At 42.7% G+C, this 119,388-nt stretch overlaps 1 protein-coding gene across 1 annotated transcript; it reads left to right on the forward strand.

Annotated features, from left to right (window-relative positions):
• Positions 1–12,887: 12,887 nt before the first annotated feature.
• CHN1 (chimerin 1) lies at positions 12,888–109,355 on the forward strand. Its single transcript, XM_035567427.1, has 13 exons — positions 12,888–13,159; positions 32,747–32,785; positions 35,549–35,604; positions 43,121–43,152; positions 44,282–44,395; positions 60,358–60,646; positions 80,603–80,680; positions 91,962–92,046; positions 102,290–102,463; positions 103,170–103,247; positions 104,422–104,559; positions 105,558–105,663; positions 108,428–109,355. Exons 1-13 carry the CDS (start codon positions 13,141–13,143, stop codon positions 108,597–108,599), a joined length of 1,380 nt encoding a protein of 459 aa, XP_035423320.1. The 5' UTR covers positions 12,888–13,140; the 3' UTR covers positions 108,600–109,355.
• Positions 109,356–119,388: the final 10,033 nt, after the last annotated feature.

Here is a 119,388-nt window from a genome sequence, read left to right on the forward strand (position 1 = left end):
GTGTTCACCTATCAGATAAGGGTACACACACCCACAGAACAGAAACAGCTGTTAAAATATGCCAGGCACCAAGAGCTTAAGATACCGTGGATCTTGTCTACCTAAGAAAGCGTCACTACTTTGACATAGTTAAACTGGCATAAACACACAGCTTTGGAGAACGTAAACTTTTGTTTTGATGTCTGCTGATTTATTTCAGTCCAGCTCATGTTTCTTGAGAATAATAGTATTAAGCTAAATTTAAAAACAACAACAACAACAAAAATATATACTTACTAAACCAAAAAGACACTTAAAATTTTGTAGTACATCATTATCTTAAAATATTTAACTTAAACTAAAGCACCTTCTGTAATCAGGCTTTCCCAAATAGGAGAGCAGAATCTGATTTAGCTGGCTGCTAATCACCATCTATGCTTCTGTCTTGCTGGTAAACAATAATTTAGTCAAAGGAAATGTGAGTGTAAATGACTATTTCTGTGTATTGTGACCTACTGATCATGTGTCTTTTTTTTTTTCTTGTAACCCAACATTGCATCTTTCCAAGGCTGAAATTGTTCCTCTGAAGTCATTGTCATACCTAGCACCTCGCAGTAGCTTAGCCTAACAGGGAAGCTTTTTCCTGAATATGTTCTCAACTCAGATCTTCAGCTGCTCAAAAATCTATGATACTAGTGTTTGTGGGTTCTCTGAATGCTGCCATAAGGCTCCACCCTGAAAGGTATGGAGAACTCGCCTGATCTAGCCACAGCCATCCAGACCCTTGTCCGTGGCAAGCAGCAATTACTGTGGCTGTTGCCACCGGAGCTGAAGAGCTGTTAACAGCAGGAGACATTGGTGTGAGACGTATACTTTAGATACATTAAGTATATATCAAAAAACACCTGAGAGTTAAGTGTTTCTGAAGCATGTTGGTATGCAGTTTTACATTACACAGGAACCTCACTCGTTTTTCACAGAGCATATGTGGAGTATCTTTTGGGTTTTGTCTGGGGATATTTTGGGCTGGCTTTTCTTTCAGAATGCCAGTGGAAAATGAAGTTAACTGCAGAAATGGGACTAGGAACTGTGCTGACCAGAAGGCAATTCTATGGGGCAGATGCATAGCCTTGGGGAGGGACAATGGGCATAAGCAGAAGGATGTAAGATGTGCCTAAACAGGTTTTTACAGTGTGGAGAACCTAGGCTTTGGTCTTTATAATGCTTTATGTAGTCGATAAAGAGTTTGGTTTGGGGATTGCTTTTTGCTTAAATTGCTTTGTATCCAGAAAATTATTTTTTTTCTCCTAATTTTGCCTGGTAACTCATTGCAGCCTAGCTAGTTCTGGGCTTCCAGCAGCAGCCCTCCTGTTCCTGTCCTGTGCTGCATTTCTTTCCTTTGTGGGTTCTGCATCATCGTTGAATGGCTCTCCTCCAGCAGTGCTTGTGCTGCACTGCAAAGGTAGGGGTGAAGACTTCCTGAGAATCTTTTCCAAAGTTTTTCTGACCTTCCTAAAGCTCTGTCAGTGTGCTGGCCTTCATACTGAATCCTCTTGTTTGGTTTCACAGTGATCAGAATCAAGGTGCTAGGGATAACAATAACTTGAAAATAACTTCTTAAAAAAAAAAAAAGAAAGAAAAAAAAACCCTACAATTTCAGTTGTCCATCTCACAACATGTACCAAGAAAAACCTTTTAGTTCAAGCTAAGTACTGTGCCACTGATCTGCAGCACTGCGCAAGTATTTCACAAAAGTGTACAAAGCTGGCACAGGGCAGTAAACCATAAACAAAGAAGCTTAAATAGGATGCAAATACATTTTCTAGTCTTGTCATCTCTGTAATGGTGCAAGAGCCATCTCAAAACAGCTTCTCTAGACATGCAAGTTTCCAGTCTTCAGCATTTAGCTGCAAGTAGCACAGGTTGTGCCTCTTGTATGCAAATATGCTAATGCAGATCACCCTGTCAGTGTGCAATCCCATTTTTGACCCTGCAGTACTCCTTAGAAAATGGAAATAATGGTATTTTTAATCATTCTTACATGGATGGTTTTCACACGTTTTCTCATAAAAGTGCTGCGTGTTACGTTGATATTCAGATTGTGAATTTTGCTCTGATGAACTGTTGACCAGGTTCCTATATACTTGGAGCAGTGGTACTTACGATCATCTAATGAGAAAAAAATATTCACATATGTAGATTTGTATAAATGCAAAATTAAATAAGTATGTTTATTGGAGCTGTTTTGACTTTCCATAAGTAAAAATTAACTGTGCTCTAGTCTCTTACTCCTTAGAAGTTAACAGTTCACCTCTCAGTCTTCCATTTTGCTGCACAGTAAGGGAAATCCTCTTGCTTGTTTTGTTCTCATCCAGTACTGAGCAGCTTGCAGACGCTAAACAAGACGCCTCCGTACAACTCCAGGGTGTGCAAAGTAGAACTTGATTGCACCTCGGAGTATGGTGTGTTGTACCATGCGGAGACAAAGAATGGAAATGTCATCGTGTACATCACAGCTTGCTTGTACATGTTGAAATTAAAATGTCCTGGCACAAAGTATAATATCCATAACTGGGGCTTGTAACAGCTCTAGTCCTGAATGCGAATTACTTTTTCTACTGCAGTCTGTATTGAGGATTTATCCAAAAATAGCACAGGAAATACAGTGCACAGTTACTGGAGCAAAGCATTTCTGGCAGTTGTCCATGGCACACTCCAAGTCTGTGAACTGGCTTACATTTGTCTTTCATTTAAAAATGTGAAGGAGACTGGTAAGTGCTGACTGCAGCTCAGCTCCCTGCCTACCGAGCAGGGGGCTGGAGAGAGGAGTTGCAATCTATAGTTAAACAAAGGGGATTTATAAGTTGGCAAGTAAAATTATCTTGTGTTAGTGATGTCTTGCTTATACAAGACAATGGATAATAAATTATTAACGGAGTGAGGTAATTCCATTTTATACTATTTCCTGCTGTCTGTAACAAGTAATTCAAAATCTGTGAGTTTCCAGTTTCTCAGGAACGAAATGCCATCTAGTGGTAACTGCTAAATGTTTTGAGCAAGTACATTCTTTACATTATCATAAAATGTGCAGGTATTTTTGCTGATATCCTGCATTTTACTGCACATTGAGCTGTAAAAGCGCTTGAGAGAGGAAGATGGAGAGGCTGGGGAAAGGCGCAGCTCCCACGAGTCTGCGCCTGCATCCCCCGTTGGGCAGCGCTGCTGAAAACTCCCTTCCTTCCTTCCTCTGCTCCTGGTGCAGGCAGCCGGGCTTTCCCCTGCTAGGGGCCGGACAAACTTTCAGACGTAGCTGGCAGGCTACATCTCGCTGTTAACTAGTAGCAGACAAAAACGTTAATTTGGCTGATGCTGTATGAAGAGAAGCTGAAAGCTGCCTTCGCCGACTCCACGCTCACCTGTCCCTCTCCTGGCAGGGGGCTTTTCCCTCTGGTTCTTCATTCCCAAAGGAGGTAAGGGGAAACTGTTCCCTCTTAGTTAGTTGTACAAGCCCCTTCATAGCACAATTTGCCTACTTGACTGCTTAGAGAATATAAGCTTTAAAACACATCAAAATTGAAATTTAGCCTCTCAAATACACTCCTGGAAGTGTTGCTGCTGTGAACTAGCTGCTGGAGTTGAATAGCAGGCTTTGCTTGCACAGCATGAAAAAATAATACTTTTTTTTTTCCCTGAAATTATATTTAAATGCATTTGTGAATGTGAGCTGGGGGTTGGACCCAGCAGTCATACCCTGCCTGTGATTTGAGCCCACTGATGGGGGTACTCCCGCGTTAGAAGCAGAGCTGACTGAAGACAGAGCTGCAGTCTTTCATCTGCCAGTGGTTTTGTGCTTCATTGTGACTGGGGCGGGTTCTGCTTTTGTTAATGTATCTGGTTTTTTCCACAGTTTGAATTTCTCCATCTACTGGTTCATGCTACCCTGTCTCAACGCAAGATGCTCACAGCATCTGCCCCACCAACCCTACTTTGCCCAAAATTCCTGTTAGCAGCGCGTCCTGGATGTAGCCACAGGCCTGAGGTTCGTGTAGTGATATGCAGATCACAAGACCAGTTGTGCAAGCTGACCTCTGATTTGGCTTAAATTAAAACTGCCACATGCACAGCTGTAAAGAGGAGCCAGCCAGCTGCATCTCATCCTCTCCACCTCCTGTGTGAGGAATTCTGTCCTGCCTGGGGTTAACTGAGCTGCAGTTTAGGAATTTCCTAACAAAGAGCAAAACTAAGTGACTGTGGTGGCAGGGTTGCCTTTGCAAGGAGCCTGTAGACACACGGTGACCTCTTGCTGCCTGTGGTCAGCATCCCAGCCCAGCAGTACACCGAACGGCTGCTGAATTCAGGGAAAACCTCAGGATTCACCTCGTGAGCCACGTGAATGCCAAAGTGGGTTCAGAAGAGAAAACAGCCCCAACAGCGTGAAAGGCACAAACTAAGGTGGGAGATGAGCTTCTTTAGGCCTGCCAACAGAAGTGCTAGTGCCTGCTGTGTGGTTTAGTTCTCCTCACCAATCAACACGACCATCACCCAGGTATGGGGTCAGAATTCCTGGCATGCCAGAGGAGAGGTGCCTGGGGATGACAGAGCTGGAGAGAACTGAGGGCTCAGGATCTCCATGTGGGAAATGGAAGGTCATTTATAGGCGATGGGGTGGAGGAAGAACCAGGATTTCAGCATTAGGAAAGGGGGGGGGGGGGGTCCTACCTTTCCCTCCCTATTCCGTGCCTGTATGGGCACACTTCTCATCTCTGTTTCTCTCCTTCTTTGGTGAAGATTTTTCAGGTACAAAGCAAACTGTGTTAGAAAAAGCAGACACATGGCATTTTCTTGGCTCCTGGCAGTAACAGCTGATGAGAGTCAAAGTCCTCAGCTCCGAGGGGTCTGTCCCAGCCCCATCCACCTTCCACCCACATGAGCTTTGCAATTGCAGTGCAAAGGTCCGGTAAGCTTCAGCTGCAGAGCTGAATTTGATTCAGCTGCCACCTGCAGTGCCGGGGTGGGCATTACTTGGTTGCTGTGGTCCCCACGGGGCGTACCTTGGATATTAAGGATCAGACTTCTAGCACAACTCCACCTCCTTTGAAAGAGCAAGGTGGATCTGTTTACAGGGACGGATGCTAGTTACGGGGCTTGCTTGTAGCATAGTGCGTTGCTTTGACACCTTGGAACAGAAATCCTCACGTTCTTTTGCAATTCTGGTAACACACAGATTGTCATGGCAATAGCCAGCTGTTCTTGCATCTTACAACAACCTCGCTTTCCTCATGTTGTATGGAGTTGTCCAAGTAACTGATACATTTTATAGTCCTATAAAGAGAATCAATAACACACCAAGTCTTAGTAATTGTCTCTGGCACTGCCAATTTAGGACCTGGATATCTGTTAATTTAGTTCTGCTTTGTGAGGGGCTTTTCACATGTCTTAGTTGACAATGAGCAAAATGTTCGCAGTCAAGGGATGCAACTGTTTTATTGTTAAAGGAAGGGGAAATAACACTCTTTTCTCCCCTTTCTCTGCCCTCCTCTCCCCAGCAAAACGGTGGCATCAGTTACAGCAAAGTTTCTCTCTGTGGAAAGCACATAATAAATCATGCCTTTTGGCACAGATAAAAGGGCTTAGAAGGGATCAGGTAATTCTGTCCTTTCATAAGGAATCATAGCTGTAAACTCGCCTTCACTAGAACTATTTTGAGACTGGCAGATCAATTAATGAATAGTGAAAATCTCAAATCCTAATTAAATCCCACTATTACTTCCAGGGGTGGTTTGTCTCCTCTCCAGGAATACTTGATTTAAACAGCTTGTTTGTTTAACAGGAAAAGCTATTGATCCCTTCAATAACACTTTAAAATCATCAAGAGAAAAACTTTAATCTATTTCAGCTCTTTGAAGTTGCTTTGGTTAATGTCATCTCCCTGTGATCCTGAAGAGCTAATGCTGGTCTTGAAAGCTATTTCCAGTGTTACTCCGTGCTTCTCTTTGTGCTCTGCTGCTGTTACCTGAGTGCTTGCAGAGCTGGCTGTGATAAGTGCAGTAAAGCTGAATGGTACCAGCAGTGCATATGCTTGCTCGCTCAGTTTGAAAGATTTTATATTCTCCTTCGAAAGTCTTCCTGGCAGAAGGTATGGGAAACACGGCTGAACTGCAAATTAGTTATTTAAGGCTTTTGCTATCTAAACACTCTGAGATTTGAACTTAGGAGCACCTTCAGCCCATTAAAGTTCATTCTACAAAGGATGTTGCATGTTTCCACTTGACAACTAGATTGCATATGTCAATAGAGTAGGAAATTCTCAGAACATTTCTAAAGTTCAATTCTCACTCATATAGACCATTTTCTAAAACACCACAAAAACTGCATCAGATTAGGAGCTGAATTTTGCCTTGCCAGGGCCTACCCACCCTTATTCATACAAAGCAGGTTACTGAGCTTTAAAATACCCTTACACGTTTCGTGTGCTCTTAAGCTTGAACATTCTTTCAAAGAACCCTAAGTAGCCTAGACGATGCAGCTCTGAGAAGCAAGATGCGTGAGAACTGCCAGATAACTAATTCCCTGATTAAAAACATTCTATTTTTATTTTGAATGGCTTTGGTAATATTAGATTATCTAAGAACGTAGAAATAATTTAGAGGGCTCTGGTATTAGAAAATCAAATAATTGCACTAAGAAGTATTTTAAAGAATGTGGTCTTAAAGTAGTTAAAGAGTAATCAGAATTTTTCATTATTTATTGGGAATAAAAGCTGCAAGTTGAAGGTCCGGTACAAAATAATTCTCCCTTTTGGATGTTCTACGCAGCAGCACTTTAGAACTGCAGGTCTGGGTTGCTTATGAGAAAGTTTAATATCTTTAGCAATTCTTCAGAGCCATGCAGTGGATCTAGAAGTCTTGATTTACTGCACTGAGACCACTGCTGATTCTGTGGCATAGTTTATGGCGTCAAGTAGGAGCTCATCTGCTCGGGGTTAAAGATGTTTTGAAAGTCAAGACTAGAAATATCTTGAAGATTTTTTGATGGCTTGCTTGTTCTTGATTTTCAGTGTTTATGGATAAAATTATATTCATAACAGTTTATTCCCAAGACTACTTTGCAAATGACTTGCCTTATGCTTTTTAAATTGTGATTACCAGATTTTTTCAAATACATACAAGCTCTGTTTCAACTAATGCCTTAATATGTATTTTTAAACATGGTGTAAAAAGGAAATATTATGAAAGTTAAATAGAAGCTACAAGCTGCATTTTAGAGGCAATATAAACACACTTGGGTGTTTTACAGCCATCAGTATTATCTCCTTTGACACTTGAGGCTTGTCCCTAGGAGACAGAAAGCAGAAACTTCCTGGAATTTCTTTAATTACCATGTTCATTTCACTTAATAAAGCGAGCAATCAAAAACATATTGTGGGTCTTGTATGCAGAACTATTAAAAACGTAACTTAGAGTGCATGCCGATGTACATACATCTGAGCAAAAGTGCAAGCAATTTTGAAATTTCCTAATATTTTATTAACTTCATGAATAATTGATCTTGCATTAGAGGTACCTGCTGATAGGATACGATAGTTAGTGTACACACAAGCAATAAGAAAGCTTGCTGCAAGTCTAGCGTTAAAGTACATTCAGACCACAAATAAAAATACTATTTAGCAGTTCTAAGCAGTTTGGTCACTTGCCCGTTCTCATACCGCTTGCTCTCAGTGTCACCTGGAAACTGGCGTGGGAGTGAAGCTCCAAGTGCCACCGTCGGTCCTTCTGGGCTCCAAGCACCAACACGCTGCGCAACCGCCTTCCCAGTGAGAGCTCCAGCACCTCGTTCGTGTGCTCACACCCGCAGGAAGATCATATCTTAACGGGAGGTAAGTCTCACCTAGTTTTGGTCACATCTAGCAACCTATGCAATAGCAATTACAAAAGAAATTTGGGTACCTCAGGGTTTTTTCTTTCCATATAGCACACTTTGTTTTCCAATGCTTTTCCAGCTCCTGCTCTTAGAAAGAGCCATCTTTCCTCTGCAGGGCTGTAGTATTGGAAGTACTTTTACATTCACGTTTGAAAGTATTCGAGGAGTTTGGGTGATGCGTATTGAATAGAGAGACCCAAAACATTTAGATCATTTTAGGATTCTGCCTCATTAATTCCTATGCATGACAATCACCTTTAATTTCACCCTTACAGCACTCTTAAAATCAAATGGACTGAAGGTGAAAGCATGGGGAAAAAATGGGAATGAGGTTGTTCTTGATATGAAAACAACCTTTGAACTGGACGACAGGGAAGAATTACCTATCTGAGAAGCTGCAGGTAGCCACCTAATGCAGAGCAAAAGAAGGCATACTTCAGATCCAGCCAGCCCAGCATCCTTGGTGTTCCAGCGTCAGCAGTGTTAGAGCAAAGAGGGGGCAAAGGTGGGTATTCTTGTAAGGTGTTGCTGTTTTCATCTGTTGCATAGGAAAAGCTGGCTATGAAGAGGAATTCGGATGCCGGCTTTCTTTTTAAAGGAAATTACATCAAAGATTAAGATCATAGTATTTTCTCAAGATCCATAGATAGTTCTACTATCCATATTATCTCTTCTTGATATATTTCTCATCACATTTGTGTAGATGCCTTGGAAATCCCATTAAGTGGGAGCCGTAATGTGGAAGTCTTTAAGAATTATTTTGAAACGGGGTTTGCTCAGGCAGCATAGAGAAGAGTGAGCTTTTTTCCTTTGATGCTGTCAAAGTCAGTCAGTCAAAAATGGCATGATGTCTCATAGCAGCAATCTAAACACAGCAAATAGTTTAGATGTTAAGTTTAAGATGTTTAGTTCAGTCTTGAAATTAGGATCATGTTCCTGTGCTGCTTCCCTTTAGATCTTGGGGTATTCACTTCTGGGGTAACCAAAAAAAAATCTAGTCCTAAAGGTTGCTGATGTCACTTAGTCTGTTAAACATTTCTCATGACCCAGAGAGCCAAAAGCAGTCCTGTTAAGCCCATTTTTCCCTTCACAGATGTACGTCACCCACTGTAAAGTTGTTAGGAGATAGAGTGCAATGCCTACTGATCAGGACAGGATGCCAGAAGTGATTTTATAATGTTGTGGTTGTGATTTAAAACAGAAAGAATGGTGGATATGGTGCACGTATCTTGCTTTCCTTGGCAATGATCATCAAATTCAATGAGCAGGTTTCTCCCTGTAACTGTTACTTTGCTCGTCTGCACCCTGCAGATAAAAGAAAAAATATCTTGACAGCTTAAAAGGGAAAAAAGATTTTATTGCCGCAGAAATCTACAGACTGGCGCAAATCCGAGCAGGGCGCCGAACACGTCTGGTTTGCAAAGGTTGCTCGTGGCTGCTGTACTTGGCGCAGGGATTCTGCCTCCCTCTGTGCCTGTACAGTGCTGGATCATGTTAGGTTTAAACGACTTTGCCATTAGTAATGAACAACAGTGGCATCAAAATGCTGGTAACGTGCAATGCCAGTTCTGTACTTGGTGATAGGCTTGATGTTACGTCGAAGTAGCTGTCACTTACACAAACATTAATTTTAACTAGAAAGCTTAAGAAAGCTTGGTAGTCAGTCTTCCAACTTTTTATTGATGACTTTTAAATTAGATAGAACAATTGAATTTATCTTACTGAGCAAGTGGTAGAAATCTGCCTCACCGTCTTCCAAGGAGTAAATGTTGCATTGCAAATAAGAGGAACTGGGAAGGCGCTCAGTAACGCAGCCGCTGGCTGCTCCCCGCCTGCTCCAGGCACTCGCAGCAATTACACATTAGAAGCTAAATTAAATTCTGCACATGACAAGGCTTCTACGGAGCTGTTTTCCTGCTGTCAAGGGGGTCTGTTGCACGAAGACAGTAACTGTGATGAGATGCTACCCCTATTCAGGTAACATTTCACCGCGTCTTCATTTTTACTATTTCCCATTAATACTGGACAGCTTTAATTTATGTTTTTTTTCCTTCACACAATATTGTATTTACAAACTGGAAACCTTTCTTTACAGTTGTGTATAAATCTTTATAAATGTCAGTAATTAATTTTAAAATCTCATTTATCAACATATGATTAGTGAATTAGTTAAGGTTTGAAGAATAAATGTCTGGTAATTAGAAGCAATTTTGTACCAGACCCTCAGACAAGGTGATGGATCAAAGGAAGACCACAGTGGGTAGCGGGCCACTGCGCTCTGCGCTCGGTATCAAAAGTGAGGGGGCACAAGGACAGGGGCCAAGATGAAGATCTAAACACTGGAAACCAGCCCTAAATCCCAGGAAGGAAACTTAACACAGAGAGTGAAGCAGTAGAAACTGCCTGTGGGATTTAAAGAGCCATGAGGCTTAGGGGACAAGGCAAGAAACCAACTGAAAGACAACGAGCAGACCAGAGGATAGCATCTTACATCTCTATTACTCCTCTGCAGACTTTGTTCTTAGGTACAATCTCGGTAAATACACCCCAGAACATTCCTACCAGGTGACAAGTGTAACAATGCTTTTCCCACGGGATGTGATGCTAGCAAACCAATTTTTAAAAGGAGGGCTCTTCAGGGGCTACAGATCGAGGGGAACAGAATACCCAGGTCGTCACTGCTTCCATTTAAATCAGTGGCGAACTACTCGGTAGTGCCAAACTGGGTCCTCTTCTGTGTGAGGGAGCAGCTGCAGCCTTGGGGCTGGGCAGCAGCAGGAGGGGGCCTTGTGCAGGTCGCTTCAGCGTTTCCTCCCCTCCTCACCCCAGCGGCAGACGGTGAGTGAGTCCGGTGAGTGAGAGCTCCAGCTCTCTAACAAAATCCCTAGAGTTGTTAAAACTTTATTATGGGTGCACCAAGATGTGCTGGCCTGGTGAGGCGTGATGTAGTTTTAGGACAGTGTTGTGTGCACGCCGCCTGTGCCACCTACCAGGGCAGGTGGAGAGCTCTGGGTATGAGGCTGACCGCAAAGTCCCTTCCAAAGCCACTGCTGTTCTTCGCATGCCAAAGCACACTCCTGAGCCATGCAAATAATTTAATAAGAAATAACAATCCAGCTCAATTTGTTTTGAAAACTCAGATCAGCTGCAGAACTCTTCCTGGCACAGTAAAATATGATGATAGCAACTAAGCATGGAATGACCAACACACTTCCTTAAATCTTAGCCATAACTGCATTAATACCAAAGACTTGATTAGACAATTGAAATGACTGATCTAATTACTCAGGCTGACCTTAACAACTGCAGTATTGATAACGCTTATTATGAAAAACAGAATTACTTTCTCTGGACAAGAAAACATTTCTAATGTAAACAAGTAGTTCACTAGATAGCGATACGGATTTTGGAGTAGTAGAAGAATAAAAGCTGGTTATCTAATTCAGGGAAATTAACATGAAAGCTTGCTATTTAATTCCAGGAAATGTAGAAAGAAAAAAAAAAGTATGAAGGTTTAACTCCTTTCAAAAATAAGGAAAGCAAAACACTCTGTGCATACAAAGATTGAATTGTGGAGGCAGAATGGCAAAGATTATTCGTGTTGCTTCTTCCAAACCATTTTCCATCTATTTTAATCTCATTATTTCTCAGTAGCCCAGCTGCTCGACAAACTTTCACATGTTATACTTGCAAAATTAAAAAGTTTTATGAAATCAGGTCCGTCGTGCTACCATTCATTTGGGAAGAAATAAAAGGGAGGAAATGACTGTGTTGAGATGAAATGTTTATTTAAAAAAAAAAAAAAGCTTTGCACAATAAGCAAAGCATATCACTAAAAAAAACACGTTTTCAAATATTTTGACTGCCCTCAAATGACCTTTAAAGCAAGATTCAAAGCTCTTGACATCTTTCCTACAAAATCTCTCCCTTTTGCTCTCTACAAAAGGGCTAGGTACAATTTAGAGTGACAAAACCACGTGTACCTCACTGCACAAAGCACTCGTATTTCAGACAGACCTTTATGTCACCTCCTTGAAAGAAAACGTATTGCAGGTACTGGCACAGGTCCCGCAGGCTGCCTGCTGCTCCTCAGTGCCCTCACCACTGCCTCCACACGTCCCCTGAAGGCTGTGGGATCTGCACAGCTGTAATTAACTGACTTTGAGTAAACTTTTTGTGTTGCTCGTGCCCGGGCTGGATTTGAATTCTCAGCACACGCCGGCTGTGTCTGCATGGTGCAGCGATGCTGACAGGCTGGGAGCTATCACGTCGTGCAGCTCTGATCGTACGGATGCTGGGGAAGGTCTGCCGAGTGCTGGCTAACTGCTGCTTCAAGCATTTGTTTTCGGGCTAAAAATGCAAACTGTGGCATAGCGTCACGCCGGGCGTGACGCTCTCTTTTCACTCAAATGATTTTACTCCTAGGATTTACAGTCGTGGGCAGCGAAAGTTGATGGCAGCCGGGCTGGTTGAAACTTCTCGTGCCTGAACAGCTCTTGGGGGGGGTTCCACAACGCCCTTCTCCGCACAGGACCGCGCACCCGCTGTCACGCTATTGGAAATACTCGCTGGCCTTCCACCCTGCTCTAAAAAGTTGTTTTTTTCACAAGCAAGCGGTGGTTGTTGACAAGACCGCTCTTTCTTTTGTACCAGGTGCGTGCAGCTCCGAGGCGGTGCCTCAGGAGGGGGCTGAGGGGACGCAGGCCGACTGCCGCCCGCGGCGTGCCCGGCGGCCCCGCCAGCAGCTCCCCTCACGGAGCAGCGGCGATAATGGGGGGCAGCGCCCGGCCTGGCCTGGCCTGGCCTCGCCTCGCCTCGGGGGCACGGGGGCCGCTCCCCTGCCCCGCGACCGCCCGGGGGGGCCCGAGGGCTCCGCTCCCGGCTCCTTCCCTTTGTGCCCCGGCGGCGGCCGCGTTGCCACGGCAACCGTCCCGCGGGCGGCGGCGGCGGCGCAGGCCGGGCGGGCGGCAGGAGGCGGGCCGAGCGGCGGCGCAAGATGGCTCCCCGAGGCGGCGGGCCGCACTGAGAGCGCGGGCAGGCAGCGAGCAGCGGCAGCGGGGCCGCGCCCGGCCCCGCCGCGGCCCCCTCGGCTCCGCGCGTCCCCCCCCCCGGGGCGGCCCCAGCGGCGTCAGCCCCGCGGCCTCGCCTCGCCTCGCCCCGCGGGCGCGTCCCGCCGCCGTGCCGTGAGCGCCGCCGCGCCAATGCCAGCCCCGCGCCGCCCGGCCAGCCCCCGCCGGTGCCATGGCTCTGACCTTGTTCGGTGAGTAGCGGCCGCGGCGCCCATTGTCTGCCGCGGGGCGGGGTCTGCGGGCCGGGCGGCTGCGGGCGCGGGCAGCGGCCGGGCGGAGGCCGGCGGGAGCTGCCGCGGAGCGGCCGGGCAGCGGCGGAGGGCTCGGGGCGGTCCCCGCCGGCAGCAGGTCCCGGCCGGGCACCGGGAGCGACTCGTGGGGGCTGGCCGTGCGCTGGCTGTGTGGGACCCGCGGCTGGCGGGGCTCCCCTCCGTAAGCGACCGCCCGGCTTTCACCCATCTCGGGGTTCCTGGGCTGGTGCAGTTCCTTCAAAGAATTCGCGCGGCTTCATCTCTTTTCCCTTAGAAGTTGCCACCTGTTATGCCGCTTGTGCACGTCCGGCAAGCAAGCCCGGCACGTGCTGCGGAGCGGTCCCCTCCCGGCAGGTAGCGTCGCCGTGCTGCTGGGCTCAGCCGCGGCGCTGCTGCTTGCGTGCGCGTTTCCTGCGCGAGGTTTCAGGATGCCGGGGCGATAACTGGGGGCTGGCAGCGGGGCCGGGCACCGCCGTCCTCGCGGGCTCGGTGTTGCTCCCGAGCTCGGTGACCCGCGTGCTTCTGGGGGAGCCGCGGCGGGCTCGGGGGTCCTGCTGCCACCGGGTGCCACGCGGGGTCACGCTCGGCGGCTGAGGAGCACGAGTGGATGGAGGGAGCACTCAGACCGCAGGTGCTGGTTATCCTACAGCCTGCCGTGCGTGTTGCATCGTGTCACTGGGGCTTGAGCGCGTTAGGAAAAGCGTAGCTTGTTACACAGCCGCTCGGGGCAAGCGTTGTAGTTCTTCCTAACAAAAAACCCCAACGCTAGACTGTTGAACATACGCGCTTTTTCTGTTGTGCATAGCTAATGTGTCACTGCGATCTTTGGCTGCAAAACTGAGGCTATTTTAACGTCAGCTTCTAAATAACGTGACGCTTATAAGTCGGGTACCTGTTTTCTAAGCTTACCTGATTAGCTTTTAATTCATGTGCATTTTATCTACTTAATGACGTTTTTCTATTAATATAAATTTGCATTACAAAGTAAATTGAATCAGATGCTTGTGTGCTATCACATCTGCTGTTAGAGTAAATGACATTGATGCATGTAAAAGCTAATGAGCAAACAGAAGATGGAGTGGGGTGCCCTGCTGTGCCTGGTTTTTGAATAAAGTCTTGCCAAGGGTAAAAAAAAAACTCAGGACTTCATCCTTTTAAAAAAAAAAAAGTTACAATAAAATGATGCAGCAAGTAAGACTAACCTGTGCTGATAAATTAATGTGAAACCCTTCATAAATGTAAAACTTTTGGAGTACACCTTAAACCATGAATGCAAGAGCCCGACTGGGATTTGCATGAAGGCAGAAAGCACGCAGTATATTTGCAGATGAAGTTGTGATTAACTTACCATTGAGTTATCGTGGCTTCCTGTGTTGCTCTGTGTCCACTGAGCTGATTTAGCTTGCCACACTTTGTCTCTTAGTGTACAACAAAGACAGACCAAACACGTTTGCTTTAGACTTAAAGAACAGCCTTCAGCTTTTATCTTGAATTTTGGCTGGCTATGGGTGGGCACATTTCCAGTTACCACGCCACAGCTGACCCGTAGTAACTCATGGCACATGTAAGCCCTGAAAGAATATTTTTGTTTAGTTTCAACGTGAGCTTCTTTATTCCAAAGCAACATCAGCAAATGTGGGAAAAGGCGGGGAAAAAATGTACCTGAATGAATATATCTGTTTGAGAGATTAAACAGCTGTAATTGTACTCTTTGAAGTTCACACCACTCTGATACCAGTAAAACCGTCCTGAGCAAACACCTCCCTCAGGACCTGTTCGCTTTGGTTCTGTGCATTCACATAAACTCTAGGCTCAATATAGCACCTTTTTTCCTCTAACCCATAATGGTATATTTGAAACTTCAGACGTTCTACGTCTGCTTGTAATAGGATGTGCTATAAAGTGTATAAAACTCGAGATAAATTACCTTGTCAGCTTGGGGAGGAAAATCCACCAAGTTTGCAGGGTTCCTCTCAATGTGTGAGCACAGCAAGAGGGAGAGGAGAAGGATGGGAAATGTCATAACGTGCTTTCTCCATGCTCCCGATGCTTTATGGCTGTTTCAGTGCATAGTCAAAAGCCTGTGCTGAGAGGGGACAGGGCAAGAGCAGGGTGACATTGTCAGGGCTCCAGATGAAGACGGACGCCCGGTTATCAGGCAGCTGGGAGGTCGGGCATGCCACGTCCTTTATCCTTGGCAGAGGTTGGGAGCTGTCTGTTTCTGCAGGAGATCGTCCTTTGCCACCGGGCTACTGGCTGCGGTTGGCACCCTGTGGCTCTCGGAAAGCTGGTTGGTGAGAGGAGCTCCTGGTGTATCAGCAGCGCTTTTCCTCCCCAGGAAGAGGCTGTTTCCCTTGTCCTGACTACTTCTTCCTTTGCAGTTACATCTAATTGTCCAGATTATTATGCAACATGGGAAGAAAACATGACGACCTGTCACTTTCTCAGCCTTAGTTACTTTGAAGTTCTCCTCATCCTGTCCTGTCCACCCAGTCGTGACCTTCCAGGGTGTCCTGCACTCGCTGCTGCTTGTGTGGGTGGCGGCGGAGGGCTGCCCGCAGTCCCTTGGTGTGGGGTACAGCAGGTTCAGCCCTCAGCACCTTATGAGGGAGAGGAGAAAGAGCAGCCCCTGCTGGAAGCAGTCGGAGAGGGGAAGGCATGGAAGTTTCTGGCGGAGAACATGCCGCTACTACCTGTCAGCCAGCTTAGCTACTGGAGTAGGTGTGCAAATGTAGTGTTGTTTTTTGTCCTACAGCAGGTTCACCACATGTTCAGGTTGTGGTCACTGAACATGTAGCCCCTTTTCTCTCCGTAACCATTTCTTCCTGCCTGCTGCAGCAGCTGGAGCGGAGTTCAAGCTGTGTCCATCCCTGTCAGTGGCTTCGTGTCCAGCCTGCTGTCATTCCACTGGGATAACTCAAGTGCGGGAAAGATAACAATGTCGAGGAAAAAGGGGGAAGTCATCCCATTGCTACAGCTGTTTGCTAAGAGTGGTTTTGTTTCTGGGTGTCCTGAGAAGTGTTTAAAGCAAGTCAACGTCGTACTTTGAAAGAAAAGTGTTTTTTTCGTCATGCTTTTGGTGCTTATCAGTTCACTTTCTGTTTGTTTGTTTGCTCATCAGCTGTCTTGCGTGAACAAAGGAAGACATTTCAAAATGGCCAGGAGAGCTCTTCGTGACCATACGTATCATTAGTTATTCATGCTACTGCCTCCTTGCTCAGAGCACACCCGTGGCTGAAAACTTCCCTCCTGCATACTGGTGGGAAGAAATGAGAAGTGAAATGATTCCCGTTGAATATGCGAAGTGCTTGTTCTCCGATGAGTGGCTGCAGATGAATGAGATTAGAGACAGAGCTGTAGTCAGAATGACAGGTACGGTTAGTTAAGGAGATGGTGAACAAGGACAGTTTAAAGAGAAGTTTATAGGAAAAATACTAGAAGAAAAGAAAAAAAGCAATGCAGTCAGGAAGGGTAGGGACAATGCAGCTGATTATGCTTTCATTTTGGGTGTGCATAGGTTGTTGAAAAGGCACCGAAGTATTAATTTGCCTGCTTAACAGAATTCTTTTGCACAGCTATGAGCTCTGGTGTATTGCTGCACAAAAGTAATTTTCTATTAATCTATCTATTGCCATGGGTGTGAGGCAATCCTCTGAAATAGGTTCTGCCATACTTGAAATGCTAATTAACAACTGGCTGTGTTCAGCTCTGTGCATTTGTGGTTACTGTTCTCCACCAAACAGGACTGTCTCACTGCTGCTTCGAAAAGCTGGCTGTGCTTACGCTGCCACAAGTGCATATTTCCTAATGGGACAGCCTTGAAGTAAAGGTATCGTATAGAAGTGAAATCAGCCATTGTTCTCTAAATACTTGTTTTGCCTGCGTGGGGAAGACTTGTAAATCTTACTGTGCTTGGTTGGCTTAGTCAAAGGAACGTGGCCAGTCAAAGTTCCTCTAAAAAGCAGCTCACCAACATGTAATCCAACATGTGGAGTTGCTGCAGGCAGGAAGTACACAAAAGTGGATCTGCTTACTTCTTGCTGTCTGTACAGAACAGGAGGTAAACAGTTCACGTGCAATTCAAGTTGTTCCCCTCTCTGTTTTCAGATGTAGCCCTGAACTTCTCTTAAAACTTGTGGCTAGCTGTGATGGTAAAAGTTTACCAACAGAGCGACTTAACCAAAGGGACAGTTTGTACCAGAAGAATATTTTTTGAACCTATTCCTTCATGGGAATAGGAGATGTAAGTTTTTTACAGCATTGGTGCATTTATGATAGGGCTTTTGGCACTATAGGAAATATAAGTGTGGTGTGCTATAGGAATAGCAGACAGACTAATTTTAAGGGAGATTTAAGCAGGTTAACATTTAGTCATGATGAGAACTTGAAATACTTTAATTAAAACAATAGGGAAGGGCAATGTTTCTTGTCTTTTTTCTCTGTTTTGTTTTTTAAGCAAGATTTAAAAGTGAAGGTGATTTGTTAAGCGCGGATGGAAACCACGTTAGAGGTGAACCTGATCTTCCAACTCCCATTCATGTATCTGGGATGGAAAGTGGCCAAGTGCTGAGAATCATAAGATTATTTTCTCCTAGTTGCTGTCCTAACCTTACCTAATTTACAGAACCTAATGAAGCAAATAAGGAGAGCAACCTTGAAAAGCTTTTGCTGGCAATGCAGTCTCAAGAAAAAATCGAAAGGGAAACCTGCTTAGGAACTAGGAAAAGAAGATGGATCTATTAACTGGCAAATTGGTATCAATTGATCAAAATATCAGAGAAGTGACACTAACACTTACAAATGAGGTTGAAAAACGTCAGTCATGGCTTCTCAGCTTATTGCTTGAGGCAATGGCTAGTATAAAATTGTATTTTCTATGAATTGTGAATATTGTAGAATAATCTTGAGAAAGCAGAGGTGTGGGGATTGTTTCTGAAGCTGGAAGGCTTGTGGGCACGTGTAATTAATAGGGGGGTTGGGAATTTTCTCCAAAGAGAGAGAAATTTTACTAACCAGTAGAAGATGTGATTGGTTTGCCTTGTGCTCTCCAGGAATATATCTGTTCTTACTGGAATGTATCAAAACACCTGCCCAGGAACCATAGGCTAGAATTAAGTCAAGAATTGTGTGTAATAAACAATTTGCCTTCTCTTAACTAAAGGGAAGTAAATAAGGAAGAGAGGAGGATGTACACGGGTAACTGAAATGGAACATGGAAAGATTTAAAATCCTGTCAGCATCAGCACGAGCCCTCTGAATTTGTCCCCTCCTAACAATTGTCTGCAGCCAGCCTTTTATCTGGTAGAAACCCTCTCGCGATGCAGCCAGCTCAGGCACAGCACAGGACAAACGCACCCCTTTCCTCCTTGCTGCTGGATGACCTGCTTGGACCTGGAGACATCTGCGTAGCACGGGATCTCACCAAGCAGTGTCAGAGTAAAATGTCCTTGGGATTAGAGGATTAAGGAGGAGTTCCCAGGCTTCATTGACACAGACTCCAGCGCAGCTGAGGACTGATGTATCTATAGGTTTTCCTGGTTTGTTTTGGACTCCTCTGATCTTTCTGCTTGGGTTCTGTTGGGTTTGGGGACTTTATTTTCTCACTGCCTCTCTCCAAGAGTTCTTAGCTGCTTTTTTTGAGATGTATTAAAAGATTTCAATATGATAGAAAGCGTGTCTCAGTGTCATGAATGTGTTTACATAATAATAGCAGTACCATAGTTAAATACTGTATTAATCAGTAAACTCAAGGCATAAATGCAGTACAAACCTTTTGGAAGACCATATTATTTGTGCAAAATACGAGCGCGTTAATCAGAATCCTTCCAGAGTACAGGCACAGGTAATTTAAAAAAAAAAAAGCGCCATTCCTTGTCAGATGATTTTCTTTTCTTTTTGTGAATTTGGGGCGTAGCGTGTGCATGTCGAGCTATTTAGCTGCTCCACCTTGTGGGCAGATCGTGCAGTTCTGCAGAAGCGTGTTTGCAGATGAAGCAGAACAAGGCAAACCCAAGAGCTGGCCAAAGGGCTGTTTTGTAATTATTTAACGAATATAATCATAAACTAGCTTGATGTCACATGAAAAATCGAAGGTCCCTGTGTGAGAATTTTGCAGATATTCAGAATCTGTCATTTCAGTCTGATAGATTCTGCCTTGCACATCTTCGTAAATGATGGCAGAAAAATAGCCCGCTAGTTTTTGCCTTTTCAATTCTGTCTTGAAACTAAGAAAAGCATAATATAAAGTCACAGAAATATTTGGTCTTCTAAAGCGTTTAACAATCCCAGCAGGACCTTGTAGTTGCCTGACATCTGGGACCGCAGCATCCCCTCTGGCCAGATGCAGGAAGGTGCTGGGAGGAGTTCCCGTAGTTCTCCGTGCTGGTCCCAAGGGTTTAGATGGGTGGTGGAGCCCTGGTCACTGTCCCAGTGCGAGGATGGGCTGGGCACACCCAGCTGGACAGCCTGCAGTGTTCACTGGATGTGTGACAGCCTCTGCGAATGTGAAAGAGCTGATTGACATTTGACATTTCCAGCACTCGGAATATTTGCCCATCCTATATCTGAATAAAAAAAAAAAAGCAGAATTTCTGAAGTGATTGCAGAATTTCTGGAAAACATGCTCACAAAATCCTATTTATTCCTGTGGGAGTCTGTTTTCCATGATATGTTTTGATACCTTGGTCCCCCAATCTATTTTTGTGTCTTGGCTAGCAGTTCTGTGATAAGCGCTGCGGGGAGATCTGAGGCTGCCGTGACAGGCAGGGCTGGTGAGAGCTTTTGGTTGCAATTGTGTTTAATGCTGATAGGATGTGGTACTGTGGTCTGGCTCTTTGCATGCCCAAGTGTCGGTCCCCTGGGAGAATGCGTTAGGAAAACTGCAGCCTCTGCTCGTGCCCCCCTGGCTGGGCTGCAGGCAAGACCTCGCTGCTGACGGCGAGCAGGCAGCCGCACTCGGGGTCCCAGGCGTCGCTGTGGGGAGCCCACGGTCACCTTTGGTGCAGGTGGCAGGAGCGGGCTCTGCCCAAGGCATCGCGTGGCTGGGGCTGGCTACAAAAGTAAAGGTAAAAGACTATTTCCTAAATACAGGAGGTGGTTTGTTGCACGCCGCTTGGTGTGTGCTGCAGTGGCCAGCAGAGCTGCAATTGCAGCAATCTAAGTTGAATAGCAAATGCAATAAGGCATCACGTAGCAAAGTCTTAGAGAACTGCTGCAGCCATGGAAAAAGTTACCAAATTATTCTGAGCGCAGAGCAGTTGGTGGACTGTGAAAAATGGAGTAATGTTAGAGGTCTGAAAAGGAAACCCAGTTTTAGCACAGTACCTGACAGCTCCTGGCTCTCACATTGGCAGGGTCCAACTCAGTCTCCTCAATGCTGAGTTAGTACCTGGTAAGTATACAGTCCAGAGCAGACTATAAAAGTTGCTGATAATTATTTGGTAGGGGCAATCTTCCATACGTTTTCATCTGTACTTTATGGCTTCCATATGAATCTGGACACAATACTTCAGTGCAATGTTGGATCATTTTTCACTGGGGGGAAGAAAAACACAACAGGATGTAGCTCTTCCTTGCCTCTGCCTTACGGACTGAACATGCACACAATAAAGGAAGCATGATTTTGACACAGCAATTAATTTTACCAATTTCCTTTTCAGGTTTTCCAAAGAGTATGTTTCGAAACGTGACTTGAAGGTGTTGAAACAACCTTCAGCGTTTTAACAGAAGTGGGGATGTATTTCAAAATAAAGCAGAGATTTTTCTTTCTGTTGAGAAAATACGTGGAAATTCTGTGCTAAATATTATTTCAATGCCAAAATCTACATGGTAGAGGAATTACATCAGGTACTTGTTATCTGAGAAATAACATTTGTAGCATAAGAATGGCTGCAAGTACGTAAAGAAGAATTACCGACCTGAAAAACAGAGGAAGGAGAGAGAACTAATGAGGGCTTTTCCCGTTGTGAGATCCTGTGCTGGCGGCACCACCTGTCTGCCCACTGCTGTTGGTGTTGGTGCTGGCTGTGGTCACAGCCCCCTCCCTCCCCGGTGGCAGAGCAGCAAGCTCGTCCATAACTCAGTGCAGCATCTCTTATCCCCTGGCTTTTGCTGAAACTACCCCGTACAAGAGGACATCCCTGCCACAGGCCTGCTCTGACCCAGCATCAGCCCAGGACGGTCGCCTTGCCCTAACACGCTTCTCTGCAGGTTCGGACCTGGGTCCCTGTTCGGGTGTCCCTGGATTGTTTTGGGTGTCCCTGCCACGCTGCAGCACAGCAGGCGCTGGGACAGGGACAGGGGACATGGCGATGCTGGGACGTGGCACGGGTGGATCTGCCAGAGCAGCCTTTGTTATGGCGGGTTGCAGGCTGCTTGAATGGAGAGCCCACATGTGAGGAACTGCTGAGCTTGGTGGCACCTCTTCCACCTCCTGCAAAGGCCCATGAGGAGCAGGAAGGGCTTTTCTCTGTTTTTTTTTTTTTTTTAAGGTTTTGTTGCTGGGTTAGTCCTGCTATTAGTTGTCACTCTGAAACGTAAAAAAGCTTTTTTTGGAAGGTTTCTTCCTTCTGCTGTGCAAAAGCAGGCATAGAAGATCCAGGCAGGACTTGCCATGTCTCAGAGCTGTGTTACATCTGCCCTTGTCTCTGTACGGAAATCCTGTAGATCACAATCTCTGACAATTGCACGAACATTCTGCCTCGCAGCTGTCCCCATCTAGTCACGTAGGTAGGCCAGAACCATTTTTTAAACTATAAACTGCAGTCTTGATCAGTCACATCCTACGGCTTTCCAAGTGTCTGTTTTTCGAGTTTTCCCAGGCTACGATAGAGCTTTCTTTATGAAGTCAAAGTAGAGCTAAATACACCCAAAGAGCTGTTACCCAGAGAGGCAGTGCTGCCTAGGGGATTGTTGGGTTGGCAAGACTGGGGAACAGAGATACCAATCTTTGATCTACAGGGTGACTTCATCTATGCGGGCCTCTGCTGCTGTTGCCAGCAGCTGTTTGTATTTTCGGTTTAGACATCATGGTCTGTAGGACACAGTCTGCTTTTTGCTTGTGGACGTTGCCATGGGCTCTCAGCTCCACTGAGGATGGGCCAATATCCCAGAAATGCATCTAATAATTGCTGAAGACCTTCTTAACACGGTGCTGGGGTAAAGTGAGAGGTAATAAACCCAAGCTCCCATTATTTGGTGACCAATTTCTTGTTCTTGTAGTTAGTGGAAAAAGGGAGAAAGAAGGTCAAAACAAAGGTAAGAAAGCCATGGGAATAAAGTACGTGGAGAGGAAAAAAAATAAGAAGTTACCCAGGAAAGGACTTGAGGGTCATCTTTGAGCACTGATCATACGGAGCTCTCCTGACAGCTCTCCTGTTCCCACCGGGCAGTGGCAGAGCTCTGTGCCGAGCTCCTCTGCCTGCAGCCTGCTCCCTGCTCACAGAGCTCAGCCTTCATCCTTGGGAGCGCAGCTGGAGCCAAGGACAAATGCAGAGTCCATGCGGGCTCGTGCTTCTCAGGCTTGCAGAGCAGCAGGTGTATCTACAGAGGAAGGAAAGATTTATGAAAAGAAGTATTTAATGCTATAAACAGGGAGAGGCTGATGGGTAAATATTTTTTGCCTTATTTCTTTGACTATAGTTACATTGGCAAGCCATGGAATTGCCCAAAAGGAATGTGAGATTTTTATCTGTTCTACCCGGAACATCCTATTTGGTGTCACTGGAGGCCTCTTGAAGTTTTTATATGAGAACAGAGGTAAGGAACGACACCTCCAGCTTTTGGATTGGGGAATAGCTCGCAGCAACCAGAGAATTAAATTTGGAGTAAAAACCTAATTCCAATTCAAGACAAGGCATCCCACCACATTGTGTCCATTTCCCTTCCTCTGACCCTGCCAATAATGTGTTTTAGGAGTTTCCTTCATAATACTATAAAACAATGCTGGTTCCAGGCAAGGGTACTTTACTTGGTAGTCTGTCCTCCTCCTTCCAGCCGTGAGTGTTGATGTATTGCATCTGTTCTGGAAATAAGGACATAAATGCAAGCCATATTTTTGCATAAGCAATGGCTTGTGTTATTGACGACTGTTTTAGAAAATGAAAAATCTGTTTGTAATAAGAATCATAATCGGTTTGTTATAAATCTGATGGTCTAAGAATGTAAATGGGTCAAGTTTGGGAAAGGAGAGGCAACAGCGTCTATTAGACCATGACAAAGAGAGAGAGAGAGAGATGCTTTGGAGCACTGAGTCTGTCTTGAGATTGCTTGTAATGGCAGTCAGAAATCAGATCTGCTCTTAATTTTCTCTGGGGTGATTCTGGTTTTGCCTGGGCTGCTAATGGGTGGTTTTGTTTTGTTTGTTTTTTCCCACAGGAGGCTAATGAATTCACAGCAGCTATCTTGGTCTGAAATGCAAGGGAGGACAAGTTCTCAGCAGATTTTTACCAATGCATGGGGAGGCAGGGTCAGCATTGTGCTCTTTTGTTGTGGTTCAGCTTTTAGTAAAACCACAACGCTGTATTTAAAAATGCTTTTTAGAACAGGAAAGTGAATGTATGTTCATTATCTCAGTGCTGGATGTGAAAAACATTCAAAGCATCCAAGCAAAAAGTGATAAAACATGCCTCCCCATTCAGTAAATTAGGGCATTATGCAATGGATGGAGGGGTTGTATTTCAAAAGTACCTGAAAGCTCTTCCTTTATTTAGGGTCTCCTCTGCTCAACCTTGACTGGACAGTTTTCTTATTCAGGGAAAGGGATTAATTTACGGCTAGAAGACACTTTTATAACATATCATATTGTTCTTTTTCATTATTAGGGTGACCAGTCAGGATATTTGTGTAATCGAGCTCCACTCGAAGTTCCCTCTTGGAGGATATGTTAGAGAAATGGAGTCAAAAAAGGTATTTTTGGGAATGCCTCTAGGCTGTGATTATAGAAGTTGTCACTGGCTGGAAGTTAGGGTAAAACTGATGTGCCGTTGCTGGTGCTATTAATGTTTGGAAGAACTAAAACAAGTGATGGGAAATGAGCTTGGTCTCTGTGCAGGAACATTTTAAAAATGGGACAAAGGAGGATTTGTGGAAACAAAGAATATGAAAGGAAAAGTAGAAAGGCAAATATTTTCTCCTACATTATGACTCGCTCTGGTAGGAATGAAAACTGAGTAAGAGTGATAGCTTTGACAGGTATTGGTGCTCACTTCCAAGCAAACTTACCTGACCGTGATCAAAACAGTGTCTATAATGAAAACCAGCCTGGATTTACAGTAGGGAAGCTTGACTACAGTGTTTGAGTTTGTGTTACCAGGCATTAATCCAAACTGCTCTGAGACTCTACTGTCCTAATGTAGAAGTTATTTGAACAAAGCATCTATCAAATCTAAAAAATGTGATTCATCCAATAGAGGCTATTTCTTTCAATTTCGAACTTGCAAAATTTGTTTGCAGAAGACCTTTCACGTACCCCTAGAGAATTACAGGGAACTGCCCGACTCATTTTTCCAGTGCCTTGGGGCTGCAGACAGTGCATTCAGCTTTACTTCAGTGGGTTAAATAAATAATCGACAGGCGCTTTTTCTCTGAAATGGAGAAATTAAAGAGGCAAATTTGATTTTGATAGCATTACCAATTAGGAGATGTCTGCCATGTAAGCCAGACATTTCAGGATACCTATGTGTCTGTAGAGCTGTCATCAACCTTATGGTGATACAGATCGGAGGGTCAGGGACAACTGGTGGTCAGGCTCCCCTGTCAGCACCCACAGCCATGTTAGGTAGTCGTTCCCATTGTATGGCTTTTTTTAAAAAATTACTATTATTGAGAAGAGAAGATGGTGTTTCCAGAAATGCTGTAAATTCCCTGTAGCCTGTTGTCTGAAGGCAGAAGAGAGACTGCTGTAAACTGAAATCAAAATTAAATTCTGTGTTTGTTAAATGTCCACAAGGTGGCACTTGGCATCTTTTTACCTCTCTTAAGCCTATTTTTTTATGCTTACAGCAACGCTAAGAAATAATTTTAGAGGTTTTGGAACTTTTCTTAAACAGTCAGCTAACCGTGCTTTCATGGGAAGTGTATTTTTTCCCCCATTAAACTGCAGTCAAGAAAAGGAAAGCAGCAACTGCATACCTTGCTTGTTATTGCAGACATGAGAATTCCAGCTGTTAAAAACATCTAAGTAATTTTTTTTTATTTATTTTTTTTGGTTGTTGTATGTCATTCTTGTAGTCAGATGTGACTGTGTTTGTCTGGCAAAAAGGAGGAAAAACAAGTACTTGCTTCCCTTGCTTCAGTTTAGTGAAGACCTAGAAACAGATCAGCTGCAGCCTGTTCTAATCACACAGCAGATGAGTTCATTTAACAGCAGCAGTGCCCATGATAGGCAAAATATTACTCATTAAAGTTTTCCCATTATTCATAAAGAGGCAGTAATAGGAGACCTGATAATAAAATGCACTGAACTCTAGCTGTGTTCAGTGGATGTCTCGTTCAACCCCATTAGAAGCATTTCCACTGAATTTATCATCTTCAGAAAAGACACCAGGATGGTAGTGTGATTCCCCACCCACCCACCATCAAGGCTGATGCAATTTTCAGAGCATAGCCTTCTTTTAGCCCCTTCATTTTTGTTGAGAGTGCTTAATTAGTAAAGCAATCACTTGGTCGCATTAGAGAAATGGAAGTAGCCCTTGTGGCTTCCTTGGGTATTGTTCACAGTCACTTCGTCATAATCATTTTTGCTCTAGTAAAAATTAGAAACCTACTTACACTTGTTTGGAGTGGTATGAGCAAAAACACGTGAGGACAAAAGGGCAGAGGAAAATAACTATGTTTTGTTGCATTAAAACATTACCAGGGCACAGCCTGTGTGACTTGGTGCCATGCTGCAGCCGAAGGGATGCTTTATTTTGAGTTCCAGTTTTCACTTGTTTATAACTTTCCCTCAAATTGTTTTGTACTGTTACGCTCCTCCCAGACGGGAATGCCTTTGGGAAATACGAAGAAAATGCATTCAGCTGTTTCCGTTTTCTTGCTTATGTAACTCAAGCACAGTTTAACAGTCCAGACCTGCCAACGTGTGTGGGGTTTGATGGGCTGGGGATCAAGGCAAAGGCTTTGCAGATGGCAAGTTGTTGCCGGTGCCCCTGCTTGCTGCCCTGCGGCCTGGGGTGCGTGCCGGCAAGCGGGGGCCTGGAACCGCTTTGCTGTGACCAACTCGGCTGCCCAGGCCTTCGTCCCGCGGGAGGAGAGCTGTGTGAGACAGGAGCAGCTCCTACTCGGACTGGGCATGCAGGCTGAAGCCCACCTCCCCGCCATGGGGTGTTGTGCTGCCTGGTCTCCTAGGCGTGTTGGAAGGGAGAAAAACGATGGTGGTTTATGTAGGAGCTTTTGTGCTGCAGCACCTTTCAGCACGTCACAGTGCCTTGCCTGGGAAAGAGCAAGAGGTGTCTGCAAGTTTTCTAAGCTTTTCTTTTTTTCTTAATTCAAAAGAATTAGTTTGCCAAGAATAACATTAAAATAGCTTCAAAGACTCAGTAACAGTCTAGAAGTGTCAGTCATCGTGGCTGAGTGTCAAACAGTGTATTGGATATTCTGGAGAGATGAGAAGATGCCAGGAATAGCCTGAGCCCTGCAGGGATCTTCCTGTCCCCTTGGCAAATCCTGTGATGCAGGATCCTGCTGCAGTAGTCATGAAACCCATTGTGTTTGCCAGATGGGTACAGGTCATCTGTACCCCAAGGTCCTTGTTCTTGTGTCTGCTTTTAGGAACTAATAGAGCAGCATTTCTTTTAGATTAACTTTTTTTTTTTATTGAGTCACTTTTAAGCCCCAAATAAAATGAGAGCATTTCTTGTAACATGATAACTTAGTAGTTTTGAAGAGAAAGGGAACATACCAAAAAGTTGCTTGAGGTCTCTTAAAAAACATGAGGAGCCACATGCTGAAGAAGTCTCTGTCCGTAGGAGAACACTTGGCACGAGGCCTGACCACGGGCTGCAGCAACTGCCCCCGAAGCCTTTGGCTGCGGCTGGCTCCTCGCACCACAGCTCTGCCCTTGGTTACACCAGTTGGCTGCAGGTAGCAGGGGGGTAGTGGAGGGATGGGGTCCTTGGGGAAAAAGCTGCGGGTCCCTAGGTCTCACCTGGCAGTGACGAAGGACCCATGGTGTGTTCCCTCCGTACCGCAGTGTGCACGCGAGGACTTGTGCAAAATGCTCTCTGTGCTGCCGGGTGCTGGCACAGCCAGAGACCTGCGTCTCCTATCTACCCTGAAACCGTGGTGTTGTAGTCCATCTGTTTTACTACTGCTGCCTCGGGCGGTGGCTGCATTCATCCTTTAATTACCTTGATGCTATTTGAGTTGTATTTTGGTTGGAGCGCATAAAAGCCCTAAATGCTGGGGCCTATTTGGCTGCTGTTTGAAACATTTTGCGATGGCTTGAGTTTAGTTTCTGAAATGCTGTAGGCACTTGCTCTCTGAAAACAGAGATGAAATGACATTTTCTGTTCAACTTCGATGTTTTTGTGGCTCAAGAATCTCACCAGCAATATAAATTATAGCTTTGTTTCTGTAAGTCAAGTGCTCTTATGTGAGCCCTTTGGGCATATAAAGGTGCTAATAAGCAACATTTTGAGCCTGAGGAGGGATTTTCTAGAAGTTGTTTTTTGGGCACAAGAAGGAGTCTGTTGTATGGGTCAGCAAATGGCCATGGCTGCTTGTCATCCATCTCTCCGGGATTTCAAATGTGATGCATGCTGCTGCCAAATAAAGCAAGATACAGCATCTAAAAACACATGCTAATACTTACTAGGCCATAGCATACAGAAGAAGGTTTTATACTTTCTTGCATCTTTTCCTGTTTATGACTTACGCCATTCTTTGGTCCTGTAGCTGTTCAGAAGACTTGAAATTAGATTTACTTCTCCTGATCGTGCTGAGGTTTGGTCCCCATAGCTAAGGATCGGCCTCTTCCACAAGGTTTTTGAGGGAGGCCTCACCAGTGTTTGACAGGGATATTGCTGAATACAGCCTAGGTTTGGGTCAAGAGCTGCTGTGCCAGCAGAGAGCTGGTTATTTCCTTCCAGACAGCATTAAACTAATTTCCAGCATGATGTTACAGATCACCATGCTGCAGGGAATGACATACGGTAAAAGAAGAACAAAATCAAGTTCCCTGTAGCAAACCTCACAGTAAGCCCTCAACTGCTTTATGGGGTTACCATGCATGGTTACGCTGCTGCTGCTCTGCCCTAGAGCTGGCTGGTCTGCAGTGGGGAGACAGCAAGAACCATTTCAAGCAGAGGTAAACACTTTTATTCTTTCTATAAAAGGAATACACAGAGACAAGCAGTCTAAACAGTTTGAGGCAATAGTAACAGTTTTCATTTATACAGTTAAAATGTGCACTCGGAAAGTACTAAAGTTGTCCAGATTTATATAATGGATAAAATGGCAGTGGGTAAGAAAGAGGAAAATAATGAAGGGAAATGCTACGTTGTAATGCCACAATTAGTCAAATCTATGTTTATGGAAAAATCAGAGATGCTTTCATGGCACTGGTGTCTGTATATGAACTTCTCCTAAGTTGCTGCATGTTTTTCTATTGGCCGAAGCACTTTTCTGGTGCAAGCAGGGGTTTCTGAGAGTCATCCTGTGCTTTTCACTTCTGAATTGCAGGTGTTTCATGCACGAGTTTGGGTAGTTTCCTTTTTCTTTCATTAGTGAGTGTGCTTCATTGACGGCAGGCCGGGCCCAGACAGCAATACTCCTGTTCCACCGAGACATTTCTGCCTGTGAAGGGTCTGCTGCCTGGGCTGCTCTGGCTTCTTCTGACTTTCTTCTCTCTGCCTGAGTTCAGGCAAATTTCAGGAAAGCCTTGAGTAGAGGGGAGACGAGTCGCTGAGCAGGTAGAGCGGGCTGGCTAGGTGAGTCGTAGCAGGGCAGCAGAAATAGTCAGCAATCTCTGCTGTCTTTCTCCACTGGAGAGAGAGTGGGGGGCCGGCAACCCATGCACTGAGAAGCGGAGACAGACAGCGTGACACTAGGGTGCACAGGGGATGCAGGTCCTTGCCTGAACCAGGCACCACAGTGAGCTCTCAGGACTCACCAGCTGTTACAGGTCTGCGGTGAGGTGCTCGCTTTGCAGAGTAGTATGATTTTGCTGTTGGCTCAAGAGTAAAAATCAATCTACAGGGTAAAGGACTGTGCATTTATTTTCACATACCCTGCAGCATTATTTCCCTGTACCCTTTTACCTTGCCTCTTGCTTTAGGATTTAAAGTGCTTTATCAATTTAACATATTCTTACTCTTTTCTTTACATATACTTATATATTTATTCTCTGATGGTCTTCTGATGAACTTAAAAGTACAGGTTTGGGGCAGGCAGCTGTTTCTTTTCTGATCTATTCTAGGCTGGAAAATAATTAAAGATCAGTATGGATTCAGGGTAGAGAATTTGAACAAGTCCTATGATATAAAACTAAAATCTTACACCCTTCAAATCAAAGCAAAGTTCTGAAGAATTCAAGAGCTGTCATTGCTTGGGATAGTGGGAAATTATCAAACATTTTCATTTTTGAAGCTTGGGAAGACTGTTCAGCTCCAGCACCTGCCAGCTTAAGTTTGAAACTGCCATTTCTGTACACAGACAGTGTGCCTGATCTGAAAATGTCCTCGCTGGTGAGAGTGGCCCTCGTGCTGGCAGAAGTCTCACCGATGCTGGTAGCATCGCATCTGGGCAGAGCTGGTAGCATCGGTTTATGCATTTATGTCTTCCGCAGTGCTCCAGACTGTGGGAGAAGAGCAGCTTTAAGTTGAAATGCATCTCACTTAAGGCAGAAAACACAGTTAAGATAAAACACTATGCACGTCTGAAAGAAAATTATTCAATTTTATCATGGAAGCATTTAGCAGAGCTGAGCTACCGTGCTGATGGGAGCTGTATAAAAATCTGAGAAGCGTCAGTGTGGAGTTTATTGTGTTAATTAGGAGGTGGTGCAGCGTTAGTGAGAAAATGTATTTTGGGTTCAGCATCTTTGTGTTTTTTAATCATGCCTTAAAGTGCTTTTCGGGTACTTTGGACACCTCATTGGAGATGCTGTACACAGAAGCCTGTACTGTCTGAAAATCGTAATAATACATTTCCAAATGCTGATGACTTGGTAGACGGGACCATATCAATTAGTACTTAAAAACGGGTAGTTAACAGACCAATCCAATGCCTCTACTCATTTTATTTTATCGTTGTGTAGCAGAGTGATTTGGGTACTAGAAACATTCTTGCTCAGAAAGCCTGCAGACCCTTCCTTCACGGTTGTTGCTGCACCCTGTACTTGCTGCTACAGTGTTTGTATCAGATAACGTTTTTTTTAAATCACAATAGAAATGACCTTTTGTATTTTCATTAGCTCATGTGGGATGGCCTGGGGGTATTCTAACACTGGTAAGGCAGTAAAGCTTACAGACAGATTTTCTAACAAAATACTTGTGCACAGCTGCATAACATAAATCATTCCTTCCAATTTCTGAATGTTACATGTTAGTTATATGAAAGTTACTGCTGTTCTTGTCTGACTTTAACAAGGTTTGGTTTTTGTTTTTGTTTGGCACAAATATTGTTGTTTTTCAGTTTTATAATCGTGCTGCCTTTAGCCGTAACAATTATATGGCTTGAGTGCAAGCAAATATGGGTTAGACTGCCAAGATATTTGTATTTTCATAGCAGTCAGCTCATACTTTACAAATACGGTGCATGTTGTCCTTCACTTAAGTTATTTATTTGTAAATCCAACTGGTGCCTACGTTGCCAAAAATAAGCCATAGCAAAAGGGAATTCAGCTCAGCTGGTGGGGTAAGAATCCTCTTCTGGGACTAAACCCATTACTTTTACTTTCAAGTTTTGCCATTTTTCCTTGTGACACTACAGTGCCAAGGGATTATGTTGCAATGCTTCTGAAATGAATCTACTTGCAGCGCTTTAATTAAAAGTATGCAAGTAGGAGTGAGTAACCACTGCTGCATCTGTTGCTGCTGATTTTCTGCCACTGACCTAGCGTAGTGTGGGCAGCTGAAGATCTCTGTGTGTGCCAGGTCCCCAGGACACGGTGGCACATCTGCAGGGCCTTCCAAAGGTCAAAAAATAATGTTCTGGGCAGTGGCAGTTTGACCGAGTGCCTCCTTAATGCTAAAGTAATAGTGAATTGTATTTATAAACCCCACTAACGCCGAGACAGTCCACAAGGACTGCACCTTCTCCATTCACCACTGAAATAATAGGGTAAAAAGTCAAGCAAAATGCTAGCTCAGACAGGTTAGCGAGCATGCTGGGGTGGGCCTGGGGAGGGTCTGCGCCAATTAAACTGGAAAATATCTCCTTCCGCTGAGCTCTGGTTTAGAGAGATTTGGACATGACTGTAGGTGGGAGAAACGGGCTAAGAGAAGAACTTGAGGAGGGCAGATTGCTTTACCCTGAGGGGTGGCAGAGCAAAAGCCTTTCCCAGCTTCAGGCTTGGTTTTGGAGGCGTTAGGGACTCTGGAATGGAGATGTCACACAGGCTGAAATTAAGGAACAGGTCCCCAGATTGCTGGATATTTATATAACCTCACAGCAAAAAGTACAAATCGGGGTGGTTTGGAGGCAGCAGATGGTTGCAGAGAAAGCTCAGAACTGAAGACCTCGGTGAGAAGATTTCCTACAGGCAGGCTGGCTGCCTGGCTGCCCAGCCGCTGCAGCTCTGGGCTTTTTCATACAGTGAGAGCTGAGTAACTCCATTCACTTCAGGGCAGGTAACAGAAAAGCTCAGCACCCTGCAGGAAGCCTCACTGCCCTGCAGAATCAGACCTGACGCTGGTCGAAGTAAAAATAGTGGATCAGAGATGGAGTTGGTGACACAGCCCTGAGCAAATATGTCAGATCATTTTGTCAGCAACTCATAAGGGAGACAGAAAACACTGTTGGCTCTTTATTATTTAGTTTTTGAGTATTAAAATTATGGATTAGAAATATACTGTTACTTTTAATACCCACTGACCACTTCCAAGCAGAGTGTGTACTCAGCGTGAAAAACTCCCTCCTGTTTTGCAAAACATTGCATAGTATTTCCATGCTTGTTTTTTTTTTTAGGGGTTGTTAATTGCTATCCAGAATAGGAAAAAGCTAACGGGAGGAGTGAGTTGGATGAAGACTGATTTATCAGAGTATAAATTGAGATTAAAGAATCTTTCTAGTGTAACTTAAAAAGGAATTGAAAATATGTACGTAATAAAATAACATGCATTACTTGCCACCTCCAATCATTTGGCTTCACATTTTGCAAATGGTTTTCTAAGAAAATACATTTTCATGTATTCTGTTTAAGTAAGGAGGGGGAACTTTTAGTAGGTTGCTTTGTACTTCATTATTAAAAATGGTTATAGAATTTAGGTGCAGTATTTATCTTAATAAATCTGCAGGGGCTTCTGGAGGGTTGTTTCTGTCTTAAAACATTTCTAACACAACACTGAAAATTGACATTTTTTCTTTCAGATACTGATGAATACAGACCACCGGTTTGGAAATCTTACTGTAAGTATCTCAAGGTTTTTTTTTTTTTCTTTTTCCTTCTTTAAGTCAGAGCTGAAAAAGTTTCAGTGGGGTGCTTTAAAAAAAAAGTCTCATATTTCTTTTCACTAGACTGTGATTTTACCAGCATCAGAAGTGAAAGCGTTCATTAGCATTAGAGAGAGATGCAGCTGTTTATCCTCAAGGCTAACAAATGCAGATTATTCGATGGGGCAGGTTCCCTGCACCTCACTGACGACGCAAGGGATGGTGCTCCTGCGTGGGGCTGGCTGGCACTGGTGGGGCTGCCTAGGCCGGGGCTTGCACAAACTCCGTTCTTGCCTTAAGGTTACACTGGTAAACTTTTAGGGCTCCTCTGTGTTAGTAACTTGCATCACTAGAGTTGAGACTGGAACTGGTTAGGAAAACTCAAAAGAAATAATTTTTCCTCAGAACTTGCTGATGCAGTAAAATGAGAGCATTTGTGTGGCCCAGAGTGACCATGAAACCAAAATTATGTTTTCTGAAGGCCTGACGAGAAGGACCTGGTTTCCTACCAACTGTCATATAACGGAGATGGCTGGGGCCTCAGTCTCTGAATCTAGTGGCAGAGCCTGTTTGTGCCTTTTGAATCACCGTGTGTAGCACCAGTAGCTCGTCATATGCCACGTCAGCCGCTTAATAGTAAAGAATTTGACTTGAGCAAGCTTTTTTCTTGCAGTGGATGGCTAAAAGATAAAATTGAGACACTTTGCTGCCGGGCATTAAACGTCATTAGTCACAACTGCAATACGTTTTTGTGCTTGTTACCGAGTTCTGCGTGTTTTGCTTTTGGGTATGAATCACAGTTCTGTACCTTGAGTGAACTCAGGGAATGCTGCCTGTTTGGGCAGTTCATTCCATGCCGTGATCAGGAATAGGGGCGTCCAGTCTTTGTTAATACCAGAACTTCATTGGTAGCTTGCCAGGAGCTGAAGGCTCGGGTGCGTGCAGTGTGTGTGCACCCACTCTCCTGCACCACCGTGGTTCACCACGGCGAGCCTTTCCTCTAGTTCAGAATTAAGCGTGCGGTCGTGGGGTTTGCTTATATTTCTGTCTCCTGACTGCTCAAGAGGAATGGCTTGCTTGACTTCCCTGGTGATAAGTGCAGTAAAGGAACTGGTGTTGAACAAATTGAATTGCACACATCAATTAGAGGAGGAGGAATAGGCATCCTGTTTTGTCACTTAACTGTTCTACCTGCTGTGCTTCTGACTGGAAGAGGACAAAAGGTACTGTCTTCTGAGAAGAGGAATTTCCTTCCAGAAAATCTTTTCAACCTTGCTTGAAGTAAGGTGGGAAACAATTCTCAACTTCTAGCCAATTTCTGCAGAACATGCTGATTGTGATTCTCCAGTGCTCTTCTGTGAAACTCAGAGAGATCCATTTTCGCTTTGTGATTTTTTTTCATTTGAACTTGACTCTACAGTTCTCAGAATTGGATATGGACAAGGGCCAGCACCATCAAATAGGGCTTTTACAATGGAAGCTAAAGGATCTGTGCGCTCGGCAAATAAATGGTCATGCTATGCTTGAAATGAAGATTGCTATTTTATATGTGTATGCTGTTTTTCATCACTTGCAAAAATCATTTTTGTAATACCAATAGAGAATGGTCAGGATTGATTTTAGTAACATCAGGAAAAAGCATTGGCTTTTTTATTTGGAACAAAGGGAGTAAATTTTTCCAGTCGATCTTATGATTGCCATATCATTGGGCATTTTGCCATTTTTTCCATTCTCATGTAATTTAGCACATAAATAATGTATTTCTCAGTGGGGAAGACTCATCATCAAATGAGAAGTGTAATGAAGTCAGATCTTATTGAGTAAGTTAATGTGTGGTTTTATTACCTGAAGAAGGTGACAGCACACATTGTTAGACCTTGGTGTTAGTGCTAATGTTCAAAAGATAATTTAATTTTAAAAGATTACAGTTCCAAATGTCCATTTTATTTGTTCTAGAGTACTGTTCAATTACTAATTTGGTGGTGTTGTTAGCCTTGTTTTAAAGGTGACTTGCCAAACCAAACTCTTTTTGTTTTAGGAGTTGGAAGTCACTCCATCTGCTTACTAAACAAGAAAGTCCATACAATAATACCATTAAATTTACAGCTAGCTCCTATGAATTATAGCGGTTTAATACGGCATATATTTAAAAAAAAAAAAAAAAAAAGGTTGGAAGATAGTCGTAAGTTTAGGTCGTAATTTGGAACTTAACTGCTACTAGACTCCTGATGTTGTTAGATCTGTAAATGCAAAGGTCTGTTTGTTGTTGTTGTTGTTCAGAAAGGTCATCACTGAGTAGTGAGAAAAGCAGAGGGTTTGATTGTGCAAAGTTCTGAATGACTCCTGTAAGCTCTCATATTTCAGGTCACCAAAAGTGTGCCCAGCATAGTAGGATGGGACTCTGTCTGCTTACTGAAAAAAAAACTGCTAGCTGTCTGATTTGATATATTATAAATTTTAATTTGCATTTATCCTAATTCCTTTTCCGATCTGCTTGATGGAAGCTTGGCCAGAGACTCCCTAGTACTTGAGCAATTAATTGTAAAAATAATCAGTGATCCTGATTTGGCTAGGAACATTCTCTTGTCTGGCATCTTGTAAGTAATTTTTGATATATATACATTCGCATTTAAATCTCACAGCAAGTCATCTTTTTCTTAAACAAAAATTTAATGTTAAAATGCCTAATTGATGTAGTGATTCTGTATTAATCAAAATTTAACTTCTGTCTTCTCTCAGTGTATCAGTTGCAACAGGAAGCTCCCCATCCTAGAAGAATTACCTGCACTTGCGAGGTAGGTATTATAAAACATTTTGTTTTATAGGGTCCAGTAATTCCAAGTCTCTTCTCAATGTTGTGCAACCCAAACAGTGCTTCCATGGGAGGTATGGTGCTGTGATCAGAGTAAGTAGCCTTGAGGGTCAGTGGTGCCTGGAAAGCCACTTGATCTAAAAATAGAATTAAAACACATTTTGAGTTTGTTGTATATACCTGAGAATCATTTGCTGTTTTTTCACTTATTCCTACATAAATGGAAACATGCCTCTTCTCTCCTTTTGGGGACAGAAATTCCCAGAAGCAAGAGCAGAGCTGTAGAAGGGGAACATGCACCTGTTGTTACACACATTGCTGCTAGATGCCTGCAATAAATCAGCAGGCAGAAGACTGAAACCTCTTCTCATTCTGAGTCTCAGTACTTACAACTCGTTAATTCTAGTAGCTAAGCTATGCCGAGCCACAGCTTTTAAGGACCCGCACAGAAACAATGGGACCCTGTTGAGATGCAGTGATACAAATCACTGAGTTTTGTAAAAACGAGATAGATGCTCACGGGGCCAGGTGCTGAGGCAGACCCTGAATGGCCAGGTGCTTTGCGCGTTGTTGCAGCAGACCCACACCTCTTTGGGGCTGCGATGCTGGCAGGTGCCATCAGTACCGAACACCCCTGCCAGCAAGTGTCTGTTTAGAACTGTATCTCTCATGCAGCTTCAGTTAGGAACCTGGGAAACATTAATTTCAGTTACAAAAATGCCAAAGCGTTAGGCTCAACATGTCAAACAGTATTACGAAACACAACTGCATAACCACTGGAAGTTATTACATCGCTGCAATAAAACCTGAGCATTTTTATCATGTGCCAAGAGAAAGGGAATTAATCCTTGAAATATGTTAGTCATTTTGACGTAGTATTAAATATAGAGGGACATAACACTGTCGGGAACACTAATAGCTTACAGTTTAGATCAGAAAGAGGATTACTATACACAATTAAACAGGCGTTTCGCTGTCGTCTTTTTAAATGCCCAATTGTGATTCTACAAAGTAATCTGTCAATTTTTAAGATAAGAGGTAGAGATTTAACAGAAATGAAATTTTTCATTTAGAGGAAGCACTCTTGTCTTCTGTTAATTTGATGGATTTGTATTTTTATAAAAGTTGTAATAACAGCTGATTGCACTTAAGCAAGACATAGCTGTAGGAGAGAACAATACATTAATTTTACAAGAAGCATTGTAGCAAAAAGTTTCCCTTTAACTAATGTTTCCATTGCTAATGAGGGTCCAAGCAGGGAGACTCTTGTTAAGGTTGTTGAGCAGATATCTTTTGTACATCAAATAAGGTGGTATGGAGATTTGAGGGAGAGATCTGTAGAAGCTCTGAGCTGTGAAAAAAGTTTTTTACTCACATTGCAATGTTATTAGGAAGGTTATTTTCTATTTTGTGCGTTCTTTCTGTTAGGGTTTTCCATTACATTACTATACAAAATATTTGAAGTCTTGTAATAAGGGCTTGTAATTCTAGGGAGGCTAAATGTCCACTTTTAGCAGCAGGACTATTTCCAGTTCAAGAGTAATAACTTGGCACGAATGGAGATTTTCCCATTGACTTCAGTGGGACTATTCATGGCCAATCTGTTCGCAAGCTTTGTTGTATCTTATCGTGTCCAGGCCAACTGCTGGGCAAAATGGACATGGACCCCATGCCAGCTGGAACTTTGCACACTGTTGAGGGGGGCATAATTTTCTGTTTTCTCTCTTCTTTTTTTTTTCTATATTATGGCCCATATTGTCATTCTTCTCCCACTTTTCCCTCTTGCACTTTTTCTTGAGAAAGCAGAAGGATGTTTCAGAGGACAGTTATTACAAAAACGCTGACAGAAAGTAGAGTGCTGAGAGCTGTGCCAGCCTGTTGTGGCTCGATCAGATGGCAACCTACCTTTGTACTCCATCGTGCCTGTGCTCACCTGGCTAGGATGAAGTTCTTAACTCCCTGCCTCCCATGTGTTTAGTGTTGTTAAGTGTGGTTGAATAGCTGCTTTTTCTTTCCTCTGTCCAAAAGTATTTCACTGGTGGAAGAAGTGCTAGTATGTGTGTATGTATATGTATATATGCACGCTCTAAAATGTGTGAAGGATTTTTGATACTCTTCTGACACTGTTCCTTGCGAGGTGCTGACACTATGCCTTTGCAATCGCTGCAGTCTTTTATTTGCTGAGTCTTATCTCAAAGCTCTGCTGTTATTTACTCATAACAACAGCCTTTCTCATAATGTATGCTCATAAAGTTGCCTGGGCCCTCTGCTGGGCCCTCTGCCCAGCAGCTATTCTTCAGTTTCTTCAGTTAGATGCTTTGAGAGCTGCAGGTGTGATGGTTTTAATGCTTACAGAATTAGAACCTTCATTTTTCTATATACTTCCTGGCTTCTTTGAAAAAAAATAATAAAAAGAAATGTAAGGAGTGGGAAAATATCAGTACTTTTGTACTAAGGAAATCTCACAGCAGATAACATCATGATTGTAATTATTGTCTAGCACAATGCATATGTCCCTGACATTCAGGGAGAAACTGTAAAATCATAAAGGCGTCCAGCATATCTAATAAGATCTCTTGCCATTTTATCCCAGACTAGTTTAACTGCAGAGAGTTGTTGTGGGGTCTTTTTGCCCTGGGTGATATGAAATCACAAGCAGATTTTATACTGAGTTCTCCATCATAGTATTCTTAGAATACTGTTAGCCTATCCAGGCAAATAAGCAGAGGTATAAATGTGTATATATATAGGATCTGCGTATTGAAAATGTTTCCTCCCTCTGGACTGATGGAGATCCTTCAGCCGTTCATCAGATCCAGGTTGTCCTCTTTTTAGAATCAAACAAGAGGAGAGACCTATTCATGTCAGGCAAATACAAAAGCATCTGTATAAAGCTGCTTCAAATACAAGTTACACTGGTCACTGTAATTCTCTCATCTTAATTTTAATACTGATAATTATAAAAATAAAATTTGTTAGGTATGATAGAGGTGGTTTACAGGGTTTAGAAATTGGTAAGAATTGGACTAAGTAAAAGATCCGTGGAAAAAAAACAGTCAGTTGCAGATAGCTGCAGAACATTTTGCTGCAGAACAGAACATATTAAGTACACATTTTCTCATTAAAGTATCCTTTTATATAAAAAGTCTTTGAAGCTTATTTTTACCTAATAAAGGTAAAATTGAAATAATACATTACAATGCAGATAAGTGTTTTTCATTATAAATATTGAACAATTTATGCAGCTGCTTCAGATTTGATGTGAAAATATATTCAGTGAGCAGTAACATGTTTAACCTTTCTCTGTGGTCTCAGCCTCTCCTGCTAGTGCTGAGCTTTGTGATCTGCTCTTTCTCAGCTGGGTTTCTATTAGCAGCCATGCATGAGTCAGTGGGGAGCAGAGTCTTTTCCTAAGTGGTTGAATTATCCAGCTGTATAAACAAATTCATAAATATTAGGATGAGAATTTTGGTCCAGAGAACATCAAAGAGGTCAGTGGGAGGGAACAACATGTAATTTGGTAAGATATTAGCACCTAAATTGCTCCCCTTGCATTATTGTATTCCACTTATTGAAATAAGCAAGAGTGAGAGTGATGATCAGAGGAAAAAGCACTTGTTAAAGAATAGTTGGAAGTTACAATGTAAAAATAACAGCAAAAAAGAAAAACCACACAGTCGTTTATTTTAGGTGCAAAGGCACGTGGTGTACAAGTGCTGATACTGTATTCAACAGAATGACCTACTTAACATGAAATGCTTCTCAAATACAGGATTTGAGTTTCTGCTCTGCTACACCAGTTTTGTATCAGAGCAACGCGCAGTTCAATGGAGTTACATGGAGCTAGAAAGAACAGTGCATCCACTGGGAATTTTTTATTGTGAACATGCAGTAGAGCCAAAGCTTTTAACACTACATAATGCTCATTTGTAAACTTAGAATGTTATGGAATCATCAACTTTGAAGAACGTTGGATTTCTGTGTGAGACTTAGATCAATATTGTGATGTCATTTGTCCAGTTAATCTTGTATTGCCTCCCTGGGATTTCTGTCTGTTGTGCATATAATATTTTATTTACACATGTGCGTGTGTGTGTGTGCACGCAGGCATATTGAGGGTATCCTTGACTGCCATCTGAAGGCATTCCGTGATAAATTTTAAATAATTATGTGTAGAAAAAAATATCAAACAGTGAGATGATGGGGGCAATTAAAATCACTGCCCTTTCTTGCCCTGTAACAAAGCTTCATCATGATCCAGTGCAAGCAGTTAACAAGCTGTTAAACAGCATCTCTGCGTAGCCTCATGAAAATGGCCTCTGTGAGCGGTCAAGAAGCACAGCAGAGGTTGGGCATATATAATGCACATCGTTGTTAGAGGTCTTTGCAGAGATGGCTTAATCTATGTCACATTCATCCAGAACAACATCCCAGCTTTCATGGTAAGGAGACTCTTTTCCAAAGGAATGGTTATTGTAAGGTGCTTGCCAAGTCTGACCCACTTATCTGTTTATTCACTTGGTTTTATTGGCTTCACCTCAGTTTGTGGGGAAAAAAATCAGAAACAAAGCAGTGGTGGATAGCTTCATTCACCTTTGTGTTTCTTGCAGGTATCACAGAGAGGTCTGACACTTTCCTGTGGCCTCAGTGCATGTACAATACAAATAAGCAAATTGAAAGCCAATATCTCACAACTAGTGCAGCTACTTCCCATCCGACTTGTGGATGAAACTTCCAATAACTCTGTGAGGCCCTATGAATAAGGGCTTTTTTTTCTTCTAAGTAAGAAGCAATATTAAAACTGTGCCAAACATAGGCTAAACAAACAGCAATAGGATTTTTTTTCCCATAAATAAAGATTTCTGAGAAGTCCAAGGACATAGCATTCAGCTGGTCTTTGCTGCATACAGAGTAAATGAAGTAGCTAAGGCTGCTTTTACTCGTACTCAACAACACTCTGGTCCAAAAGCACTGCCAAATCAGACAAACTGCAGAGGACATTGGGCTATGTTTTCAGCTAACAGCTTTAATTAAAATGACCGCTTTCTTGCTACTTCGATTTTTATTTCAGAACATATTTCCTTCCTTAGGTGGGTTTTAGTTCCAGTCTAGCTGGATGTTTTGGTTTTGTGTCCTGAGCTTGAGGCTGACCCAGTGTGGGTCAGGGGCTAACAAAGCTTCGGCGCTGGCTTCTTTTGGCTTTCGGTGCTCACGTGTAACTGGAAGATATGCGGGTACCTGCAGCTGTAATTTACATATACGGTGTGGCAGGAAGTCCAAACAGACATGAAAAACCAGGAACATTGCATATTGTTAACTAAGAGCAAATGGCGCGCTTTCTTTTATGCCTAAGTTGCTATGAGTAAAGCTGTTGTAACGATACTCCTAGGGAGTGTTGTAGAAAGCTGAAGCACAGTGTTTACTGTCTTACATGTTAAATTTGGCCTACAGGATCTCTGTTTTTGTAAGGTCACATGGACTGCACTAAATGTGTAGCCCAGCTAGTGCTGAGTGAATGAGAAGGCCCCTGCTGAGTTCAGATGGAGTTGCCTTCGAATCTAAATGCATACATTCAATCTAGGTGACAAAAAGCTAATATTATGAAAAGTAAAAAAGTTATGGAAAAATAAAATACAGAAAACCAGGCTATAAAACTAAGTGAATTCTGTTTAGCCACAGTCTGAAATGGGTTCCTGTTGCACTGGGGTTTATACAAACTAACCATGTTGCACATCAACATTTATATAGACATTTTTGAACAGTTTGTAAAAGTGATCAGGAGAGACTCGACGTTAACAGAAGCGGTTATTTTGCTCTTTAACTCATCATCCACCAAGATGAGCTGCAAACCAAGCTAAAATCGCCTCGGAGCCCATTGGAGCTTTGCTCTGCTGCTTTGCCCCAGTCTTCTGCCAATTCACATTTTCAAGTTGTTTGCACGGAGGGCAGTATTACAATTTGTCGTGTGATTTGCAGGTGTTCTAAGTGGGACCTGTCACATTACTGGTCCACTGCTGAAATGTAATGCTTTTGCCTATGTATATTTTCTAGTTCTATCATATAAATTCACTGTATTGCTGAGATAAATACAAAATCACAACAGACAGACATCAAAATCTTATTCATAACACTAGTCTCAGGCAGTTTTTAAAAAAGAATGTTGGCTTTTCTTGAGAGTTGTAAAGTTAGCTGTGCAAAGATAGGAACTGTTGCAAGTTTATATCATAATAATAATAAAATACTTTCACTTTTTCTGTTTTCATATTGTTGTCTTGCTATTAATTAACTAGTCTGATTTTAATGGAAATATGTAAGAGTTTTTTTTTCTTTTTTTGAAATGATCCAGTCTCCTCAGGACCTTTGAAAATAGTTCACACTGGTTAACTCGTTTGTTTTCATGCGGGAAAAGGAAATATTTTAGAACATGATTAATCTTTCCAGTGATTGAATGTTTTTTCAAAAATGATGAACCATCAAAACAACTTTTGTTTGCTGGGAGTGTGGAAGAGTTGTCATTAGACTGTAGATCGGGTTATATTTTTTGACATTTTGGACATCTGAAATCTTTATACTCCACTGAGATAACTGGAGGGAAGTGCTGATTTTAATAGGCATCTTTTGAAAAGATGGAAAAAGGGAACTGAAGTGGCAGTTTACTGTAAGTATTTTGTATTTTATTATAGCTGGGTCATTTTAGACTCTTGTAGTTCAGGTTGTATAATTGTCAAATTTTATTCCCCCCAATTTTTCAGCCTATAAATTTAGCAAAGAAGGATAATATGGTGGTTTAGATTATTGTGCTGATTTGTGGGAGTTCTGTAGTTCCGCAATTGTCAGAAATCTTCCTGGACAATTGCAAATGAATTACTTCATCTGAAATACATAGCAGGCAAATTGTCTTCTGACACCCTGACACTGTACGATCTCTGGAGCATGGACCGTCTTCTGTTACATAGCATGACATACGCATATGTGATGTTGAGGTCTTTTGGGTGATACTGCAGATCACACATTTCAGTGCAGTCAAGTAGTGCATAATTAGGCACTTGCTAATGATCCTTTAGTCTGCCTCTTGCCCTCACTCTGATGGGATATGGTAGTGGTTGAATTTCTCACAGCAGAGACAGCAACAGCTTTATGATGGACGATACCCTGTACATTTAAGAGTTTTGTAGATGTTTCACTGTGTAAATGCACTTAATACAGTACATTTATGTGAAATGAATCTTTTATTTCATTTCTTGACAGCTTGCACAAGCAATGCTCACTACCCAAGTAACCCAAGCTGTTCATTCTTTCTCACCTCATTTTAACCCATTCAGAAGTGCAGTGTTCTCCCGAAGCTCCGCCTTAGCTCTCCTTCTGTTCCACTCACATGGAAAATGCTAGGGTGGAAAATGATTTTGATCTGTACTTCACTTCCTAGTTCTAATTCTGTGTTACAGTGTGCTTTCTATGTCGATGTGAAACATTACAATTTCCATTTGTTTTTTTTCTAGGTAGAGAACAGACCCAAATATTATGGAAGAGAGTAAGTAACATACATCTCAGCATGGTTTATCTCCACATGTTGGTTGATAATATTTACAGAAAAGGTTGAAAGTGTTTGCTGTGGGCACATTGTTTCTTCAGCCTGTTTTGCAGAGAGGGACATGGGCCTGACATGTCAGCTCTCCCTTTCACAGGCAGCTTTCCCTCGCAGCAGGTGGCTTTGAAGTACTTTGCTCCGGTAGCTGCTCAGCTGTCTCTGTGTGGGACCTTGGCAAGGTCAGGAGTTGCTTTTTGGTGGGCAAACCATGAAAAGTCAGTCCTGCAATGCAGAACTGCATTTGCACCTCAGCCCCGTTGTTTCTGCCAGGCTGCTCCTTACGCATTTGCAACAAGGGACTTTGCTCCATTACCTTGCACTGTGTCTTGTGTGAGCATCAGATTATTATTGCAGCATTTTTGTCTACCTAAAATTGCAGCTGCATTTTCTGATGGCTATAAATATTATCGAGTGATTCCTTAAGTGAGAAAACAATGTTTTTCTGTTCTTTTAGAGGGTTGTCTCTTTCTACGCCACCCTCCAATTGACTTTTGCAAAAGATGTGTGTGCAGAAAAAAAAAAAAGATTTGAAACACAAATGTAATATATATGTAACATTTATATGTGTAGTTGTCTTCAGAATGCTGCAGCAAATATGGTTAGATTTAGTGTGGGGAAAAAAAACGGATCTGATGTGTATATTTTGGTAAAAAATGTGTGGCATTGCTAGGTTCTTACACCAGTAATTGCTAAGATTGTATGCAATCCCTAACATTTTAGCGAGTTGCCATAATATCCCTGAATGCTGAGAAGTGTTGGATTGCATGCCTCTGGCACAAAGCATGTGAAGCCAAGAGGAGAAAATGGACTTCTTTCTACATATGAAATAGGTGGTTGCAGATTGTAAAAGCAATATACTTGTTTCATAGATGAAGAGAAGCCTTCCTAAACCATTTAAAGTGACTTCAAATATGGGGAGAAGGGAGGCTGATTTAAGGTGTAGGCTCCTGCAAAACAATCATTTTATGTTAGTTTCTTTTTTAAATACCATAGTTGGTCTTTTTTTACAAGAAGAGGAAAAGGTGTTTTAAAAGTGAAAAGGCATGTGTTTCAAAATGCCTTTGTTCCTCAGATTCCATGGCATGATCTCAAGGGAGGAAGCTGACCAGTTGTTAAGTGTTGCAGAGGGAAGCTATCTCATTCGTGAAAGCCAACGGCAACCTGGAACCTACACTTTGGCATTAAGGTTGGTAATTAATATTTCATTTTAAAATTTATAAAATATTTAAAAGATTATACTGTTGTGTTGACCTTAATGCTTAAACTTCCTTATGATTTTTTAAATATCTTTTTTTTTTAAATCATGGTAAGCATTTAATGAACTTGAACCTTTTTTTACCCTTATTACAGATTTGGTATCTTTAGCTTTCTGAAGTGCTTTAGTCATTTCTGAAGTGCTAACATTCCTTATTGTTTGCACTGCCAAGATAATAGCAGTTGTGTTTTTGCTGGTTGTCCTTCGTTTTGCTTTTTTCCATGTACCTTCCTGATGAGACCCCATGTGTAGGCACTGAGGGAGCATGCAGTTGAGAAATAGAAGGAATCTTATGAGATCCCATGACTGGTGAGCTCTGTCGGTTACTTACTAGCTAGCTAGCTGTTGCTGAAGAGCAATTAGTTCTTTCTAGTCCCTCTACAGAGTGGCCAATAAATCAGTTGATTTTTTGTCTGAACCCCTCTTAACTAGCAGTATTTGCAGATCCGTTTCCTCGTTCTGCAAAACTCTAGCAAGTAGATCAGATAGTATCGGATAATAAATATTTACATATTTAAAATATGTAAATTTTAAATACTTTAATTACTTTTAAAGTAATTGAGATTATTTTGGTCTGAGCTGTCAAATGGGAAATGTTGTTTTTTTTTCACACTTTTAAATTGAAGTAGTACAGGAAAACATTGAAAGAGAAAATACAGTTACTGAAAGCTTTACGTAGGTAAAATAAGATTATGATTAAAATAAAAATATCCTGGAATACTAAGTTAACATAAGTTAGTTTTCTTAGAAAAAAGAAAATGTATGTTGTACCAAGATACTTGTTTCTGTAGTCTTAAGATTCCAAATAGAAACATTATTAACATTCATACTGATTTGCATTTGCAATGTGAATGAATTGGTATTGCTTATTAGGTCTAATACTACCTGTGCTTCTGCTCTTACAATATTCATTCACAACTAAAAAGAAAACAGTTGTCTCAACACTGATCTTGGAGACAAAGAACTCCTGCTGTTTGCTGATGATGATACAGAAGGCACAGGGCCTGTGCCTGTGACTGGTGAAGCTGCTGAGCATCTTGCAGTATGCACTAGCATAGTTTGTTTTACAAATGCTCCTCCAGTCCAGCAAGACAAAAGACGGGTCTTTTCTAGGTTTGATGGTATCTTTTTCAAACTGGAAAACCCTTCTGAAAGCCATAAAACCTGTTTCTATAGCCAATATAACAGAGAACGTATAGCTGTTGGTGATCAGTTTGGGAAATAGTTTGAAATGATAGCAAAGGTGTTGTTATTTCCTTTTATTCTGAAGAAGTTCAGCATTTGGCAAAACACCTCAACCTGAACCTGCAACACGCTGTAGCCATTTCATTACATTTGAGCACAGGCATGATTACTTGAGCTTGATTACACATATATTGGGGGTTGTGTTCTAGAATGCTGCTTTCCATTTCACAGCAAGTAATGCTCTGTTGTCTTGCTGTTGGCCTTTAACATCTATGAGTGAGGGTCTTTGTTTGCTTTCATACTTTAGGTGGAAGATCTCTGTGAACTGCAGTAGAGAGATTTCTTTTTTCTCTCTACTGGGAAGTATGGCATGAGTCTGCATTCCCTCTGGCTGAAGGCAGAGTTTTGCTGAGGTTCCATTTTTCCTCTCCCTGGAATCAGATACTCAGAATGTAACGATATTCCCAATGAGTGTGGTTTTGACTCTGTCAAAAATATCTTGGTGTTTGTTGTTTGATTGATTTACTTATTTTATAACACATCATACCTAATCTAATTCAACATCAGGTATCTGCTATATGGGTAAAGTTACTGAAGTAGTTTAACTGGAAGTTAGAAAAAACACCAAATAAAATCTTGGATACAAAGCAAGCTACACCAAGAGATAGAGGTAGGACTCCTTATTATGACTATCCGAACATATTTTTGAGTGCCTCATTCTCTATACTGCAAATTGATAGAGATTAATGTACCTTAGCTCATCTTTGTGAAGTGGTTGTTTATCTTCTGAAATTACTATACAAGATCATCTAATAGAGGGCTATATTTTAGGGGAAAAACACCCACTTTCTCTCTTGTTTTGTCTCTATCCTCATTGCTTGCTCCCTTCTAGACTGTACTTACTGTGGGCATCTTCCAGAAGTACTTGGATTGTCTTTGCTCTGCACTGAAGACTTCCACTTGTTAAACAGCTTTAATCTTTCTAGAAGATAACGAATAAACTGTTAACACCACAAATCATAACTCCTTTGTAGGCAGACAGAATTCACAGACATAAAAACATGTTTTTGTGAAATCTGGAACAGATTGAACAATCACATGAAGCTGCAGCGCTCAGCTACAGCCAAAGAGCTCAGAATCCAAATGCAGTTGGTGCATGAAGCTCTCTGAGGTGCCATTCTGTTCCTATCGCAGCTCTTCTGCATTTCACTTTTTTAGCTTATTCTAAGGGATACCTTAAGTCATCATAAACGGAGCAGATTTGAGAAGAGATCTGGTTAATTCTTTGCAAAGAGTTTATCCCCAGTTACACACCTTTGTAACTGTATCAGCAAGTTCTCTGACTATGAATACACGGGGCTGGATACAGTACATAGTCCAGTCCAGTATCCACTCTCTAATACCTTTTAACAGCAGATGTTGAAAGAAAAGTATGCAAACAAGATGAATATATAGTAGTAGTTCTCTGGTGTGCTGTGCCCTCTCAGTCTCTGAAGATTGCTGTTCAGGGACTTCTGAGCAGAACTGTGATATTTGCTATTCTTTCAGGATCTCGATGGAGATTTTTTATTTTTATTTTTTTGGTATAGCGGCATTCTGAATGCATTAACTCTCATAGATTTTGCTGTCCGCAACTGTAGCATATGTCCTATGCCTTAACTATGTTTGATGGGGAAAAGCATCCTTTTTTTGTGGATTCCATCTCATAATTTCATTTGATGCTCGCTAGTTTTTGTAGAGAAACAGTGAACAATTGATCCCCATTTACTTTTTCCATGCCAGTCATGTCCCTCTTATTCTTCTCTTGACAGGTCAATGAGCCCTAGGCTATATGTTCAAGTTTTGTAGTGAGGCTGTTCCATACCTCTCATCATCTCTCTCATCTTTCTGTGTGCCTTTCCCTTACTCTGTGATGATCTTTTGGAGGTGAGGGGACCAGAACTGCACATCCTGTTCAGGATGAAGTGGACTGTGAAGTTTTCTTTCTTTGTTCTCTAAGCCTTTCCAAATGATTTTTTGGACCACTACGGAGCATTAGGCTCTGACGCTTTTATAGAACTAACTTTAGTAAATCTAAAGGACTTGTTCCTGAGCTGCGATAGCTACAGGCATAGCCTAGCACAGATTAAATGATCTCAGGTAGGACAGGACAAATAATAGCTTTCACAGGTTTAACAAAGTCAGTCGGATGTTCTTAGTGCAATGCTGTGGAATGGTTAACTGAGTTCAAAATTCAGATTTTGAATATTTATTTTTCTTTAATAAGGTAGAACAAGTGATTCTCACCCCCAAAAAACTTCTCAGTTATGTTGCCTGTGAGTTACTATAAAATATGCTTGCCTTTTACATAAGAAGCTGCAGTTTGATCATCTGATGAGCTATTTTTGTCTGCTTTTGACCATTATTGTGCAATTAGTTTGCTTCATGATTTTAAGGTAGAGTACCTTTTAAATCGAAATTTGAAACAAAAGAGGTTTTCAGAAAACAAAAGAAGTTTTCAGAAAACAAATTTTTCAAAATTTGTAACGGAGGTAGAAGTATGTTGTTATGGAAAAAGAAAATGATAGTTTAATTTTATTTTTTTTAACGTGTGAGTTTGGTTAAATATTCAAAGCTGTCCTTCAGATAAAATTGATGTGCAGAGCCTAAGAAGGCCAGTGAAATTGTATCAGTTAAGACACCGGATGAAGTAGAATGAAACATAAACACAAATGAGAGCATCAGATTGGCACCCTATTTTTAACGCATGTACTTAATCATGAATGCATTTTTTTTGCAGTTTATTAAACACAACAGAAATCACCAATGTTTACTATTTAATTAATCAGAGAATGCTAATGAAAATTTTTTGCATCCCTGAGGTTTAAAAAAAAAAGGACTGTCATAATATTATTTTAGATATACACGTGTCCATATATATCAGGACATCTCTGTGACTAGAAAACATATAAAATACATTTTATTGTTAATTAGATGTTCCAAATGGATGAAAACTGAAAATTCCTAATTAACTCCTGGAGGTATTAGATCTGCTTTTAAACGTGGCAAAACAGTAGTACAGTGCTTAATGCTAAGACGTATAGCAAATGACAGTAACAATAAGACATGGTTTGCAATGTAGCCTTTTGTGGTTGAGAGCTTGTTTAATAATTAGGATGAGGATAAAGAGGAAATGGGTAGAGATTGTACTAGCGGTAGGCGTTGAAGTGTGATGGTACTGCGTGTTCTTTTGAGCAGATATCTGCTGTAGCACGTTTAGTTGGTTACCATGGTTTCCCTTCCTGCAAATTCTATTGTTGTGATACTGAGAATGAATTGAAATAAGGTTCTGCAGCAGGATTAAAAAAAGGTAATAATGTTAGCCATGATTATGAGTCATGGGGTTTTTTTGGTTATTTTTTTAATGTTTGGGGGCTAGGGCACATTAAAGATTATGTGGCACCAAGAGAGAATTCTTAAGGCAAAATAAATGTCAAAAATTAGTAATCCTTATTTTAGTCAACCAACTGCATGTATTGTGCAAGAAATTGATACATATATCCTCTCTTCCTAAATTATGAAATTGCATTAAGAAACTAGCCACTAATATTTTAAAAGGAGTCATAATTGGCAGGCTATTAGAGTATAATGCTGCAAATGAACCTTTTTAATTTCAGAGGACAATCGCTTTGATAGCTGAATGCTGTCCATCTTCAGTGGGCTCTTTTGGGACACGTGTGTAGTTCTCTTCCAGAATATGCACTGATTGCCCTGGGATTACTTACCCATCTAAAATTCAACATCTGCAAAAGGCTTCTTGACTTCAGAGGTCAAAACTGCATGCCTGCATTCTGCTAGGAAGCCTAGTTATACAGGCTGGGACACAGGAGAGAAATTGGGGAAAGAGAAATGTTTGAAACAACTTTCATTGCTAATAGCTGAATTACTTTTTTTTTTTAATTATCAATGTAGCAAAATTTGGTCATACCTTATCCTGAATCCAGAGATGATCTCTAAGTAGTCTGAGAGAGGGAACCCAGCAAAACAGTAGCTGACTGCATCCCTTCACTTTACCTTAGTAACAGTATTCTGACATCATGTCACTTGGTAGGAAAAAAAAATGCAAAGACCTTTTTCAACGCTAAACTTTGCAGATCCTTCTATCTCTGTATGTTTTTTACCCAATTTGCAGCTCTGCACCAGGCATTGATTGGCAGTAGCAAGGGCTGAATTCAGTTTCTAGGAACCTTTCTAGAATATTTACACAAAATTTCTTGGTCCCCAGCTGAGAAACATGGGAAACTATGTCCACATAAGTGTCTATGTGTATATACACACACGTGCACACAGACAACCTTAAAGCTTAGCTGGGCTAAGTAGAGTTGCTCCAAAACCTGACCAAACATATCTGTGGGGTATGTTTGTTTCAGCCTGGCCCATTTTAATCAGATCATTTTTCTTTATTCTGTGTGAAATGATGAAAGAGTGCTTCCTCTGTGGTGGGCTGAAGCTCTCGGGGAAGAACTCTTCTTTCTCCCGAAGGCTTAGGCCGTTACACTTGCATAGGCACAGAATTCAGGTGAGTGTTTCAAAAATTGGCCACTAAGGTATCTAAAGCTTCTTTTAGATGGAGGAAATGGTTTATGCTTAAAGCTATTTTAATAGGCTAACATAGCAGGTATGCCAGCTGATATGCTGGGCTTTTTTTTTCTTCCTTGTGAAGAGCCAAATATTTCTTTTATGAAGGCTTAAATTCTACTGAAACTAAAGCTGTCATCCTTTTGGCTGGAAACATCGTATGAGCTAGAGCTTGCCCCAGGGAAAGGAGCATGCTGATAAATTTTGGAGCTCGCTTTTATGCTCTGAAATAAAACAATTGGACCTCTATTTAAATGATATTCCATGTAAAAGAAGTTTATTTTTCTATATAAAATTTTGTACTGAATAATATACTCTATTACTTTGTCAGTAAAGTGGAATGTTCAGCTACCAGTATATAACAAAGCTGTCCTGTGTGCTGTCTGTCTTATGTAAGTGCAGCTGGGCACTACTGAGATGTCTTTGCTTAAGTATTTAGAATAATAATAAATAGCTACTAACCTTAATGAGTAATTAACTGGCTACCTAGGCCTTCCCACAGACTAGAATGCTTTTTTCCGTATGGTTCACGTCTTCTTGCTGTGTTCCTGTTCTCCTTCCCTCCTCTTCCCATCTGTTGTTGTTGTCAGCTCTGTTTTCTTTTGGCTAGAGTGTCTAATTTATCTTTGGCAATTCAGCTTGCTGCAGACTTTCTCCTGCTCGTGTAAGTTCGGTACTTCTCAGAGGAATATTCTCTGCTTTGGTAGCGGTGTGAACTTTTTGGTAGCTTGTCCAAGAGCTGTCTGCATTCATTGCATGTAACTCATGTTCATTTTATGCCATGTCCTTCACCTCTGACTGTAGCTTCTGCTGAGCCACGAAGATCTATTGTAACCTGGTGTACAGCAAAGGTATTTGGGTTTGTGGTGAGGCACCGTCATGGAGCTCAGATCTGGGTTCACTTCTTGGCTTCACATATGATCTAGCTCAAAGCTTTTTTGTTCTCCATGCTTTACTTCCTTCTCCATTGGGAAAAGTATTTTCTTTCCTGTGTTGTCTCACATGTTTGTTCAGTACATCAGCCTAGGATCTCTTAAAAATAGCCTAGACAAAGAACTGGAAAGTTGTGCCCCATCTCTGAGGCCACCCTCAGTCAGAGCTCCTGAGCAAGAACCTGTATTGTACTGTGCTATTCTTAGGGTCTGCCCAGGCTGAAGCTTCTAGGTGCTATCAGACTTGAAGCAAAAATGTCAAATTATAATGCGGTCAGTTGAAAATCAAATTGTGTATATATGTCCATAGCATACACTGTTCGATCCTCCTTTCCCCCATTCCTTCCCTTTCAAAAGGATGCATTTCTTTTCTGTCATCCACAGGTTCTACTGGAGTGCCTTTCTGCTCTACTGCTCTTAGAAAGTGATAGAAGCCTATCTTCAAGTTAGTCCTTTGGTTGGCTTCTTCTTTTGTATGCTTTTGATATACATATTTATAAACCTTTGTGCTTTGAGAAACAACTTTTTTCCTGTGCCTCATCAGTAAACATAAAAAGTCCTCCAGCTGTAGATACTATGGATGCTTTAGAAATAGGTTTTCAAAATAATACACAATAGCCTCATATTGTTGTTTAATCTCATAATTGTTTTCATCAAAACATTTATGAATTATTCAAACACCAAAAGAACTGACAGCAATAAACATTATCTGTCCCACTTTTCCTCTTCCTTTTCCCTCTTTTATACTTTGATGTAACTTTGCTGAGTTTAGTGTAGTTCGTCCTGTTTTCATAGGTGCTAGGAAGAGCATCAAGCTTTTTTTTTTTCATTTATAACTTGAGTAAATGGAGTCTAACAGTTTCAGTAATAAATTGAGTTTTGCCCCACTTACGGCTGCACTTGTGCCAAGGATGAAATTATATTCTAGAAAACCAGAATATAAAAATAGAAAAGTTGTTCGTCTGATCTATTAGTGGCCCAGAAATTTCTGGTATTTCGGGCAATACCTAAACACACACACTAGGTGTGTGTGCACATGTATTTTTTTGTATGTATTATGTACATTTTCAAAAAGGTAGGGTAGCAGCTGGATGGAATCTTTAAAGTTATTCTGTTTCACTGAGTCCTATTAAAATGAAAAATCCATGGTATGATACATAATTTTAGTGGGAATATTATTTTACAATGAGTTTTTATCATCTGTTCTCTCCCACTGTTAATTCACAAAGCATTTTAATGGCAGATCAGGCATCACCCTAGGAGAACTAAATCCTTATAGATGGGGAAATGCTGCAATATAGTAATTAAACTATTCTTCTATCATTTATTTATGTAGTCATGGTCAAGAGACATTAAGGGGAGTTGCCCATGTAGAACAGTTAATTTTTATTCATTAGCAACACAACGCTGTTTTGAAAATAACACAGCATTGAACGCATTCCCATAAAAAGTTTACAGATTTTAGTCTGGTATATTAAAATGAAACTTTATTTGAAAAGATTTCCCAGAATAAAGCATTTTATTTTTTAACAGCTACTATGCAGGACAATTTATACTCCTTTGAACAACTGTCAAGCATGTAATATCCTAAATTCTTTGTAGTATATGCAGCGTACTGCATGCAGATGTCACGTTACACATCATAATATGCAGTCAGTGCCCCATATGCTGACTCTCTCTGTGCACTGTCGTGCCCTAACAAATCAGAGAACTGGTTCCTGGCTCTGAACAAAGTCTCTTTGCTGCCTGGATGTACTAGTGGTTGTACCAGTGGTTGTACGTGTGCACCACGGGTTGGGCACGTCTAACAGCACTTTACTGCACGTGTGGGAACCAGGGAGGCTGCGCTGTGATGTTGGTGACCCACCTGTCACTGTGGTCAATTCATTTAACCACTCCATTTCTTTGTGGGAGAATGGAGGCAGCAGGCACTGAAATCTGTAGATGAAAAAATTCTATTTTAGGACTTAAACACCTTTTATTTTCTGTATAATCCAGTCTTCACAAGTCTTCTCCACAAAGGATTTTTGCCTTGTGAGCGATCAGATGTTGCCGTAGGTGTCAAAAGAGCTTCAGGGGAGATTTTGAGCCTAGGAGTAATTGTACTTGTTGCTGCCAGTGAGTCACCTACGGCTTTTTTAGTTGTGTTTCAGTGACTGTACAGTTAATAATTTGATAGGTTGGTGAATCTTTTGTATTGTCATACACACAAACATTGTTTTATAGGTTGCATTGTTACACGTGACAATAAGAAAGCTTCACCTTTTTTGCCTTTTAGAAATGTTGGTGAATTTTTCATTTTGTATATTTATGCCTGTTCATCGTTAAGGAATGTAGCTTTGAGGAAAAATCAGTTTAGAAAGCAGTTGGTGAATCTCACTGTAGTTAAAAAAAGGTGAGTGATTACCAGAAGATCAGAGGTAGAACACACTGAGAAAACAGGTTTTAAGTAAGTAGCAAATAGTGTAATAGCTTTAAGTAGGTTGAGTAAGCCTGCTTTGAAGGTTGGGATCAACAGTGGTTTAAGACAAATCAGGTTTGACAAAATCTCTCTGGAAAAGAAATCTTCCTGTAGTTATTTTTAATCTAAAGGAAACTTAAAAATAATCCCCTCCTCCCCTTTTTTTAAATATAAACTTTGAGTTCTTGAATAATATCCTATAAAGTTTATATTTAGAGACAAAAACAATGTAGGAACAATAACAAAGCGATGTTTCTCCACTCCCCTCTCCAGAAAAGTGTAGTCTTTTTTTCATCCTAGCAGATAATGGAGGGTAACAGAATGGCATAAGTATTGGTAAGTTAATTGCACTTGAAAAGCTATTTAATGATAACAACATTTCTTTGGGTTTTCACTTGATGTCTTGTACTCAAGTTTTCTTAATATATCGAATAAAAATATTAATACTGTCTTATCAAGATCAATTAAAAGCAAGTTACTTTTAGTATGAGAGCATCTATACAAGCAAAAAGAATTAAGGGGCTCATAAGTAACTTAAGCCTCATTGGAAAAAGTGTTGTAAATGAAACCAAAATGATCGTGTTTGAGCATTATGTTGTGGCAGTTCTCTCTCAGTTGTAATGATTGTAGTGAAATTTCCATTCCAGACCCGACGTTGTTCTACTTCTAAATTTACCAGAAAAAAAAAAAAATTGGGTATAACCTACAGTAAGAATGTTATACTTGGGATATGTAAAATTTGCATGCACAGTTAGAATTTACTGAGCAGACACTGGTGAGAGTTGATAGCTTAGCTTAGAAAAATTAAAACCCAGTTCTGCTTTAAAGGAATACAAAAGATCTCAGTAGCATGGAGTCATGCTGTAGAATTAACTCATAGATAACATTTTTCAAAATTAGTGTTAAAGGAACAAAACTATCTGCTTAATGTGAAGCTGTGAAAGTTACTAACATTCCCACTAGTAACGTTTCCAGAAGGTGTTTATTTCACGCATGCCAACAGGTTTCTAAAGTAATACTTTCTTTTAAAGAGAAAATATTAGGCTCTTACTGCTTTCCCATGTATATATATATAGAGAGAGGCTTAAACGTGTCTTAATCATTAACCACAATCATTCTTTTCCCAGGAAGCTCCAAGGTTTTATCAGGTAGAGAAAGCAGTAAACATTACCCAAAATATTGGTATTGATTCTGATCCAATCATCACAGCAATCCCAGGGACTTCTTAACGAGTTTAAATGGAATAGGGCATGCAAGCACAGTACTAAGAATGTATCGTACAGGAGCTTCATTTCAAAACCGGATGTTATTTTCAAGTGATCTATCACTCATCAGAAACATTGTGTGATCCAAAGTGTTAAGTGGTCTTACTGCATATTTATTGATCAGCTGACTTTTGTTCACAATTTGAGATGGTTAAAATCAGCTGTTAAAGATAAGACATTGAGACAATTTTTTTTTCTCTCTTAATTTTCTTAGATTTATTTACAAAGCACACCACTACAGTACCAAGGGCTGATAGTCTTTCCAGCCTTCATTGTTTTCAGCAGCTGATGCCCTACAGCAGTTGTCTCTCACTTGTGGTGTCCCTGACACTGCGCATCATCTACACAAAGGTGCCATTGCTCCGGTCCTCCCTGCCTGCTATTTGCAGCATCCTCCTTGCACAATATTGTTTCCCTTTTGGATGAGGAAGTCTGGGAAATGATGCAGTGAAACAGCCTTCAGTCTCAGTTGAGAGAGGCTGCTGGGAGGCTACTGTCAATGATGCAGCACCAGCTCAGATTTATTTTTTTTACCTGATCAAGTGAGTTGGAGGTTTTGTCTACATTGGCATGGGGTTGCCACGTTTCAGTTCCAAATCTGAGATTTATTTTTTTTTTCTGAAGGATGCCACATTTTTTTTCCAGGTTAAACTTAATTATCATACATTCACCCAGCCCATGGGTCTGATGAGGTTTTAGGGATAACTTTACACCTAATTAATATTCATCAAGCCATACTTAAGTCAGTCAGTAAATACTGCACTTCCAAATGGCACAGGAAAATTCTCTCTGGCCACAGTACTCTGCCACTTTTCCCAGTTTTATCAGACAATGGGGATTTTTTGTGTCCACTTTTTATAAAATGCGCCTTTACTTTTAAGAATTAACGTATTTGGTTTCATTTACACATCTCGTGTTCTTGCAAGCTACTGCTGACTTTCAGGTTTTGGAGCAAGTGCCGTTCCTCAGGCAGGTACCCTGGGAAGATGGCAAGTCCCACCGTCCTCTGGCCGTCCTCAGAAATATTGCCAATTAATAAGAAATCATTAATAAATAAAACCAAAAGTAAGCTTCTCTCAGGAGTCAGAGACCTTCTGGGTTAAATGTGTAGGTTTTGGCAGCGTGCAATACTTGTACTTCTTTGACACGGAAAATGGCCAAAAGAGGAGAGAATCTGTGGGATCGTTTGTTTTCTTTTGCGTGAACACAGCAAGATCAGGAGACATTCCTGGTTGCAACATTGCTTACATTTCTGTAGCTTTTTATGGAGTGTCAAGACTCTAGTCTTAAGTATTTGGTGAGAGTTTTCAGAAGTTATAGCTGAAATTCTGACACCTAATTTTAAGCAAGATTTCTACCTTCTGGCCCCGAAGTGTGTTAAGACACTTTTTCTCCAAGGGAAGATGAAGTCCAAGTGACCTTCAGGCACATGTACAGAACTTAAGATTTCCCAGCTCAAAGTATGAAGATGCTCACAGCTTATGAGGATATCAGTAGCCCTGTGGGGTGTTAACTTTGTGGTCTCACAGCAGCTTTGCATTTTAAATAATGCCTTTGTCTTTAGGTTGTGGCTAGATACTTTTCTGATCATAAAATAGCCTGTGAAGGAAGGAAGAGGTGAATAGCTACTGTATGAGTCTTTATTTGGACTGTAAAATCCATCTTCTTAAATGGTAAGAAAGTGCGGATGGGCTCTCAGTCCTTCACTTCTTCCTTTTGTTTGATCAATGAATGCTGCATACAGAGTAGGTGGCAGAGTCTGAAGCCCGTCCTTCTCATGCTATGATACCTAATTCAGCTCCTCAGTCCTTTATTACTACCCACATTTGCTCTACCATTTAATCCGTTTTCCCACGTTGTTATCCACTCTGCCCCACTGGCAACCAAGGGGACTAGACAGAGTGATTGCTTTTCAGACAACTTGGAATAAGAAGAGTCTTTTATCAGTAGCCCTGCTGCTTGCAAACAAATGGACAATAGACACAATGAGACTGTTCGATGTGTCAGAGGTCTATCTCTTTTTCTTGGAAAAACATCTAATGTTCCCCTTTTTAAACCAAAAGAGAACATACATTATCTGTGCCCCGTTTTCCATTTCTTAAACAAAAAACAGCTGGTACTAATGTTTGCCTTTAGGAAGAGGCTATCAGGAAGTTGAAATATCAAATCTTGGCTCTACTTAGTTTCCACGGTGATGTATAATTAGCTAGGCTGCAGTAACGTTATAGAAGGTAAACATAAGGAAGTATTCTTGCTAATGGAAAAAATTAAACCATAATATTAAATAAGACTGAAGGGACTGAAGATTAAATTTGAATCGATTATTTGCAAATGGATGTGTATGTTTGCGTTTATATTGTAATTTGATCAAAATATTATCATTGTGTGGCCAGAAATTTAAATGAGTTTGAAAGAAATAAAATGGAGGATTATTGGACATGGTATTGATGGTACAATCTTTGTAAGAGATTGTTGGTGCATTGATTTGTGTGAGTTTTTCTTGCTTGTTGCTAATACCACTCAATTTGAAGAACAATACATTTCCCCGGAACATATCCAACAAGGAATGAATAGAGAGAAAACGGTTCGATCTGGAACAAATGGAAAAACAGATAAAGGCAAACCATTCAATTTTCACCCCTTGCAGCACCTTTTCCAAGTGATTATGGCACTGATCTAGAGTAATTTGTTTGTTTAAATACTTTTCTTTAAGCACTAATTGTTAAATGATCTTAATGTATTTTAAACTGAGAACATGGAATGTGGCCTTCAGAAGGCTATGTGTACAGAAGGAAATTGATGTTCAGCTCCCTAGATCCGTGTAGGAAGAAGATTCAGTCTGAGGTTTACAAGATGAGTTTAGGCATGGAGTGCTGTTAAAGAATTAAAACTGTGGGATGTTTTCTATGAGATATTTGTTGAAATGTGGGGTTGGGAGTGTGGGATAAAGATGATGTTCTTTTGGGAATCCTATTCCTTGTAATATCTGTCCTGCTTTACGGGCAGCAGTCTGAATAGATGTACAACGTAAAACCTGCTGGGGTAGGACCACCTACTGACCCTGATGAGAAGAGGATAAATCCTTTAAAACTTTTGGTGGTTCTCTGCGTTTGGCCGTCTTGTTGTTCAGAACTTTGTTTTAGACTCTGGAAGGATGTTATTGAAATCAAGACAACGTGTGTAGTGATAGGCCCTGAGGAGCTGTTCTGTGCCTTATCTTCCCTTGATAAGATTAGTGTAATACTTTCTCTTAGAGAAAGCTAAGAATAATAAGTGACCTTCTGCTTCTATAAAACTGCTGTAAGTACTGTCAGAGCATATGTTACTGATTAGAACAGCAATTCACCTGATGCATCTCCTAATAAAAATCAGTCTATTGCATATTATCATTTAGATATATTATTTTTCACCTTCAGAGCCACTCTGTTTTTCTTGTGGAATTTTAACATTGTATGTTCTCCGTGTGCATTGTTCCCACTGACTTTAGCAGGATGCAGTGAAGGTTGCTCACTTTGGCACTGTGAGGTACTGAGCACTCTTAGCTCATATTGACTTTACTGACAGTGGAGGACATGCAAGAAATATGGCTCATGGTGAAAACTCGTTTGCCGCATACTAAGTTGACTAGTTTTTGCCACTTTGTACAGTAAAGTATTTATGTTGCTGTATCTATTATGTTGCCATACCACTCTAGTATATCTAGTATAGCCTAGTCCCTCACTTACTTGTCCTAACTTACAGCAGGAGGGGTAGGTAGGAGTTCCTACCACTTAGGCTGCAGGTTAGCGCACTACCTTTCTACTTCCTCAATGACTTGTGTTCACTCTGGGTTGCAACTTGTGATCAAATTAGCATCGGGTAAAAATGCTTCTTTTTCCTGTTGTTTTGTAATTTCTTGCTTTTCAGTTTGATTCAGTGAACTTCTAATTTGTGTGGTGTAAAAATGTGAATACAAGTACCAATTCGTTTCCAAAAAAAATGCCCCTTCAGTTTCTACACATTGTGTCCTCTTTTGTTAGTGAGCCGGATGTGGATTCCTGAGAGCCCTCCAGGAGTGTGTTGCTTCACATTTAAGTTTTCTTTAAAAATAGCAGCTCCCAAAATTACAGTCGCTGTCAGGTTATTGGTAGGGGGGATGGTTTGGTTTGGCATTTCGAAAAACATAGAGGAAAAATATACATCCCAAGACAAATTATTTCGCACATATTTGCAGGGAGAATGCATGTATTTCACCTGAGGCAAGGTCTAATAATATGCCTTCTGCTATTGGGCAGTGCCCCATTGAAAAGAAATCACTTCAGCAAAGCACCAGTGCTGATTTTATTCCTTAACATCTCCTATGAAGCTTTTGATTGTGAAATAAAAATAATTCATCCTTTCAAATTCAGTTTTTAATATGCATTTGGCTGATCTGACCTCACAAAGTGGCCCGATGCCTTGAGCAGCCACCCTTGCTGCTGTCTGACCAAGGAGTGACCCAGAAGCGAGCTGTGAAGGCAGCTCTTTGCCTTCATCTTCTCTGCAGGAAACGTGTTGGTTATTGCTGAGTGCAAGCACTGGTGTGTTCTCACAAGTTGAGATTGCTTTCAGGCAGCAAAACGTTACAGGTTCAAAGTAGGTTTTGAAAAGGTGCTAATGGTCAGGTAGCATTGGTGTTCTTGCTTATGGTTGCCTGAAGACTATCAAAATCTTGTTCCACCCAGGCTGCAGAGTTGCTAGCATCAGATAGCTTATGCGTTACATGTCCCGTATGTTACAAAGATTTGCTTGAAGCTCAAGACTTAACAACCATAACACAGAAGGACTTTTGTACAAAGCTTGAAGAGTTAGTCCTTGGCCTTCAGCCAGGAATAAAGAATGCTTGCCCTTGTGCCATTTTGTCCTGTGCTGCTCCACTGCTGGCAGCAGTTCTGCTTCAGTGTAATTGTTGGCACCGAAGCTGAGCTGAGCGCTGAATGGCCTCTTCCTGCAAGAAAGCAGGGGTGCAGAGGTCTGAGACTGCATCAAAACTCCGTATTGATCAGCTGTAATAGAGGACTCTGTTATGAGTACTCTTCATATCAGAGCCAGGCAAATTGACTACAGCGATGCAGTAGTAAAGTACTAAAAAAAGCCATAAAGAGTGTTAAGTAATTTTCAGTTTTTCCACAGGATAATGGAGAGGCCAAAAGAATGCAAGAACAAACAGCTCCTTCTGGGACAGTCACTGATTTGGCTATCTGTCTGTAGCTGTTAATCTCTCCTTCCTATCTGTGCTAAGTAGTAGTTGAGGTTTTTCAGTCGCGTCTGGACTGAACACAGGGCATAGTCGCAGCTTTAAGCGATAAAGTTGTTTTTTTGGTTTTTTTTTAATTGTTTGCAAAGGCTTGATTACTCTTTCTTATTCTTGCTTACTGTTCTTTAAAAAAATACTTTCCCATTTCATTGAGGCAGATTTGGAAGTCAAACCAGAAACTTCAGACTCTACTACGATGGAAAGCACTTTGTTGGGGAGAAACGTTTTGAGTCCATCCATGACCTGGTGACAGATGGATTGATTACTCTTTATATTGAAACCAAGGCAGCAGAATACATTGCCAAGATGACAATAAATCCAATTTATGAACACATAGGATATACAACTTTAAACAGAGAGCCAGCACACAAAAAACATATGCCAACCCTGAGAGATGCACATGATGGCAAAGAGTCTACAGGAGAGGATGAGGTAGCAGAAAAGAGGGTAAGCAATTGTTAACCCACGCTCTTTTTTTTTCTGATAGATTTTTTATTTTGTAATTTTATCCCCTCCCCCCACATCCTAAAAGTATCTGCAGATACTTAGTCTACATAATTATTTCCAGTATTGCATTAACAGTAATATTTTAAATTGTTGTAGTTTTTTTTTTTTAATGGTACTTGTGCATATTGCAAATTTCTCATTCAGAGATTCGTTATTTATCATTGTAAGGTTCCTTTCTTCATTTTTTTTCACAATTACAGATGTTGCCATTAAGTCACTCCTTTATGTCAAATAGGCTATTTTGTCTTAAAATTGTTTACAGTGTCTAAAACAAGTGCCTGTTGGTCAAAAAAATAATACTAATATATTCTCTATTCCCCAAACAAAATGCATTCCATAATCTCTTCAGAAGTCTGCATACAATGACAGTAAAGTTGTCCACATTATAAATAAGCCTGTTCATTAAGATGATAAAATGTTAAAACATTTCACTTGGCTAAGTTCAGCCTGTCAGAAGCTGACAGAGCTATTTTTGGCCTCAGCCAGACTTATGAAGAAGGATTGCTCTCTTCAGAGAGTTGCGTTATCAGCTGAGAACTGACTGCATCCTGGATTAAAAGAGAAAAACGAACAGCAAAGAAATCTTAGAACCAGTGACAACAGGAATATTGAAGGAGGTTGGGAAAGTATCAGGCAGACAAAACAGCTGCCTGAACATTTATTCATGTGATAGAGACTAAGCTTAAAGAAAACAATGTAAATTCTGTAATGTTAAACTAATTACTTTGTTTATTGAAAAGCTAGCATGTGAAAGTCTTTTTAAAGTGCACTCTTACATAGGCTTACATGTGAATGCATGTATAGTACTCTGATATGCTCCCCTACCTCACTAACGTCACAGTGATGATAGGAGTATCTAATATGCTTATATCGCTTACAAGAAATACTAACCTCAGTTTGGATCATTTGTTTGTTTTTCCAGTCAGAAATATGTCTGTGATCTCTGTTTGTCTTGAGGGGAAGGCAGGGTCTCACTAACAATTCCCAACATATGTGACCATCATAAAGAAACTAAGCTGCCTACGGAGCCCACAGAGAGGGGAAGGTCATAGCTTTGGTCCTTCAAATCCTTCTCCAGCAGATTCTGGAGCACCAGACCTGACTGAATTGGCTGAGAGATGAAGCACCCAACTAGCTTAAAGTACGAATCTTCACTGTTTGTCCTCCTGTGATCAGACCATGCAACAAAAGAAATATTGGCAGGCACATTGGTGCTAGCTGACCACATGAAATATTCAATTTGTTGCCTGTTAAGTACTAGTGGTAGAGGTGTGACAGATCCTGGCAGCCACTGACTTGCAGCATGCTGTTTCAAAAGGATTTCTTTGCTTGTTATCAGGGAGGGTTCATTGCAATGCAAAACCTGGGTAAAACTCTTCTGTCAGAGTTCTGTAAGTCACCACTTCGGGTTTGTTTGGTAGAATTAACTCTTGCTGCATTTGGTAGCTTTCAAGTGACGACACGACTGTTCTGTCACATTTTTTAGACTAATGAATAAGTTTTCGTAGTAAAGGGATTTTGATTATTATTACTGAAGGATATTGTGTTTTTTTCTGTAGAATACATGGTGTTATGTCAAAGTATGATATGTCAACAAAGTATACAAATAGTTTTGAAGCATGTTTCATTAAATAGCTCAAGAACTATTAAGTATATCTAACGGGCTGAAATTGTAGATGAAAACTCTTTACAGAGATTAGCTGTGTAATTGCAACATCCCACACTGTTTGGAAGTTATAAGCAATTCAAGTTGCCTCATCTGCAACATAGTTAAACTGCAGTGGTGTTTACTGGCCTGAAGCCCAGCTTTTGAATCTTTTCACTGTATTTATCTTGGAACCGTATTGATGTGGACACAGTGGGGCACACAGACATCACAGTGCAGTTAAATGTGGAGATTTCAATTTAATTTAAAGTCATCACCAGCTGAGATTGCTACCCTTGGCTACACAGGGAAGGCACGGTGTGGCCCTTTTGCTGTGGGGTGGTGCAGAGGTCACATCTTTGCAGCCTTTACACCTCTCAGCACCTTTTCTGGATGATGACACAGAGAGTCCTGAGTGTCACCTCACACAGCAAATCCCGTGACTAGAACCTGGTCTTGGCAGCAACCTCAGCACTTCAAATGAGCCCCAGGGTCCAGCTAAGGCTTGCCAAATCCTTCCTCCCTCCTCTGTATGGCGTAGGAAGTGGGGAGGGGGGAAAATGTGGTGATGGCTTTGCCGGATGGCTCATGGAGGACGCACCATAGGAGTGGTGGGGAGAGGAGACCTCGGAGGGCTCTCCCAAGCGCTCCTGTCACTCTGCAGGGGGCTTGGCTACTTGCACACCCACCAAAGCTGCCCCCTCGACAAGCTGGGAGAGCTGCTTCGGGTTTGGAGGGGCGAAATGTGACTGTGGCAAGCTAGTGGGCTGCAAGCCCTGTGACTGAATCACAGCTAGTGGGACTTTTCCAGTCTCAGTTAATTTGATAAAAAACACTAAAATCATGAGGTGGATATTTGTATGACATAATTTGCATTTAAAGCAAAAGTCTGATACTGTATGGCAGGAAATAGTTGTCTTGACTTTTTTAAAAGCCTCCCTACTATAAAAAGGTAACAGGCTAGCAGCAAGGATGCAGTTAAACAGAATACCAGATCTCTTTGCGGGATTATAAACTGTTTGTTGATAAAATTATAGATAACATAAGAAAAAGGCATATATCCTCTACTAAGTTGCTTGGAAGGTCATTATACCCTTCTTGTGTAGGCTGCTGCTTCTTATTGATATTTACATGAAAACTTCAATTTATAATCACACACTACTTACCTTATTATGAACAGTCATTTGAATAATGTAACCAAGGTGTAAGAAAGCTTTCTTGTAGGACATTGATAAATAGATCAAGTATTTTTTCTTTGTCTATGGTTAGAGGGATGGAAGAATAATTCCTGTTGTCCCATATGAAGTGAATATCACTGAATCAATGTTGACAAGTCTAACAAAGAATACAAAGAAAATTGTCCAAAATCCAACAAGGAAAAAAAACACCCTTGTCCCGTCATCCAAATAGAAAAACCTGTGTGCTACAACGTTAGCTCAGGGATGATGAGAAAGAACATTTCTGCAAGGTACAGTATTTGTCAATTAATGCGTCTTTATCAGTTTTATACAGTAGTCAGGGAGATTTTCCCTAATTTTTCACTGTGCGTTCCTCCTCTGTAAACAGAGGAAAAAGTCTGGGTCTTGGGCATTGGTCACCCAGTGCCAAAATACATTCCCAGATTTGCAGGAATGGATGTTCAGATTCAAATCCAAGCTTTGTGATTGTTCCCCAGTCCTGTGTGAGTGGTGTATAAAAGATAAATCCTTCAGAAGAAGGAAAGGAGAGACACACAGGCGCTGACTGGGGAACAGCTGGTGGGAATGTAATTTCACTTCCTGACATAAAATCAAGTAGAGGAAATTGGGCAGCCAGAGAACACACCTCCAGCTTGAGGATGAAATATTAAAGGGCACTTCTCCTAGCCTTGAATTTGGTATGGGGCAGGGAATGCCACTAAAGTATGTTGGATGCCTCCTGGCATGCACTAATACTACATTTCAGCTATTAATCCATAGTAGAAGAATTTATTGTATGTTGGGTGACTTGTCATATGCAATACATTAAAAAAGAGCCTTAGTAAAGGGGAAGGATTATAGACCGCGAAAGATGAAAAGACAAAAATTACACAATTTTTAGATAAGGGCTGTAGGACACAAGTCACAATACTCCTAAGTACTTAGTCCTGCAAAAGACCATATTGTGGTGTGATTTAAGATGCAGTTTTTAATAGGAAAAACATGAGAATATAATCCACTATCCAGCATGAGCTTCACTGGTTATGAGAAGGATTTTGACTGCTTACCTTGTATGAGTATATATTAAAAATAAAATAAAAATTACTGCTTAATGATTTATGATTTCTCTAAGCTATGAAAGAATTAAATAGTCAGAGATAACTGGAGGAGTAAAGATTGAAAACAGGAGAGAGCTTGTCATGCTCCAATGCCCTGAATAGATATTTTAGCTGCTGTGCTAAAAAGGTAATGCTGGTTCCCAAAACAGTCTGCAGATTGTTCAGAACTCAATTGTGCAGCCATCGTGGTCTGTGTGTTAAGAGAGAGGCCTGAGATTCGTTTGAGAGAGAGCTTCCCATGTGGATTCAGTCTGTATGGCCTAATGTGGAGGTGGAAATAATACCCACTATCAAAGATTTACTATTCCTCCTGTGCCTTGAATACTGATGGATCTCTGAACGTTTTCCTCTCTCAAAGGTAATTATGGCCTTGGAGGAGATGACTTGATTCAATTAAATACCTTATAAAAACGGTAGCTCTCAAAAATTAATAAATATCTAGATATATATGTCAAAGCCCTTCATGAAAGCCCTGCAAAACATGAAATTATTTTTTTTTTGATTTTGACATGCTTTTGAGATATTAATGTAAGAAGGTGTATGAGTGATTTATCCAAGATTTAACATCTGTTATAAGAAAACAAAATGATCAGTTATGATCTGTCCTGTCTTTCAGAATGAAATGCTGAGGTTAATGTTAGGATAGCAACTGAATCACGTTTATTCTTGTTTACACTGGTGACAAGTGCTATTTCTTCAAGAAACTGTAGTAACAGCAAATCAATTAAAACCCCCTTCTAGACTGTACTACATTCAGTTCAATTCCCAAAGATGGAAAGAACTGAGAAGAGGTTCGTGCAGCAGTCATCCAACAAAAGCACCCTTTTGTTCTATTTTTAATGGTCTGAGTGGTGATACCATTTTTCCTCCGTGGTAATGAAGGCTGATTGTCTGCAACTGTTCAAGGAGATTTGGAAATGTAAATCTGTGTCATTTTAGTAGGAAACATGCTTTTAAGCCTGCCTCCAAAGATAATCCAGAGCACAAAGTTAATTGCAATTTCTGTGTACATTTCTAATGGATTCATACCAGCTTCCACACAGAAAATCAAGGGTCACAGTTATCGTTGTTCCCAGAGGGACCGGTCTCACTGCCCGACCTTGAGGTGATACTGATACTTTAATTAAGGACACTAATACTTTTCTATTCTTGTTCTCAGTGAAATATGTTAGTGAGATCTGCTCAAAATCTTCGTTCGCCAAGACTTGTTTTATCTTCAGGGAAAGGATATCAGAAAATGTAGCCAAGAAAGTTAGAGTAATCTGTTGTCGTAATCCCCCTTAGCAAGGTCTGTGGTGGAGGAAGACAGCTTCGAATGTGATTTGGCACCCAGTAATGCCAACATGCGGAGCAGTAAGGACTGGAAAGAAGACAGGGTCTTAATGGTCAGAGAGGAAAGTGTGCTTTGGGAGTGAATAAATCTTGATTCTGGAGGCTGTTTGAAATATTTCCACTTAATCAAATGAACTTATTTATTTCAGAAAAGATGGGTGTGTAAGGTGTAAAACTCTAGACAAGCCGTATCTAGAACAAGGATAGTGACAAAGCAATAATGCTGTTAAACGTACTGCTTATAAATGTTTACTTTGAAGTACATTTAAAGACACATGAGGCTGAGCACTGAAGACTCCCAGGGGTTAACTTGAGGAGATTGTCAACTCTTTTCTCACAAATGTTCCTTCCCAGTCCCTGCGCGGGTGTCCATGACAATCACTCTGTAAGTTTAATGTAATTTATAAATAAAACATAACTCTGTGGAAGGCAAAAACTTCTATTTATTTCTTCTGGGCTTAGACCATCTTTCAGCAGGCATTTCAAAGCACAGACAATTTTGTCAATACCAAGGAAGTTAACAGAATGAAGGACGAGTCTGCTTTTTAGGTGGCTGCTGCAGCATGTCGGCAACATTGTACTCTGCAGAGGTTGCCTCAGTCTTCCGTGTCTTCTCTTCTGTGCATTGGCATTTCTGGCAGTACGGACCTACTGCTGTGTTACATACACCATTATACATGGCACATGCAGCTCAAAATTAGACTGCAAGTGCTTATGGTATCTTTTCGTAAGCACATTCGTTTTTATCTTAACTATATGTTTATTAAGACCTGAGAAAGGCAAGCTAATTGCATGCGCTGTCCAGTGTGCAAACATCAGCACAAAGAGGATTATTTTCTACAAACTGCAGAGTGCTTTTTACTCTCACGGTCGCTGAAAGTAACCTAGGGCCTTATTTATGTTCAGTGTTGCAGTAAAATTGATATACTAAAAAGATTATATAAACTGATCTTGTTTTAAGATTCAGAGCTTCCAAATGAAGCATAAACTTTGCTAATTGAATCCCCAGGTCCAATATCTAGGTTTTCTCTTTTCAGTGCCTCGTGATTGCAGAGGGTAAACCTTGGGATTGCAAGGGTTTTTAGCTGGACCTGTGGCTCAGCTCCAGTGCTGAACATGGCTCCCTGGCTCTCCTGGTTTTCCAGGGCAAACCCTTTCTTTTTCTCTCCTTTCCACTACAGTCAGTGTTCAGCTGTGCCCTATTAGTCCCTGTGCATTACAAAAGGCATCCCAGCTGATTCCAGTTAACCTCACAGGACCTCACCTGCCTGGCTGGCTCTGTGTGGGCCTGTGCCTCCAAAGAACATTAATTTAATGCCCACACAATAATGCGGGGGATTACTGTGGAGTGAAAGTCATATGCCTGTGTTGGTAGCCGACTGCATACTGCTGGTCTAGTATTATGAAGTTAAAAATAAATACGGCTGCACAAATTTCAGAAAGTGAAGAGTGGTTTGGGTCAGGTTGTGTTTCAAATGCACACAGCACATCTCCTGTCATGTTACTGTGCTGCAGAGATGTTTGCTACCATTTTGTGGGTTCACACAGCTGAGGATCAGCATCCCACTTCAGCCTTGTTTCATAGGTGGAAATCACTTGACTGCCTGCTGAGAAGACTTTCCACATTACCTTTCACTTTGTCACTTAAGTGTGGCTTTTCATGGTCTGGCACGTGAGATTTATACACAGAGGTGGAGTCTTTGTCAAGTCCAGTGCTTACTTACAGCGAGGTGGCCGTCTGCCATGTGAAATCAGGGGGCCAGTCCCCCAGGCTCACAGACCAGACCCTCAGCAAAGGCGTGGGGAGTAATGGCACTCGGTGCATGTCCCATGCCTGTTCAAGCCTTTGTAAAATTAATACTGAACAAAATTGTTAAAAAGGCTGTAAAGCAGTATGATTCTGTGCAATTAAGCCTGAAGAATACTGGCTGTGTTGTTACTGATAAAGTGAAGCCATTAGCGAAGAATAAGGTGCTGTTCTTTTTCTGCGTTTCTCAGTGTTGTGAGAGGTAAGTCTGTGTGAAGCCCTCATCAGTAAAATGCGGTTCTTTCCGGGGTCACTGATGTTTGATGGTTTGGATCTGGTTACATTTTTAATGCCTTCTAAAAACTAGCATCTAGCCTTAGCTTCTCTTTTGTTTGCTGACAGAAATTTCCTTCCTTTTTCATTGGCATAGCCAAGCAGAGGGAGGAACCTCCCTCAGCTCGTGAAGAGCCGGAGAGGATGGCTTTGTCTGGGCTTTCTTCAAGGGGGGAGAGGTTTTCTGGTGGACCTTAGGGTATGGGGCATGGAAATAGAGAGGTCCAGCTCAATTCCTGATGAGCGAGGTAGAGCTCATGGCTTCAGCCCTAACAGGAGTAGGGCTGCGTCCCATCACTGTGGGCCTTATACTTGTGATTTCCAAAAAGACTGCCTAGATGTATAGCAGGGAAACCCCTCATAAATTAAGGCCTTTTTTTAAATAAAAAATAAAAAATGTTTCCCTTGACTTTTTATGTGTCCTCACAACTTTTTTTTCTAGTGGTCACAGAAAGGAGCTGGTGGATCTTTCTCAGAGCAGGCACATGATTGCTATTTATTACTTATGCCACAAGCCTCCCGGGCGGTGAGGGACTGCAGTGGGTTGGTTGTTAGCTGGCAGCTCTGCCGTTTGTTGTTCTGTTTCCATAGCTGTGTGAGTTTTGGGTCTTTTTTTTAAACTCCTCCTCCCATCTGGCATCTCCTAATTATTTTCTATTACTAGTCACTTCTACAGGAAACAGACTGGACTGTTGAATTAAGAGACCTATAAAAGGATAATTTTGTTATTTACAAGTTTCTTACCTCACTGAGACTTTATAATGTGACACTGTATAGCTGGTGATAATCACCTTGGGCTACGATTGTGTCTAATCTTATAAACTAGGCAGGGTCAGATCTGGTCACTCATTGAATATGAGACTCCCAAGGCGGCACTGGGGCTGCAGGAAGTGGTGTTAGTAGCACCTTTTGCTGTGAATTAATATCCAAGATGTCTTGTGTTTTATACCCTCTGCAGTTCTGTGTACCCTGCATGACTCCGTGCTGAGGGTCTGATTACCAGGAATTTTCTCCACTTACCTCCATCCCTATTCAATTAGGGTTGCTGTTTGGGGATGTGGTTTATTTGTTGTTTTTTTATTGTTATTATTTAGATGACAGGGGGAAAATATTTTGCATTGGTCAGTGTTCATGTGTTCACAAGTACATATACATATCAGATGACTTCTGTACAAAGATTGAAAGGACGAGGAGCCGTGGAGGTCTGGTGTCATTCCACGCTCAGTTGGATAGTCAGTTCCATGATAGGCAGGCACATCTGCTTCACTAATAATTGCCCATTCATAAGTGGTTACCAAATCCATAAGACTGCTGAAGAGTGAAGTGCGTGTTTTAGAGGTGGTAGCAAAAAGAGAAGTAGTTAGAAGTATTTGGAAGCATTGGACTATGAAAGAAAAAAAGAGCAGTCCTTTGTCTTGTGGTTAATGCTGCAGAAGTTGATCTGTTCCAACCCTTCTTTCTTTACTTCCAGTCTTTCACAAGAAAAAAGATGCTTTCAGATAAAATTCCTCATGCTTAGTTTTAGCCTCTAGCTGAATGTTTTTCTTTTCTGCTCTTCTTTGTTCAAATTCAGTTTTGTTGCTAAGCTCAAAAAACTGCTCTTACTGCTTCAAACCTGTCGCACTAGTCATCAGTGAAGACATCAACTCTTGACAGTCTTGCAAAGTCTTCCTTAGATCATTAACTTTTAGAACATTAAACTTTTCCATATTTAACATTTTTTTGTGCATGGCATCAGCAGTTAGAAACAGTGTTGCTTCTGGCATTCGCCATTACTACAGTCCTAATGTTTATGCAACAGGAGAACCATCAAGTTGAAAAATCTGACTCTTGTTGCTCTGTACTTTGTCATCTTAGCACTAGTATTCCTCCAACATCCTTACAACTTCAAAGATAACTACAGGATGGTGTGTTTCTAACAGACCATATTATAATGCACTTAGACTATCTTGTTTTATGTGGGGATTTTTATTGCATTTGTATAGAGCTAAAGCAGTTGAAATAGTTTGCCTAAGGAATATTACAGCTAGTATTGCAAAGTATAATGTCTTGTATTAAACCTTATTAAACTATCTGAATAAGTACATTTTCTTATGGCTTCCAATTTATGAATTAGATTAGTAGTGCTGCTTAAAGGCAAGCAGTTTTTCCCCCTTCCTAAATGAGAGAAGAGGAGATGAATACTGTGAAAATATGGAAGGCTATTCCCAATTTCTATTCTGCATGTAATGGTAAAACATTTGAAAAGCTCTAGGCCTTATTTCATGTACCAAATAGCTTATTGCTTGAAGATTTCTGGTGATTTTGCATTGCTGGAAAAGTCTTGAAGCATTTACCAAAGTTAATATGATAGTGAATTACATTTGCATTCAGGCATTTCTGTGAATTGGCTGATGATTAGACTAACAATGTGCTTAATACAAATGCACAAAAATTACGAAAAGTATCATGTGTTTTTATCTTTCGCAGAGTTTGAAGCGTTCAGTCTCTTAAGTGACAGCTTCTCATTCACTCTAGCCTCCGAATCATTGCTAGCATTTGTCGCAGAGCTGCAGCCTGGTGCTTGGAAACCGCCAGTCACTTTTATCATATGCTGGTGTGCAAGGCAGGCTCTCTGTGCAGCAGGCTGGCAGTGCTGGGAGCTTACAGGCTAACTTTTTGTGGGCCTTCTCTTGGGCTGTTCTTATCATTGAAAATACAAACAACATTAGAAATCTTCTGAGCAGTGCCACTTAAAGTGGTAGTTTGAGGGTGGCAGTATAAAGAAAAAATTGCCCCTTAAGGTGAGATGAAAAATGTGACTAAGAAGTAAGCAGTTATACTGGATAAATATTTCATTGCCATTGTAAATAATTTGATTTCCTCATCTATTGTCAATAACTGAGTTTAAGAAATTGAAATATACCCCGAACTTAGTTGTTTTTTAAAGTTTAACATGCCCTATACTCAGAAGAGCTTCTGTCCAAAGATCATATGCCTCTGAAATCCCAACTGTCAGATCTTTGACTTACTGAGTGGGACCTGGGAGCAGTATATTTCAACTGAAAATAGAGATCGGCTGAAAATTATGTTGCAAAAAACTGCTGGACTTGCTGAATAAAAAAATAAAATAAAGCAAAGTCTGTCCTCTGTAACAGAAGTTGTATAACCTGTGTCATGCTGATTTCTGCTTCTTCCCTAAAAGGTAACTAATCTGTGTAGCCCAAATTTATGATGGGGAGTTGCATTGCCAGCCCCACTGTAAAACATTCAAAATGATTTTGACCATTTGAGACAATGTTTTTTTGAATGTATCTCTCAAGTAAGAAATTTTAACAGCTATAACTTCCTATAGGAAATAGGATGCTTCCTGCCCTTGCATGAAAATTTTCACGACAGAGGCATTTAAAAATGTTAATTAGGAAACTTAGAGGGAATAAATAGGAAAGATGAACCATATGTGGAAAAGGAGAAATGGGAAAATTGGAACACTGGTCAACAGGATGTAAACCAATTATTTTCTGAGAATCTAACCAGGGATTCGAAGATTTTATGAGTGGCAATAAACCGATCATTTGACTTTGAGACTTTTCAGAGTGTAATTCCACTACCAATTTCTCTCTGGTTTCATTCATTGCAGGTTTCAAATCAGTCCTGATTTAAATAGTTATTTATGCAAGAAACTGGGAGCCAACATGAGAAACTCATGTGAAGGATGATCAGCCTTCCTCATTTTCTCCTTCTGCGTAATTACATCGCATAAAATGAAAGTAGACCCTGACCCACTGCAATGGTGCAGCTCTGCCCATGGACATACATGCACCTAGAAAATTGTTGATAGGGGTCTGCCAGAAGTGCTAATTGGCACTTAAGATTACCACGTTTTGTAATTTTTCTGCAGTGAGGCTGTCCATAAGTAGGTTTTTAGCATTGTAAATTTTGCATGAATGTTTCCTTTCAATGTCACAACTCTGCTATTCTTTCAGAGTAAAAGATGTTTTCACCTTTCATTCGTGGAGCTGAATAAAGTGTTAATTAAAGAAAGATTAGGATGCTTTGCACTTTCAGTCTTATTTTTGCTAAATAAGTATGATTATGGTCTGGTGGAAGTATGTTGAAGAAAGGAAGTGTGATAGCACATGTATCATAGCAACATAGCTTATTCAGGAAGAAGTGGATGAATTGAAAATAGAGGATGTGCCAGAGGAACAGGTGTGGTCTGAAATACAAAGAGGGTTTAGAAATTAATGAGCTGCAGTTTTTAATTACAACATATATTGAATTATTGCAAATTGCATTACTGTGTAGAATTAAAAAAAAATAAAATACTAATATTAGAGGCATTAGACTGCCAGAGAAGACTAATGTGAAATGAATATTACACATCAGGTAAGAAGATATTACAGACAAAAAGAAATTTCCATCCTGCTTGCCTATGTCATACCAGTATCCAAGGCTCCTATTCCATGAGAAATAAATTTAAAAACCCTATAAATATGATAATAGAAGGACCTTGTGGATTTCATGATTATTCCTAAAGGTATCAATTTTCAGATATAAAAAGATACAAAGATTTATTTTGAAACCTACTTTTAACAATATGATTCTTAAATGGGTATGATAAAGGAAGTGTAGTAAATTATTTATTTCATAAAGTTTAGCCACCATCAACATTCCCTTGCTAGGAGACAGGTAAGGTCCCACATCAAAGGGTTTGATTAAGCCTCTTATGTGCCTTCTCTCTCTCTCAGTTTGAGGAAAACCTTACAACAGGCTATGTCAGATAAGAAATAAACTAACTGTAGCTTCAGAAGACTAGTCTAACAGCCTGTTTTTCCTTATGATACTTAAATGTAGTATATTAGTAACAAAAAGCATTTGCCATAAGAGTAACATTTATGCAGCTGCCAATTTGCATTACATTTTGACTATGATCACTCCTATAGAGCACATTGTCTTGGAGCATTTGTAAATGACTTTGAAGTTCTTTTTGCAATAAAAAGTGCCACAAGTCAAGAGATTTTTGCTGGAGTGAAGCCTCGCTGCAGTAAACATCTTGGTCACAAAGGCACAGCTCCCTGTAGGCCAGCAAGGAGCCACAAGCCGACCTCTTTGCTCCATCAAGTCCTCTTCCTACAGGTCTCATAGCTGCAAGATGTACTGCGCTCTAGCCCTGATCTAGCAATGCCTGTTCGTGTAAAGGTAGGCTGAAACCCCACGAGTAGTCCTTGCAGTCACTCTGCTTCTGCCTTTCCCCTGGAGAGGGGCACACGATGCTGGCGGCTGCATTAATTCTTCATCCACTTCACCACCTCCCTGGCCCAGGCTTCTGACAGGATAGGATGGACCACAACCAGATCTGTGAAGGACAGGAGGGTAGATGGAAAGGATTGAAAGCAAAGCTGGAAAGGAGAGGTTTCATCTGTAGGATTTCCTGGAGACAAATTCTTCTGTTTCTTGATGCTTCCTCTCTTCGCTCTTGCAGCTGTCTTAGGTGCTCTCCCTGATGCTGCCAGCCTCCTGGGACAGGGAGGTGGTACCTTCTGGGCTCTACCTGCCCTTGCTCCCCTTCTGTGCTTACCAAGTTTGCCTGGGGTCAGTCCCCTTTTAATTCATCTTGTTTTCCTGAGGAAAAAAAAAAAAGAGGTGGTGGCAAAGAGCTGTGGCAGAGCAAGGAGAGGGTTGCTGAGGCTTTCTCAGCAGGAGCTTACTGTCATGAGGAGCCTGCTTCCTCACCTCGGTAAGAGTCAGGAATGAAAAGATCTTGTTTCTTGGCTTTCTGGAGGGCTTTTGTCACGGTGTTTTATTGACGTGCCCTGCCTCAGTGTCCCATAGCATGGTAGCTGCTGTGCTTTTGTCATGCAGGTCTATCTCGGCCCTCCAAGCAGGCTGGTGGTCTCTGGCTTTACAGGAAGAGTTGCAGCAGTTGATGACTTTAGCAGATGCAGTCAGGGCAGTGGGGACAGTGTTTTCAGGGAAGAGCTTTGGGGCTTCAGCTAGTTCAAGGCAAAGCAGGAGCCCCGGGAAGAGGGGAGGACTGGTCAGTCCATCTCACCCGCAACACAACCCGTCAGGAGTCATATTACTATTTCTACAACATACCTAAAGTTGTGGCTAGTGCTTGCAAAGCCCAGCTTAGCATTGTTATTCATTGCAGCACCCATGTCCCTGACTGTGCACATTTGCACGCGTCCACATGTGCCCTGGTAGTGCTGAGTGACATTAATTTTGAACATATTCAACATAGTGCCCTGGGGATATTTATACCTACTGAGTATGAAGAAAATCCCAGGTCTTAACCCTCCTCCTTCAGTGGACACTGGGTCTGGTTACTGACCTTGCTAAATGTGAAGTTTTAGGATGTTAACAATGTCCTCCAGAACCAGAACAAGAGCTGAGCTTGTTCCTGGAGGTACTCTGAGTTGTTGTTTTATTATTTTTACCATGGATAGATCCATGATTATACACCAAAGTAGGTACATAATTTTCCCTTTAAAAGAAATGTGTTGTGTTTGCCACTGAAAAGTTCCTTGCTTGTGTCACTATCCAGAACAACGTTAGTTGTTTTTGTCTTGTCAGTTACTGAGAGATAAATGGTCACAGCAGCACTTCTCGCTGGTGCGCAGTGTCGACTTATCGTTGCCAGAAGGCCCACATCAGTAACTGTGGGAAGCAGATCCACAGCCAGCTGGGACACCAGTGAGGAGTAACCAGGCCGACGCAGGTCCGAATCGGGGTGCAGTGGCTGGTCAGGTGTAGGACTGAGGCTACGGCAAAGAAGTGGCTCTGCTGGCTTCCACAGAGGTCTCTCCGCTTGTTTAGGAGTTTGCTCGCTTGTTATGAAGACAAGGTCTTCAGGGTGTGTCTGGAAAGACATCAGTACAAACATAAAATCTTCGCAAATAATGCTGACGCACTCTGCGCTGCACAATACGGGACCAAGCTAATTCACTTTTTATGCGATAATTTATATCAGCTTATCCATTGGGAAACTTGTTCCCCTAATTTAAACTTTAGATATTTTTTTAAACTGTCCTACTTTAAACCAAGCCAAAGATTTGTATGAATTTATTTATTTAAGGTCTTAATTAAAATGTTGTGGTTTTTTTCAACTTCTCAAATAATTCTAGATATAAAAATGCTTCTTAACATTACCTGCTGTGGAAATAGTGTTTGCTTTTATCGTCCAACATAATTTTTAAAATCATTAAAATCTAAAAAAATAGCCATTTCCTTAGCTTTGCAGTAAGCATATTGGGGGAAAAAAAAGTCTGATTTAATTAGAAGCCCATCCATTTGGAGAATTTTGTTATGAAAAATAGATATTTTTCAGCAGTAGTTTTCCATCATTCAACTTTGTCGTAAACACAAACTCACCTGTGGGTAACTGAAAAGGGGAATGCACGTTGAACGAGGGTCTCCATCGGGCTGAGTGCTGTGTTGCAATTTTAAATGTCTCCAATTTTAAATAAAAAGGGAAATTTTGGGGCTTCCCTCCTCCCCCCAGGAATAATTCTGTAAAAGATATGACAGGGAACAATCTATGCAGCGTGGAACAGGCCTCCCCCAACGAGGACTGTATTGAGGAAATCAGGCTCAGTTTCACAATCTGACTGATTAGGTTTTGTAGACTGTATATTGAGCCCATAAAATATTCTCATAAAGGGCTCAGGCAAGGAAGGATTTTCTGAACGTATACATTTGGCTAGGTTAACTGTACACTGAAACAGCATGGCAAAATACACAGTGGCTAACTGCATAGAAAACCAGGTTCGGTTTTCAAATATGTTGCTCCTTGAGATGTATACAATAGGCCATCATCTTTGATTTTCAAAAAATGCATGCAATATGACTGCTGGTTAATTTGGTTATTAAGATGCATTCCTTAGAGGGAAGAGATTGTATTACATATAAAGCCTGAAACAATGAAGGCATGTTTAGTCATTGCAGCATGACAATGCCATATGAGAACAAAAAACCTGCAGTGTACTGCACGTGCATTTCCGAGACTGAAGGAAACATGAAGCTGTGTTTGAGGGAGGAGCCAGGTGCTCATGAAACAAAACGCTATATTAAGCTAGAAATGCACATGGGGTTCAGGATGTCTGAGCAAGCCTAACATGAGCATTTTAGGACTTGTGAGATTAACCCGATGCTTTAATCTTCAGTGGGTTTTGTTGTTTGTTTTTGTTTTGTTTTGTTTTGTTTTCCCTGTAGTAATTTTAGTTTATTACTCAACAAATGGGAAAGGCATTGATTTGCCTTTTTAGAAAGATAATTTGTCTGATGTTGACTGAATTATATGACTGGATTAAACTTGCATAACATGACTTTCAGAGAGTGACTAATTGGAATTTACTGCAAGCCATGGATGACTTTAAAATCAATTCTGTGGAGTCTTCATAATAAGACTTACTGATTGTGAGGTTAGTACCATAAAATATGCATATATTATCCAAATAACACCGAGAACAAATAGTGCTTGAGAAAATAGCTGCTTCTACTGCATGTGAAGGAGTGCTCCATGGGGAAGAAAGGAAAGCGGTGTCACAGTAGGACCCCAGACTGAACCACTGTTATGGCTGAGGTTTTAGGACAAATGAGAACATTTGAAACAGCAGGTTATAGTCTTTGGGGTTTTTGTTTTGTTTTGTTTTTGTTTTTTCTTCCCTCCCTTTAGTCCCTATGTACAATGTACATACCTCTAAACAGATGTCTTGGTTTAAAGGTTGACATTTTGCTGGGCTTGGGTTTGTTTGTTTGTTTGATTTTTAAGTCACTAAAATGTACAGGACTGAGAGGCTGTTCCAGTTGTGTGCTCTGCTGAGAGTTTGCTTGGCTATTAATTTCAGTCATCCTGGTTTTGGTTTACCTCAACCCTGTGAAATCATGTCCTTAAATTAAATTTTTAAAAGTCCTGCAGTCCCCTTCCTCCTGTGGTCTGCCCAGTATACTGATTCCTAAACATGCAATGATTGCATGTCTGTTACAAACCAATTAAAAAGTAACATAAAATCAGGACTTTACCTTGAAAAGTGGAAGGGAGAAGACTTTCCTCCTTACATTTCTACCTCTTTTTCATCCCATGTGTAATGGACAGTCTCTAATAATTGTCCCCATTAAGGTAGACTTCCGACAGAGCAAACTCTGAAGATAACTACTGGAGAATGGAAGTGCTCGAGGAGGCTGGTGGGTGAGCGTACAGGAGCCACCGACAGAGCAGGCGTTGAATCAGGAGCCAGCCAAGGATGTAAGAAGAGCAGGGCTTGCAGGCTGGGAATGAGAACAGCATAGGGTGACCAGAGCCAATGAGAGCCTCAGAAGAGAATTGCATCCTGCAGGATTTGAGCTGAACCCACAGCTCCTTTATTTCTCGTGTGCTTTCAATGGTTTTGACCCACCTGTAGTGGCTAGAGCACCTGGAGGACGGGGACTTGCTCCCTGCTACTTTAGTAACTCATGAACAGATAATCTAAAGATCTGGACCTGCCTGGGGACTCAAATAGTGGCCAGCTAGGTGTATACAACAAATTTTGTTTTCCAATTCTGCTTTCAAACCAAAGGAAGAGGGCTGTGTTAAGAGCACTGGCTTGCAACAGCAAACGTCCAAAGTTAGGAAATGGCAGAAGAATGATGTATGCGTTCCATGACTTTGTCATCTGAAAGCAGTTTTAGGATGATGAATTTTAACTACAACACTAGTTTATGTTGGGGAAATATATGTAAGAAATAGATAGCATTCTATTTTTCATTAATTTTCATTAAAAAAATATATTTTAAAAAAAACTTTATGGTTTTAACTCTCTTTCAGTCCAGGTTTTTGGTGTGCACAAATACAGTGCATATAACACATGAAAAGGGCTGTAAGTGTAGGTATATGCAGTAGTCCTTTAGTTGTGTACAGCAGAAAATGCTTTCTACTGAACAGTGGTAAACTGATTTATGTAAAACCAATAAGCAGTCCTTGTTAGATCACTCTAACACGAAGCGATGTTAGAATTAAAATTCATAATCTTATAAGTACTTTTCAGATTATAACATGTTTTCATAATTACAGCCATGAGATATGACCTTTCCCTGTTGGGTAGTTTTGCTTTCCCTTTTATTGTCAATCTTAAGATTTAATTTTCCAGGATCCAGAGATCGGTTTCTACTAATGTGACTCTAAAGTGCAATTGAAAATAAATCAGTTCTTCAGAATTAGAAAAAAGAAAGCTGACAATTTATAAATAAGCATGTTAAAAGAAGAAAAAAATACCGAAAGGAAAATTCAGAATGCTTTATCTTGCTTCTTAAGTGAAATTATATAGAAACTAATATGAGTTGATTCTGATAGTAAATGTATTCTTGGAAATGGCTGGGTTATTTATTTCCAACAAATTAAATTTTCAAAGGGTTTATTTCCTAGTACCAAGTCTTGGTGATTTATTCTTTTTCCCTTTAAAAGAAGAGGAATTTGGGGTTCCAAGGAAGCATGTAACAAAAGCGTGTTTCCAAAACTCCACAATTTGCTTCCTGAGCCTGTTGTCACCTGAAGCAGTTTGGAGAGGGCAGCTCCTCTGGGTCAGGTTTAGGTCCACCTTGTTCCACAAGGACTTCTGCCTGCTGTAGTCTTTGGGAATGAAACCATGAAATGACTTCAGCTAGGAAGAAAGGATTGAATGAGCTTGAAGGCCTGCTTCCTCCTCCCGTGTCCCTGCTATTCTCACACATCTACATAGACAAGATGGTCAGTTTGGGGGATCTCTTCCTGCTCAGCTCTTTTTTCTTCATTTCCTATTGCCACTTACACTTACCAGAGGGACGTGCAGGAAAACATGAGGGACATGTAGGTACTCACCTGCTGCAGACATGAGTGGTTAAAAGCGGAACGGGCAGATTGAGGTAGCTGATGGAAAATGGTTTCTCAACAAAGTGCATTGAGCAGCCTCCTGTTTGTGATGGGGCTGTGAAGTGAGTTGGGTACTCCTAAGGCCTGTGTAAGCCACTAACGCTTGACAGCTTCACCCTGTATCGTATCTAGCCAGGGTTTCAGTTATTACCTATTGACTTGCAATGCAAATTAATGGTTGGTGAAGCACGTATGTTGGACCTTAATCTCTGCGATTTGCTCCTGTGTGGAAAGGCAGCAGATTACTAAAACCTGGAGGGAGGGTAGCGGTGGCTGTGCAAGGGAACAGGGGAGGCTCATGGTGAGCATTTCTCTCGCTGTATTTTCATGACTGAGCTAAATGGTGATGCCGCAATCCAGCTGCAAAACACACCAATTCCACCCAGAAGCCTGCAACAAGCTGTGCTCGTCTTTGCTTGTCACTGAGTCATGAGAGATAAAAATACCTTTGCTGCAGAAGGGAGAGCGGTTGCGGTGCTGCAGCCTGTGCAAAGGGAAGGGAGGGCTGGGCCCTTCCGCAGGCAGGTTGTGCCCATGGAGTGGTCCTCAGGGGACTAAATGCCTAGGGGTGACAGTGGCCAGCCCCATGGTGTGGGTCACAGCTGTAGGTAGACCAAAAGTCTGGGTTTGCTGTTTCTGAATTGTTCATAGATGTTTGGAGAGCACTAGGAGGAGGAGGGCAGGAGTGGGGTGGCTGTGGTACCCCATGGGGGTCCCGTTATGCTGGGGCTGCACTGCACTTGTGCGGTGGTGCTCGTGTGGGCTGGTGTGTCCTCGTTTTGGGCGAGGGGCAGCCAGGACCACGTCATCCTGTGCTGTGCTCGCTTCATCCTCAGACCCGGCTGTGGTACCCAGCCTGAGGTGACCCCCCCCCATTCGCCTCCTGTCCGGGCTCGCGAAGGCCTAAAGGAGGGCACCGCAGCTTCTGGGCATTGGGGTCTTTGGCAGGAGGGGGCATGCGGTGGGCTTTTGGTGGCTTGTGCTGCAAGCAGAGGAGGCCGTTGCCCGGCGTGAGCCTGACGGGCATCCTCGGCGTGAAAGTCAGGGGAAGGTGTAACTAACGGAACAGGGACGAGCTGATCCCAGATCCTAAATAACGTGAGGGGGGGCGAAGCGTCCCAGCGAGGCCCGGCTACCCCTTCCCCCGGCAGCCCCCCGGGGGGCGCCTCAGCCGCCGCCGGGGCTCCATTGGCTGCGGCCGCGGGGCCGCCCCCGCCCGGCGCAGCGCCCGCCCCGCGCGGGCCGGCGGGAGGCGCGCGGACCCGCACCCGTCGCTGCCGGGCGCCGATGGAGGGCGAGGCTGCGGGCCCGGCCTCCCCGCCCGCCTCCCCGCCCGCCGCTCGCCCCATGCCGGCGCCCAGCCGCCTCTCGGCCGCGCCGGCGGAAAGTTGCGCGGCCGCCCCCGCGCCGGCCCGCGGAGCGCTCTCGGTGCCCGCCATGCCGCTGCCCGCGGCCGCGGGGCGAGTGTGACACGGCAGCCCGGAGCCTCCCGTCCCAAAATGCCGTCCAGAGAATCCTGGCCGGGGCCGAAAGCTCCCCGGGCCGCCGTCCCCGGCGCGAAGCAGGAGAGGCGGCAGCAAGACTTGCTGCTCGCGGCCCTGGGGATGAAGCTGGGGGCTCAGAAGTCGTCCGTGACGATCTGGCAACCTCTTAAACTCTTTGCTTATTCGCAGCTGACGTCGCTTGTCAGAAGAGCAACGCTGAAGGAAAACGAGCATGTTCCGAAATACGAGAAGATTCATAACTTCAAGGTAAGGGATTGCGCTGCTCGCTGCTTTTTACGGCGCCGAGGCTGATGTATTTATTTTAAAATGGGTCCGGCACTGCAAGGGAACCGTACCTGTGCAGGCTGTGACTTCCTGGGAACTTAAACATTTCAATTAAATCCCATGGCCAGCTAAACCAACTAGGCATCCTTGGATCATATCAGCAGTGGAATGAGGACCTTGCGGGTTGCTTACACGTAGGTATTTGTTTCGCTAATATTTGTCACACCTAGGTTATCCGTTCTATTTAAACTTGTTCCGTACCAGGGCATGCTAATGGTGAGAAAAGCTGTCAAAGTTTTCTTTCTAGTTCAGGTGATCGTAATTCAGTTTTACTGGTGACGATGTGATGGTGAAAAATCGTTTAGATCTGTGATTAGAGGATTAAAGCGATCTTATCTCGGTTTGTGGCTGGTAAATAGCTTTGGAGGTAAGAAGCATGTTCTGCTGCATCTGGATCGAGCAGATGGTCTGCATTTCCCTTCGTTTCTGGCTTTTCTCCTGTGTTAATGAATTGAGTGTGACGAAAGGAGCATGGCTTACCGTGGGGCTGCTGGAGCTGCTGACATTAGCCACCTTGTGCTGTAATAAAAATTTACTTGGTCTTCTATGTAGCTTCCAATTATTGTTTTAATTTTTTAAAATGAATTATGTTCTTTATTAGGACACGTCAGTACAGCATATGCATGTTTCGTGTCTACATCTGTAATAAGTGTCCAGTAAAGATTCAGTAATTCAACCTTTTGGCAGTCAAATGCATTGCATAATACACAGGCTGTATCTCTTAGATACTAAGCAAATTGATGTCATGCTGAATTCCTGTAGATGACGGCACAAACTTCATACCTGAAGCCTAGATTTTCTTTTTAATGTGTTTTTTTTCCCCTTATATCTTTTGCTTTTATTTATTTTAGCAGAAGGGGAAATCATTAATATCATGTAGGTATCTGATGATAGAAGCATCTGTTAATTATCTTTAGCTTTCATTTCCATCACACGTGCATGTGTGAATGTACACATGCATGCACGTATGTATATTTACCTACAGGCTGTTTGGTTAAACTACCTTCTGTCTTTTCAGTGCAGATCACAAAAAATGGAAACTTTATATGATCAGGATGTTTTGTTTGACTTGAGTTCTCTAATAAAGCACAAATTTGAAAACCATGTATAAAACGTTACATGAAAGTAGCATTTAATATGAGCTCTTGGCATGATCTAATCCTGCTGTCTGTCAGTTAAATGCAGAGGTTGGTTTTTTCCCCACAGGATCGTGAGATGTTGTAGAGATCTGAAATATCTTGCAACTTTCATTTGTTCCTTAGAATGTAAAGATAATTCTTGTAGGTGCCAGTAGATAGTGGATTTTCCATACGCTACAGCCTGTGCAGGATAGTATGTATTTAATTTTACATACATCTGTACTCGTTAGTTGCTTTCCTTTAGATGTCTGAAACAAATCTGTTTTGAAAATAATCCAGTAACTCGATTTTCATTCATTTGGTTTTGTTTTTGTGTTTTATTTAATTTTCCCCCGAAACTGTCTCTGGAAAGTTTTGAAGCTGTGAGTTTTCCATCTCTTTTTTCAAAATCAAACATGTCTGATCCAAGGTCATAGATACAGCACAAACTTTGCATACTGATTATTTTCTTTATAATGGTTGTACTGTAGTCCCTTTTTATGTACAGCTGGTAGAAGAACATACCTTTTAAAGTAACTGTTTTCTCAAGTCAGTGCCATGGAGTCAGCTTGCACAGATAATTTTTGCTATAAAAGAGAAGAATGGGACCTTGCACCTCAAGGGGTGTGCAGCAGCCAGCCTGCCTGCCCAAGGAATGCTGCTGCCTTAACAAGCTCTACCCGTGGACCTGTCCCTTTTTAAAGAAATAACCATAAGCCCTTCAGGGTTATCCCTTCTGGGTTACGGACCTGAAATGAGCGCGGCTCATTGATTCTCAGCTTTATTGCTCCTTGTATCTGTCAAATTTTTCTTCTCAAATGTATAGACGTCATCATTTTAAATGTCTAAATAAGTATCCTAGGTCGCCTGCCAAGCAGCAGATGTGCCACCCATGTGGGAAAGGAGGAAATGTCAGTCCCAGAATCCTTTCCAGGCCTTCCCTTGGAGCTAAGCTTCGGGGGGGAAGTGAAATGAGTTTGTAGGGTTCCGCTAACCAACAGTGACTGCTGTCCCCAGGGGCTCCACCAGCAAAAAGGAGGACGTGCACTGCTTCGTACTTCTGCAGCTGATGTCCTCTTCATTGCATGGGCACAAGGCAACAGGGAGGGACCTCAAACCTCTTCCCAACTGCTTCTATGGTCAGTCACATCACTATTCATGCAAATAAAGGGCTTTTAGAAATCCTTTTGTACTGGAAATGCTGTAGCATCCTGGTAGAGGGAGGAGAAATGGAAAATCGTTAACGTACAGCAACTAGCACTGGGTCTTGAGGAAGAGAAGACAGGAGCAGCTGCTCTGCAGAAGGTCTGGGTTAGCAAGTGCCAGAGGGGCTTGGGCACAGATGAGGAGACCCAAATTCATCCTCTGCTTCTGCACCCTGTGTCCCACGGGCAGTGGCGGCCAGGGAAAGAGCAGGCACAGGGACATGGGGGGGTTTTAAGCCCTCCGGCTGTTGCGTCCAGCACACCTTACATGGTGCAGGGGAACACCTAGGGAAGAGGTAAGCATGAAGGCTGGTTTTAAATCTGAAGCCATCGAGCTGTCCTGAACAAGTCTGCTCAGCTACGTTTTGCTCAGAGGGCTGTTTGAAAGAAGAACATAAGGACAGTCCTGCGAGGAGTGCTGACAGGGTTGGTAGTTTTTGAGAGGTTTTGATCTTATTTAAATCTGCTGGCACGTGAGGTGCCTTTTGCCTGGCGTGGGCAGCCTGCCTGGCCAGGGTGGGCAGGCACGTGCAGCAGGGCTGGCTGGCAGCAAGCTCCTCAGCCCCGTAATGCTCTCCTGGCGCGGAGCGCTCGGCCACCAGGAGCACGTCTCGAGCACGGACACGCAGCGGCTGGGTTCTCTTAAATTCATCTCCATAAGTAAGGAAAGGGACGATGGTTTGCAGATGGCAGGTCTGACCACTTTTTTAATGCATACGCCTCAGGATGAGAGCTAGACATTAAAAACATTTGACTTTTTTTGTGTGTGTATTTGTTTTTTTTCTAATTTATAAAAAGCTTCTGTTAGTGTTTAAGTGCTAACAAAGCCTCCTCTATAAATGTAATATAAAAATTTAATTTTCTGTTAATTCAAACATACCAGCTAAGAGAAATTGTAGTCTTCATTGTTTGACACAACATTTTATGTAGCTCTAACTGAATAACGGGATCTGAAGGTGAGCTAGGTCTGGGAGTGGGACTTGATTGGGTCTGTCTGTCTGCATATTTCATTTCTTTTGCTCTCCCTCTTTATACTCTGCTTTTCTGCAATCCAGCACGCCGAATGAGAAAAGGGAAGAAAATTGAGATTAACAGCAGGAAATCTTCCTGGCAGTGAAATTGTTAGTCAGTGCAGTAACCTCTCCATCACTTGGCAAATGTAAAATACGCCTGGACAAAGCACCCTGAAGGTCTTTACCCCGCTCCAGCCCATGTGGCTCGTGGCTCACGGCCCCGGGGACTGTTTCGCTGTGGTGGCTGGCTGCTGGTGTGCCTTCAGCCGCCGCCAGCCCTGGGGGCTTGAGCCAGCAGAGCTCTGCAGGTGTTCCTAACCACCGACAGTCCCAGGCACGAAGCCCCTCTCCTGCCTGGATTAGCACCGCGGCGCTTCGCTGAAGCAGGGAGGTGTCTGCGCCTGTCAGAGCTGGGCTGAGGTCCGTGTTTCCTCGCATCGCGTTTCCTAGGATGTTGTCTTGCTTCTCTTTTGCACCTCATATAATTTGTATGTCCCCAGAAGTCTGGTTTCTGCTGCCTTTCTGTGCAGCATTCGGCACTGCCGCACTGTTTCTTAGTCGCTATCTCACTAATGCCCGAAGCGGCACAGTTGATTAATTGTAGTAAATAACAGTTGTAAGGCTGCTTGGTAAACCAGTGAACATTCAGAACGTATCTCCCTTTTGAACCAAAACTTCTTACAGAGATCAGAGATGTTTTTCCACTGTTGCTTAAGCGAAGTCAGCGGATTAGCCTTGTTTGTTATGGCTCCCCATCTCCGCTGGGCTGAAGCAGTCTCCTGCTGCCTCTTGGAGGGTGACCCCCTTGTGAGGGCAGGCGCTGCGCTGTGGAGCAGAGACAGCGAGCTTTGCCAGAGGGAGCAAGGGGCAGAGCTGCCTTACATCTGTGCAAAAAGCAAAGACTCGTCGAGGAGCAGTCTCTGCTAGATGGGCTTTGCTGGTACGGAAGGACTCGAGCATCGCTTTTGGGGAGACACTGCTGATACTGAGGGTTATTTCTTGGAAACAAGTAAGCTAACCTGGCCCTGGCCCAGATTTTGCTGATGTAATTGCATCTGTACTAGGTGTTTTGCCAGTGTAAAAAGTCGTAACAAATTAACTCCATGCCAAATGGTGTTATTTTAACAAGAGTTGCTCATGAGAGCTGTGCCTAAACCCCAAGAGCCGGAAGATGGACACTGCAGAAGAAATGCTGCAAACAGACCCAAAGCTGTAACAAACTCTTAATGTTGAGCAGAGCCGTTTTTCTGGGACTTGTGAGATGAACTAATTTCTATTTCTGATCTCCTGAAAAGTGGGGCAAGTGCCGATTTGGGGCAAATCGGTCTAGCTCCACTGAAAAGAGTGTGCCGCTTTTCATCAAGTCCGGCCCTGGCAATGAACGTATTTCCAAAACATCTTTAAATGAGTCACTGCACTCAAATGAATATGCAGGAGAACTGGGTGCCTCTAGCACATTCCCCCGAGAGAGCCTCTGCATGTACTCAGAGATAAGAAAACCTCAGGAAATTTTAGGTTTCTTTTAGACTCCTAATACTTGGGGAAAAATGTTCAAAGGCATGGAAGATATCTAGAGAACAAAAGTGGAGGAAAAGCCTCCACAAAACTTCTCAGAAGATCTCAGCAGTTCTGCACAGCTGCTCCTGAAACTCGTAGTGTAGTACAAGGCAGTGCAAGCCAGAAAAGCTTTTAGGGATTGATGGATTTTTTTTTTCTCCAAAGGTATTTAATGTTACTTTTACTTTTAAAATTTTTGTGGAAAAGCCTTGGCTTTTCCAAAGCAGCTTCCAAGTAGTCCATTATTATTTAACCCTCTCTGGTTTCTGAGTGCTAGTCCCTGAATTCAAAATTTCCTTGGTTTAAAAAAAAAAAAAGTTTTTTTTTCTAATTTTTTATTTAAGCTGTAATTCCTTCCCACCTTACCAGTAGTTTTATAAGTCCTTAGATGTGGATCTCATGAGTCTTCCATGTGCACAGCCCCAAGGGCGAACCAGCTCATGACTCTGGTGGAAATGCACTGCTGGGGCAGGCTGGGCGTTTGCCTTTGTGAGCCCGCAGTGCTTCTCATGCTCTCCCATCATCAACACTTTTTCTTCCAAATTAGCTTGTAGCATCATTAGAAAAGCATTTCTCTTAGGAATCTATTAGGGTCTTGTATTATATTTTTATCATTAAGTGTAGTATATATGGCATGTATATGGAATGAAATGGGCAATGTTCCAGTTTCTAGATATCAATTTAAAGAAAATCTGCTGTTCCATCTTGAAAGAAAGGTGACTACTTTCATTTAAGTTACAAGGAAGAAGAGCCTACAACCTGCTGCTTCCTCTTCTGTTTTTTGCCTTGGCTCTCGTAGAGCACAAGCTAACCCCAATTTCCAGTTGTTCTCATTTCTGCTGACATGCTCAGCTCAAACCAGAAAGTCTACAAGATGTGACAGTGTTTCTGGCTCCAAGCAAGCAAGGACCTGGAGGAAGGGTCACCTGCTCAACGTTTGTGTCGGTGTATTCGCTGCCGGTAATAATGTTATTTGTACATGATGCTCTGAATCAGTGTCCTCCCCTTTTGAGCTGCTGGACGAAGTCATTACCACTGGCCCCCCACAGGTAACACGACATCTAGTTTAGGCAAAATCATCTGTGGTTTTGGAGATCTGTTCCAATGTTCTCAGTTACTCTCTTTTCTGTTACATCCTCACATGAAAGCAGATTATCTTACAGCTGCGGCGCTGCCGTGTGTGTTGTCATGGCAGTCGTCTTGCTTCTGAGATTACTCATCAGCAGCAGTATTTGTCTCACAGTAGGAAAGTCGTGTTCTGTAATATTTGGAGCGCTCGAGACTCTTGTTTTAGAGGACCTGTCTAATCATCATAATATGTGCAAAGATTGAAATGAAGCATTGGCTGAACTGATAGTTGAGTCCATTGATTTTCCTCGCCAATCTTTCTGCTGTACCCTTCGCATCCAGGCAATGTGTCTGGACCAGGGATGGATAAAGAGGACATGCCTACTGGGTGCCAGCATGAGCACGCTCACTGCCTGATAAAATCAACAGTGACAGTGGAGACAGACATTAATAATACAGGCTGAGTTCATCGTTTTAATTGAGACTTACAACATCTCCCATATCCAATTAAAACCTCGGTAGAGTCCCAGCAGGCAGAATTCGGTTGATGGAATTGCAGATCAGTGAGGACCACTGAGCTGACAGGCTCCATCAGCAGTGCCCCATGATCCTTAGGCATGAGTTTGAAAGGCGGCATAGCCAGCAGAACTGCACCCCTGGAGCACCACGCGGTGTAAGTGCTGGGTGCGTGTCATTTGTTCAGTCCCCAGCCGGCCTGGGCTCCTCCCCGAGCACCAACAAAGCTCCTACTCAGATCGTAGGACTCTGGAAGAAGGTAAAGCTGCAACATTTTTCCCATCCTTTTTCTAGTCAATATGTTTCATCCCAACACAGGTGATAGTGCACAGGTTTTCCAAAACCCGTTGTTCTCACCAGCAGCTCAGCGTGGAGGGCCATGCAAGAGGCTACGCTGCTCTGTATGGATCATGGGTCCTGTTAGAGCTGCCATTTGGGGAGACCATGGCAGCAGCCTCTAAATAGGGAAAGTTTTTTTTGTGTGCTGTCAGAAGGCCTGTTTTTTGTGTTCAGTGTTTATTTTGCATATACATAATTTGTCAGATCCAGCCTTGCTTTCTTCCCAGCAGTGGCTGTGTGGAAGCTCTGCAGATCCATCATGTTCTTTCACATCACGTTTCCAAAGCACTTTGCTGATATTCCTTCATTCTTCTCCTCCCTGCCTTGACAAGTTACATAATTTAGGTCTCCCAGTTACGAATGCTAATTATGTGCTGGCTCATTCTTGGCTTTCAGATAGCAGTCAAGGCTAGCTGAAGACTGCCTAGTAAAAACAAAAAGCATTAAAAATAAGTGGATTTACGAGATACACAGGTAACTTCAGCAGTGACCTTTACAGAGTCTGAGAAATATCTCAGAGAGATCTGCTTGAGGAGTTCACAGCTTGTGGTATAATCTATTGCCAGTCGTCATTTTAATTTGGTTCTCTTAAAAGTTTGTCTCTTTTTGTAAGCAATATTTTATTAAATTCAGAACAAAATTAAATGCAGTTCTGTAACACATAGTTACTAATCACAAGAGGTAACACATTTTCCTGGTGCATAAGAAAATGTCTTTTAAACCCAAAAAAAAACACTTCTACATAAGATCACAGTCTTTATTTTTATACCTTGCTGATGTTGTGGGAGATTTCAAAATAGAAATGCCAAGGTGTAAATCCAATGTGAGGCTGTCCTTTTATTTCAGACTTGCGGGCTTGCAGGATAGCTTAGTAGTTGTATTTTATCTAGATTTTGAAGTAGATATTTTCCTTTAAAATCATCTAGAATTAGATTTTTCTTTTAAATTTCATATTTCCCCTGGAATCTTACAAATTAAGATTAAGTTTATCTTGCTCTCCTGCTCTCCCATTTTCCATGTTCTTAAAAAAATCACGTACACTTGGAGCCTTATGGAAAGAGAGAGAGAAAAATGGTTTTGGGGCGGGAGTGAGAATGGAAGGGGTGGGAGATATAAAGCCCCAGTTGGCAATTCTGTGCTCTCACATTTTATAAGATAGTAAAATCTGCATGTGGCAGATGCTCTTTTTATAAGGAGAAAGACACCCCTTGTAATTTCAGTCAGGATCTCTGAAATTCTGCTGGGTGTGTTTTCAGAAATTTTTCTGGGAAAGCATCTTTTAGTTTTGAAAATAAGCAAGCCACTTGGCAGGTTTTTAGAATGGGGAATTGAATATAAAAATCGTAGTGCTGTATGAAAGGGTTGTCATGTAATAAATGCAATATTGTTTGCAGGTGCTGGCCCTCTAACTAACAAAGGGATGCAAACGTGTTCCGTTTTAGCATGCTGCCAGGCCTTGCTCTGCAGGATGAAATGGGATTAGAGGGCTGTTCTGACCTCCGAAGACCACTTTTTTGCAGTTTTCTGGCATGGCTCACTTACTCTGATTTCATTTCCAGAGGTGCTGTAGATTCAGAGCTGTCCAGTTCTGCTCCGTGGCAGTGGGGAGATTAACGCTCTGGCACCACCACGCTCTGTGAAAAGACAGCACCGCTTACAAACCCCAGAAGCAGCTTCAGAGCTGATCCCGCGGGGTTGCAGATACTAGGGATGGAAGGACATCATAGGCCTTTGGGCGTCCTAATTAATATTGCCAGAGAACATCCCCAGAGCGCATCAGATAAAAGTCAAGGCAAGATAAAGCATTACAAAAAATAGAAGAAACTACCTGTAGCTTTTAATTTGTTTAAATGTTGCAATCAGAGTAGTGGATAAGAAAGTAATTTGGATGGAGCAGTGTAAAGCTAAGCCATCTCAGGACAAATGTTCCACATGAGAAGTTAATTTCTTAAGAAATTGATGTGGCAAGGCATTTCTGTGTGTAGATGGAGCCTGGGATGTAGGGGATGAGAGAATGGGGATCGTGAGACAATGACCCTGAAAGCAAAGTCGGTCTTGGTCTCGTGAAGAGTGACCAATACATGCAGTACTGGTAGGGAAGAGGGGAGTCTGTTTTGTCCCTGCCCTTTTAAGTTGCTGGTGGGGCTTGGGGCATGCCAGTGCTGCAGGGAGCCCTGGGGAGCCAGAGCAGGGCCCCAGTACCAGGGAGGTGTTAGGAACACTTTTGCATGTGGCATGCTCCATGAATTTGATGGAGAGCAGTGAGTGGAGAAGTACAGGCTAGTATCATTTTGGGAAAAGATTCTTTTGTTCTTTTTATTTAGCAAAGAAAGTAGTTAAAAGTGTCAGAACATTCCAAGGAACAAGACAAAAGTCCGAATCCTTTACAGTCAGAATAATAAAAAACATATAAAAATTATTTTATAACACTGAAAATAATTCTGAAAAAAGGTTGGTTTTGCGCAAACTTTTGACTCATCATTTTCGTTTCAGTTTTCCTCAACAGAAGTTTTGAGAAGTGTTTTAAAGAAGTGTTTTTGAAGGAATGTTCTTTTGACCAAAAAAAAAAAAAAAAAAGGTGACTGAAAGGAGCCTTTTTTTTTTTTTTTTTTTTTCTTTTTTTCCAGCAGAAGTTGTGTTAGTCCTGCAGGCATTAAAGCACAGCATTTTGCTGGAGGATATTAGAATGTGCTTATTCTGGGAAGGGAAAGCTGCCAAAGACCTGGAGGAAAAAAAAAAAGGCACAGGGCTGAGGAAGAAAGCCAAGAGGATGTGGGTAGTGCAGGTGGGTAATGGAGAAGAAGGTGTGAAAAATCTCTTTGTGCTAGGAAGAAACAAGAAAATGGAGGTTGCAGCTGCTGACAGTCTTATCATCTGCTTCGAAGAAGTCAGCTGGAGCTGGGAGGAGAAGGGAGCACATTGCACCTTCAGAGGAGTGGGAGGCAGTGAGGGTGGCAGCTGGCACTGCTCGAGGATGGTGCCAGGCTGTGAGAAAGCAGCACCTTGCACCCCTCCGCTTCCTCCAGAGATGGCACAGCGTAGGGCGAGAGGCAACTGTAAGCCTGGCTTAGCACGGGCACCACCTGAACGAGTAGGTGCATTTGAGAGCGGCTCTGCAGGCTAATGTAGCAATCTGCCTGCTGCTGCTGCTTCACGGGCAGCAAATGCTGCAGAGCTTCAGGGGAGGCTGCAGACCTTCCTGTAGCCAAAACTGGAACTCTGCCTGCATTGCTAGGTGCTGCTCCGGGCTGTTGCTTGTTGGAGGTGTCACCTGGGATCCAGCTGCTGCGTACAGCTGGCAGAGGGGACGCTAACCTCCTCAGCTAGGTGCAGCACGTTCTGCTAGTTATAATCAGAGCACTGTGGTTAAAACCAGAAACACAGACACGTTTCAGGCAGCCCTTTTCCTCTTCTGTTCTGCACTGGTGTGACCAGACGCTGCATGCATGTGAGGGTACTGCCTGTGCTGGTACCACTGAGTGACTGGAGAACTGGCTGAGTTAAGCCTAAAGCATTTTTATTACATTTCACTGCAAATTTCATTACTTTATGATCACCAGTTACCAATTTTTTTGCCAGTCTATTCTAAACAGACACTCGAAGTCTTGTACACTGGCTTAAGCAAACGATGATTTTCTCTGCAAAGCACCCTGTGGTTTCCTACAGCACGCGCTTTATCAGAGTAAAGTCCCGAGCAGCTGATGGTGTCTGAAGGATTTGTAGCTCATGTGCAAGCCAGGACTGAAAGCAGCACTGGCTTTTTCTTCCCTAGCTTTGAATTTCTTCCTGGGTCAGTGGATTCTTGTTCCCATTTACTAGATTCATTTATATTTTCAATATGTGGCATTAGTCTGGAGAGAATTAATTTCCTTTCAGAGTCATTCTGAACTGGAAAGCCCCCAGCTGCATTTCCAGGACTTCTGTGCAGCACTGGTGCTTTTGCTGGCACGACCATCTCTGCCTGAGGCAGTCACACAGTGCCCAGCAGAGAGACGTACTTCACCTCATACGTACCTTATAGAGGTGAACTCCTGAACCATCGCTGTCTTGGCGCTGGAATCCCATCCAGGCAGAGGGGTGCCAGGAGCAGGGAGACGGGCTGCGACCACAATTGCTCCCATGTCCCACAGCAGCACAGAGCGGGAGCAGACCCCAGTCCCAGTCCTGCTGCTCTGGATGACACAGAACGGACAACTCGCCTTTCCACGGCAATTAAATCTTTCTGTGTTTTTTTTTTCTTCCTCTCCTGCAGTGGTAAAATTCCAGCAAATGTGCATGCAGTGCCTTCTAAGAAGAGGAACTCTGGCTGTTTAGACACATTGCTGTTGATGTCTGTGAAACAGTTGGATCATTTTAAATAATTTTCCTTTCTGCTACTGTCTTCCAGGTGCATACGTTCAGGGGCCCGCACTGGTGTGAATACTGCGCCAACTTTATGTGGGGCCTCATTGCTCAGGGAGTAAAATGTGCAGGTAACACTCGTTCTGTCTTCTTTTCCTAAGTCACTCCCAATGTTGTAACGATTGAATTTGCTGTCTGCTCCACTGTAAACCCATGCAGCAAGGGTCTGATCGGTCCCTTGTTGAAATCAAGGAAGATGTGTTCCCTCTGCTGCTGGTGTCCCCATGTTCATAACATCGCTGCGGTGATGCACAGCACTTCTCGAGTGCTCTTGGGGGGAAATGACAGCAATCATTGATTGTTTTTGTTTGTTTGTTTTCAGAATGGAGCGGAAAATAGGTAGATGTGTTATTACCTTTATTTCCTGTATAGCACTATGTATTGGTAGGTGTGAGAGACTCGCCAAGGGTCTCAATGTGCAAGGTGGGCAATCTGCAAATTTCACATTGTGGCTGGGAAACAGACGCTTGGGTTCATTTTCTTTCTGAGCCAGCAAACTCCCATTGTGCCATAGACCCTAAATCATGTTCCAAACTTGCAAACTTAAAATAATACTAAGAAAGAGGACGATGAATAAGGGATGTGTACAGAAATGTTGCATAAATATGCAGGTGCTGATATAAATGTATGACACACATGGGTGTCACTGCAGGCATTTCTAGGATTAAGCCTCTCCAAAGTAAAACACTTCGGCATTTTTATTGATGTGATTCTTCTGAAAAGAAAGGACAGTCTTCTCTTTTAAAAGGCAAAAAAGGATCAAAGTGATCAAAATAGTTTACTGTATTTAAAATGTATTTTATGACATTCTAGCAGCCACATTTATATAAATGGTGCAAAGAAATGTTGATGTATAAAGACCTGCATATGTTGCCCTGGAAACTGAATTTTCAAGCTAATTTAAGAAAATCTGCTCTGTCTAAAGCTTTTTGAAATCTTGTCTCAAGCAAATAAGAGAGCTCTTTACGTTATTTTGCAGTTCTGGGATAAAATTTAAACTGATATATAGCCAATTGTGATTGAAATATTTTAAAATGCTTCCACCAGAATTATTTGAAATGCAGTATTCTGTTATCAATAGGCTCTGCACTGTCCAGACTGTGTTTTAAATAGTGCTCTGTTTTAAGAGAAGATTATGTAAAAATGGCGTTTACTTCCTCTGTATTTTCCCTGTTCTGAGTATTTAGGGTTGCAGCCATATCCTTCACTGATGAGTTAAGACTCAATAGTTACTGCATTTGATGTTGCACGGGGTATATGTACAGTGCTAGAAGAGAAAGAGGAAGCCTGATTTTGTTCTTGAATCATTTTCTGAATAAAGCATTTATTTTTTGTTGACACATGAGGCAATAAATGTGCCGTCTTCCTTTCTCACCTGATGTAGAGTCCCCAGTTTTGGTGTTTAGAAGAAGTACTAAATATTTTCAGATTTTTGATAAATAACATTGATCCAGAAGATCAATAAAATCAAACAGTATGAAGGCTCATAATGCTACATGGCAATGTGGAATGAACAAATAATACTGCTTTTGTAATTAAATCTGAAGTGCTTATGATTCTGTGCTGCTTTTTTTTTTTAAATATAACTGTAATGTAGCTGATTCTCTGGTTTTATGCAGATTTTTCTAAAAACTTCCAAAGACTGGTTTTCTTTCCTGCTTATGGGAATGGTAATAAGTATTGCATGCCGCCTTTTTTTTCCTCCTTGACAGTCTAGAGGAACATATGTGTATTAGATGACTTCATAGTTTCAGAAACTATAATTAGGGCTTACTATCTTGTGTAAGGTTTCATATCGGTGTTGGTAGCTTCCAGCATCTTCGATGATCTTATTCATATTTTAAAATCCCACATCATACGACCACGCTTGCTTGCTGAAGCATCTGTGGGTGTTGAGGCGCCGGGTGACTGAGGTGGGAGAGGTGGCCCAGGTACTGCTCAGCCAGCCCTCCAGCCACTGAAGGGCCCGTGTCCTTTGAGCAGAGGCCAAATCCTGTCCTCCTCAGTGTGATGAGTGGTGACCAGGGAAGGCACACTCTGAGATGGGAGAGCTTTATGTGGAGGAAACACAACAGGGCGTTCAGCACACGTGTTGAGTGTCATTGTGGGCGTGGAGATGCCTTCAAATTCCATGAAAAAAAAATACTAATTAAGCATGGTTTTCTGAAGAGCAGAGTTATGAAGGCTGCACTTCCCAGCCTAGCAGATTTGGTTCCTGTGTGTGGCCTGCATGGCTTTTTTGGGATTGAGGGACCAGCTCTCCCGAGGACGTGATCTGCAGCCTGTCCACCCAGCGGGCTGCCCTCTCACTTGTCCTCCCCTTACTGCAGGGCTAGCTTCTAGCTGCCAGCCAACTTCAGCAATACCTGACAGAGAATTAGGGGCTTCCCTGATAATTTTATTCTCATACATTTCATAAAGCTCAGCAGCTGGGCAGAGGAGATTTTGGTTTGGAGGTTCCATGTTTTTGTTTTGCAAATCAGCAGAGGAGGGCTGATTAATCAGCATGGCTCAGCCTAGATCGTAGGTTTTTACCATTTCGTTTGATGGGATTTTGGCTGGATTTTTGAGTTTGTTTTAGTGCTGTTTTGTGTCACCCAGATGGTTGAGTTGCCGTGTTTCTTTCTGTGCCTGACCCACAGCATTGCACAGGCCCACCAGCCCAGGCAGCACAGCCCACCAGAGCGGCACTGAGATGGCGGCATGAGGGCAGAGACACACAGTGCGGCGGGGCCTAGGTTGCCACTGGACCCAGAGCAGTGTGCAAGAGCCCGGGCCTGGGGGCCGTGGCTTTGGCTGTGAGATTGCATGCTTTGGGGGGAGGGGGGGGTGAAGGTAGTAATCATTTTGCTGCTGAACTGAGCCATTTTGATGTGGAAACAGTGAGGCACTGTGCACAGGGAGCCACACGAGGCCATTGCTTTCCGGAGAAGATACGTACTTCAAAAAACTTACAGCTTTTAGCAGGAGGCAGCTCACTTGTGTTCACATGGGGTTCGACGTCACTCCAGGGAAATCCACAAGATCTGTTTTGTGGTCTGTGTAATCACATTATTGGGAATACCTATGAGCAAAACTGCACTGATCATATGCAATTTCAGACTTTCTAAAGTATTTGCTCTTATACCAGACAGTTGCACATCTCAAGAGGAATCTGTTAGCTGTACAGAAGTGAGAAGTTTAACAAATATAATGGGTTACTGTTTGGGCTACACTCAGCTCTTCCTCAGTCAGCAGAAGCACAAAATCGTCTCAGCAGAAGCACAAAAACATGCAAGAATAAGCATGTGGGACAGTCCAAGATTGGTCAACAGAGATAAATGTCATCCATTTCAGAGCAGAGGAGGGGAAGCTGGAGGAAAAATAGGAGCTTATTCGTAATGGCTGGTAGATTGGCTTTTGTTATACAAACAAGCCAGTCCTTTGCAAAATAATAAACCAGAAGCAAACGCTCAGAACCATACCCACACCATAGCAACCAGCAAGGATGCCTTAGCAACTTGAACTGCCCTGACTCGGGCTTTGTCACAGGCCAGCATGATTGAATGTGTCCCCTCAGCCAAAATACAGCCTTGAGTGTGTTCAGTGCCGTGTTGGGCATCGTCCCATATAACTAGCCTCCGGAAGATGGGCTGTCCGTAGCGCATACTTGGTCAGGCTTTATGTCAGACAAAGAAGGAAGAGTATGTCTCTTTGCTTGCAAGGTTTGCTTGTATTAGAGTGAATCCTTATCACAGGCATCATCAGCCCTCCTGCCTTAGAGGGTCATGCTTCCAATTTTTACATCCTAGCCACAGGCCCTTAAAGTTTCTTTGAGCTGAAAGCTCATCTATATGCAAGGAATCTGCCTTTTCTGATGTTGTGCTCCATCTCCAGCATGCTTTCCTTTGGGCTTTTGCCATAAGTAGAAATCACTGAAGAAGTGTTTGAAATTATAATGCCAGCAGCTTGTGTAAACATTGAAGCTCAGCAGAAGCTAATGAAGCTCAGTTCCAAATCCAATGCATAAACTTAAAAAATAAAAAAATAAAGTATTCTTAATTACATTTTTAAGAATGTAAGCCCCCTATGCAAGGCTCCCTGTGCTTACAGTGCTCATCCCATTCCCCAGAATGTGTTCAGGAAAGAGACTAGAATAATATCCAAGGAAAAGCTGTAGAAAGCACCAGGGAGTTCATTTTATGAATGATATAAACATGTAAGATTCAGAAACATTAATGGAGACTGGTGTGTTATCAGAGCCTAGAGCAGGGCATTCATGCTGTGTTGGTGCATGGCCCAAGTAGACTCATAGACCAGCAGGGTGGTCAACTTGTCAAGGGCTGCAGGTTTCATGCCCTTCCTCAGCCCATCAGAACTGTTCAATGCTCTCTATAATTACCTCCTACCTCTATACCCTTTTGCTTATTGTTCTTAAGAAGTGATTTAGTCAGGATGTTTTTTAGAACAGACCCACACCTGTTCATTAAAAATACATCCAAACTTCTGAGGCGTGTACCCAGGTTCTGCTGGTTTCCTTGACTGTGTAAAGCATGGACAGAGCCCCAAACCAGAACAAGAGCAAAGCAAAGCCACAGAGGCAGGGTTCATGGTCAGGGGCTGTGGGAAGGGGACTGTTAGGAGAACAGCCCCTGCCCACCTCAGGCAGGTGGAGATGCTGTTGGAGGAGATGCACACCACCTGACAGGCTGTTCCACCAGCTCGGGATCTGGTGGTGTTCCTGTGAGGAATGAGCTCCAAAATTTTGAAATGCTAATCAGGCAGTGGAGCCTTGCCTCAGAGCCGTTCCCATGGGAAAGCTGAAACTGTAAATCCTAAAAATGTCTTTATCTCCAAGCCCACACAGACCTGGAAGCCTCGAGCAAGCCAGTGGCCCACTAAGGGAGCTGTTGAGGAGGTAGGCAGGTGTCGTGGCAGGGAGCCAGGGAAGTTTCTGACCAAACTTATGTCTGTGATTGTTCAAAACTACCATACAATCAAACCACCTCCACCAGATATATTCTGCTGAAAGAACATTTTGCTTGGAGGCACAGAAATACATGTTCTTTTCATTGGGAATAAGGGGGAATTGGCTTGTTCTAGGAGGCTTCTTTTCTTATTGTATTTCATAAGCCCAGGTTTTTCTGTAGTGTTAGGAATTTTGTTGCCAAGTAACTAGCTGCCCTCTAGAAATTCTTTCCTAAAGAATAATGTACCCAATCGTGCATGATGTAGTGGTATGGCTGTTAGCAGGTTTAGGGGAGCCTATGTATGTGCTTGGAAGCAGTTTTGCCATGACATTGCGTAATGAAGTGCTCAGGACTGTGGTGGGGCTTGGGCTGCTCCCAGATGTGAGTTGCAGGTTAACGAATGGCATGCATGAGGCAGGCTAGCAGCCCAGCGTGGCTGCCTGTTACCTGCTTGGCACGGCCCTCCCGGAGAGGGCAGACCTTCACAGCACAGCCCTGCCACATGCTTGGAAGTACACAGCGCAGCTCGTGGTGCCGCTGGGGTGACTGCATTAGTGTGCCTGTTGACACGCACTGGGTCCAAGAGAATAGGAAACATTACTTTCTCCACTCCAGAGAAGAGCATTAAATTATTAAAGGGAAGTTACTAGCTCATGACTGATTTATGAGAGCAAACTCCTTTCTAACCTTTTCACCCTTGCAAAAGTAACGACTCCAATAATTTGTGCTCGAGTAGAAGCCATCATCTTTGCATCTTGGGTAGCTTACCAAAGGCAGTAGCATTGTCCCGTCTGTCAGGTGCCGTGGTGGTCCTGCCCAGGGCATCGCGCTGCTCCAGTGCCAGCAGCTCTGCGCTTCCCACCACTCCCACGCTTGACGTAAATCTCTAAAGAATGCTTCATGCTTTTTGCAGATAACGTATGTCTACCTTTTAGCTCTTAAAGCTGCTCGTCGGAGTGACCAAATGCATGAATTTTTCTTTGGGATAATTCAAAAACACAATTAGAGTGATGTATATAGCATATGGTATTGTTCCAGTGGAGCACGATCAGCAGCCATGTTAACCAGTAAATTGTAAACCAGAAGAAATCTAAAACTGCCTAAAATCAAATCAGCAGGATAACAAAAAGTGACAGCTAAGTGTATTTTAGACTCTGCAAATATTTATAATGTGTGCTCATGGGGCAATATTAAAGTACATACATCTTTTGGTTCTGCTCATGCGTTTGTATGAATGCCTTACTTGTCTTTCAGCTCAGTGGACGAACATCAGTATTAGCTGTTTCTAAAACATTGCAAAACCTTTTTCTGGGCATTGTAAGAAAGTATTGTCAGGCTGGTTTTAAATTTAATACCTCTCATAGGAGCAATGTCACAGCCCACCTGAGCTTCTAGATCAATATGCTATTAAAGTAAGGGTAGCTTATCACAGACTTTTAAAGCTGTCATCTAAAATGACTTTTTTTTTTGCTAAATTTCCAAACTTCCTATATGCTTTTGAATTTATGGCTGTATTTTTTTAGCCATACTTGGTGTATTTGAAAGGTGGCCACAGTTTGATAGCGCTATAAAAAGGAATGGTATGCATGACTTACAATTCTAGTCCTGAGAAATCATCGCTGTAAAGGTGGAATTCTGATCAACTGAAGTCAGCAGAAGTTTTTCTATTGACCTGCCAGAGGTCATGAGAGATCTTTTAAATCTGCCCTGTATTATTATAGGATTTATCGGCAGATATGGTGCTTTAGGGGGACTTTTTTTTTAGCCAGTCAGGGGATAGGCTCTGATGAACTTCTGTAAGAAATGGGTAAGGCTCTTTGTTACATTAGAGTAGATCAGGAGTAAAGTTGCTAATGCCAACTTAGCTATTCTGGATTTATTTTGATATAACGGAAAGTAAATAGATCTTAGATTTGAAGTCAGTCTCTTGGTCTTACTCAGTGAACCCAGCCAAATCATGAAGATCACGTGTGAAGGAAGCAAACAGTCCTAAGGCTTCACTATGTGGAAGCACGAAGATTTGGGACTAGGCTTTCCTGTTCCGTGTTAGCCAATTCTCAGACAGTGGGTTTCAAAGCTTTCATGAAGATCCTCCAATGAGAACAGAGGGCAGTTTTATTTGCAGTGTAGTTCCTGTCTTTTAGTACTAACAAGTAAACTGGATATCGTTAGAGTAGAAGGTTCCACGCAGCAATGTGGAGCAGAGGGTTGACCTCCTGGCTGCATGCTTTTTACCTTTGCATTAGCAAGACAGGTGATCATCCTTCATCTGCATGTGACTCTGGTTGTTAGCTTAGTCAGGGACTAGTGACTGAGACATGACTGTTGTTAGTGCAGGAGAGGGACCCACCTCATAGAAATCATGGCATTGGGGAATTTCAGCTTATTTATTGAAGCAAATACAATTTTCCTATTGCAAATTCACCAAAATCTCCTAGAACTGTATACTGATGTTGAATTGCTAAGGTAAGGTGATCTCCTACGTAAGAGGTAAAGAGCCTTGTTTGTTAGAAAGGTATCGCGCAGCCCAATAATACCGAACATAGTGTTCATGCATTTTATAAGCATTAACTATCTGAAATATTTCTAGGTTTTAAATGTTTCTCAGGAGTGTTTGTAAGCCCTTAAGCAGTGGAATGGTGCATAAAATCCAATCGAGTGTAAAGGAAGAACAAAAGACAGCAGAGGAAAGTTGACTTTTTCTTTTGTAATTATTATTCTGGCATTAATGAGGTCAGATCCAAAGCCAGTCTGAATCTGTAGGATTAGCAATAACACAATTATTTTCTGAAGCAAGGTTTTCACATTGGAAACATCTCTGTAAGTTAGCTATTTTCATGAAATAAAACTTTCTTGTATATAAATATAATTAGGATGATCTCAGCGAATGTGGTAATTGCTTTAAGTCAAGTATAAGATACTTGGAAGCATGTTTTTTCTATTTTTATATATTTTAGTCTTAATTAGCCTTGGATTCCCAGAGATGTAACTCTGAGCTACATTGCTATCTATGTGCAGTGGCTAATTTGTACTCACAAAATTACTACTGAGTCCTTGTAAGATGCAGCCATTTCAGTCCTGTAGACAATAGTTTTGATAGACATGTTAGAGCATTTCTGATAAATATTTTAATATTTCAAACTTTTAATCTGTGCTGGAATAGGTGCTTCTTGCAGCGGTTTTAGGAATCAATGTGCAATAATTAATTTGCATTCATAAATACTATTACTACTCAAACTTAGGGTTTCAAATTAAAGGAAATCAAGAATTAGGATTTTCTCTGGGGTATCAGTTTGCTTCCCTTCTGTGTGTGCATTGAGATATTGCCCCTAATTATTTGGCTACATGCTATTTTTACTCCACCACTTCATCCTTGTTCTGAAAGCAGAACGGATGGTACTTGCTTACCAGCACCTACTTAGTATTTTTTATTTCTCCTTGATGTTAAAAGTGTAGCCATTGGGCTTGCTGAGGGCACAGTATTGAAACCGTACTCCAAAGATGAATAATTTCTCCTCTGTGTTCCCATAAGCCTCTAAGGGATTTCTACAGCACCAGAGAAAGCTGGAACATCATCTCCTTCCCATTTTACAGCTGAAGCACTGAGATGCTGGAGGATTCAAGTCACACATTTCCAAAGAATTTTGGGACCTGGTTTTCCAGAGTTCAGACAAGGAGTGCTGGTGGTATTTAAACATGGGTAGAGGCGCCCTTGCCACCGCTGACTGGTGCCCTCAGAGTTTCTTCAGTAATGCCGCTTGCTTGCAGGGAGCAGGTTTCACCTTGATGGCTTTGCCCGAGGTGTGTTCACCACACAAACTGACAAAGAGGCGTGAAATGCAGAGCTGGCAGCTCCCCGGCCTTGGCACTAATCACCCTCACAGGGCAGGGGGCGTTCCTGCACAGAAAGCTGAGGGGAGCTTTAATCAGGCTGGAGCTGGAGCCCAGGGCTGGTTGAGGTGATTGAGGTGACGTGCCAAACTTGAACTGCAAGCAGAGAGGGGATGCTTTACAGAGGAGCCCGAGTGACAATGCTGGTGGCTTTACAGGCCTGTTGAGTTAACACAGCGCTGTTAGCAGCAGGCTGCAGCTGACGTGGTGGAAATTAAACTTCTGGGCTTTACTGTTTTGTAAAGATCAAAGTCAAATAATCTATGGAGCATTAATGAAAATACGGGTATTGGCAAAAATCCAAAGGGAATCTCTACACGCAGCTAGCTATTCAGTACTGCAGTGGGAAGTTACGGATTTCCATCAAGGAAATCATTGATCCTCCATTGATCCTTCAAGCACCTACGTCCTTTAATTCTGCTGCTGTGGAAATGCAGGGGGCTGTGTATGGCACCGGAGACATGCAGGGCTGGAGTCTCAGTGAATACTAAGTGCAGGTTAGACCATGGGAAACATCCTGACCACACCATGCCATGCTTCTTGCCAGCTGCTGTTTTCTCACAGAAGTGTGTGAGTCTTTGTTACAGAAGAAACTGTAGTGAAAATGGGGGCACTGCCCTTGGCTGTGGGTAGTGCAGGAGCTGGCCGGGCACACCAGGGCTGCTGCTGGTGGCAGTGTGTGCTTAGCTTAAAAGGGACTGCGCTGCTCTGCACATCTTCACTGGGTAATTAGTGCTGTTTTCCTACACTTTTTTTTTCCAAACCCAGATTAGTATGTTTTGTGTGGTTTTGGAGAGAGCAAACGTTTTTCCATAATCTGATTATCTGATTTCAATTAAGTTTCACTTAAACTAAATCTCATTCTCAGCGTGTTTGCAATAAAGGTGTGGAGTTGTTTGTTTATGCTTAAAAAAACAAAACCCACAAATATTCCCGAAGCCACTTTTAAAATACATAGAACTGTTTTGGTGACTGCCAGCACTGCTTCACAAACAGCCTATGAGCCTGTATCAGAGGGGCAGCCCTAGAGCAGTCCTCGTGAAGTGCCCCTGGCAGCGTGGGGACTCTGCGGCTGCATGTCTGCTCCCCATGCTGGGGAAGGGGCCCTGTCACCAGCAATGCTGTGCTTGGGCTGTCGCACCTGGAAATCCGCAACGACCTGGAAGGAAAGTTTAGGTCATGGTAGCAACACAAATACTGGTGGGGAACACAACTGGCTCGTACACCTTGATTCAGTAAGCCCCGGGGAAAGTTTATCAGTTCATGTTGGATCTTTGAGGCATGGAAGGAATGTCTTGGGTAGAAAATACGTTGCTTTAAGTCTGTCCCAGCCTCGTGCGTTTGGTCGTTAAGAGGTCTCTGCAGAAGTAGTAGTTGCAGGATGAGGTCAGGATCTGCGTGCACTCAGCAGTGGTGACCTCGGGATACATCTTCACCAAACACCAGCCTAATCGTCCTTTCATTTTTCTCTCAGATTGTGGTTTAAATGTGCACAAGCAGTGTTCCAAGATGGTCCCAAATGACTGCAAGCCAGACCTGAAGCATGTCAAGAAAGTGTACAGCTGTGACCTTACCACGCTAGTAAAAGCACACTTCACAAAGAGACCGATGGTAGTAGACATGTGCATTAGGGAAATTGAATCCCGAGGTAAGGCGTAGTTAATGGGCTCTCGTTTCTTTACTGATAATCCGTTTAGATTGATCTGGGTCATCTGGGTTTCTGCTGAGTGTATGATTGCTCAAAACAGGTTTGCACAAGACATTTTATGACTACCAATTACCCTGCACTGTTAATATTATACTTCGTATTATTTCATGGTTCGTACCCATTTATAATTTTTATAGATTCTGCTAGAAATTGCTTAATGAACAATTACTGCTTTATAGTCACATCTTGGCACCTATCTTTCCAGTAATATTTTTATTAAAAAATCAAGTGAATGTGCTAAAGCAAAGCCAGTTAGTATTGACGTTTCCTCTTGCTAGATCCCCTAGCACACAGAATATCCTTTTCTAGAATTAGAATATTTGTTTTCATTCTGAAATGATGACTGAACATCTCACATGCTAATCTCAGTTATTTTTAAATCCGTTGTAATTGGCTTAATATGTTTCTTCAGCTCTGAAATCGTTTGCATAAACATAATTTAGTGCTGATTAAACAAGGCAGCTAATGCAAGGGTCAGGGTTAAAAGGCCAGGGTGAGATTTCATTCTGAAAGGAAAGCCTGATAAGGCTTTTAAAACCGGTCTGCTTTTTCTCCCTTAAATGAAGAACCTAGAAAAAAAAAAGAACTGGGTAGAAGGAAACTAAAATTAATACTGATTTTAATCCTGTTAAAATGTTCATTGCAGGTCTTAATTCTGAGGGACTGTACAGAGTCTCAGGATTTAGTGATCTTATTGAAGATGTCAAAATGGCATTTGACAGAGGTACGTTCTTTCCTGCATGCTGTACCCTCGTGCTGCTGTGTTAAATAGACACGGTTTTTCTGCACAGCCCCTGCCTGTCTCATGCTCCACCGCGCAGGCGGTCTGAAGGAGTCTGGGGGCTGTTCTGGCAGAAGAGTGGGGGAGTCTCCCCCATCAGAAAAGCACATCAGCTTTTCTTTGGCCTTTATTACCAAAATCTGCTCTTCTCCTTCCAGCAGTGTCTGTGCTTCAGTGATGATGTACATAGGAAAGGGTAAAGCTTTCTGAACTACTGCCCTGGTTTGCAAGTAAAACTACACTCGGGGGGGTGGGGGAAGGATAGGGCAAGCAGTGAAGTGCCTTAAGAGGACTGTGCAATTTAAATTCATCTTTCTGGATGAAAGCTCCAAAATAATAAGATAAATACAATCACGCAAAGTTTGAATTATTACAGTCTAAAGGAAGTCAGTGAGAACAGACTCTTCTCTCTGGCAAAAAGGCAGTAGGAAAATTAAAGGCTTTCCAGCTGCAGTCCCCCTGTCCCAGTAGAAATCAAGGCCAAAATCCATTCTGGAAACTCTCTCTCCTGTTTCAGCAGAGAACTGGACCTATTCACACAACATCTGCCTCCTCTACAGCCTTAGCAGGGTGGAGATGTGCTGGAGAAGCCAAGTTTTGAATCCATGTCCACTGCGGTCAGGAGTAGGTAGTACGCTGTAGCTAAATGGTGAACACATGTTTTTCTTATAAAACAGAGAGGCTGTGGACAAAGTTGGTTTCCTTTACCTTTTTTTTTTTTTCCTCAGACTTTCCCTAATTTGTCATGCAGTGCTGACAAATGTCTTGTTTGGCAATGCAGTGTGTACAGAAATAGCTAAGCTTCCACACGTTTCTACAACATAGATACTGCTAGAGGAGGCAAGCAGTTTTTTTCCTAGAAAAACCGAACACTTCATTTTCTATAGTCATTTGAAATGAAGAAAGGATAAGTTTCTGTGTAAAAGGCTTGAGGTTTTAACTGTGAAATGATGAACTTCACAGCCCAGTAATGCACTGTTTTGCTTATAAATCCAAAATGTATAGTCGTGTCTAGTTTAATAATGTTTGCTTAAGCAGGGTATTATTTTTGTTTTGAATACTATTTTACATCTGTTTACATTTCCAAGGCTTTAATGTCAATGCCTTCTCCACACAGATGGGGAGAAAGCTGATATTTCTGTGAATATGTATGAAGATATCAATATTATCACTGGTGCACTTAAACTGTACTTCAGGGATTTGCCAATTCCACTCATCACGTATGATGCCTACCCAAAGTTTATAGAGTCTGCAAGTATGTATAACGCATTTTCCTCCTGTTCTTCATTCTCATCCTTTTCTTCTTTTTGTGCATGACTTGCCTATTGACATATTCTGTCCCAGCAACTCTTCTGCTGCATGTTCTATTTAGTAAGGATCAAGGAATAAACATGTGCTGCACGTTACAACAAAATCACATGGTACCACACAATTGTGGGTACATTTTTCTTCCCCTTTGTCGCCAGGAACACTTCCTTTTCCTCACATTTATGGATTGGATTGTTTCGCCTGTATTGTGTGAATCCCTAATACTGGATAGTGACATTTAAAGTCTTTGCTTTTGTCTTGCTAGAAAGGTGATTTATGAAAATGTTTAGAAATAAGATAAGCCACTTGTTTCTAGAGATGTCTGTTTTGAGTGTTTTTACAAGCTGATAAGTGCCCATCCTAAGGCCACTGTCAGGGCTGGCCTCTGCAGGCATGGCAGTAAGCCCAGCTGGAACATTTCTGCCAAGCATCCTGGCTGCCTGGAGCAGCTCTGCGACTTGACAGGCACACCATGCACGCCTGGAGAGGTCTGGGGTGGCCATGGGTAGAGAAAAGAAGGGCCAGATGCTGGGCTTGGCACTGCTCTGGAGAAGGCTCTTTTCAAGCAGTGTGGACACCACCAAGGAAACTGATGGCAAAGTTCCCAGTACTTTTTGCTGTTCCAGGGCTGCACCTGTAGATTGTTTGTGCAAAACTAGTCCAGTCAGCAGGGGCTGCTAGGGGAATTTTTTTTAGTAGGTTGCTGGGAATCCTTTGGAGTGTAATTTTTAGGCAGTTTTCGTTGTCTAAAACCAATCACGTCCTGACCGTGCTCTAAGCACCTTTGGATAGGCAAATCCTCCACAAAGAGGTTTGGATAGGTTCTTTAAATACGTAATCCAACAGAGCTGTGAGGTCCTGCTTTCCTCTGCAGGCCACCGTTCTTGTCCTTCCATGCATGACTGTGGGCTGTCCATGTGGTGACCATGAACATCTGTGTTTCAGAAACCACCGATCCGGATGAACAGCTGGAAATTCTCCATGAGGCGCTGAAACTGCTGCCGCCTGCACACTGTGAAACATTAAGGTATCTCATGGCACATTTGAAGAGGTAGGTGGACTGTCTGGAAAGAACTAAGCCAAACTTGTTTTTAGGAAAGTTCATGTTAGGACCTTCAGAAGAGTCTGGGCAAGGCCCACCAAATTCTGCAAAGCAAATTAAGAGTTGCTCCTGGAGTCTGGCTGTGGTGGGGAATGATAGACCGCACAGTGGTAAATACCCAAACATTGTTTTTTACCCAACTTTAAGCATTCACAAAGTATCTGAAGGACATAAGTCAAAAAAGCCCACAGTTTCGAAGCACAAAAGTCACCTGCCTAACAGATTTGCACTATGTTTAAAGTTACAGTGAATGTTTATGGTAAAAGAAAAAAATAGTCTTGCTGGGAGTAATAAGTTACTCCCCGGGCAGGGAAATAATACAGTTTAATGCCTATGGATTGGTGGCTTTTTCTGCTGTCTCATCTAACCTGATCATCCCTGATACCCTAAAAAAGATGGTGGATATTGGGCACAGAGGGCCATCTAGCCCCAGGTGCAGTGGGGCTTGCCAGCATGGATACCCCCATGCCAGATGCCACTCTCAAAACTAGGAACATCAGTTCTGTGTGTGGTTTCTCCACCACCCTCAGATGTGATTGAAACTGGTCAGTAGGTTTAAAAATTGCTAGATAGAGATTGACGGATGAATATCCAGTGCAACAGCAAAGGTCCTATTTATTTCAGGAAAGTAGGGGGAAAAAATCAATATGACATGTTAGGGTATCAATTTCATCTTCTCAAATAACTCAAACTTATTGGCAATATATAAGAATTACTCCCTTTCTTTAGAAAAAGACTTGATTTTAAGCTCTTTTTTTTCCTTTTATAGATCTTGTACAAGTAGGAATACGTTGACTCTGCTGAATACCTCAGGCAAAATTCAGCTACAGGGTTTCTGCCTGATTTGTCCATTTATTTCAGTGACATTTCAAATGTGTCTTTTAGAACAGACAGAGGGATGAAAGACTTAGGGAGAAATAAAAAAAAAAAACACTGCTTACTGCTTGTCAAGTATGAAGTTAATTTTTCCTTACCCTGTTCAAGAGTTGCAATTGCTGCTCCAGTTAGCAAGTTGCTTTGGCACATCATATTTGTGGTATAGGTGAACAATAAGGTAGAAGGGTGACAAAATTCACTCATTTTTAAACTTCCCCTTAGTGTGTTTGTTAAAACAGGCTGTGGTGCTGGAAAAGCTGTTGTCTTGCTACTGAATTCAGGTAATCAGACACAGCTCCTTTACCTGAGATAACTACTAGTTGAAGACACAGAAGTTTAGAAACATCAATCCCACTTGTTTTAAAATAAAAATTAAAGCAGAAGACAAAAAGGGGAGAAAAAGCTTGTCTTCATATATATATATATATATATATATATATATATATATACATACCAAAGGATTTGTTCATGCAACAAAAGAGATGCCAGAGCAGTGAAAAGAGAAATAATATAACCAAGCTTTCAATTACTGCCCCTAGATGCATAGTTGTTTCTGGGAATCCTTACGGAGATTCATTTTGTATAAAACAATAGTGTATATTTAAACTTTTGCATAATACAAATTTGTTTCCTCAATTGAGGCAATTCACCGGGATGGATCAAGGCAGGAGCTTCGGCTCTGGGACAGGCTTTTCTCTCCCGCACCCACTGCAGCGGACAGCAGTAATGGGCCACTCGGGGTCAGGCCGTTCTCCTCCCGCGCCCCTCATGGTGCTGATGCTGCCCATGCTGAGGCAGAGCAGCACAGAGGAGCACAAGGTGCTGTACTAAGAAATACCATCCTGTGACCCCAGAGACCATCCTAGCTGTCCAGCAGTGACGCTGCTGGCACTGGCTGAGCAGACGTGTTTCTGCAGTAGCCCCAGCAGAGAATGCGTCTCCTGTGGGTATGGTTCTTGGCCAGGAGTTAGTTTCTGGAGGCAGCCTCCACATGTGCCCAGAAGCAGGGCCTCAGCCCACGGCTTTGATGAGGTCAGGTTCCTGTGGAGCAGCAAAACGTGGCCTCCCTCCATCCCTCCTCTTCTGCAGATGGAGAGCGGGCAGCAGGAGCCCGCCATGGGCTGGGGCTCAGCTGCTTGGCAGATGTTAGGGCCCACAGAAGAAGAGGTGGGGGGGTGGGAGTAGGCCTGTCAGAGCACAGACTTCATAGCATGCTGCAGATGCTGTGAAAATGAGCTTCTAGTGAGATCCTCATGGTTTCAAAGCGACCCCAAAGTGATGATTTCATTTTTTAGTACAAGCCACAGGACGTAATTTGTACTGGAGGGGAATGAGGTGCATTCAGGCCAACTTAGCGCAGTTAGCGTGTAATGCGTAAAGGCAGTGACTTCACGCATGCCTCGCCTGCATTGCAGTTGCACGCGTGAGGGAGCAGCAGTGTGACCACGTGGCATGGAGTCACATCATGCATCTCTGGTGAGCTCAGCTGCTCACGTAGCAGCTCTGACAGGCTCTCCAGGAGCACAGCCTGCTTCCCAGGGGAGCAGCCTCCAAGTGCTGCAGATTAAAGAGCAAAAGCAAAATGGTCCCAGTTCAACTGAAAGCAGTCATCAGCCCCCTCACTCAGTACACTGTAACCCTTGTGGAGGTAAACGTGGTCTGTGTGCCTGGTAGGACAGAGACATCTGACTCAACATATATCTGCAGGTCTGGGAGAAAAGCAGAAAGATGTTTGCAGCTTCTCCTCCCCATTTTTTTTTCAAGCCTATGCAGGTACTATTTGGCACGGAAGGCGTCTTTCAGTCAGTGAAAAACACTTTTCTGTCCTTTCTTACAGAGTAACACTTCATGAAAAGGAAAATCTCATGAGTGCAGAGAACCTGGGCATAGTTTTTGGACCAACTCTTATGAGAGCGCCAGAACTGGATGCGATGGCTGCATTGAATGACATCCGTTATCAGAGACTTGTGGTGGAGATGCTTATAAAAAATGAAGACATTTTATTTTGAATATTTTGGGGGTTTTGTAATAAAAAAGGAAGCAACAGTGTTCTATGGATGAAGGAATATTTTAAAGTAATTTAATGGCTCTTGTCGCTGAATTGCATATTTGCTAGAGCTTTCGATGTATTCAGGATAAAAATGAAGGAACTCTTTGTCATTTCTGTAGTGCCATTCAGCTGATGTTGAAAAAGGTTAACACATACTTTCCAGTACTAGTAATCCTGGGTGTTTATCATGTGAAAATAAAAAACAAGAAGCCTACAGCTATTGCATGATTTGCTCCCTGTTCTCCCTGCTCTGGTGAGAATCATTCCATGAAGAAAACAACTGATCTGGTGCAGCATCTTTGTTCTGGATAGTTTGTGGTTGTAATTCAGCATGTTTCTCAGTGTAAACCTGTTGTGAATTTGCTTTTATGTTCTATGTAATTGGTTTCTGATACTAAAAAGAAGGCCGACTTATGTGAAATTGAGCCTCTGGCAGTTTATTGACACTTCATATCATTCTCTGCCACTTTTTTGGCTGATTTGTTCTTGGGTTTCTTTCAGTTTTTTCATCATATAGTAATTTGTTTTTAACAGAAACAAAACATGTACTTTAAATGTTACTTTAAGTAATTCTCCATGATGTTTATGGTGGTTGCAGTGAAATCTGCAATGCTGAGCAGTGTTCCTTTATTATGATTGCTATTTCAATTGTAATTTTGTATTTTTATCTGGCATGCATATATTAATTTATTAAATTTTGCTTTTAGAACTCTAACGCCAAGCTATTTATTTTTACTTAATGAACATGTTTCAAAAATACTGTTTGTTTCACTGTTCACATTGATAACTTTCACACTGAACAGCCTCTGAATTAAAAGAAACAAGTTAGGTCTTTACAATTTCTGTCAAGACCACTCTGGTCTAAATACTTCAGAGTCTGATGCTTTGTTAAGGTTCCCAGGAATTTCTCTTTATATTTCGTTTGAAATTTTCTTTCTTCTTTGTCCAGGGTGCTTCTACAGAACGCTTCAGAACTCTTAAATAAACCAAAAAAAGGTACCATCAAGCCATCTACTCCTTCATAAATGATGTATACTGCTATAATTAACTATATACAAACTGACATTGCAGTTTACCGTTACGTAGATGCCCTGAGTAGATGGATACAGCACCGAATTCCAAATGTAATACCTCACAGAGTACTCGCTTCACACTGAAGTTGGGGTGAGGATGAAACAGCAGCTTCCAGGAACGTGGAAGCCAAAGCCCGAGAGTGAAGGGTTGGTAATAATGGAAGAGAAAAAGGAGAAAGGAGTGAGTCAGTTTGGGGCACATAAGCAGGGACCTGTGTGGAAGAAGGACACAATGAGATACTAGGGTTAGGGAGATGCTTTGGTTGGGCACCTTCCCTAACACCTGCTCCAGGGGAGAGCAGCCAGGTGAGGCTGTTTGGAGGTTTCACCTATTCCCTCCCCTCAGACACCAGGAGGAGGAGGAATCAGTTTGTAATTGCAGCCAGCTGGACTCCCTTCCTGTGAGCAATAAGTAGTCTCTCTGCACCACACCATCCTTGTACACACCTAGCCAGGAACGGGGAGAAGCAGCCCTCCTGGAAGTGGGTAGTGAAGGCTTCTAGAAGGAAGAGGGTGAAGCTGGGGATGCCCAAGGATAAGTGCATGGTGAGCGTTGCTCTGGGTTGAGGTGGCTGCTGTGGGGCTGATAGAAGGGACAGAGCAGGGAGAGGCTTTCAGAGGATGGAAAGTATGATCCGCTCGCTTTTTTTTTTTATTATTATTTTTGGTGTTACTGAAAGTGACTTACTGTTATAATTCATGTATAAATCATTACCTTATCTACCGCACAGCATGTGGCACGTTATTACCTTATCTACCCCAATGAACTGGCACAGCTGGATACCAGCCAGGTTTGACCACAGCCTTGCTCCCCCTGTCGCTGTGTGCTCCCCAGGCACATCTGCCTGGGACCTTCTAGCAGCCCCATCTCTTCCCTGCTGCCTTGTTTCTAAGCCACCCCCACGTTCCCTCCCACTGTCCCCACAACGTGGGATGTTTCCTCACCCCTGTGTTGTCTGATGGCCCTGAGTGTCCCCATCCACTGCTGCTTCAACTAAAAAGAAAGTAATTGTGTTTATTTAATTGTCACTTCATGTTAAGCGTGTAGTTAGAGCCCCCATTTCAACCTTGTTATCATTTTAGTTACTATCCTAAGGAAATTTTGTTTTTTTCCTGAGTGGTAACCATTCAAGCAGGTAGTGCCCAAATAAATGTTGCAGTAGGCTTAGTACTTCTTTTGGCCAACCAGGGAGGTATTTTGCATGTGCATATAGTCAATTACATTAAAGTTAAGTTAAACTTATTCAACTTTTTAAGGAAGTACAGAAAGCTAATACTTGTGGTATTCACAGTATTTAAATGAAGATAAAATAACCTAGGTCCACAAGAAGCAAAGGTCATCGCTGACTCAATTTGTTGTTTAGATGAATTGACTTCCATGATGAATAAGTGTTATCTGTAGTTTGTAGTTGACTTCAGGGTATCCAGTGCTGCAGGACCTGTACCTGATGGCATGGTGTGTGCCTACAGCACAGGATGCACCTCTGCGGGGGTGCTGGAGCCACCACACGTGCACCAAAAAGGGCACGGGGGAAGCAGGGGGGGACCTGAGGAAAAACTCCTTCCTTGGACTTCTAATAAAGAAATGAGGAGCATTGGAAGCAAGTACAAGAGGGTGGTAGTGGTCAAGGGATTTGAATGGGGTCTGAGGGAAAACAGACCTTTCACCGAGGACAAAGGAAGGAAGATAAAATTAATTATTAAAAATGATTGAGGCAGGGAATGACTTTGTCTTATAAAAAATAAATATTGGAACTACTGGGGAAAAATACTTAGGACTATGCATGGGGCATAACTGGGAGCTTCAGCGTGAGAAAGGAAACATCTTTCGGTGATGACTGGTCAGCGCTCCTAGCAGAGGAGAAAACTTGGAGGTCCCCATGCATCTGGTGCCCAAGGACGCTGAGTGGTGTGGGGCTGCTGCTTGCCTGGATGAATGCACACTGCTGGGACTGGCTGTGCCCTGCACCAGGGGGATGGGGAAGCAAGCTGCCTCTGGCATCCGGATGGGCACTACTGCTTGTCCCAGATTAGCTGGCAGGGTGGAAAACCTATCATAAACAATTTTGTGCTATACCAAACGTTTCCTTCCCCAACGACTAAGTAGGAACTAAAGGCTCCTAGAAGGCAGCTATGATGTGCTCACCCTGTTCTCAACCTTGTTTTTGCCTGCTGATGAAAGTTCTGCAATGTTTGTATTACAGTTATAATTATACTGCAACAAGGGAAAAAAAGAGGAAAAAAAAAAAAAACATTTAGTAAACCTAGCAATCATGGATTTCTTTTTTAGTCATGCAAAATTACTGCTTAGCAACTGGACACCAGACCTAGAAAGCTTATGTAATGCAAGAGAACAGGGGTTAGGAAGCATGTTGTGGATTAAAATGATTGCTGAGCAAGCCGTGTAAGGAAGGAGCTCGCTGTGCCTTGGGTGCACGCTAACAGCAGCACAAGCGAACGGCTGAGGAGATGTGTCAGAGAGCACGCTGTGGAAAGCTGGGCCAGGGCTCTCTGCGGTTCCTGGGTCAGCGCATGGGGCTGGCCATGCCAGTGTGCACCCCAGTCAGCCTCAAGCTTGGGTGTTGGGCTCCCCGCTGCTGCCAACCAGGCCGCAGTATGCCTCTGATTGCCTCTACAGAGCCCCTGCGCGGGCTGAGGGCTTCTCCATGTTGGCCTGATCCACTCCCTGCACGGGCTGCTTCTTGGTGCCACCTTCTGTACATCAGTTTGGACAGCACGAGTCATGAGCTGCTCTAATTTCTATTCCTGGCTTCGTGGCCGGAGTGCTATTTGTTCTTATTTGATCTCTCTGAAGAGCGATGTCAATGAGCTGCTCAAGGAATTTGTTTAAGACCTCTTAGTTGGGCATCCTTTCCTACCCCTCGCGTGTTTTGTCTCAAGGACATGCGTAGCTCCTCACATTACTCAGGTCTTTATCACTGCTCTGCCTCAGTGGATTGCAGCAAATGATTCTCGGGCCTCTGGGACACTTTGATTAATGTATTTCCTGAGGCAATTAGGCATTGTTTTGAAAAATACGTTTGGCAGCCAACCAGGATTCATTTTCAAGAGCTACGTTGCCTGCAATTTGTTGTTCTTGCTATGAATTTTAGAATTTGCAATTTGAGCTTTTTCTCTTTGCTTCTTTTTCCATGCTGCATCAGTAATGCAAATAGGACAGTCCAAATTCTTAAAATTACCTTTTTCTTTTTTTTTTTCCATTGATATTCATACGGTGGTGTATTGTAGCTCTCACTGGGAAAATCACTCACTAAGCCCAGAAGAATTTAGCACGAAACTGTTCTGCTGTGACATCTACCCCCAAGTCTTCTGTTATTGAGCAACTTCAACAGCGAGCCTCGGCCTAGCTAAACTGCTGCTGCTTGCTGGGCTCTAGTCAGAGAAGCCACCTTTGTTTCTTAGTCTGCTTCTATTTATGTGAAGAGATACAATAAGAACCAGGAGCACAGATCCTGTCTTTTCTTGGACTCTGCAGTGTGGCACCAGTGGCCTGAGTAACAAACAGTGACTTTTTTCCTTTTTCCCCCTCATTACACTGTAAGTGTGCTGAAAGCAGCCAGAGGAATGAGGCCCTCGGTGCTGTCATGGCCTACTGGAGCGACAGCAGCCAGTGCCGTGTCCTTCCCAGTGTCCGTCACTGAGCGTCGCTGACCTGCACATGGAGAGGGTATGGGAGGAGGAGAAAGGAAAGAGACCACCAAGTCTTTAGCAGAAAGTGCCTTGGATGCAGCCATTGTCTGCTAGGGAGACAAACTTCCCAGTTAGGCTAATCTGAAAATAGACATTATTCAGACTGGTAAACCTCTTTGTTTCAATGCCAGTTTCTCTTGTGCTGTTTTTGCTCCTGCATTGCTTATGTTACACTGCTATTGCTCCCCGTGCTGTATTGGGTGTTTACTAAGATATTTCCCCAACTGTCTTGAATGTGGTGTTTCCAGCTTCAGTCAAATCCCAAATACTAGCAAGCAGGGAAATCAGGAATTTAGCTTCAGGTGCATTCTTGAACACAGAGTCAGCATGGACATAACGGAGTGGAAATGACCTCCTGGCCCCTGCCTCACGCATGGCTCTGCCCGTGAGGCTGCCGGGCCTTGCAGCCACTGCTCGCTGCAGCCTGTATTCCAGCATGGTGTAGTTATTTTTTTAATACTTTGGCTATCTGTTTGAAAGCATTTCTTCAGTAGAGTTTTTTTGTTTTTGTTTTTTTCCCCCTTCATCAGTTATAAACACAACCTGTAAGCTCACTATTGGCCAATGCAGAGGACAAACGTGGCAAAGAGCTTGCAGCCTGCAAGGGGGCAAAATAAACCCGGAGCGTGGCAGGTGAGAGCTGCACAACAGGAACCACAGAAGCCAGTATTTTCCATTCATTACCAACAAAAAGCTGTGCGAGTACTGGCAAAGATCCCAAGGTAAGCAATAAAAGTGCGTATTTTGGCATGGAGTCAGTGGCTGTTGAAGTACACCCCACAGAGGCAGGCCTGCCATGGGAAGGAGCAGGGCTCGGCCCCCGGGAGCCACAGGGCAGCGGGGCTGGGGAGCCGAGCCTCCTGCCCCAATTGCTGCCATGAGGGGGGTGCTGCCTTCACCCGCAGCCGTAGGTGAGATGGATGCTTTGCAGATATCCCTGCTACGTGCTTTCTGGGACCAGAGAGGGTGTGGGGAGGGGGAGCCCTTTGCAAGAAGGGAGAGTGCTCTGCCAGGTAGTTTCAGAACTAAAAATAAAATAGACGTGCTTTGCTCAGTGTTTACTCAGCTAACACTGGCCATGAAAGACTTGCTAGCACAAAATGAGGTGCCCTGGGGCTCCTGCAGGCTCACAGAGGTGTTTTGCAAGGTTGTAAATCTTATCCTGCTGTGCTTTCCCCGGGAGCGATGGGGATGGCTCTGGCTGTGGCGTGCGAGCACCCTGTGGTGTGGAGCCCTCCAGGGCACCTCTGTGCTTCCAGTCAGAGCTGGCCGTGTGGGACATGTGCTGTGGGGTGCGCCGGTAGCCAGCTGCTTCAGTGCTTGGTAGGGATGGCCCTGGTAGGGATGGTTGTGGCCAGTGCTGTCCTTGTGGGCCTGCGCTCGGAAGAGTTCATGTCAGTGATGAGCTGGGATGATGTGATTTTTCTGGTGGACTGGGTAAGAGAAGGAGCTAAGCAGTGAAACATGCTTCCCACACTGCCAGTTCTCCTTTCCACTGGCTTCTCGGTGGAGCTCCCCCAAAATGTCTCTAGAAAACTCTGAAATACAGCATACGGGCCGAAACGTGTCAGGTCTCACAGGAGCTGAACAAGCAGCTTGCTTTTGTGTAGCGCTGGAAGTGAACAGTCTGCACTGCAGTTACTCCAACAAAGAATCAATCCTTATTTTAAAACAGATGTGTATTTAAACATGTAAATGTGAGCATCCAGAGAGCTCCTTCAGGTCAAATGCTGCCTTTCTTGTGAAAGCTTTTATATGCAGTGACATGCAGGTAAGATGATAGATGGGATTCCAGAAGTCAGGCAGTGCTAAGCTCTGCTTTCGACACTTGTAGTAACTCAGCTTTGTACTTATAAAAGCAAATTTGTATCAGATATGTACCCAAAACATAATATAATGATACAAGGCCATATCCTGAGGCAGACGGATCTCAGAGAGCCAGCAGGTGCCCAACGCTTGATTAACTCTTGCCTAGGTGACTGCCTGGTCAGCACATGGCAGGGCTGGCAGTGCCCACGGGGCCCCCGGGTCACCCCTGGGCCACTCTCTGTCCAGTTTTACTTTTGTCTGTCACTTCTGTGCCTTGCAGGGTTTTCTATGTCTGCAGAGAGAGAACTTCTGCTTGGTGGCTATAGGTAAATCTCAGAACAAACCTCGGGGATGGCTTTGGGGGTGCTGAGCTTGGCTTGGCACCAGTTTGTCACAGTGATCTGAATATGGCTAAATCGAGTGAAGCCTGGGTGTGTTTTCTGCCTTGCTGGCCTGGCCTGTACAGCTGTGTGATGTTTGTCTGGGCACTGGAGGAACAGAGCTTCTGGGCAGAGGGGTGAGGGGCTTCCTGCTTCAGTCGTAGAGTAACAGTTCAGATCCAATTGCTGGTTTGCTCTGTATTTATCCCTCTAGAACAAGTCTCTTGCATGGGACCTTTCTGCAGCAACAGGCAGTAGCAGAGGTTTGTGTCAGGCCGAGTACATTTTGCAGAGGTGTAGGAGGCTTCCAGAGGGAGACTTGCCCTGCCGGGAAGGGGCAGGGACTTTAATAACTTTCGTACAGGTGTCTCCCAACCCCATCCAAGCATAACTGAGATTTCCCTGAGCACACCAGCAGTGTCTGAGGAGCCCTGCAGTGCGTGAAGGTCTTTGTGAGGGGATGTGTCAGCCCTTTGCTGTCCTCACAGCACTCTTCCAGAAGCATGCTTCTTTCTGATGAGGTAAATGTGCACTGTGTCTGTGCTACAACATGTCAGCTCTGTAACCACAGAGACTATGACCACGCTTTTGACATGAGTTCTTGGTATTTTAGTTCTTTTGGCTTCTGCAGTAGAAAACAAAGAAAAGAAACACTGAAAACAATTTGCTACAAACATCAGTGGGAATAAAATACATTTGTGGGATGGCTCAGTATGGAAAGCTGCAACTCTGAATTTCTTAAAATTGTAGATTTAAATCCTACATGCCATACGTGTTGATATCTACAAATGCTTAGCATGTTCTTATGTGCACTGGGCTAAGCAGAAGTACGGTCCATTAGGATCTCAGGATTTGTTAATTCCTTGAATGCACTGAAAATATTTACTCCCTCTGTCATGCTCTGCCAAGAGATGGCTTGCAACAGCAGCCTCTGAAACGCGGTGCTGTGCCCACTGCCCCTTGTTGCTCACCTGTCATGACCTGGTGGTGATCGTGACGAGCAACTGGCTGTGGGAGATGGCTCCCAGCAGGATGGGTGTCCTGCTGCCTGCAGCTGGAGGGGTAACCAGCACGTGGCCAGTCCACGCGATGTCCAGCCAGCTGCCTTCTCTTATCCAGCATGGCCATGAGCTGCTGTCACCAGCAATGCCGCTCTTCTGACACCAAACTGCATTATAATCTGCAACTACTGTATTTGCAAGTTTAAAATTATATATAAAACACGCTGCTAATATTGCTAATATTTTCAGCTGTTATGCCCTTACTCTCCCTGATATAACATCCACCAAGTGGAATTCGACACGCAAGTCTATCGTGATGAGCAGCTGAGCTCCCCACACGGCAACGCACGTACCCCCAAGAGGATGGCTGAGGCGCAGGTGGCTTTACCCTCTGCAAAGGGTAAATGAACAAAGGCACCACAAAATGGGGTGGGCAGTGTGGGGAACAGGGGTGTAAGCATCCCATTACTGGCAGCATTGTTCAAGGTGATCTCTGTTCTCTTTGTTAGCTTCACTCTCGCTTCCCCTGCGCGGCCCCTGCAGACATCAGAGCCTCCTGCACCTGCTCTTTCCCCCACTCTACTCAGGAATTGCATTTGTGCTTGTAACTCAGGACAAATATTTCAGTCAAAATCTTGTGTTCCTCGCTGTCAGAAGCACTTGGCGTTCTGCTCACTTGTAATGGGGCTGTGTGGTGTCACCCTGCCAAAAAGACTTATCTGCAGTGGTGTTTGTTCATGGCTGGCTTCCTTAAGGCTAGAGTGGGCAGCATCCCTTTGCAGAGCTTGTTCCTGATGTGCAAATTATAGAAACAATATCCTGAATTTGGATAGTAGGGAGTTGTGGGTTTTTTGCTTTGTTTTTAATCTATGTGAGTGCAACCTGTTCTGCCCTAGCACTGTGAGAAATAGGCTTGCCTGGAATCTGGGGAGGGCTTCACAAACCATGCCAGAAACCTTGGAGCTAAATGTATGTGAAAAGGCTATTCTATGTGGGAATTACATATAAATAATCTGAAGATTTTAAATAAAGTATTGCAGGTTCTCCACCCTGCTTGTTGCAGACAGCCAGACCTTTCCGAGGGACACGAGTCTGTGTCACCCAGCAGCTACCATTTGCTGAAGGCAGTGGTTTTGCTCTCCTGCATCTGCTCAGGAGCCGACCGGCCGGTGCTGCGTTGCATGCAGGGACTGTGTTATGGAGCCCGTGGGACCCAAGGGCATTGTTGGCGTCGCCGCAATGCCTGCGGCCGGCCGTGCAGCAGCTGCTGGCCCTGGGCAAGGCTGGGGAGCAGCCAGCCGCCCCTTTGAAATGAGATCGCGGGGACAATGGGAGCTGCCGGCTGGAACACGAGCCCTGCCGAGCTATGTGGATGGAGGGTAAATGTAAACCTGGAGGCTGAGTGCCGGGTTAGTGGAGGAGAGCGGCCGAGGGGGAGTGATTTAAAAAGAAATACAAATGCAAATAAAACAAAATAAAATTAAGGCATCCATCATGAAGCACTGACGCAGCTGACAGGCAGCACAAAGGATGTCTGTAAGACATACAAAGTGCAGCTGGTGTCACCCAGAGGCGAAGCGAAGGAAGCTCTTTGTGGGGAATGTTTTCCAGAAAAGGATGTTCAGAGCGCTGCGTACAGGTGGCTGTGTTGGCCATCCAGACCAGCAGCCTGTCTCCGAACAGCAGGTGCCTAGGCAGAAGTGCTTTTTTGCATCCAGCAGCGCTCCCCGGGATGCAGTGCCAGCCCCCTGTGCCTTGTGACGATGGGGTTTCTGTGACAGAAATCACTCCTGTATTTAGTAGCGTGAAGCTAATTGATCTAGCTGTGGTTTTTTGTCTTCTTCAGACCATTTTACAGACCCTGCCCAAAGCCCTTTCTCCCTCTGGCTTCTCTTCTAGCTGGAAGGCCATACTCTTATCTGTTTGTTCCTGGTATGGAAGCCATTCTCTACCTTGGATGTCTTTGCAATTTTCTCCCCTTGAAATCAGAGGACCAGAACTGCCAGCAGCACTCAGGACACCATGATTATAGCAACATTGTCTTTCCTTGTTGCTTCCTCTCCTTTCCTAGGAACCAAGAGGCTGTCTTTCCTCACTCTGCTGAGCACCGAGCTGAGCCTTTCACAGAACTGTCTGTCTCGTAGTTTTGATCCTGCGTGACATCAGTGAGCTCAGAGGAAGTCACTGTTTATTTTATATATTTGTTTATATAATTCTTCAGAGATGGTCTTTGTCTTTACTTGCCCATATCTCCCACTGTAATTACCAAACACCTAGCTCTTCACCCCTTTTCCGGGTGATTTATGATGCTAATAAGCAGGTATCAGCATGCCCTGGAGGAATCCACTGGATCTACCCTGCTATGGAAACTAATCCTATGGAGACTGGAGATATGGAAACATATCCCTACCATTTGCCCTTCCACAGTTCAGTAAGCTTATCTATGGGAAGGTTTTCTCTCTTACTCCAGGTTATTTAGGTTAGCTTGTAGCTGTCAGGGTAGGGGCACTACCCAGTACCTTCTGAACATCGCAGTAGGTTCCAGGTGATGGATCTCTCTTGAATGTATTTTTTCATGTCTTCACAGATCCACCTGCAAAGCAATAGGAACAGCAGCCCAGTTCCCAGAATTCAGCCCGTATGCCAATGAGGGTACATCAGAAATAAGTGACCGAGCTGTTTTCCCTGAGAGAAATAAAATCCCAAATCTGACGAGTCACTCCAGTCAGAGGGTGATGCACACATGGCCTGGTCTCTAGTTTGGGAAGGTTCTG

Source organism: Cygnus atratus, chromosome 6 (assembly GCF_013377495.2).
Source record: "Cygnus atratus isolate AKBS03 ecotype Queensland, Australia chromosome 6, CAtr_DNAZoo_HiC_assembly, whole genome shotgun sequence".
Taxonomy (NCBI): Eukaryota; Metazoa; Chordata; class Aves; order Anseriformes; family Anatidae; genus Cygnus; species Cygnus atratus.

Coding starts and splice junctions, on each gene's coding strand:
- CHN1 (XM_035567427.1), top strand. Junction 44,396..60,357: donor ACCTACACTTTGGCATTAAG/GTTGGTAATTAA, acceptor TCATTGAGGCAG/ATTTGGAAGTCAAACCAGAA. Junction 103,248..104,421: donor CAAAATGGCATTTGACAGAG/GTACGTTCTTTC, acceptor TTCTCCACACAG/ATGGGGAGAAAGCTGATATT.